General features: G+C 33.2%; 6 protein-coding genes, 1 long non-coding RNA gene and 1 pseudogene across 12 annotated transcripts; 1 reads left to right on the top strand and 7 right to left on the bottom strand.

Moving 5' to 3' along the window:
- Positions 1–34,739: 34,739 nt before the first annotated feature.
- Positions 34,740–45,733, bottom strand: LOC111018334 (WAT1-related protein At4g15540). Its single transcript, XM_022294375.2, has 7 exons — positions 45,477–45,733; positions 45,264–45,335; positions 44,362–44,475; positions 41,274–41,514; positions 40,368–40,526; positions 39,723–39,874; positions 34,740–35,055 (listed from the first exon to the last, which is right to left on the bottom strand). Exons 1-7 carry the CDS (start codon positions 45,668–45,670, stop codon positions 34,902–34,904), a joined length of 1,086 nt encoding a protein of 361 aa, XP_022150067.1. The 5' UTR covers positions 45,671–45,733; the 3' UTR covers positions 34,740–34,901.
- A 14,957-nt stretch (positions 45,734–60,690) lies between these two features.
- Positions 60,691–67,925, bottom strand: LOC111018375 (WAT1-related protein At5g40230). The gene is made up of 7 exons (XM_022294428.2): positions 67,594–67,925; positions 67,441–67,509; positions 67,219–67,332; positions 63,144–63,390; positions 62,566–62,724; positions 62,336–62,487; positions 60,691–61,053 (listed from the first exon to the last, which is right to left on the bottom strand). Exons 1-7 carry the CDS (start codon positions 67,782–67,784, stop codon positions 60,894–60,896), a joined length of 1,092 nt encoding a protein of 363 aa, XP_022150120.2. The 5' UTR covers positions 67,785–67,925; the 3' UTR covers positions 60,691–60,893.
- A 4,881-nt stretch (positions 67,926–72,806) lies between these two features.
- On the bottom strand, positions 72,807–81,715 carry LOC148209526 (WAT1-related protein At5g40230-like; annotated as a pseudogene). Its single transcript, XR_015792586.1, has 6 exons — positions 81,465–81,715; positions 80,179–80,292; positions 75,979–76,226; positions 74,903–75,061; positions 74,642–74,793; positions 72,807–73,123 (listed from the first exon to the last, which is right to left on the bottom strand). The product of XR_015792586.1 is annotated as a WAT1-related protein At5g40230-like (transcript).
- A 1,624-nt stretch (positions 81,716–83,339) lies between these two features.
- LOC148209525 (DNA repair protein UVH3-like) lies at positions 83,340–96,096 on the bottom strand. Its single transcript, XM_088126849.1, is given in 20 exon segments — positions 83,340–84,001; positions 84,003–84,124; positions 84,796–85,338; positions 85,492–85,576; positions 86,856–86,992; positions 88,086–88,365; positions 88,464–88,549; positions 89,309–89,503; positions 89,942–90,469; positions 90,547–91,552; positions 91,713–91,897; positions 92,287–92,340; positions 92,435–92,512; positions 92,979–93,093; positions 93,177–93,304; positions 93,382–93,453; positions 94,496–94,604; positions 94,690–94,871; positions 95,615–95,865; positions 95,941–96,096. Coding segments are annotated over 20 exon segments (4,740 nt in total). The 5' UTR covers positions 96,029–96,096; the 3' UTR covers positions 83,340–83,505.
- Positions 96,097–98,765: 2,669 nt separating this feature from the next.
- LOC111018344 (uncharacterized) lies at positions 98,766–102,655 on the bottom strand. 2 transcript variants are annotated; one of them, XM_022294385.2, is made up of 7 exons: positions 102,326–102,654; positions 102,179–102,259; positions 101,911–102,087; positions 100,430–100,600; positions 100,061–100,270; positions 99,888–99,976; positions 98,766–99,402 (listed from the first exon to the last, which is right to left on the bottom strand). In XM_022294385.2, the coding sequence occupies exons 1-7, from the start codon at positions 102,405–102,407 to the stop codon at positions 98,860–98,862; spliced, it is 1,353 nt and encodes a 450-aa protein (XP_022150077.1). In that variant the 5' UTR covers positions 102,408–102,654; the 3' UTR covers positions 98,766–98,859. The 2 variants fall into 2 exon arrangements, with proteins under 2 accessions (XP_022150077.1, XP_022150076.1); XM_022294384.2 differs by having other exon boundaries at positions 102,179–102,655.
- A 4,754-nt stretch (positions 102,656–107,409) lies between these two features.
- On the bottom strand, positions 107,410–113,346 carry LOC148209524 (potassium transporter 6-like). 2 transcript variants are annotated; one of them, XM_088127437.1, is made up of 8 exons: positions 112,643–113,346; positions 112,049–112,537; positions 111,893–111,946; positions 109,811–110,071; positions 109,677–109,729; positions 109,292–109,415; positions 108,952–109,206; positions 107,410–108,615 (listed from the first exon to the last, which is right to left on the bottom strand). In XM_088127437.1, the coding sequence occupies exons 2-8, from the start codon at positions 112,527–112,529 to the stop codon at positions 107,573–107,575; spliced, it is 2,271 nt and encodes a 756-aa protein (XP_087983563.1). In that variant the 5' UTR covers positions 112,530–112,537; positions 112,643–113,346; the 3' UTR covers positions 107,410–107,572. The 2 variants fall into 2 exon arrangements, with proteins under 2 accessions (XP_087983563.1, XP_087983565.1); XM_088127439.1 differs by lacking the exon at positions 112,643–113,346 and having other exon boundaries at positions 111,829–111,946; positions 112,049–112,213.
- A 10,793-nt stretch (positions 113,347–124,139) lies between these two features.
- LOC148209523 (uncharacterized) lies at positions 124,140–126,588 on the top strand. The gene is made up of 2 exons (XR_015793177.1): positions 124,140–124,289; positions 126,129–126,588. It is a non-coding gene; the product is annotated as an uncharacterized LOC148209523 (long non-coding RNA).
- Positions 126,589–133,328: 6,740 nt separating this feature from the next.
- Positions 133,329–140,667, bottom strand: LOC111018370 (V-type proton ATPase subunit d2). Of its 3 annotated transcripts, none has more exons than XM_022294417.2 (11): positions 140,357–140,667; positions 137,124–137,364; positions 136,084–136,204; positions 135,870–135,977; positions 135,631–135,733; positions 135,104–135,184; positions 134,931–135,016; positions 134,750–134,809; positions 134,616–134,664; positions 133,886–134,020; positions 133,329–133,755 (listed from the first exon to the last, which is right to left on the bottom strand). In XM_022294417.2, exons 2-11 carry the CDS (start codon positions 137,302–137,304, stop codon positions 133,624–133,626), a joined length of 1,056 nt encoding a protein of 351 aa, XP_022150109.1. In that variant the 5' UTR covers positions 137,305–137,364; positions 140,357–140,667; the 3' UTR covers positions 133,329–133,623. The 3 variants fall into 3 exon arrangements, with proteins under 3 accessions (XP_022150109.1, XP_022150108.1, XP_087984011.1); XM_022294416.2 differs by having other exon boundaries at positions 137,124–137,308; positions 140,357–140,666; XM_088127885.1 differs by lacking the exon at positions 140,357–140,667 and having other exon boundaries at positions 137,120–137,285.
- Positions 140,668–144,179: the final 3,512 nt, after the last annotated feature.

The following is a 144,179-nucleotide window of genomic DNA, read 5'->3' as shown; positions in this document are numbered from 1 at the left end:
GTATATCTTGTTATAAGATATTTTAAGATTCATATAGATGACAATGCTTCTGTGAATTTTCATATAAATGAAGTCACTAATTTAATCAATCAGTTAGCGTCTCTGAAGTTACATTTAGTGATGAGGTGAATGTTATTTTATTGTTGACTTCTTTGCTTTAAAGTTGGGAAACGATGAAGACGATTGCGTCTAATTAGTTAGGAGATAAGAGTTTAAAATTTACAGAAATTTGTGATGCTGCAATTGCTGAGGAAATTCACAAGAACGAGAGTGGAAAAGAATCCACTTCTGGTTCCGCATCTGGCTCAGCATTGGCTATTCAGAAAGGTAAAGAAAATGTTGATTATGATGAGAGACAACATAGAAATAGCAAGAGGAATGAGAATGGTGAAATCGAATGTTATTACTTCCACAAGAAATGCCACTATAAAAAACATTGTAATAAATTGAAAGAGGATCTGAAAAATTTGGATGCAAATGCAAATGTAGTTGTGCATGATGCTCTTGTTTGTGTTGAGAGTAACATAATGCTAGTGCACCAGTCATCAGAATGGGTAGTAGACAGTGCAGATTCAGTACACATCTCTTTAGATAGAAGATTGTCACATCTTTCATTGCAGGCAACTATGGCATGGTAAGGATGGGAAATGGCAGGCTCTCCAAGACTAGAGGAATTGGAGATATTAGTCTGAAGACCGATAGTGGGACTGAGTTGGTTCTGCGAGATGTCAGGTACATACTCAGTATCAGATTGAATTTAATATCTGTAAAGAAGTTGGACGATGATGGTTATGGAAGAGAGTTTGGTGGAAACATGTGGAAACTCACTAGAGGATCCGAGTTGGTGGTTGTTGGCCACATGACATCTACAGTGTAAACAGTGAGGTTGGTGTTGCTAAAGGATCAGAGAGATAGATGATGCACAGAGCTGCAGATGATTTAGAAGGAGATATGAAAGAACCAGCAGTATTGACAATCAGGATAGATCCACCAATTCAGGTTCAACAATTGGGAGGTCAGGATAAGAAAATGAAAAAGAATTCAATTGGTTGTCAAGTGATAGCCCTAGTTGTCAGACGGTTCAGCGAATTGATGAAGTCGCATAGACGAAAATATGCATCGAAGAGGAAGACCACAGTTGATGCTAAGGTCGAGGTTGGAGTCTCTAGCTTGGTTACAAACTTGAGTGGGAGTGTCAAGTCATTGAAGATAATTATTTCTTTGGGAGTCATTGGTCGCAATCGAAGAAAGAAGCATTGGGAGGTACCACTTAGTTCGAGTGGGAGTACGTGGCTATGTCTTTTACGTTTGGGAGACAAGACCACGTAGGTTGCCTAGTCTCAGTGTAAGTACAGATGAAACCTGGGTTGTTTGCCAAGATGATCAGATGTTGTTGTTGCAATGGAAGTAGAACCTTGGTAGTTTGCCAGGATTATCAACACTATTGTTGCAGTGAGAGGCGAGATCATCGTTTTGTCTCCAAGTGGGAGATTTTTAGGAAAGGTGGAGACATAAAGAAAGAAAATGATTAATTGTTGTTGGGCCAAGATCATCGTTTTGTCTCTATTAAGTTTCCTTAATTTTTACATATATATGTGAGCTTTTGCATGATGAGAGACAGAAGCAAAAATAGGGTGAGCGGTGGCCATTTTTACGGGTAGAGAGAAAAAAGAGAAAGTGAGATATTGTACTGTAGAGCGTCGTCGGCAGTCCATTCTCTCGATTCTTGTGAGGTTTTTCATTCTGTATCCCTAAGTAGCTATTATTGTAGTGCTTAGAAGGTAAGTGGCTATTGTTGTAGCATCTAGAGAGCGTTTTAGAGAAAGTGATGCCCATTGTAATCTTCCCATTATAGTAGAACCTGCACATTGTAGAAGACTGAATGTAGCTCTGAGCTTGGAGTGAACCAGTAAGCGCCAAGGTTGCTCGTGTTTACAAAGCTAGAGGTCCTTCTAGGATCCTTGCAAACATTCACAAAAACGACTAACTTACCGAATGATTCCAACCAAGAGTAAGGTTAGAAGATGAATCACTCTTAGATCGGACTTAGAATCTACGATAGACACTCCTAGATCCTAAGACGACTCACTCCAGAATTAGCTTGATCGAGACTAATCCAATGAATCGGTTTAACATCAAACCTAAAGCAAGATTTGAAAGAAGCAACACCAAAAGTGTTAAGGAACAAAAGTTCTTGAATTTCAATATGTTTTTAATCTCAAGTTATCCATAACAAGAGCATTACAAGCCTTTAAATAGGCCAAATGGTCGTTCAACATAAGAACACCAAAAGTTTTTCAAAATACTACTTAATGCAAATTGTAGAAAATAAGACATGCAAATTAAAACTTGATTGCACATCATTCTAGACACTTAAATGCGGATCAGAAAACGTAGTCATGCTTCAAATGGTCTTATCTATGTGCTGTAGGAGGCGCTTCACATTTGGATATGGTTTGACAACTTTTGACTTCACAAACTCCAAAGAGGTGCAATCTGCAAAGGCACCTGTTCACGAATCTGCACACTTTTTTTGTCCTCCGTGCCATCTCTAAAAATAGACAACTTTTCCCGTGCCATCTTTGCTCCATTCTCTTCTTGACTCATTGAAGTAACATTATGAATAAATTCGAGCTCAAAACTCTTTGTTGGTTCTTGTGCATTAACAAGCTTTTGAAGGTGCAGTGTGAAAGCCTCTTGAATCTTTCTTGCCTTTCTTGTAATAATTGCTCCTTTGATATATGTAATTGGTCACAAATGGATTCGTATCAGACGTTGTCCTAAGAGAAACACTGATTCAATAGTCAGGAGCGCAACTGTGGAGGGCATTTTAGCCAAACGCAGTTGTTGTAGGTATGTGACGTCACGCACTCTTGTAGATGTTGGTTCTTCACCTCCGAGTGGCAATGCTCGTGCTCCCAGAGCTCCCTAGCTTACACAGGGAGAAAGAGTCTGATCCTTCTTCCTCCACTCTCACATAATAACCTCCAACTCGGACACCCATGTCATTAGGTTGTGATTGTCCACTGTCAATTCGAGGTTCTTATCGCAGGACTCCTTCCACCACTGGCGGTACAATCTAGACCACTCCAACACACTCACTCAGAGCAGGCCCTTAACAATCAGCTTGCGCTTCACTTGTTGGAGTTTCCTTTCTATTTCCCACAGTACATCTCAAAACACTTCCACCCAATGCCTCTTCAGACCAACGATGAAACTGTTAGTATTGGAAGAGGAAGAGGGTCTGAGATCTTCATCCATCCATCTCCCACTCAGGGGAGAATTGGAGTCGCTAGAGGAGTGACTAGCGCTTTTGGAAGATATTCCCTGAAACAAGGATGCGATAAGATTCAGAAACGAAAAAGAGTGATGGACAAATGTGACCCCCTCCGCTTCTCGTAAATGTAGAAGCGAAAAGAGCTCAATCAGGAGGGCAAAAGCCATATAAGAAGGATGCAACCATTGGAAGTCCAACCAGCGTGCCTCGAGCCATACAAAGAAAGGAGTAACAATGCGACTTAAAAACATCTGGTGGTACGAAATGCCTGCAATGGCTAGCGCAACTTTAAATTCGTGACAGCCAAACATGTATTCGTTCGGGAAGTAAGGTGCAAACAAATGCCCTGATAGAAATGATAGAACACATGACACCTCAGTTCCTAAAATTTTGTGGTTTCCCCATTGACCTAAGGCAAGAGGCCAAGTGGAGGAAGCGGGGCCATTGTTATCCAGTAAATTTAAGCGACACATATCCAAGCTTCAATCGAGTCACGTAGACCAAGCTAAGGGAAAGTGAGCACACCGGGCCGAAACCCAAGTGCACCGATTCGAGGGGTTGAACGCATCTAGGTTGCGAGTATGAGAGACAGCCAGCGGCTAGGGCGCTGACACCCTATGCACGAATCATGATAAGTTCTAGAGGAATACCTAGGATGTCGTCGTGCCCTCTTTAAAAGTGCATGGAGGGAAGGAACATGTCGATGGTCTCCACGACCCTCGACGCGGTATTCCACCCTCTTCTCTCTCCTCTCTCATCTCTCCTCTCTCCTCTCTCTCCATACAAAAAGAAGGAGGGTACCACAATCCTTATGAGAATTCGGCACACACACTCTGAAGCAAACTCTCATCGAGATCACTGCTTCCTCACTCTACTTTTACTCCATACCCATTTGCACCAATCTTAAGTTCTAATTTAGGTATCGAAGTGCATTCGGAAGAGCTCACCAAACCAGTGCTAGATTTATGTGTGTAGGTGAACCTTGAGCTAGAAGACGAAGATGTGTGGCGCTCACGTAACACCTACGTGACACCAGTTCGATAATCGGCATCAACATTTATCAAATATATTTATGTTTTTTTAATTAGAAAAAAAAAGAACACAAATAAAGATGAAAAAAAATTTATTTATTAAAAAAAAGGTAAACGAGAGGAGTAAATCTATTAAAAATATTCTTACTAACAACCAAAAATATTATTGCTGAACTGTTTCACAAGATATATATACACACATATAATATATTATTGTTCCTAAATGTTCACAACATCATTCAACGGTGGACTCTACACAAAAGATAAAAGTTCTATAGAAATACTACATTATAAATGAATGGATAAGATTCGAAAATAATTTTTTTATATGATGATGAGAAGATAATATATATATTATATATTATATATAAGACATGGTGTGTGAACCGCAATTGGTGACATTATTTTTCAAAAAGTTTTAGATAAAACAAATGAAAAAAGAGTTATAAAAAGAAAAAGAAGATAAAATAGAGAGTGGGGGGGGGGGGGGGGGGTGAGACCTGAAAAGGACGGCGAAGATGAAAGTGAAGGCCGGAGTTAGGTTGCTGACGACGGAAGATAGCGCCGGCGAACTGATCTCCAGCCCTCGATATCCACATATTTGAGACCCAATCCTTTAATTATGAAATATTTTAGAGGAAGAACAATTGGTTTTTTCTTTTCTCTACAAAGAAAAATACTTGGATTCTAGTCGGTAACCACGAATTTGTTCTTATTAACATTAAATCTTTTACAACTAAAAATGTGAAATGTTAAAATAGATAATCTTTTTAATAATTACTTTAAAATTAATTAAAAAAGAAAAAAGATTTCAAACTATAAAGTGGTTGGTCATGAATCATTTATTATCACTTTATAATGACGTTTAGATATATTGTATTCGACTAAACAAACTTGTAGTCATAATTACTGTTTAAAGAGTATAACTAAATACACGAGTATTTTAATTAAAACAACCTTTACAAAGTGTTGAGGAATAGTATTTTTTAAACATTAGAATTTGAGGAGGCACTAAGGGCATGATAGGATATGTCCTCTATTACGCCCTAAGGTTCCATCACTATTTTTATCTAATTTATGTGCATTTAAGCTCTTTTACGAATCTTAGATTACTTTAAATAAGAGAATAGTAATAATAGAAATTAACAGTTTAGTTTACACCCGTCCCGTTTGGTAATATTTTTTGTTTTTTGTTTCTTATTTCTCGTTTTTTTTAATCGAGAAAAACATAATTGCATTAGATAACTGTTTCTAGCTTAGTTCTTGTTATTTCTTTTTTTCTTATAGCAAAAAAAAAAAAAGCCTGGATAACCATTTTTTTACATTCTATAAAATTTTAAATTAAAAAAATTAAAAGTTTTATATATGAAAATTATTTTTAAATTAAATATACAAAATTTTTATGTCATATTTATTTTTGGATATTTATTGTGCATTTTATAAGTAAGAGATAATAAAATATTTTACTTTATTTATGTTCTAAACTTGATTTTGTTGTTTATAAAATTTCTACCCAATTTTAAACGTTTTTTTTAAAATGTGGAACAGTTTACCAAACGCTTATGTTTCTAAAAAGTTAGAAACGAGAAATAAGAAATAATAATGTTTAGTAAATGGGCCATACACATATATACAAGTTTGATTTCATACCCAATAGCGACGAGAATAAGAAGGTTGAAGAAGAAAGACGAGTTATGAGAGGGAAGATGAAATGATCTGAAAATGAGAAAATTAAGAGGAGAGATTAATGATTAGATAAACGATAAAACTTAGCTCCTCATTTAGAAAAAAAGAAAAAATTGTTTTTACATGTCTCACTTAATTGTCAAATATTTAATCGTGCTAAGAACAAAATTACTTCATACCAAGGAGGAGCTAAGTTTTATTCTTAGATAAAGGAGATAAGATAAGATTAGACCTTTGGAGGACGAGGGCAAGGGCGAAAGGGAAGAGAGAAAGAGCTGCAAAGGCGTAGGTGTAGACAATGAACACGTAATTACTCATCCCTTTGGAGCTTACTGCTTTGAACATGATCGTCAGCCCAACGCCGGCAAACTCCGGCGCCATCATCGCCGTTAAGGGCGCAACTTCCTTCTCTAACCAGCTCCCTCTCATCTCTCACTCTCTACACAAATGGTGGATACCAATTGAATTTGTTTGTTATTGTTTGTCTGCTTTTTAAAACCTTTTTTTTAAAAAAAAAAATAGTTTATATTCTGAGTGGGTATAAAAGGTAAAATTTAAAAGTGGAGAAAAATAAAACCCAGAACTGAAAGTCACTGATCTATTTTTTCCATGTCAAATTTAAGAGAAGTAAATCCATAATTGAAAGTACATTTACCGGTTTGATTTTCCAAGTCTCGATAAATCACAGTTGACCTTCAATTTCCTCAAACAGGAGAAGAAGGTTCTGTTTTTCTCTCCCAAGGGATGAGAGAGAAAAAACGGAGGAGATAATTAACGTTATAAACTAGCCAAAAATCACTGGTCCGGTTACAAAATTTTGTTATTTTTAATTTGGTCATCGTCCAATTAGAAACTAATTCACTTTTTACCCATTGTGAATTTATAATTACTCATTTATATTAAGATTTACACATAATTAGATCACGTCCCGCCTTAATCAAAATAACAAAAACACATTAAATAATTGTCGATATGAACTTAGCTCAGTGGTAATTGAGATAAAAAAAAGTTTTATTTTATAATAAAATCAAATTTACTTTAAACAAATTTTATTTGCTAACAATTGATTTTTCGGCTAGGATTCTCCCCCAAACCATAACCACCAACATTATTTAAAAAAAATTAAAAAAAAAATTATTCTAAAACAACTTTTCAAAATATTTTCTTTAAATACTCTCTTTATCTTCTTTTAAAAAAAAAATACGGCAGCAGAAGACTAATTTATTTTTTTGAATCAAAAAAATAAAACAAAATTGAACAATATTTATTTTATAATAACTCTTTTTTTTCAACTTATTTTATAAAAATTCTTTTAAGTTAATTTAAACTTTATCTTAAAACTAATAATAAAGTAAATAATAATAATAATAATTATTAAGTTGGACCAAATACGATGTCTACCTATAGTTTTTGTTTTGTTTCCATTGAAGTTAATTATATATAGGCTTGTAGTTAAGACACCTATGTCCGTCTAAGTCCTTACCAAACAATTATTTACTTCAAAAAAATAATCGTTGTAAACAGATACTATATTAAAATTTGTGAAAAAAAATTAATTCAAAAGATCAGTACCAAACTTATTCATACACGTGGATTTCCGTCATTCGCTATTGCTATTTTTAGATTATTTTAAAATTAACCTTAACGGCGGTTTGTTTTTTGAGATGTAGGTCCGACAATGCCTGAAATCTTGTATGTCCGGAATTTTAGATGTTCGGAATTTCAAATAACGAAAATTTATAAGGATATATGGGAATACCGAATTTATTCATGGGAATATTGTAAATTTATGTAATGTTCTAAAAATACCCTTAGCGGTCGTCATATAATTTATATATTAAATTTAATATTATTGAATTCATATAAAAATTGTAATTTTATTAATTTAATATTATATTTTTATGTGAATTTTAATTTATGTTTGGTGACTATTGGAAGAGTAAAATAAATGAAAGATTGCACTCTAGATTTGAAACAAATTTAGATATTGTACCATTGACTAATGTTTATTTTATATCTAAATCGAGCATATAAATAAAATTGTATTTAGACATTTATCAATGAATTAGTTAATACATTTATTTTAAAAATAAGATAAAATAAATGAGAAATAAATACTATTGATGAAAAAATATTATAGAACGAAAACGATGAGGGACAAAATTGTCAAAAGAATATATCCTCAACACGAGAATCTTAGAAACCCATGTTACAGGAAGACATCTAAAATTTGCTCAGATGTCTCCCGTATAGGCATTCTAGGATGCCCGAGCATCTAAGAATGCTTGGGAATCCAACATTCCTATCAAATAAACATGGGTATCTAGATACCATCCTCAGATTTCCACGAAACAAACGACCCCTAAGTGATTTTATCCTAATAATGTGAGTATTTAGGGTTATGTGCACCATGCCCCAAAATTATAGAGCTAACAAGAAATATTGTTAGTGGGAAAAAGAGGATATACACCGTGTAAGACCAACTAACCCATTTGGGCCAAGTCACCAGCACTAGGTCGAACGCTCCTAAAGATCTCGTACAATGAATATAGCCCGACGTGTAACTGCTGACACCCTATACCCAACCGCTGCATGCCATCAAAGTCAACATAGGATGTCGCCAAACTCCTCACTTACGAATAGTGGGAGATAGAGGATGTGCAGGTAGTAGATCATGCGAGACGAAGGCAATGGACCTCAACCAAGGATCTGCATCAACTATACTAAAATTTTATCTCAGAGGTGACTACCGACCAAAGGTTTTTATTTGCAAGATTTATGCATGCTTGAAATTTGTTTATTAAGTTTTTTTTTAGTATGTTATTAGTTTTATTTAAATATACATGAATATTGATTGATTTTACATCAACTTTCTAACAAAATAATACTATCATATTTACTTTTTAGGTATATTTTAAATCTACATATCTTCGTAGTAACTATTAAATAAAAATTTTCTTAGTACCTATTACATAAACATGATTGACTAAAATAAAATAAACTACTTTTAAAAATATTTTATACTCGTAATTATAAATTTATTTTAAAATAAATTTGATTTTTTTTTCAATTAAGATTTCAATAAAAAATTAAAAAAAAAACTTTAACCAACTGCCACTTAGGCTACAATTGAAGAGATTAGAGGCTCTACCCTCCTTACAAGCCAAGATGGAAAATTAAAAAGCCAAAGCATTGACTTATCGTTACTAAGAGATTTCTTTGCAAGAAGATCAGCAAATTTCATTAGATTCTCTACCTAAATGCATGAGATAAAAAGGAAGGAGCTTTCAAACCTCTGGGTAGAATATAGTGCTCCGAAAATGATATTATTCTTTGTTTACATACTGAATAATATTTGCATATTTACGTGATCAATTACGTCATCACACACATCCATGAATAATGTCCATGAATTTCCTAAACCACGAACATTCCAACCTAATATTTTTATGACTTTCAGCAGGACTACGTTGCAACCTCTGTTGATATAAAACATTTTTAAGCTTTACCATTACTTTCATCTTCATTCCACATCAATTTTTTACAGCTCCACTTTCCAAATAAGATTCGCCCACCCGCATTAGCATAGGATTAGGATCAGAATTTGATAAGTATTGGGATGCATGCGCTTTCCTTTTCCAACGTTTCTGGAGCTGAAGCAAACACACATTGGCTAGGGAAAGGAGTGATCCATGGTATATAAGAGAGGACAATTATCTCCATTTGTATGAAGCATTTTGGGTGAAACCAAAAGTAAAGTGTCAGAGCGGACAATATCATACCATTGTGCAGATACTTGAAGCAATGTGTTGGGATAAACATTTAATTTTATGGACCAATTATCCCCTCTTGTGTGAACCTAATTGGAAATAGCAAGTAAAAATAATAATTCAAACAAGAACGGGACACAAGCAATTTTAACGTGGAAAAACCTCCTCGTGAGTAAAAAACCACGGACCGAAGTCAAAATCTCCACTATAATCAATAATTGGCTACACCAAGTTCTCCCTAGCAACAACTAGAGGCATACAATAATAATATCTCGAGACAATAAATCTCGGCAAACAAGGGAATAAATTGGAGAAGAAAATTATAAAAATCTCACTTGGAAATTGTTACCAACTACCCACTTTATCTTACTGTAGCCACCTCCAAAAGACATCTCCACCGTTCAGATTAAAGACCCTCGTGTTCTGAACATGCTTTCAAAATTTCATCTCGATCAGACCACTGATCGACCTCCGATCGTGTAAAAAACGCTATTGTACGAAGGTTTTCCTTTTCTTTTTCATTTGGGTTTTCTCTCCTCCATCTATGTGCAAACCTTTTCCCTCTCTCTCTCCTTAATATGGCTGGCGGTTGCATGTGCTTTGTAAAGAAACAAAATAATATTAATAAAAAAATTCTAAAAGGCCAAATGGGCTTCTTGTAGTTGGGCTTCATAACAAGTGAAAATACCCAACAAATCTTCTCCTTTCAAACGTGCGAAGGAATTGATTTTGATAATTTGAGTTGTCATCTAAATCCACCTTTAAGACTATATCCACTAATAGGTTAACGGGTACTAGTATCTAAAGAGAGTGGTTGAGAATCACTGATCACCATAGAAGTTAGTGTTCATATATAGCATTTTGTGTGTGGCGACAAACTTAAGGAATATTGATATGATCATAATGGACTCCAAGCCTCAAGGACCAACCTAAAACTACAAGGAGGATGAGCTAGGAGAAAGACCGTAAAAAAGAATAAAACTTCATTGGACACATTAACAAATTTTGTCAATCTTGAACCATAATGAACAACTAAAGAAGATCAAAAGGTAAAGAGGAGTTGAGGAAAAACCAAGCGAGTGGCCACATCTAATGGACATGCCCATCGCTAGGCCAAAGACATGCCCGAAGGACACATAAAGTGCATCGCGAGCGCCATCGCACGCTCACGCACGATAGCTCCCGCGTGCACGCTCAGCCCACATAAGGCACTAACCTTGTAAAGCCCCTGCCTTCTGCACCCTTACAGCACTAACCTCGCAAGCGCCCTGCCCAGCACGCCCCATCTGCCTTACTAAACTCACAATGCCAACACTCACCACCCACGCCTGCACGCCCCTCGTGCCGCTAGCGCCTGCACACCCACGCACACTTGCCTCGCTAACCTCACAAGAGGCCAGCGTTATTCCCAGTGCGCACCCACCAGCCCCTAGCGTGCCCACACCATGCCACCCGCGCGCCCCCACCTGTTGCCAGCGCCCCTAGCGCACGTTCATCAACCTTGCGTGCCACGCCCCTACCTTTGCCTAGCGCCTCGCATGACCATGAGCACACTCCGCCCGCCCCATGCGCGCACCATACCGCTAGCCCCATGAGCACCCCCACCATGTGATGCCGCCACCCACCATGGACCCCACCATGTGCTTGTTTTCCTTTTTTTTTCAAAACATTTGTGGGATTTATTTTATTTGCTTTTTAGTTTTAGTAAGTTTTTGAATTTTATGAAAGATTGCTTAATTTTTATTTTTCATAGAATTTAGGATTCTTTTTAATTTGCAATTATTCGTTGTAAAGGGAATGGGTCGTAGCATATAAATAGGCGTGTTTTCCCTAGTTTTTTACATAGATTTTAGACATTTAATTGAATTAAAGTTGAGAGTTTTCTCCCAATTGCCATCGGCAAACCCCTCCCCCCTACCCCCCAAATATCGATTTCATTTGTGCAGTTGAACTTAGGATTTCATATTTTACCTTTGGAGCATGCTTGTTTGATTGGTCATCAAACTCGTGGAGTGTTTTCGACCTCGAGAATACTGAGTATTTTGTGTGCTCAAGGTAACGACTGGAAAGGTAATCCATATAACCCTTAGCCTTTCGGGTTGAACCTCTTGTATGATTGAATTCAAATGGCTAGTGGCTCGAGTAAGTCCATACGCTTGAGTTATCACGTATCGTTTGGTATCAAAGCTAAGACTCTAGATCGGGATATATGTTATTTTCCTGCATTTAAATTTCAATCTTTTCTCTACTTTCATCTTATTCGACAATCATAAAAAGTTCATCCCTTGTTCTTGTTTTCTTCTGCGTGCCTTTGATCTATCATTCTTGCATAAGGATTACAGATTTCAAAAGTTGCTTTAAAATATATAAATCTTGCTTGTGTGTGTTCAGCATCCAAAAAGCTTTTCAACAAACAAAATTTCACATTAATCCTAGCCCCAAAGCCAAAAGTTATCAATTTTCCTTCGAACCCCAAAAATTGTGAGAAACTTGGAGAGAGCCAACTTCAAAATATCATAACTTTTTGGTCCAAAGTTGACATTGAGTGAAACTAGTGTCATTTGAAATATCTCTGAGTTGACTTTTCAGAGATACCAAGATTGTAGTCATTTGAGCCATGCAGCAAAAGTTATTGGTAATTGTTGTGCCTTAGCTTAATAGCTAGAGGGTAAGTGCAAGTGCACACTGTCACAAGTAATAATCTGGAAATATTTCAAGTTCGTCTCCATAGGGACTAGTTTTCTTTTAAAATTGATTTGTAAATTGCTTGAGTGAGCAATCAGGTTTGGGATAAAAATTGGTGAAATTGTTGGGAATACGAATTAAAAACACAAAGATTAAAAAGTCAATCCACTTACTAAGATTTAGTTCTAAAAGATGAATTACACCGATCAAATGTGCCCGTAATTAAACTCAATTTATGCAAACTGGTTCAACTCCTATTCCATACTGCTTTTGGTTTGTTTAGAAGCTTAGGCTAGTGTTTACGTATGTCTATGCAACTCTAGAATCCTAAATAAATCAAGTTTCAACTTACGTTTAGCGGGTAGAGCTTATGTCTAGGATCTTATTTTAGTCCTTATTTCTAAGTAACTTCCCGTTTTACCTTGATGAGATTTGTTTGACTCTAGCCTTTTCAGAATTAAATTCAAACTAATGTGATTTAAACAAGTGGCCAACAAGAATCAACTGGATGAATTAGATCAATCAAGATAAGCAAAAAAGAGTGTGGTACGCCGTGCTCACTGATAGATGTAATTTAAAATAGATGAACTAAATCATTCGTCGGAGGGTTGAAGAAATAATTTAGCTACTCATGGAAGTAAAATAAATAACAAAACAAGAGAAGATAACAAAGTGATGAATTTTCATTGAAATTGAAAAGAATGTGCAAAATTAGAACAAATAGAATTGAAATAAAATAAACAAAGGATAAACAAAGGACATAACTAAAATGCTAGAATAAAAACTCAAAAACAAAAGTCGATAACAATTGGAAAGGAAGAACTAAAACATAGAAAGAACATGAGATGTCTTGAAGTGTGATGCTTGAGAGCTCCTTTTATAGACCATGAAGATAACAAGATGTTGAGAAATGCATGGGAGGTTGGAACCAAATGAGGTTGTAGAGATTTTAGGAACTAATAACAAATCTTGGACCAATTACTTGGTCAAAAGTTGTTATTCCCGTTTTGACAATCTAGGCCTCGAATGTGGCTGAAGCATTGTGAAGCTGGAATTTCAAAATAACTTGGCTGGCTCATCTCTCTAGTAAGCTAAAATCTCTGGTCCTACGATGTACTCGACGCATTGTGATCATAAATCTTCACTTTTCCTTACAAAATAAGCATATTTACCCAAATTAGCCTTCATTTACCTATAACTGAATTCCAAAGTCCCTAATAACAAATTATGCACATTTTCCCTAAATCATATGCATGAACAAACATTTTTCATCCTAAATAACCATCAACTAAACATGTAAACCTACACTTTTTAGCCTTTAATCAAGTCTTATCACACCCCCAAACATAATATTTGCTTGTCCTCAAATAAAAACAACAATTATAAAATCAAGAACAAACATGCAAAATTCAAGAATAAACCAAACATCAAGCAGAACTGAGTAATTTGCTCATATGGTGTCTCAGGAGGAACGTCAAAGCTCTGATCCCTACTTCCTTTCTCAAGCAAAATCATCATAAGGTCACCTTTGTTTAAAAGATAAAAACTTTTCGAATTCTTCTATTGTCTAACTCAAAAAACTTTTTCAAATCCAGTAGAGACTATGCACACTCCCTTTAATGAAAATTTTATAGCACAAAAATGACTCAAAAAACAGAACATTCACTCAAGGGATTCTCTAGGCTGGCAACCAATCCGAGCTTGTCGATTAGTGAGTTGCACAAAGTCAAGCTAGATCGAAGTTGCTACCATAAAATTACGAATATCCCTAAGTGAGACTCTTTTCGCAAACAGAGTGGGAACTGAGTTAAGGCAAGCTTCCTTACTTTTCCTCTCATTAAGTTCACTGATTTCTTTTTTCTTTTGCCACTCTTCTTTTTTTCAAGAACACAAAATTGTTTTCTTGTTTTTCCACAGTTGTTCTTACCTCTCTTATTTTTTTGGCTCACTGCATCTTAACATTCTATTAGGCTTGCTTAAGCTACTCCACCCAAACTTGAGGGAAGCAACTCCCCCAAACTTGAAGGACACAGTGTCCTCACTGATTTTAAGTGTGAAAATTTTGAAGGTGCGTAAAATTTTTTTTACTACTAAAGGACAAGGATCCTCTTAAAAGATGTAAAAAGTTTAAAGGTTAAAAGAAGAGAAAATGATTTTATCCTAAAATAACGTAGCAAATGAATCATAGCTTGATCTAAATAATAGAAAAAACAAAGCTCATGCATATTCCTAAATATCATCATCGACATGAGAAAAGAACAAGAACCTACTTAAAGATGGTAAATTCAAGACTTTTCATGCTTAAAATTGATAATACAATTGCACATTCACTAGAAAAGTCACAAAAACAGAAGCTGGGCAGCAGTAGTCTTGATATACATGAGAATAGAGACTCCAGTCAACACAAAAACACAATTCTCAACTGTTCGCAGCATGCTTCCAGATAAACAAAATCAAAACTATCTAAAATCTATCCCTAATCATGCACAACTAATCTAGTAAGCAAAAAAAAAAAAATAGTCTAACTAAAGATAAGAGAAAGGGGATCAGAAACTCACTGATGTACTATCATCTTCCTCATTAGAATCATCATCGTGCTGAGGTGGTTGAGAAGTTGAAGCACCACCCAGGTTGATTGGGAACTCTGGGATATTTAGGTCGTATTGCGACGGGCGGCCAAAAGTATTCTTTATCGTACAATTGGGAACATCGGCAACCCACGAGGTAAGACGACGACGAAGAATCGGAGCTCCAGGAGTGAGATGGTGAGGTTCCCATGGTGGATTGAAGAGGGGGGGTCTATGTCTACGACGAAGATGAAAAGAGGAAAAAAGGGGGGGGGGGTCTGCGAAGAAGAAGAAAAGAAACGAGAAAAACAATGCAGTTTTTTACTTTCGTTTTTAATTCTTTTTTTTTTTAACAAAAGAAACCCTAATTTAAAAAGAAACATCGCTTACAAAATTGGGCCCAGTTTATTTATTTATTTATTTTTTTTGGAAAAAAAACAAGGTCCATTTCCTTAAATCACAAAACCTAATTTGCTTTTATTTTCAAAAACTGGTTTATTTTTTTACCTTGTTTTTTTTTAACAAAAGAATGTAATTAAGAAAGTCATATTTTCCTTTAACAAATCTTTAGAAATTACAACCTCAATTAATTCTTGAAAATAAAATCCAAATTTGTCATTTTTTTAACAAACTCTAAACTAAAAAATAATAAATAAAATAAAATAATGTACATCAAATGCCCCTCCAATTAAGCTGGAAAAACCAAATGAGGAGCCAATTAATTCATTTATGTCTTTAAAAAGAAAATAGAGGTTTTACCTCTATCAAATTGATTTCCAAAATACGGATTAACTCTTTGATTGTTAGCTTTTAAAAAGATTAGTCGTATTGTCTTCTAAGTCGACGGCCCCATGAGGATACATCTTGGTAATTTTAAATGGGCTGGACCATCGGGATTTTAACTTAGTGGGAAACAGTCGAGTCTAAAGTTGAATAACAAAACTTTCTCACCTACTTGAAAATGTTTGGGGCTTATTCACTAATCATGCCACTCTTTTGTTTTTTCCTTGTACATTTTGGCATTTTCGTACGAAAATTTCCTGCATTCTTCTAACTCGTTCAATTGGAGCTTCCGTTCTTCACCTGCAGCATTAAAATTAAAATTTAGTTTTTTAGTGGCCCAATATGCTTTATATTCTAATTCAACAGGAAGATGACAAGCCTTACCAAATACTAGACGAAAATGAGACATACCAAGAGGGGTCTTGAAAGCAGTCTGATATGCCCATAAGGAATCATCTAATTTAATCGCCCAATCTTTCCTATTTGTATTGACCGTTTTTTCTAGGATAAATTTAATTTCCCTATTAGAAACCTCAACCATGCCATTTGTTTGTGGGTGGTACGCAGTAGCAATCTTATGTTGGACATTATATTTTGCTCTTATGTTCGACATTATATTTTGCTAACACTTTAGCTACTGCCCTGTTTACAAAATGTGTTCCCTCGAACCAATTAGACATCTTAGAGTACCATAGCGAGTAAAAATATTTTTTTGCAAAAATTGAATAAAAATTCTAGCATCATTTACTGAAGTTGCTATGACTTCCATCCATTTAGACACATAGTCGACGACTAACAAAATATAAATTTTACCAAACGACGGTGAGAACAGTCCCATAAAGTCAATGCCCCATACGTCGAAAATTTCTACTTCTAAAATGGTGTTTAGAGGCATTTCATTTTTCTGGGAAATATTACCTACCTGTTGACACTTGTCACATACTTGGGCAAACTGGTAGGCATCTCGAAATAAGGTGGGCCAAAAGAACCCACTCTATAATACCTTAGTTGCGGTTTTTTGACCAGCAAAGTGCCCACCATTCGGTGATGTATGGCATGCTTCCAGGATTTTTGCTTGTTCCTCTTCAGCTACACACCTGCATAAGATATTATCAGGGCCTAACTTATAAAGATATGACTCATCCCACCTATAGTGCTTAGCATCATGTAAAAATTTCTTGACCTGTTGTGAGTTAAACTCATAAGGAAAGATGCCGCTTACCAAAAAGTTGGCAATATCCGCATACCATAGGATGTTATCAATACGAAGGACTTACTCATCAATAAAGTGTTCCCTGACTGCTGATGGGTCTTCTGGATTAGTGGACTCTGATCGAGACAAATGGTCTGCCACCTGGTTTTCTATACCTTTCCGATCTCGAATCTCTAAGTCGAATTCTTGAAGAAGTAAAATCCACCGAATCAACCTTGGCTTCGTGTCTTTCTTAGCAAACAAATACTTCAAGGCAGAGTGGTCAGTAAAAATAATAACTTTAGAACCTATTAGATATGCTCTAAATTTGTCAAAGGCAAAACCAACAGCTAATAGTTCTTTTTCTGTGGTAGTATAGTTAAGTTGTGTTGCAGTTAAAGTCTTATTGGCATAGTAAACTGGATGCAAAATTTTATTTTTTCTCTGCCCTAACATGGCTCCTAACGCAAAGTCACTCACGTCACACATTATCTCAAAGGGTAGATTCCAATCAGGTTCTACTATGATAGGTGCTGAACTCAATGCCTTCCTGAGAGTCTCAAATGAATTCATGCATTCTTCACAAATTCAAATGGCCTATCAATTTCCAACAAATGACATAAAGGTTTTGATATTTTAGCAAAGTCTTTGATAAAACGACGATAAAATCTAGCATGACCCAAAAAACTTCGAATAGCTTCAATTGACGAGGGTGGTGGAAGTTTTGAAATTAACTCAATTTTAGTTCGATCTACTTCCATTCTTTTATTTGAAATTTTGTGACCCAAAACAATACCTTGTTTTACCATTAATTAACATTTTTCCCAATTTAAAACAAGGTTTGTTTTTTCACATCTCTCCAAAAGTTTTTCAAGATTTTTAAGACAATTCTAAAAAGACTCCCCAAATACCGAAAAATCATCCATAAAAATTTCAATTACATTTTTAATCATGTCAGAAAAAATTGCCATCATACACCGCTGGAACGTAGCGGTGCGTTACACAAACCGAAGGGCATTCGTCAGAATGCGAATGTTCCATAAGGACACGTGAAAGTTGTTTTTCTCCTGGTCCTCTGAGTCAATTGTGATCTGGTTATACCCTGAGTATCCGTCGAGAAAACAGTAAAACTTCTTACCTGCGAGACGATCAAGCATTTGATCAATAAATGGAAGAGGAAAGTGATCCTATTTGTTACCTTATTGAGTTTGCGATAATCCATGCAAAATCTCTAGCCGGTTACGGTTCGGGATGAGATCAATTCGTTCTTTTCATTTGTGATGACCGTCATGCCACCATTTTTTGGCACGCATTGAACTGGGCTCACCCAGGTATTGCTCGCTATTGGGGTATATCACTCCCGCGTCTAGCCACTTTAAAATTTCTTTCTTCACGACTTCTTGCATTTTAGGATTCAATCTTCTTTGATGCTCAATAGAGTTGTTGGCACCTTCTTCCAAATTTATCTTATGATGCAAAATGATGAACTAATTCCCTTTATATCTACTATCGTCCATCCAATGGCTTTCTTGTAGTTTGACAATACCTGCAATAACAAGATTTCATGTTCATTAGTTAACGTTGCAGAGATGATTACAGGTAAAGTTTCACTTTCTCTTAAGTATGCATATTTTCATGTTCAATGATTGATGGTTGCATCGCCTAAAATTCATCATTGCTCAAATCTCCAAACTCGAACTTCTCCATTGGTGATAAGAAAGTGTCTGCCTCTCTTTCCTTTTGCGCTACTTCTAGTTCTTGCTCTAAACCTACAATTACCAAATCACAAAATTCTTCCATAGACACAGAGTTAGTTATCTGAATAGTCGAGCACTCTTCTATTTCATCTGGAAGCCGCATAGCATCCAGTACGTTGAATGTCACTTGCTCATCGTTCACCTTCATTGTGATCTCTCCCTTCCTTACGTTGAAAATTGTATCTCCTGTTGCGAGAAATGGCCATCCAAGTATGATAGGGATGTCCAAGTCTACTTCACAATCTAAAATAATGAAATCTGCAGGGAAGGTTAACTTATCAACCTTGATTAGCACATCCTCTATTTTTCCCTCGAGTTTTCTAATAGATCTATCTGCAAATTGGAGGGTTACAGTCGTGGGGCGAGCTTTTCCTATATTAAGTTCTTTAAAAACTGACAAAGGCATTAAATTTATACTCGCGTCAAGATCACACAATGCTCTACCTAGATTTTTGCCTCATATTGAGCATATGATAGTAAAACTTCCAGGATCTTTACACTTAATAGGTAGGGGATTCCCTAAGGCATCGCTACTACACTTAGTTAATGCAACTGTTTCATGTTCCCCTAACTTTTTTCTCCTTGAAATAATATCCTTTAAAAATTTGGCGTAATTAGGCATTTGCTCAAGGATATCAACTAGAGGGAATTTTATATGAAGTTATTTCAAGATATCAAAAAATTTACGGAAATGAGTGTCCTGATTTTTCTTTACCAAACGTTGGGGAAACGGAGGAGGAGGTCTAGAGTTACTTACCTGCTGAGCCATTGGCCTACTAACCTCAATTTCTACTGGTTGGTCAGGTTCTGTTGCAGTCTCTTTTTCCTTTGAAGGACTCGATGCTTGTTCACCTGGCATTTTTGGTTCTTCATAAGCTAACCTGCTCTGGGTTGTAATGGCTTTGCAATGCTCCTTACCTTCTCTTTTGGGCTCCTCTGTAATACTTGGTAATGTATCTGAAGATCGACTCTTGAGTTCATTGGTGAGCTGCCCCATCTGAGCTTCCAAATTTTACATAGCTGCGTGATTTTTAGATGTGTATTCTCGCATAGATGTGTCATTCCTAGTCGTGAATTCTCGCATAGCTGTGTCATTACTAGTCGTGAATTCTTTCATCATACTGGTCATACATTCCTTCATCATACTTTCCATATTACTCAAACTAAACTGCGCTGGCTGTGGTGCACTTTTCTGTTGATTGTATTGCTGTGGAGGTGGAGGTAAAACAAGGAGTCCCGGAGGGTTATAGGTCTTATATTGTTGCTTTTGAACTTGACCTGCATTGTTGGAACTCCCCTGCCCACTCCATAAAAAATTAGGATAGTGCCTCCATCTTGTGTTGTAGGTGTTCGAGTAAGGATTAAAGTTCCTTTGATTCTCTTGCCCTACATAACATAAAGAAGCTTGATTAGATGGACAATTTTCAAATTTATGAGAATCTCCACAATAATAACAAATAGACTTAGTCATATGATAAATAGGAGCAATATTGGTATTTGTTGTTGATGCTAGTGTAGGTGCAACATTGTTCCCTTGCATATTATTCATCATTTTCGTTAAGGGAATCTAATTGACTCTGCATTGATGACATCGCGTCAAGATTAAACACTATTGCTTGATCTATGGTCTTTGGTTCAGTCTTCAATCTCTCTAAGCACCATAGATCGTTATGTTCAATTAACTGATAAAAAATGGTGACGATCTCGTTGTATGTCTTAGAAGTGAACTTTCCATTCGCAGCTGTGTTTAACATCATTTTTGTTGGTATATCGCAACCTCGATAAAAATGTTCAATTTGTACATAGGTCGGGATTCCTAAGTTTGGGCAACTTTTCATTAGCTCCTTGAAACGTTTCCATGCTTCGTTGACCGTTTCATTCTCTTTTTACCTAAAGGAAATGATTTCCTCCCTCACGTCTGTATTTTTTGTGGGTGGGAAATACTTTGCAAGGAACTTGTCCACCATGGTTCCCCATGAATTAATGGAGTCTGGAGGAAAAGCATTCAACCATGCAGTTGCTTGACCTGAAAAGGAAAAGGGAAATAATTTTAGTCTTAAAGCATCGTCAGATATTCCTGGTAATCTAAAAGCATTTGCCACTTGGATAAAAGATTTAAGGTGGGAATTTGGATCCTCGTGTTTGAGTCCTGCAAATTGGCCAATAGTGTTAAGCATTTGGAGCATCATCGACTTGAGTTAAAATCTAGAATTGGATTTGTAATGTCCACGTTTAAGTTATGTAAGGTAGTGGTTGCATAGTCGCGCATTCCAATGTCTCTTCGATCGCCAATAAGATTGGATTTGGTACTTCTTCTGCTATCTTGGTGCTTACTTCGTCAAATTCTCTCTCTTCCTCTTTTTCTTTCTCTTTTTGGATTTTCTCCTATTGTTTTCTAAGTCTCTGCTCACGCCTTAACCTCTTGCAAGTTTTCTCGATCTCAGGATCGTACGGAAGTAAGTGTAGATTTGTGCTCATGTACTAATGCTCACTTTTGAGGTTCGATAGAGGGATTTTTTTTAAAAGAAACGGTGAAGTGATCGCACAAAAAAAAACAATTAACAAAGAATTAAATTAAAACAAAAACAAAGTCCCCGACAACGACGCCAAAAACTTTTTGCGCCTCAGCTTAATAGCTAGAGGGTAAGTGCAAGTGTGTACACTGTCACAAGTAATAATCTGGAAATATTACAAGTTCGTGTCCACAGGGACTAGTTTTCTTTTAAAATTGATTTGTAAATTTCTTAAGTGAACAATCGGGTTTGGGATAAAAATTGGTGAAATTTTTGGGATTACGAATTAAAAACACAAAGATTAAAAAAAAGTCAATCCCCCTACTAAGATTTAGTTCTAAAAGATGAATTACACCTATCAAATGTTCCCGTAATTAAACTCAACTAATGCAAACTGGTTCAACTCTTATTCCATACCACTTTTGGTTTGTTTAGAAGCTTAGGCTAGTGTTTACATATGTCTATGCAACACTAGAAACCTAAATAAATCAAGTTCCAACTTACGATTAATGTGTAAGAGAGCCTATGTCCTTATTTCTAAGTAACTTCTTGTTTTACCTTGATGAGATCCGCTTAACTCTAACCTTTTCAGAATTAAATTCAAACTAATGAGATTTAAACAAGTGGCCAACAAGAAATCAACTGGATGAATTAGATCAATCAAGATAAGCAAAAGAGAGCGTAATACGTCGTGTGTCACAACCATACTAGTAGAGAGTAGTTTATGACACCCACATAGTGTACAAGTGGTGGCGACATGCATATGTCGCCCGTTGGGCAATGTTGAGGGCCGAGAGAGAAGTGTCGTGATGCGACCAAGGAGGATAGTGCATCACCTATCACACCCCATGGATGTACTCAAGAATGGCTAGAGAATGCATATGCAGAATGCAAGGCGAAGGCGATGTCAGTGGTGTCAGTGACAAGCTCAACGGGTGCCAGTTGGGGCCCGGGCCATGACCTTAGAAGTCGGGGTTCCGTCGAGAGTTTGGACGAGCAGCTTTAGAGTTAGATGCATATAAGTGAGATATGCAAGCACGCTAAGTTTCGTGTCAATCGAACTTCAGACGTGCGCTCTACGTTGGCGAGTGACTTCTCGCCACTTTGCACGTACACGTCTGCTAGACCAAGAATGCCTTAGAATGTACCTTAGGGGGAGGCATGGTGTCAGCTCTCCACCACCCCTGGGCCTTGTGGCCTAAGTGAGCTACCCCATGGCACATGCGTGTGTCATGGCATGGGCGAGCGTTGTAAGACCAAGGTCTTGGGCATCTTCCTTCGAGAATGGGAATCTCAAGGACAGTGTCGGACAGCACGGGTGTGCAGGTATTGCGCCTCGTCCCATGGGATAAAGGTTGCACATAGGGGCCGTTATGCGGTACGGTATGCTCGAAAGACAAGGCACGACCGCGAGAGTCGTCGTACCTAGATTATGTCCGGATGGATGGATGCCTGAAAGGCCCCGATCATAAATACAAGTCTATGGGTCGGTTCTCGGTATGCGTGGCAAAGAGATCAGCGAAGTTCGATGACATCCCGATGCTCGAGGTGACATCCTACAGTATCGGTTGACACCCGGTAAGTGAGAAAAAGCTAGTCTTGGCCCGGTAAGCGGCAAGACTCATCCCAGTTGCAAGTTTAGTCATTCCTTGTCCGGATCTCGGCATGAATCATCCCGGCAATATCCAAGAAGGCCATTTAGCTCGTTATTGACTAGTTTCTCGGCAGGAATGGTCTTAGAGGAGTCTGTTGGACCCGATAAGCTAGTTTTGACAAAGTAAAGCAGTATGAGTCTCCCGGTTGTACCCGATTGGCATTTTAAACTTGTTCTGACCCCGTTATAGGTCAGAACTCATCCCTGTAGGGTCCTGGCTCATCGTAGGAGCAGGACGGTCGAGTGGTCGAGAACCAAGATGGTTGGAAAAGTGAATTGAAATTGAGTCGAGGAAGAAAGAACCTCGTCTAAGGTCTGACGAAGCCACAAAGGGCGCGAAAAGTAGAGTGAGGCTAGAGTTCCCCGTAAAGCTGGCCATCGTCGAGTTCAGATCATGGCGCCGCGCGGTTGAAGAATGTACGACCGTGACAGTTGGTATCAAAGCCATTCTTTGTGCACTTAGTCGGACAGTTTGTCAAGTCATGTGCAGATTGAAGACTCCACAATTGTGTCAAAAGTGTCAGTTTGGTAGGGCAGTTGCGTCAGTCAGTATCAGAGGCAATAGAGAAGGGTTGAAGCCGGACTTCTTGAGACTCAATGATGTCAAGAGTAGACACTCGATTGGGGGAAGTCGATCACGTCAGAAAGTGAGAACCAAGCTTAATTATCAAGGGCTTGGGTGTTTTGTAGAACAAGAGTAGAAACCAAAGGCGAACCAGGTAGGGTGTCTTCGAAAGAGCCATTGCCATCAGAGGGATAATGTCAATGGATGCAAGCAGACGAGGCGGGGGTCAATGTGACATGCGCCGGTCAAGTACAAGAGACGCATCAAGTAAGTCCACAGATGCTGGACAGTGGGGCTAATCAGAGAGCCAGTTCGAGGAAGGGAAGTGATCCAAGATAATGGGTTGCTTGCCCCAAGTAGTGCTCGAGACGTAAGCATGTGTGTCCCTTAAGTTGAAACACTCTAGAGTAATACGGGCTTGCAGGTGCGCTCAAGAGAATGGGTCAGGTTGCATGACGAGTTTAGAGTGGACGACTTCACAGAGAAGTTCAGAGGCTAGTGCTTGCTCAAGAATTAGTGTCAGCCTGGTGCGATTGTGTTCGCGGGAAGCTGCAGGCCAGAGAAGAGTTGTGCAGCATATTCGCCACATGAAGGTGGCACGAAGGCAACCGTGTGGGTTGTCCGTGGAAGCTGCAGGTAGAGAATAGTCGTGCAGTATTTTAGCCACATGAAGGTGGCGTGTAGGCAGCCATATGGGGTTGTCCATTTGCTGCAAGAGGCGGCACGAGAGCCGTTACCACGAAGGGTAGCGTGAGAGAAGCCGAGTTGCGGCTAGTTGTGCACGAGAGAGTGGTGTGTTTGTGTTTGCCACATGATGGTGGTGTTGTTGAAGCCTTATTGCAGTTCGTTTGCTTGCCACAGCAGGTGGCTTGAGAAAAGGCTTGTTGCAGTTGTGCGTGCCACGAAAGGTGGCCTGTTGAAGAAGTTGGCCGAAGTAGAGTGCCAACACTTGTATGGGCTGTGTGAGAAGCTGTTGTACGTTGCTTCTGATGGGTTAGTGCCACGATGAGTGAATTTCGTGGTAGGCTTGCGAGCCTCACCCCGAGGGGTGCACTATTATATGCCGCTCAGAGAGTACGTGTTTGTTGGGGCGGGAGTTCCCAAAATTGTTTGGCAGAGTTGTCCGGGGTAGAGAATTGTCCATAGTTGAGCGTGAGGAGCGCTCGGCTGTTTGCCGTGGCCAAGAGATCAGCGAAGTCCGATGAGATCCCGATGCTCGGGGTGGCATCCTACAGAACCGGTGGGCACCCGGTAAGTGAGAAAAAGCTAGTCTTGGCCGGGTAAGTGGCAATATTCATCCCGATTGCCAAGTTTAGTCATTCCTTGTCTGGATCTCGGCAGGAATCATCCCAGCAGTACCCGGTAAGGCCATTTAGCTCGTTATTGACTAGTTTCTCGGCAGTAATGGTCTTAGAGGAACCTGTTGGACCCGATAAGCTAGTTTTGACAAAGTTAAGCGGCATGACTCTCTTAGTTGTACCTGGTTAGCGTTTTAGACTCGTTCTGACCCCGTGATAGGTAAGAACTCATCCCAGTAAGATCCTGGCTCATCGTAGAAACGAGACGGCCGAGTGGCCGAGAACCAAGATGGTTGGAAAAGTGAATTGAAGCTGAGTCGAGGAAGAAAGAACCTCGTCTAAGGTCCGACGAAGCCACAAAGGGCGCGAAAAGTAGAGTGGGGCTAGAGTTCCCCGTAAGGCTGGCCATGGTCGAGTTTAGATCATGGCGTCGCGGGGCTGAAGAATGTACGACCGTGACACCGTACTCACTGATGGATGTAATTTAAAATAGATGAACTAATCCATTCGTAGGAGGGTTGAAGAAATAATTTAGCTACTCATGGAAGTAAAATAAATAACAAAACAAGAAAATATAACAAAGTGAAATAAAATTGAAATAAAATAAACAAAGGATAAACAAAGAACATAACTGAAATGCTAGAATAAAAACTCAAAAACAAAAGTTGATAACAATTGGAAAGGAAGAACTAAAACATAGAAAGAACATGAGATGCCTTGAAGTGATCCTTGAGAGCTCCTTTTATAGGCCATGGAGGTAACAAGATGTTGAGAAATGCATCGGAGGTTGGAACCAAATGAGATTGTGGAGATTTTAGGAACTAATAACAAATCTTGGACCAATTACTTGGTCAAAAGTTGTTATTTCCGTTTTGACAATCTAGGCATTGAATGTGGCTGAAGCATTTTGAAGCTAGAATTTCAAAATAACTTTGCTGGTTCATTCCTCTAGTAAGCTAGAATTTCTGGTCCTGCGATATGTCCGACACATTGTGATCATACATCTTCACTTTTCCTTACTAAATAAGCATATTTACTCAAATTAGCCTTCATTTACCTATAACTGAATTCCAAAGTCCCTAATCACAAATTATGCACATTTTCCCCAGATTATATGCATGAACATACATTTTGCATCCCAAATAACCATCAACTAAGTATGTAAACCTATACTTTTTAGCCTTTAATCAAGTCTTATCAGTAATTGAATAGAAGGTGTCCAGACATAAAACTTTCCATATTTGGAACTGGACAATTTTGGAGAATTTATTTGGACAATCAAATCCGGTCCAAATCTATTTATTTCTGGCAAGTAGTCTTATGAATTGTTTAGTTTCAAACTAAAAGTATTTGTGCATTATTTTGTCAACTTCAGACAACCCTAAAGAAGGAGGACAGTTGCCAAGCCCACTTGGCACTTCGAAGAGGTATTTGTGCAGCCCCTAAATTTTCTTTAAGAGAGCAGTCCCTCCAAACGATTTCTAAACCAAATGATAGCCCAAGTAAGTCAAGTACACTCATTAAACATCGAGTTTGCCACTGATTTGAGCCTCATCCGAGTCGTGTATATCACGACAAGTCTTTTCCAAAACTACCCCTTACTGCAAGCTTTATTGTTTTGTTGGTAAGTTGAATTTTTGTGTTGTTTGCACTACGAATTGGATTTGTATATCTTTTTTAAGGTTAATTTTTGTTTTCTTTAATTTTTATTGCATAGTCCTTTCATTGTTGTGCTTTGACTTCGATTTGTATATTGTAGTCAAGTCCTAGTTACTAAGAGCATTAGGCTCAAGGTAGTACATCATGTTTCCTTGTGCCACTTGTATCACATATCATTTGGTATCCTTGAGTCATTATTCTTCATACGCTTTGTTTATTATCATTTGGTATCTTTTCTATCTTTGTTCCCTTTGTGTCATTGGTATCATCTATATAATTGACCCTTACTAAAAGAAAATAATAAAATAGCATCTTTGTATTGTTACTTGTAGACCTTTGCTTGCTTGTTCAAGTACCGATTCGCCACAAGCAACCAAGCAACCAAGTAAGGATCTCAAGCCGAGGGTAACCACACTATGCCAACCTTACCCCACCTTTACTTGTGTAGTGATGGCATCAAGAGGTAAATCCCGAGAGTCACCGGAAGAGAGAGATCGGTCACAAGTAGGAGATGAAAGACTTAGGGAGGCCCAAATCCAAATATTTGCAAGAGTCACTCAAAGGCTTGAAGACATTACCGAATCTTTACAAATGTTGAACACTCGTGTCAAGGATTGGAGAGATCACAAAGAATGCCACAGCAAAGTAGACCTTTAAGTCCAAGAGAGGCATCCGAAGACTCCCAAGAAGAAGAGGTAAGAATCTTAGGAGACTATTATACTAATGATGAACTTATGATGTAGGTCCTCCAAGGAGAGCATATCATGGCCAAGGAAAATGAAGAATCCAACCCATCCGAGAAAGGCCAAGAAAGGAGAACTACAAGGGAGCATCAAGTTGAAGATCCCAACCTTCCATGGAAAATCCACACCCGAGGAATATGAAGCATGGGAGAAGGAAATTGAGTTAGTGCTTGCATGTCATGACTATGATGATGGCAAAAAGGTAATTCTAGCAATCACTCATTTTAAAGATGCACTAACTTGGTGGGATAAAATAATGTCTCATAGAAGGAGGAACTACGAAGGACCCGTAGATTCTTGGCTCGAATTCAAGGAGCTAATGAATAAGAGGTTTGTGCCACCACACTACCATAGAGCAAATTCAAGGAAATTAAACAAGCTCTAGCAAGGCACCAAAGTAGTTGAATACTACTACAAAGAAATGGACATGTTGATGAGCCGTTTACAACTAGAAGAAGATGAGGAGACCATCATGGCCCGATTCTTAGATGGTCTTAATCCGGACATAGCCGCCAAGATTGATTTACAACACTATGAATACATGAAGGAACTTCAACACCTTGCCGTCAAAATAGAGGAACAAAAACAAAGAAGGGCTAAAAGGTACGTCAAAACTACCCCTAGGACCACTTGTAGCAAAGTTGAGAGCAAATCGCTAGAGTCAAAACCGAAGGTTACCTGTGAGAAGGGAGAGTCATTCAAGTCCAAGTCTCAACCCGAAATTCCTAAGCTGTCATGGAATAGGCCACATAAGCTGAAATTGCCCTAACCAAAGAGCCATGATCCTTAGAGAGGGGGAGCTAGTCACGGATGATGAGGAAGAGAAGGAAGAGATTGAGGAGAAAAAAGAAGAGAGTAGTCAAGAGGATGAAGTAGAAGAGGATTCCAAATATATAGCCTTAGTGACTAGGAGGAACCTCAATGTGAAATTTAGGGAAGAACCCTTAAAGGCACAAGGAGAGAACCTATTCCATACTAGGTGCATAATGAACTGCATCACATGTAGTGTTATCATTGATAGTGGAAGTTGTACTAATGTTGCTAGTAAGGACATAGTGGAGAGATTGAAATTAGCCACCACACCACACCCACGACCCTATAGCTTACAATGGTTGAACGATAGTGGTGATGTGATAGTCCAAAAGCAAGTTCAAGTCCCACTCGTCACAGGAAGGTACAAGGATGAGGTAACTTGTGATGTTGTACCCAGCATACTAGTGACTTCTTACTAGGGAGAATGTGGCAATTTAATAAATATTCTTTTGAGCATCAAGGAAATAAAATAACACTTGTACCCCTTTCTCCAAAAGAAGTTCATGTTAATCAATTAAAATTGGAAGAAAGAAGGTTGGAGGCCGAAGAGAAGGAAGGTATACAACTTCAAAATAAAAAGAAAGGAAAGGCCACCGAAAATGATGACAAAGTCGTGACCCTAAAGCAATGAAATAGAGCGAGCTCTATAAGCTACTTAATTGCTTCTTTTATACTTACATTAAGGTAATGACCTCCTAACCCAAGAGAGAAGAAATACCTTGCCTAGTACTTGTGTTGAGCTTTTACAAGATATTGAGGAGATACTACCCGAAGCCAAGCCAAGGAAGCCACCACCCTTAGAGAGAAGAATTGAAGATGAAGAAGAAGATTAACAAGGATGTTCATTTGAGCCGCCAATACAAAGATCTCAAGCACCTCAAGAGGTCAAGCCACATGAGGAGAACAGACAAGAACACAGAGTGGAGATCTTAGAAAAAGAGGAAAATGAAGTTTTTCAACTTCATCAAGATAATAGTCCAACTATTAATATTTATCATTGGATTAACTTGGTTCGTTTGGATGTAGGGAAACCACTTGATTCGAGGACAAATCCAAATCAAGAAGGAGATGATGTGATCATAATGGAATCCAAGCCTCAAGGATCAACCTACACTCACAAGAAGGATGAGCTAGGAGAAAGACCTTCAAAACGAAGAAGTCTTCATCACATCAACAAATTTTGTCAATCTTGAACGACAATGAACAACCAACGAAGGTCAAGAGGAAAAGAGGAGTTGAGGAAAAACCCAACGAGTGGCCACATCTTAAGGACATGTTCATCGCTAGGCCAAGGATATGCCCCAAAGATACGCCAAGCGCTCCGCGAGGGCCATCGCACACCTATGCACGACAGCACTCACGTGCAAGGTTAGCCCACGCACGCCCCGTGCGTACGTGCCCCTGCCGCGAGACCACCCACGCAAGGCGCTAACCTCAAGGCCCCTACCTCACATGCGCCTGCACGCCCCTTGCAGCGCTAACCTCGAAAGCGCCCTGCCCAGCATGCCTCATCTACCTAACTAACCTCACAACGCCACCGCTTACCACCCATACCCACACACCCTTCATGCCGCCAGCGTCTGCACGCACACGCGCCCCTGCCTCTCTAACCTCACAAGAGGCCAGTGCCACTCCCTGCGCATGCCCAGCCACGCCACCCGTGTGCCCCCTCCTGCTGCCAGCGCCCCCGACGCACACCCATCAGCCTTGACATGAGTTGTTGAGTATCAAATATGGTTATAAAACCTTGTCATTAGGTTGTCTTGACATGAATTGTTTTTCCATATTACAACAACGAAAGCTTTTGTATGAATATTTTAAGCTTTAGTTGATAAAGGAAATTCAGAGTATTTTTGTGTCTGAAGAAATGCAACTCCATCATTGCGGATCCGCTCACTAAAGACTTTCACAAAAATTTTTACGAGCATAATGCTCATATAGATGTGAAAGTTATGGTATGTTATTTGAGTGGAAGTTTGTGTTTTCTTAAAGTAGACATGTGGTTTTCTTTTCTGCAGAATAAAGAAGATTGAATATTTTGTTACTCTGAAAGATTTTCTTTCTAATTGTAGTTTAACATAAAGCTAGAAAGTATAAATTTTGATCTCTTTAAAGAATAAAGTTGGACCAGTTAGAAATAGACATGTTTAGATCACATTACATATAATTCTCATGCTTGCTCTTCCACACTTGATTCATGTCATTGAGTATATTTGATGTGGTGACCATTGAAGACTCAGTTACAATTATACATGTGACAAAAGCCACTTTGGTTCCTCATTGATATACGAGATGGACTGGATTATGATTAAAGGAAAGTTTCTTTTAATAGCATTAAGTTGTGCACTTAAAAAATAAATTAATATAATTGTTAATAAAGAAAATTGGTACCCAAGTAGGAGATTGTTAGAATTAATTTAATAATTAGTTCATATGTGGGTAACAAATCAAAGAGCAATTATATTTGGGCTATTTAATGGGTATATTAAGTAGTCTTTGTTATGGGCTCGTGACTTCCCATTTAGTAGTATGGCTTGCTGAGTAGAAACTAGCACATTAGTCTTAGTGTTGGATCGGTATGGCAACACTAGAGGGGGGTGAATAGGGTTTAATTAACAAAATGTAAACTTTTTAACCAATGAGCCCAATTTATACAAAAATAATACATTTTTTGAAACATGTAATTTTCAAAAAGTAAAATAAAATACATTCTAAGAAGACAAATAAGAGAAATTTAAAGTAAGCAATAAAATTCTAAAATTAATTGCAAAAATAAACAAGAGACAGGGTTAGAGAATTTGACATCGGAAATTTTTATAGTGGTTCGACACAACCGTCTTACTACACTTCCCAAGCACCTCTTGTGCAGTAAATTGAAATTCTGTCACTTTCCACGGTAAGAGTCAAACCGGTACACCGCTCTTCTTAAGAGCAAAGACGATCCTCTCTACAATGAAAATCACATCGTTCAATGAATTAGAAATTTGAAACATCCTTACAAACTCTCAAATATATAGAGGGAATTTACAAGTTTGAGCTCACAAATATTCAATCCTCACAACAATAAATTTTCTCTCACAAATAAGATGAAGAGAAAAATTGAGGAATTGGAGAGCCACTTTGACGCCTACGAACTGTCCACATCATTTTCTCGGATATTTTTCCTTCCGACTTGTTTCGATTATAACTTCTCTGTTTGAGCTCCAATTTGGATGATCCAATAGTCGTTGGAATCATTATAACGAGCTCTACACTGTGGACATTTTAAAATACTAAAAATATCAATAAATAAAATTACGTTTGTTATCATCAAAACATTAATTAATTAATTAATTAAAATATTAAGGGCAAAAAAGCTAACAATCTCCCCATTTTTTATGATGACAAACCTCCAAAGAAAAATACACAGACATTTAATAATCATCACATTAAATCCAAAAATGACTATAAATATCATACTTAGAAATCATTCAAAGATTAATTACCATCTATATTAAAACTTGACCTGTACAGTTGCGGTAAGTAATTTCTATTATATTAATTTTATCTATATAATTGCATATTTATTTGCTTTGATTCTATTCTCCCATTTTGTTTTGATTCTCTAAACAAAATTGAGCAATTATATTTGTGGTTCTTTAGTGAGCTAGAAACCTAATCCAAATGACGAAATCGGTATTCACTTACCAACTATATTAAAACTTGACTCATACACTTGCGGTAAACAGTTTCTGCTATAAATTATATAATAGACCACATCATTGAGACGCTTTCATAGCATTGAGACGCTATGCAAGGTTGAAACAACGTCTCAACGCTATTTCCATGGGTCATAGGCTCTTGTTCTCCACTCCTCCTCAATCACTTTTACTCTAATTTTTCTTTCAATTTAATCTAATTATTTTTCATTTCCTCTCTATACTTCATTCCTACAAAATTTGTCTTATGAGCATAAATTTATCATAAAGAAACAAAAACTAACGTCAATTACAATATAAATCTCATGAAATATAGTTCACATAGTGCGCTGTCAATAATATGTCAAAATCGAGAAATTCATTCACTTGGAAAAGTAATGTAAACATTATAATAATTATTGTATAAATTTAGTCTTTGTCTTAAGTGGGGAATGTCTCGAAAACATGTTGTCTATGTCATTGGAAATGTTCAAGCACATGATCTATATATCAAAATATATTGAGATGGATTGTTAAATATCTTTTGGGTTATATATTAGGTGTCAAACTAAAACGAGGAAGAATTAGTCAACAATACATGAGATGTTGTAGCTAGTGGAAGCCATGTTTGGATAATTATCCAAATGATATCAAGATTAATAATTAATAACTAAATTTATAAAGGAAATAGTTTCTAAACTAGCTAGCGCATTCATAATTAGAAACTTAATGAGTCGATTCAAAGATCAACTATAAATATGAGAAGATCAACTCATTTAGAGTTAGGGAAGAAAGATAAAAATAAAATTAGGGAATAACAATACCACCTGGATAGTTGATTCAAAGATCAACTATCAATATCTTCTTCATCACAAAGATATGATTGTGGAAAATTCTTAGGGCATTGGTTGAACTCGGATTCCGTTTTTTGTTTTCAGATTTATTGAATGAAACAGATTTAGTGAATACGGGTTTGGTAAGATTTGAGAAATTCGTTTTTGAAAACTGTTTTCGGATTCTATGATCCAAACAGTAGAAATTCTGAAAACGACTTTTTTATGTTTTTAGTGTTTTCAGATTTAGAATTTCAAATTTTTAAGATGCAGAATTACATTAAAATGATAAAATCTTTGATAAATATATTACTTCATGTTATAAACTCATTTTATGTTTGTTAAAATTAAAACATATAATGTATTCTAAATTATACAATGTTGTAAAATAATAATTATACAAAATTTATAAAAAAAGATGTTAATAAATTAATTAATATAACTTTAGATTAAACTACATATTTAGTTTGTAACTATTTTTAGTTTACAAACATACTACTAAACACGCATTGACGAATTCTTAAAATTGAGATTCAATTACCAAATTTGCTACCAAATACATATTTGAAAATACTGAAAACAAAGAATACAACTCTGATTTTCATTGAATTCCTTATTTTCAAATTCCTTATTTTCTGATTACCAACCAAACGCACCGTTAATAATTATTGGATGGTCTCAACAATTTGGCACGAGGAAGTTCATCTCAATTAGTGCAGTGAATGACATTAAATGTTGAGAAGTTCTTAACTCATGCCGAACAAGGTAATTTCATTACCAAAATATCCATGGAAATTTTATTCTTGCAACTTTGGGCCGGGCAGCAATAGGAAAGAATGAAAAAGTAAGTTTTAAGTTTTCTTTCGCTACCTTTTCAAAAAAAAAAAACATAAAAATAATTAAATAGTTAAAATTTTTAATATAATTGACTCTTTTATCTCTCAATGTTTACCTCAGTTTTTTTTTTTTTTTGTATTTTTCCATGTTTATCTCATCAAATCGACGCCTCAATAATTCTAATCACCCACTGATCCGATTGATGTGACTAAAAAAATTTGAAAAATGTTGATTAATTGAAATTTTTCCATAAGTAAGAACAAGCAAAAATAAATAATTTAACACATATTTATGAATTACTTAAAAAAAAATCTATAAAAAATAAAACACATATTCATGGATTTTTTTCATCCTTTTTTGTTCCTAAACATAACGATGCATATTCTTATTTGCGTTATTGAAAAAGAGAATGACACAGAAGGAAAAAAAAAACGCAAGTATATCATCTTGTAAGCATTTTGAATAAATTACTTATATATAATAGGTAATCAAGTTTTCTATGAAATTGCAATCATTAACATTACATTGAATAAAAAACTAAAAGTTAAACATTAAATAATCTAACTAAAATGTAAGAAAATACAAGACATTGCTCAAGTTTTGGTGAGAAAAATACAAAAAGAGTAAGAAAAAACTCTTTATATAGTTGGAGAAGATAAATAGTTACAAAACTTTTGTAATTTCTTATTAATTATAATTAAAAATAAGTTATAATTTTTTTAATTAATTCATAGAAAGAGAGACAAAATTCTACCTATTCTACCTCTTTACCTCCCAACCTTTGATATTATTAAATAATAAAAATAGAGTAGAATTAAGAGAAGAAAAAAGAAAAAAAAAAGAGAAATTGGAGGAAGGGCCATGGGAGAAAGAGAATGACAGAATGAGAGAGAAAATGTAATATTTTTAGGACAAAATTGTCCCAAAATAACTATGAAAATGTTTAAATTAAAAAGGCAAAATGATGAAAAAAAAGTTTCTCCTATAACCCCTTTATATACGATATAGATTTTTTAAAAGTTGGAGACCAAAGCGTAAGTTTTTTTAACTTATGTACCGAATAGAATTCTAATTCGAATATCAGAAACTAAAAGTGTAATTTACCCTTAAGAAGTGACCATTTCGATCACTTTATTTTTATTTTTATCTTATTTCTTTTAATTACAATTTTTGCACGACAGATCACTTATAAAATTTCTTGAAATGTAGCCATTAAATTATATTAAATGGTTTTCATTTTATATAAAATTTATGTTAATATTTTTCAAATAGAGGTTAAAATTGTCATATTTTTAAAAATAGATCGACCACAGACATTTTCAAAGTATAGGAGCTGAAATGAATCAAAGTTGAAAATAAATAACCAATATAGATGTTTTAATTTTAAAGTACACCAAAATCAACCAAAACTAAAAGTACAATGAATAAAAATAGTATTTAAACCTTTATACTATTTACATTTACCAGTTGGATGACAAAATTCCCAAATACATTTTTTGTTTTATAACCATTGACTCAAAATCATAGTACAAAAATGAATACTGGAATTGAATCCATCAGTTTATGCATCTTCAACTTTATAACATTGCAGCAATGGAGCTTTGGATGAAGATTCCAACGTACCAACATGTTCTAATTCCTTCAATTCTTCTTCTTTTGCTTTCCCCCACAAAATACCATAGAACCCAACTGATATTATGATTGCTCCAATTATACTGCAAATATGTTAAGGAACATTGTAACCAAAAGCAACATATTAATTTAAGATTACGGGTATTAAGAGCCTGTTGGTAACGTTTTCGATCATTTGTTTTCTTGTTTCTCGTTTTCAGATTTTGAGAATCAAACATAAGTGTATGGTAAACTGTTACCATCTCTCCTTTCCCATTTTTAAGAAACGTTTCTCAAATTGTGAAAAATTTTGGATACAACAAAATCAAGTTTCTTGTTTCTGTTTCTAGTTTTTTTCAACACATAAATAACATCGTTATAATAATAAATATTTTAAAAACATATAACATAAAAAATTAAATATTTAATTTAAAAATTTTAATGTTTTAGTTTAAAATTTTAGAGAAGGAGAAACAAGAAAGGATTACCAGATGCTTCGCATTCCAAACAATTTTAACGGTGGAAATTTTGAAAACAAAAAAGAGTTATCAAAAGCAAAGATGAAACAGGAAACAAAATCAAAAAATAAGAAATATAAACGTTACCAACCGTTGAATAGTTAGTGGGCATATCACAGCAACATTCGACTAATAGTATCAGCCACACATAATTGATATTAACATTATCTAAAAGTTTAGAGATGTAATTGAAACTAAAAAACTAAAGACTGCTCCAAAATTGGCCGGGTTCTACCTAAACTTTGATTATAATTATTGTGTTTTGGTATCTAAATTTGTTGAAACAACTATTTTACTCTCTTTTTTTCCTATTTTACTCTCTGTGTGGTATTAATTCTCATTAATTATTTAACATAAATCTAAATACATTTTGAAATCCAAACATGAAACTATTAAATGTTGAATAAATTAGCACAAAAGGAAAAAGACAATCACTCGAAGAAAGAAACTTTTATTAGAAAAGTATGAATACGGACACTCTTTGATGGGAGACTCTCTCGTACTTTCTAACTTTCCTCTCTTTCTTCATTCACTTCTATTGATTCACTTGATTTATGGGGACATCCCTCCTATTCACTAGAGGAAAAAGATCCCAATAGATAGATTTTTCTAGACCCTTTTGTAACTCACATGTTCTAGATACTTCAAATTAATCTATCCTTATCTAAAGGAATTCTCTAGAATTCCTTAGAACCTAAGAAAAAACTAAGACATTTCTAGATCCTTTTTTTTAGATACTTATTTACCATCTTCTAGAGAAAACTTATTTTGTGTAGATCCTTCAAGAAGCTTATAGACATAGTTAGTGTAGTATTTTATTTTATTTTAACACTCCCCCTCAACACTAACTATTCTATCTCTTTCGATCATGTGAGTTGTTGCTGGAACTCTGCATGCTTTGATGGTCCTAGTCCTCTGGCACCAAATCTCGTGTTCGATTTCTTCTTGATAGATCCACTTCTTCCTCCATGACCTTTCTTCATTGGATGCTTTGAGATGCTTCTTCATATGTTTCCGAGTCTTCATATGTTGTTAATGCTACATTAACATACCTGAGATTTGGTTTTCTTTGTCTCGTTGACCTCAACAATTGTGGCTCTGGATCATATATTCCACTTTACCAAGGACTCTATGTCCTTAACTGTTCTTCTTCCTCTTCATTGTTTTCTTATGGAAGATCTTCTTCAACTTTTATTGAAGCTTGTCGTACTTTACTCATCTCTTGTATTGATCGTTCTTCGAAGATGTTTTCATCTCCAACGTCAGAGTGCACTAACTCCAATTTTCGCCTTGCCTTTAATTCGGACTCCTTAAATGGTAGTTGATATGTCTTCTCATGCTGGTATCTAGCACATGCCATATCTTCTCCAACATCAAGTTGAGGCGGCCCCTTAAGAATATACTTGTTCGTCATCATTTTCAATTTGTTGTAGCTGACATGACCGAGTCTCGCATGCAACGAATTTGTCGCCTCACTTTTTCGTGTCTGATTCATGTAAGCGGCCTTTACTGACATGTCATAAATGAAGTCTATTTTTCTCCATTCCATCAATGGCGTACCACTGACTTTGATCTTGATACACACCTTAACACCGACAGGACCAAACAAGACAAAGTTACCTGCTGATGTTAGTTGAGATATTGACACTAGTCTCTCCTCCATTACTGGTATTCAAAATTCGTTCTCTAACTCCACTTGATTGGAATTGGAGCAAGGCAATATTGTCCTACCAACGTCAGTTATAGACAATTTCGAGTTGCTTCTAGTTACAGCAACTCCACTCCCTTTGTACTCTATCATATTCTGCAGCTTCTTTTTATCACCTGTCATATGGTTAAAACAGCTTGAATCAACAACTCGATCTTTCTCACAGCTTACCTGTTTTGTATGGAGAGTCGAGTCTTCTTTCTCCACCGTAATGGACATCGACTATGAGTTAGATTCTGTCAATGCAAATAATGCCTCTGCATCCCACTCCTCTTCACTAATGCTCTCCATTTGGGAGGTCACTGCATTGCTTTCTGCCGGCTACTTCCGTAGACGACAATCTGGAGCATAATGGCCTATTTTTCCACAATTATAGCATTCGCCTTTTCTTCTATGCTCATATTTTTTATTATTTTTATTAGCTCCCCCTACCTGAAAGCGTTCCTGAGCTCCTTCATCTCCTTTTGATCCTACTTTAGTTTGATACTTTGGATGGCCTTTTCTTTGATCACTAAAGAGCGCTTCTTCATGATTGCTCTTTAGTGTGACCCCTGAAATTTGCTTGGCCAATGCTTCTTTATCGGCAAGCATATTTTCTAGGTCAATAAGAGAAGGTTGGACTGACCAACCTTGAACAACAATAATGAAGCTTCTATATCCCGGTTTAAGGCCATAAATAATAATTCTCCTCATTCTTGACTCCGAAATAGTAGCAGTAGGATCTAATTCAGAGATTTCATGATAAAGAGTTTTTACCTTGTTGAAGTACTGATTGATTGTCATATCCCTCTTAGCAATTGAAAGAAGCTCGTTCTCCAGAAGTTGCTACCTTGCAACATTTTTCTTTGAAAAGAGTGAAGCAAATGTGTCCCATGCCACTTTTGGGGTCTCTGCATTCCTAATGTTCTCTAACATTTTTTCATCAATAGTAGTTTTGATAGCAAACATGGTCTTACCTGCCTTGACCTTCCATTTCTTCAAGGCTGTAGCATCCTCTGGTGGCGTGACTTCACTGCCTCCAACAACTTCCCATAAGTCTTGCCCTTGGAGATACGATTCCATGCAAGTGGACCATGTTTTGTAATTTTACGTGTTGAACTTCTTGACTCCTCCAACAACTTGAAGGTCTCCTCCCATCATCTTGTAGTGATGGATGCACTCAACGGCTGTTTCCCATACAACAAGCTTCACAGTCCCAGACTGTTTACAATCTTCAGAAGCTCCACCAAAGCTACCTCTGTTAGCTTGGCTTTGATACCATTTGTTGAATAAATTAGCACAACAGGAAAGAGACAATCACTTGAAGAAATAAACTTTTATTAGTAAAGTATGAATATGGACACTCTTTGATGGAATACTCTCTTACACTTTCTAACTTTCGTCTCTTTATTCACTCACTTCTATTGATTCACTCTCTTCACTTTATTCACTTGATTTATGGGGACATCCCTCCTATTTATAAGAGGAAAATGATCCCAATAGAAAGATTTTTCTAGGCCCTTCTTGTAACTCATTCTAGATACTTCTAATTAATCTATCCTTATCCAAAGGAATTCTCTAGAATCCCTTGGAGTCTAAGGAAAAGCTAAGATATTTCAAGATCTTATTCTTTAGATATTTATTTACAATCTTCTAGAGAAAACTTATTTTGTTATAGACATAGTTAGTGTTGTATTTTATTTTAAATTAGATATAGCTTCAAATATTTGTCCATATATAGACATTCTATTAACTATTTCAAGGTAGACAGAAAAAATGTGGCCTATAGTAGTTTTCATGCAAAATAATATAATCATGTCAAATTAAAAGTCAACATGAACAAAACTTAGCGGTTAAGGCATCTTGCTATCTCTTTAGAGGTCGGAAGTTCAATCCCTCATCTCCTATCCCCACATTTATTATACTAAAAAAATTCTGTCAAATTCTAGGAATAAAATAAAATATTTGAAAGTTTAATAATCAAATAAACATGAAAATTCAAGTGCCAAAATAAAATCTAAACACTGAAACTTCTTGAAGTCTAAGGACTAACTAAAAACAATAACTTTATAATATGACCTTGATATAATCATGAAATCAAACACAAAGAACTTATTCATGATTGTGTCTATTTAGTTCCCTAAAATTCATACCGTTTAATTTACATTCCTAAAACTTTGAATTGTGATCTTATATATCTCTACCGTTAACACTAATTTACTCGTGATTTGTATGATCTATTAGACAAATATTGATTAAATTTGGCTCAACGTGTTGAACAAATAAAATTAAATTAAATTAAATTAAAAAAAAAAGAAGAAGATGTGTATATTTATAAATATGCAAAATGAGGTGGCACATAACAATAATAGACATCCTCTTAGTAGCTTATATATCAAATCTCTTCTCCCATTCATGTTAAATCAACCAATACTTATCTAGTAGCTAATTTGGGAATGTCATTATTAATGAGGTTAATGACTAAAACTACACATAATCATAATTCAAAGTTTAGAGGCATAATTAATAGAAAAATAGGAATAATATATTAAGAGAGATCTATCACCTTCCAAGATGGAGATCATCACCAAGGAGAATGGCACCCATAGCAGCAGCAATGGCAATCGACAATGGCCTGAAACTCGAGACATAAACAGGCCCCTTCAAGCCTAGTCCCCAAGTATGGATCGATGCAACAAAACACTGACCCACCAAACCCTACAAATCCATCACGGACGAGTTACGATAAATTTAATTATTTATTAATACTATAACACTCCCCTTCACTAAACCCAAAAGTTTAGGGGATAGATTATGGAGAATTATGTTAAATCACCACCTAATATAATCTAAAAACTTAGGTTATAGATTACGATAAATTTAATCATTTATCAATATTAGAGCATTCTCCCCTCACTAGACTCAAAAACTAACTTGATGAGTTATGGTCATTATGTTAGATTATCACAAAACCAAAAAACTTCTGAGCTGATAGGTTACGGTAAATTTAATCGTTTATCAATTTTATTTCATCTTTCATTGAACCCAAAAGCTTAAGTTGATAGGTTACGACGAATTATGTAAAAGCACTACAAAACATAAAAACTAAAGCCGATGAATTAAGGTAAATATGATCATTTCTCAACATTATAATACTCCCGATCACTTAACCCGAAAGCTTAACAGAATACTTTGCGTTTATGGATGTTACCGAGTTCAAAAGCAGAAGAAAATGGAGTGGAGTTGTGAGTTTCCAAGCATTGATGTCTGTTTCTGCTAACAAACACACTGGAGCAGTTAAAAGAGCCTGGATAACATAGTACACTGCCAGCACACTTAGCTCATCTGGGTATATTTTTATGATTTGGGTCTGTAATTGTAAATAACAATTAGAATATGGGGTAAGCTGCAAAATATATATATCTTCCACCAATACGCATCAACATCAACGGGAATTTATTTATTTAATGAAGGGCTTAATTGAAATTTTTAATGCATTAACGGTAAAGTGTGTTGAGAATTTTTCAAAAGATTAATGACCAAATTGAGAATTAACTAAAAGGATTAGGGATAATTTTTATACAATTAGCATCTTTTTTCAAAAAAGAAACTAGGGTAGCTTGATTATTTTCTCAAGTTTTTATTTTTAAATTTTGGAAAACATTTTTAAAATAATAAAATTTCAAAACCCAAAATTTTTGCTTTTATTTTCCTGGAATAAAACCCATTTAAAATAGAAAATAGAAGGATGGGTTTAGAACAAAAAATAAAAAAATCATAAAATAGAAAAACAAAAAGAAGAAAATAAAAACCCTTATCCCCTAAATTTTTTTTTATTTCTAAAACTAAGTATTTTTAAAATCTTTTTCATAGAAAATTAAATATAAACAAACTTAACCATTTTTCAAAATTATAAACTAGAAACGAAATCGTTACTAAAGATATATGTCAATTACCGCTGAGCTATGCTCACTTCGACGAAAACAACTCAACTTAAAAGAAAATTATGATTAAAGAAGTGTCGGGGCAATTGAGCAATTGTATACCAGATGGTAAATGCAAGAGTCGTTTTTGTAATTTAGGGATAATTTGAGAAGTTTAGTTGGGAAATAATTACCTGAAGAATGTACCAAAGGGAGTTGCAAACGTATTGAAAAACAAAGCAAAGGCCACCCAATATCCAATTGGGCTGTGATTGTGAAGAGCCCAAAGTGTGATCTTTTGGGCCTTCAGAATATGGATTTGATATAACAATTGGGCCTTTGTATAGAACCACTACTAATGCACCTGAAATGGACACTGCAGAGCCCACCATTTTGGCTATGCTGCTTGATTTTTTGAAAGCTACCTTTTCCATCCTAACCATAGAGAGTAGTTAGAAAATTATTACTCAATAAGTTAAATAAACATCATCTAACCAACTTATCTTATTTTATTATTTTAGGAAAAAAAAATAGATTTATACTCCTAAGCTAGGGTTTGAATTAATTAAAACCCTAAACTTTCGTAAGTGGATCAATTTATACCTCTTCGTTAGAGTTTCATTTAGACATCGTTAATGTCAAATTCTCACATGTGTGTAGATTTATTTAAATGCAGGATTCAAAGGAAATACTAGTCATTAATCTTGCATTTGAAGAAGTCTACATACATGTGAGAATTATACATTAATGTTTTTTAAACGGAACCTATAATAAAATGTGTAAATTGTTTTGCTTATGAAATTTTAGGGTTTTAATCGATACAATTCATAATTTAAATTTTTAATTGATTCAACCAACAAAGTTAGGGATATGAATTAATTTTTCCCTTTTTTTCTTGAAGAATATCATCAACCTTTATTATATATATTGGGTTGCGATTAGAACTTCAACCTCGAAGAAAGATTATTAGTGTCATAATTACTCGAGTGATATTTAAGTTAACACCTTCTTTTGATCTTTGAACTTTCCAAACTATGCTACATATAAATATTTTATTTTGGTTCTTGAATTTTATATAAAAGTCTAATTTAGTTTTGTCAAACTGATCACATATCTCATAGAAAAAGATACCTATTACTATTCTGAAAGTTCAATCTTCCCCTCAATATCTATATATGAGTCTAACAAGTGGCTTAGAGTTTCAATTCAATATAATTAGAAAAATTTAAAGATCAAGATTGAATTCATATAAAGGAGTTATTATCCAAACAATTATTAAAGGAGAAAACCTTGCAAGGAATCAACCAGCAGAGTAAATAAAAGGATTTTCGATTACTTGATTAAGGTAAATATTTGTGATTCAAAGGATGTGGATTTGAATTTTCACTCTCGCGGTGTGTTGTTGTACTAAAAAAATGCTTCAAGTACAAAAGTTTGGAACATTATGTTAATCAATACATGAAGCGACCATCCCAAGAAATTATTCTCGGCCTAATCATTTGTCAATCAACTCTTGGCATTTCTCTCCTTTCTTTTTTTAAATTAGAGTGAAATAGCATACATATCTAAAGAATTTTTAATTGGAGTGAGGTTAGTTAGATTTTTTTTAATTAGATATGAACAAGATAAAAATTAATATAAAGAAAAATACTAATTCATTTTAAAATATATATTTTTCAAACATGGTACTATTTTCATTATTCAATTTTTAATTATATAATAGATAGGCCATCCAATCCAATGATGAAACTAGACCTTTTAAAAAGATTATAGAAAAGTTAAACAAACAATATATTGTCTTTTTCATACTCATTGATTTACTATCTTCCATGTCCTTTGGTGCAAAACATTATAATGGAGGGTGAACTAGAAAAAAGCAATATATATATATAAACAATAATGGGGTGGAAGTTGCAAGTTAAAGCAACCTATATAAAATTTCAGCCATATTTATTATTTTAATTCATATGTCATGCATGTGTCACATGATTAATATAACATTAAATTAACCACATAAATTATTATTTATTTTTAGAAAATTACATAGATTTGAAAGTATATGTATCTTAATCACTTAATTTTTTTTAGCACAATAAGTAGAGTTGAAAATTAACACTTAACCTATATAACATATTTAAAGTTAGGTTAAAAAACACTTTTAGTCACTATACTTTCAGTGAAGTAACGCTTCAGTTCCTAAACTTTAGCTTGTAACGATTTAGTCCCTATATACTTTCAAATTTGTAACAATTTGATTCTCAAACTTTAGTATGTAACAATTTAGTCCCAATAGTTTTAAATTTGTAATGATTTAGTCTCTATCGTGAAAAATTTTGTTAAATTTCTTATACATTTAGATTGATAAACCAATGAAGGATAAAAATATGTTTATAAATTACAAAGACTAAATTGTTGAAAGATAAAAATCGATACTTAATTTTGACAAAAATTTTCATGGTAGAGACTAAATTGTTACAAATTTTAAACTACATAGATTAAATTGTTACATAGTAAATTAGTTCATGGACTAAATTGATACCAATTCAAAAGTACAAGAACTAAATTGTTACCAACTAAAGTTTATGGACTAAATCGTTACTTTTAGCAAAAATACAGGGATCCGTAAAATATTTGATAAAAAAAATTGAACTCTGATTAAAGATTTCCTAAAAAGAAAAAATTCTGATTAAAGATTAATATTCTGTGAAGAAGAATCGGAGACCAAATAAAAAACCTATCATGTAGTCTAAAAAACAAAAAATATTAAAAAGCTTTTATTCAAGATTTCAAACATTTGATATTAATCTACATTTTTAATTTCATTATTTACAATTGATCATTATTAAATTTGATCTGATTTTGGAGTGAATCGTACCAAAAGATTCACTTTTGGATTTCTTTTCTTTTTTAATTCATAGTGCGACAGAAAAGGCCAGAATTTATAAAAAAGAAAAAAAAGAAAAAAACGATAGATTTGTAAAGATATTTGATTGAAAACAAATCTCAAACACGTTTTCTTTTTTTTTTTTTTTTAATGAGACATTAAGAAATTTTTTTTATTAAGTTCATCGTAAAATTCAAATGTGAGACCTTCAAGAATATTACAATCTGATTATTAAGAAAAAGAATCGTTCTTCCAAAAAAAAAAAAAGGTACCAAATATATGTTATATGGTCTAAGTTTCAAATGTTTTAATTTTTTTGTCTCTTTTCTTTACTTCAATAATGTGAGATCGATGTCGAATTAAAGATATATAGCTTAATTAAGAAAATGAAAAATTACCTGAAAAAGATGGCGAGAACGAAAGTGAAAGCTGGAATGAGGTTGCTAATGGCAGATGAAAGATTTGGCGAGCTGTATTCCAATCCTTTATTCCCAAACAACTGGCACGAAAGCCTTCACAATGTTCATAATATGATAACATTACAAACAATTAGGCCGTTATTTTTTTAATTTAGTCTCATCAAATTAATTTAAACTTTTCGTCTATAAATGTTAAATTTGGACCATGATATTAATGGGGATGATGAATTAGAGTTGACCATAGGAAAAGAAACTTTTTTACAATGACCTAAAGTTTCTTCTAAATTTCAGATTATCATAATGCATATTTAATTATCATAAACTGAAAATTTGCATAATTGAAAAATATTAGACACGGGATTAAATTTAAAATTTTTAGTTAAATTACAAGTTTATTCTTGGAAATTTTAGATTTGGATCTAGTCTTTAAAAGGTTGTGTTATGAATCTTCAACTTTTGATCTTGTGTATAATAAGGTTCCTCCCATTTTAAAAGTTTTTAAATAGATTTTTCAACTTTTAATTGATGTGTCTAATATATTACTAACCTATCCATCAACATTTTTTAAATTAACCTATCTATTTCATAAAATTGATTAGAATTCAAAACTTTTAATTTTGTGTCTAAAAAATTTATATATTTAAAAGTCAAATAGGTTAAGGAAATTGTTGGCACAAAATTGAGAGTTAAAAAAGAGATTTATTAGTCAAATTCAACGATTTGAAAACTATTTGATACATTTTAAGATTCAGAAACCTATTTTTCATACTAAATTTGTAATTTAACCAAAATTTAAACTAATTAAGATTAAATAAAAAAACATCAAAATATTGGGGACTAAATCATGAATTTAGCTAAAGGAGGAGTGTTATTGGTTCTACCCGAGCGCAGAGAGGCAGACGATTTTGAAGAAGAAGGAAATCTTGTGGGGAGGAAGCTTCGGCGACGGCGATCTGCAGAGAGAGAGATCAGGAACGTAGAATTCGGTTCTAACAATGGGATCCGATCAAGATTCGATGAACCGAAAAAACCATGATAAGGGTATGGAATCTATAAATCTTGAGAGAGATCAGATCAGGATATTGTAAGTAAACCTGCGGCGGAAGATGAGGGCGACAGGGAGGAGGGCGGCGGCGGCGACGACGGCAACGTAGAGGGTGAAGACGTAGTAGGTGATGCCGGCGGCGGTGGCAGCTTTGAAGCCGGTGTTTGATCCCACGGTGGCGCACTCCGCCGCCACCATGCCGGCGAATGGCACCACATCTTTGTAAATCCACCTCTCAACCATTTTTCTTTCTCTCTCCAAGTTTTCATCTTCTTTTTTCGTCTCTTATGGGGTATGGTGCTGTGGGTCAACTTTGGTCGGAATTTAAGGAAGAAAAAAAAATATATATATATATATATATATATATATATTAAATTAAAATATTAAAATGCTACACTCTCGAAAAAAAGAATTTTTGACCATTACGTCCCTTTGTCAATTTTTAAATTTACTAACCATGCCTTTTTTTTTTTAACAACTTTTATTAATAATTTTTAATAACTTTTATTAATAATTATGTGGATATACGAAGAGTTTGAATATGAAAAGTTTAGCTTATTTATATCTAATAATTTATGATAAATGATGGAAAGTTGGAATTTCAAAAGTTTCAACTTATCTATCCCTTTTATATATATATATAGTGTATGTATTACTTTTACCGCAACAATTTAGTTCTCCTTTTAGTCTACTTCTTTTACAAATTTAGTAGCGTCACATTGCACACTCTTCTAGAAGGTCGATGTGCAAATTTACTAAAAGAGATGGAAATAGAGTGGCAAATGATTTAGCTCGCTTAACATTGAAGAACGAAGATCATTGCATTTTGCTCGAAGATTGGCGAGAGGATATTTCTTCCCTTGTGCCAGAGGAGTTTGTTCTTCTTTATTTTTTTTATGCTTAAAAGTAGTGTCATATTGTACAATGATCCTATCACGTTGAGTATTTCGATACATAAAAGTGATAAAAGTAGTGTTGTCCTATAGTTAGACATAATTAAATCCTACAAAGTGGTATGATATCAAATATCAACAACTGTGGACAATATTAAATATTATTTTGAAATGAAACGTGTCCAAATCTTTATAAATTGTTTCATAATTAATATTCTTATTATTTTTATTTTAAAAGTGTGTGCATGGTTATAATTTTGAAGTTTCATTTTTACTAGATTTTTTTTTTATAATTCATCGGTGTAATATGATTCTTAATCAATTTTCTCTCATACTAACATCTGATATTATCTTAATTTTTTTGAGTTCTTTAGTTGAATATGACATATTTTAATAAGTATTAAATAAAAAATTAGCAAAAAAAATAATCTCTAATTTTTATAGAAATATTTTCTTCAAAAAAACAAAATTCTTTTAAGCTAATTAATCTCGGAAAAATATTTTTTTACTATTATATTCCTTTATCAAATTTCAAATTTACTGACATTTTATTTTTTTTGTATTTAATAAATTTTATTAATAATAATGTTGAAGTTAAAAATATGAAGAGCGAATATGAAAGGTTTGGCAGTGTTTGAATATGAAAGGTTTGGCTTATTTATATCTAATAATTTATAATTTTGTATTTAATTGGAATAAATAATGGAAGGTTGGAATCTCAAAAGTTCCAACTTATTTAATGTATTATAATTAATAATTAAATATACAAATGAATATAATATAAATTCGAATAACTTTTAAATGAGAAATATTAGAGTATTTATTTTCTAAAAGAATTTAATAAATTTATAATGCAATTAGACTACAAATTCAATAAAATTTTTATTAAGTAAATATAATTGTTTTTTAAAATTTAACTTTGACTAAATTAAAATTTAAATATATCATTTTATTAATGTATAAGAAAGGTTTATTAATTTATGGAATTTAAAAAGGTTGAATGAAAAATTTATTTTAAATATATCTTGAGGGCAGGGGGCCACGAGGTCCAACCTCCGAGGAGGTGGTGGCCTTCTTCTTTTTCTTTCTCCTCTTCAGAGGAGAGCCTTCTCTCACCTCACGAAGAGGTGACACGTCCAAGGCTTCGGACTCGCTCCTCGAGCGCTTCTCCCTGGAGCGCTCCCCAGTAGAATCCAACTCAATCACTGGAGTTGGAGCTGCAGAAGATGGACCAGCCTGGTCCTGAGCTGCATTCTGATCCACAACAGGTGTAGATGGATCAGAGCTCTGAACTGTCTCAAGGGCGTGAGCACGGCCCTTAGACTTGCGTTTCACGCTGCTCGTGAATCCACACACCATGGCTGCAATACGGATAAGATGAAATGTTAGAAGTAAAAACTTGAAATTAAGATTGAGGTTGAGATCGAACACGGCTTACCAAGCTCGGAGTTTGGCCTCGAAGCTTCAATCGGACGAACTAAAGGATTGTAGTCCAATAGCCCAGATTCTAGTAGCAGTTTGTCGGTGACCAAGGTCCCGATCTTCCGGCCCCTTGGGAAGTTGTCCTTGTAGAATTTGAGGGTGTCAAAAGTGGCTTGATCGAGCTCGGGAATCGGCTTGATCGATACTGCACAAAGTAAACAAAAAGTTCGAGTTAGATGCGAATATCAAGAAGCTGAAAGAAAAAAGAAAACAAGAAAGACTTCATACCTAGGTTCCCAAACCTAGCAGGCACGTCAAAGAAGGGACGACCTAACTCATCCTTTGCCAGCCACTCTCCCGAGGCAAAGAACCACTTTCCTACCCATCCCTTGATGGAGGTCGGCCCCTTGACTATGCCACCTGCGCCTTTCCTCGCACACATATAGTACCGACCTGGTTTTTTGGCTATCCTCTTAGCCTCAAAACACCCAAGGGGCTGATCAACACTTAGCAGCTCGGCCTCGTCCTCATCCCGAGCTCGCAACCAAAAAAGAATGGCTAAAGCAAAAATGACACCCCACCCATTGGGGGCCACTTGAGCAGGAGCCAGTCCAGTTCGGTTTAAGAACTCCTGAGGAAAGGGATGAAGAGGAAGTCTGAGGCCGTACTCAAACATTTTCAAATAAAGAGTGACCCATCCCTCTGGAGGATTGTCAGCTTTTTCCCCTTCCTCCGGAATCCTAAGGAGGATGTCATTCGGAATGTTAAACCCCCTACGAAGGGGTCCAAGATAATTCTCGGGCATCCTAGAAGGGTACTCCAGACCCTGGCCCGAGGTGGAGGTATCGATATCCTCTCCGTCATCTGAGAACCTAAAGTTCTCTATTTCTTCAAGCTCGGACTCTAACCTACGAGCTAAGACCTCCCCAAAGTCACTTGGTTTGGGGGGCGAACTACTTATCGTTCGACCTACACTACCCAGGCTATCACTACTGGAGGGGGAAGATAAGAAAACTACCATGTTTGAAAGAAGAGCAAGAGCAAGGAGAAATGACTGACCTAGAGAAAGGGTTCGAGCTGGTTTCAGATCGAACTCCAGAAATCCAGGAAACGTAAGGTTTGACTTGAAGTTTCGGGACTATTTATAGCTGATCGGAAAAACCTCCGCGCCGTACACGTGTAATCAACGAGCAGCTGTGATCTTCTCGGGATATGCAACGACGAAACGCTTGAGTGCTCCGACAACCTGGCAGGTCGAAACGTATTCCGCAACGGTCATATCCCCTCTACAAATGAAAAGTCGCCACGTGTCCAAAACAGATTCGAATAAACTTCTCTGCCAGGTCGAGATCGAACCTGACAGAGAGGGGGCCAATGTTTGGGGGTAAACATACCCAAGACACGTGGAGGACCCCTATTAGTGTTTGAAGAAATTAGACAAAAAAGGATTACTTAGGTCCACCTCAGCCCTACCGAGGAGACCAGGTTTGCCCGCTATAAAAGACTAAGTGTGGGCACCAAAGTTCGATCTGACCGGGGACCGACCTGCTCGGAACCCGACAGGACCGATATGATAAAAGACATGTAACCGCCGGTCGTGTGTGCTGTCGGATCCGTCACCTATAAATAGAGGAGTTCATTTCACGCTCATGTATCGAATCTCACCTCGAACTAAATAAGGAGTCCGATATATAGTGACTTGAGCGTCGGAGTGCTTTCCCTCTTGTGCAGGTCCACTCTAGTGTTCAGGTCGGAACTGGAGACCGGGTTCGAGCTCGATTCGTGAAGAACCGTTGTGCAAATTCCTGCATAAACACATAGCACATGGTAATATACTATTATTTAACAAATGTGAGAATAGAAGATTGAATTTTGACTTTAGCTAAGGAGCATAATTGTTGAGCTATGCTCAAGATTGAATTTAGTGATGCTGTTATTATTTTACAAATATGGTATAAAAACTGGCAAACATTTATTACACCAAAAAAAAACAAAATGGATATTGATAAACAGTAAGGCCCCGTTTAACGGTAATGGAATGAATCAATGTTATTCTTTTGATGTTGTTTACCAAAACTGTCTAGAATTGAAATAATTAGAATCATATATATAATAATTACTAGTATACTTTTTTCTCCTTTTTAGCTAATTACAAATACATTAGTGTGTTAACCTTTTTAATTACAATAATAATAAGTTTTAATTTAATTTATTACTTATAGTAAATATTTTTTATTATAAGAATTTATTTAATATTAATAAATAATGGAAGTAAATATATATATATATATATTAATAAATAATGAATAATTAAAATAAAATTACATCAAATAAATAATGAATAATTAAAATAAAATTACACAACTAATAAAAGTTGAAGTATAAATGAAGAAGAAATTATAAAAGTATAAAAAAAATTAATTTAAAATTGTATGGATCTAAGTAATAGATGAGAAAAAAAGGTAAAAGTTGTAAAGTAATTATAATAAATAGGTAGGTCCTACTGAATAAAGAATGAGAATAAGATTAGGATTGATGGAGTTGTAGGGGTACTATCTGAATGAGATTATAAAGTGTGACGTGGGTCCCACCATTTGATTTCATTACTACAATTTGGTAAACACAGGAAATGAAAGTTTTTATTATAATTCTTTGATTACTATTGCGAGTAAGTAAACGGGACCTAGGTATACTCATTTCATTTCAGTTTGTTAGTTTTTTTTTCTTATTTTTTTTAATAACAGTGGTTAATGATTACATTTATATTTTAATACAATATAGTTCAATTGGTAAATACATTGTGCATGTTTGAATTTCTATCACTTCCTTTTCTATAAGTTGGACAGGGTTGGTTCTTATAATTTTAAAGTTTTTAATTTGGGGTCCGTTTGATAACCTTTTTTGTTTTTGGTTTTTCTTGTTTTTAGTTTTGGGTTTTTGGTTTTGTGTTCTAACAAAACAAAAACAATATATATTTGATAACCATTTTTTGTTTTTTGTTTTAAAAACAAAAAACCAAAAACAAAAAACCAAAACATGTTTGGTAACCATTTTTAGTTTTTTGTTTTTAAAAAGTTAGAAAATTGAAAATAGAGAATTTTATGTAGAGTAGAGATGACAATGGTGTGGGTGCGAGTGAGGATGCTCTCCCCATTCTCTTGGTCGTGAAAATTTTCAGTCTCCGTCTCCACCTCGTTCTTGGGTCCAAGAGATGTTCTCGAGAAAAATTATTGGTTTTATTATCGTTTTTAATTATTTTTAGAATTTAAGTATAAAAAAAATGTAATAAATATATATTAATTATTTAAAAAATAGAATCGGGGACGGGGACGGGGTCGGGATATGCATTTCCTATTTTTTGGGACCCGACCCTGCGGAAATTTTTGTCATCCCCTAATGTAAAGACATGAAAATACAAGTTTAGATAAATGTAAATAAACTTTTGGAAGATAAATTTGAGAGAGATAAATAAAAATATTTAGAAAAAAAATAGTGAAAGAAAAGTTAAAGGCAAAAGGAGAAAAATTTTAGAGAAAAAAAGTAAAATCGGGAGGAAAAGATATGTTAAAGAAAAAAAAAGAAATTATAAAGAAAGAGAAAAATTATAGTGGAAAAAATTTAGACATAAAACAAGATTCAAAATATAATTTTTAGAGAAAATAAATAAATACAAAGATAAATAAAAGTTACAATGATAAATAAAAGTTACAGTGAAAGAAAATTGAAGGAGAAAATAAAATATAATTTTCAGAAGAAAAAATAGATTATGAATTCAAATAAAAGTTATAAAAGATGAAATTTTAGAGAGAAAAAATTTAGGAAAAATATTAAATTTTTAGAGAGAGAAATGAAACTAGTATGTTAAAAAAAACAAAAATACAGAAAAATTTGAAGAGAGACAAATAATAATAAATATTCAAAATATGAAAATTTGGAGAGAGAAAAATAAATTTTGTAGAGAGAAATTTAGAAATAAAAAAATTTTAGAATGAAAAATAAATTTTTTAGAGATAAATATGATAAAGAAAAAAAATAGAGTAAAATCAAATTTGAAAAAAAAAACTTAGTTTTTGAAAACTTACTTTTTTTTTTTTTTTTGAAATTTACGTAGAATTTCAAAATGGATTTTGAAAACAAAGAACAGAAAATTGAATTCATTATTAAACAAACTGGTCTAAAAAACTAAAAACTAAAAATCAAAAATAAAAAACGAAATAGTTATTAAATCTGATTTAGGATTTGAACTTTAACTTCAATTTGGTTTCTAAAGTTGGTTTCTATGATTTGGTTTAACAAAACCTTACAAATAATTCTGAGTGTCTTTCGCCCACTCCAAAAAAATCATCTATTTTCTTCTATTTTTTTAGGAAACGTGGCAGAGTTAATTAAATATATTAGAAAACAATAATCTCATTGGTCATGTAAAAATGTGCATGTGCTAGGAACGATCTGTCGAGTTTGACCAAATTAAAATTTTTGAAACTGTACAAACCAAAATCTTTTAAAATCATAACAACTAAATCGAGTACCAAATTTAATTTATCCAAAAAAAAAAAATTAGAGAAATTGAGTTACAAAATCACTATATCAATGTTAGGGATTGTTGCAACGCAATCATATATGCATCATCTTCTTGTTTTACTCGTCAACCACTTCTTTATAAACTAACCAAGATTTTAAATATCGATGTCGATGGAAATCGATGTCCATAGATATTTCGATAACAGTTAGAGAAATTAAAAAATAGTAAAAATTATTTAAATTAACCAATAAACATTTTTCTACTTCTAAATAAGTTAAAAATAATCAATATTATGTATGTATTAGTGACATTATGTTAATCATTTTCATATTTTGTCGATTTTTTTTAATATGATGGAAATGTCGATTTATCTCTCATATGTTGATGTCGAATCCATAGGATGCATGAAATTGTTGATAGATATGTTGACATATTAATAGAGACATTTAATACCATGATTATTATTGACATGCAGCAAAATGCGTAAATCATCCTAAAAATTATTACAATCAAACATTTTGGACTATACGATTGTTATAATTAAACCTAAATTATTTCATTCTAAAACTCAACATATATGATTTTTTTTTTTTCACACCAACCTAAACATCTCAAAAATTAAGGTATTTAGTAATCTTACTTAAGGATATCATATATGATTTGCGAGGAATAGTAATGTGTGTTTACTAGTTCACTTAATTAAACCCTAATCTGCAACTTAATATGACATTTATGACTTTGTTTCAGTCTCTACCTAATTAATGATTCATTAACGAGTTAATAACAATGACTGGATTTTTGTTGGAAAAAAAATCATTTTTTTACCATGCACAAGTAATTGACTTTCACTCTCAATTTTCAATTTCATCCAATTAAAATCCTAAACCTAAACAAGTGGTGTAATTTTTACCTTTTATTATATTCAATTTCCACTATATTGATCCTCTGCTAAATTTAACAAAAGTCAAGATAGAAATCTCCCAAACTCACTCATTAAATCTGGCACAAAAGTAAGTCTGTTAATTGCCAAAATTGACAATTGAACAAATCTTCTTGATAGTGCACCATGTGAGCCATATTTCATAAGGTTTTTATTGGAATTAATCGTAAATTTTTATATGTTCATGGTAAATTTACGTACCTTAAGTCATATGATGCAGGAATGAGTAGTTGAGAGAGAACGGGACCGGGACGTATTTCGATCAAAGTAAGAGAAAGATCATAGCTGAGGAAGAAAAGAGAATAATTGATCAGCGTCAGTTGGAGCCAAGATCTCGAGGGAACAACGTTAGATGACACCAGAATGTTTCAACGTCATTAAGATGCAGCCAAAAAACCATATCACTCAAGAGGGCAGCGTTGAGACCTTGCCATAGAGAGTCGTAACGCTATGAACACAGAGGAAATTCGGAGCGTCTCAATGCTACCCTGAGCGTCTCAACGCTCCGACTAGATTTCCTCGTTTATTTTGGGTACAGCATTTAAACTCTATCCCTAGTGTCTCACGATACTATAAATATGTCATCATTTAGCCACCACCAGATGCATTTTTGGAGAATTTTCAATTGTAGATTTCGGGATTTGCGAGGATCTGTTCGAGAACTGGAGCTTGGAGGGCGAGAAGATTGTTTTGGAGGCTCTCGTGGAGATTTAGACGGGGAAGATCAATCGACACAACAAATTTAATTTCTCTCATTTTCCTTAGCTTTTCTAGTTTGATGATGAACTTCTCATTGGAATTTTGATGTGTATTCATGAACATGAGTAGCTAAATTTATTGTACTGGAGATTGATGTAACCGATGGATTTATAAGTTAGATTAATTAATTATAGCCTTGATTGATTTGTTCTTAATCCATTTGTGCATTTTAGAATTGTTTTAGAGGTTGTTAAAAGAATTAAGCATTGATATTGGTTTCTTAATAAGTGGGAAAATAAATTGTGATTGGGAGAGACAATTATGATGTATCATTTCTTGACTTATAGATTAATTGTATATTCAATCTTGACATGTTTGATTTATGTGCTTGTAAATTTAGTTGGTGAAGTCAACTCCCTAAGACCATTTTCTCCATAAAAGTTTTCCATAGATTATAGTAATCACTTTGTTCTTTAGTCTTTAGTCTTTGTGTTTAATTGAGCTTAGTACTCGCGGTACTTGACTAAAAAATCAATTCAGTGGACGATATTGGTATTTACTTACAACTTTTATTAAAACTCGACCGTGTAAGCAATTTGTGTTACACTTCCAAAGTTCACATAACTTTTAACAAAAATCACATTGCATTTTTTTTTCTTTGACATCCCATCCATTTCATAATTTTGAATAGATATGTTTTATAATTCATTGAGAATAGTATGTTTTTTTAATGATTCTTTCAACATTTTATATGACGAAGTGAAATGCAGTGCTGGAAACTTTACACCAACTTTATACCATTAGACTTATGGGAGAGACACAAAAGTTACCTCAAATTTTATAGCTAGCCGTTAATACCAGGGACAAGGAGATTTTTGAAGTTGCATCCGACAGTTATTGGAGAACAATCACATTCTGGTGGCCTCATTCAATAAATTTTTTCTCTCATATAGTAAGGTTTGAAACTCGTCGAGGACTTCTAACTAATAGCCCATCAACCTCCATATCCACCGCCAATTTCGTATAGTTGTATGTGCTATACCTCGTTGCTTGAATGTTTGCAAAGGAAGAACGAGTATCTATCGAATGCGTATGATGTTTTAGTTCATTATATTTTGATGTTTTTTTATAATTTAGTATCTATGTTTTTTTTAAAAAAAATGTTTAAATCTAGTTTCTTATGTTTTAACATTTTTCAAATTTAGTCTCCACGTTGATAAATATTTAAATCGGCTGACAGTAAACTTATATAGCATAATACTTAGTAAACTTGATAAAATTTAGAGTAGAAAAGGAGTCATCGAAGAGAGGAATATCCAAAATTTCAAAGAAATAGGTAAAAAATTGAGTTTTCTTTCTTTTTCTCCTCCAAATTTCCACCACCAATTCATTATGTATTATGTGATGTAAGTTTATCAATTTTAATGTTTACCAACAGTAGATACTAAATAGAAAAATGTTAAAATACAAGGAGCTAAATAGAAATATTTTACAAACCAGGAACTCTATTTAAAATAATAAATTATTAAAAGTTGTTTCATAACTTTTTTTTTTTTTTCTGAAAACATGCCTATTAACATTGTTTGTGTTTTGTAGTATATTTCCAAAAATGTTTTAAAATTTTTTGTGAATTTTGTATAATAAAAAAAATATGGTTTTTCAATATATTAAGGTTTTAAAAGTATTTTTAAAGGACAATTGTAAAAGTGCTTTAAAACAGATGAAAAATTAAATCAATAAAACATAGGGGTAAGTAGTTATTAGAAGCTCAAGTTTTAAAAATAGAAAACAAACTAAAATTATTATGTAATTAGATATCTTCTCTATAATTTAATTTATTTAGGGTATGTTTAATTTTTAAACTTAAAATTTTGATTTTATCAATTTAAACTCTGAACTTGGTAAGTATTTCAATTAGTGAACTAATCCTACAAATTTCAACTAACAAAACACTCAAAATTATGTCAAATAAATGTACAAACCCAATAATTGAAAAATGAGATTATTCAGGAACACGCATGGAAGACTAAGATTACAAATTTAATTTCTGGCAGTAGATCATAATAAAAAAATTGTTTATGATTGTTCCAGAAGAAATGAAACAAAAGATACAACTAGAAGAATCAAAATACCCAAATCCAATTAATTAAGAGGAGCATAACTCAGCGATAATTGACATATATCTCAAACAAAAGGTTGTGAGTTCGATCCCCGACCTCATATGTTGTACTAAAAAGAAAATATATCAAATACAATTAGAATAATCAAGCCTGCCGAGGCACTGTGACGATATCGACACTTATAATTCAAAGTTTTAGGTCAGCTTTTGGAGAGGAGAAGATCGGAGGAGGCTGCGGCTAAATGCTTTTCATAAGGGAGAGAATCTGTTTTTCTTCTTTCCTCTCATTTTCTTTATACCTCTGATTAATTCTTTGTAGATTCTAACTTAATTTTAATTTTGTGTTAGATTCCGTTTGTAGGACATATAGCCAAAACTATAAACTCTTGGGTTTATGTATTTTATTAATTAATGAAGTTATTTTCGTTGTTGAGTTAACGTTATGAGCTTAATGTTTATAATTTGTTGATCATCAATTACATGATTTTAAATTTAACTTGAGATCGGGAGATTAAAGTGACCTTGAATGTTTAATAATAGGTAACATTGGTAAGACATTAATACTAATTCGCATTCATGAATCTCGCGCTTAACATTTTTTTATAGGTTTGAAATTTCACAGAAATGTAGGAATTTTTTGTCAAACAATTTTCTAACCCTTGAAAAAGATTAGTAATAAATTAAAATGAATTCGTTATCAACATAGAAACCAAGTTAATTAGACTAAAGAAACTTCAAAAGGAAAGGTAGAACTACAAGAAGCAAGAGTGAACTATCGAGACGAGTAGTATCTCAAGGAATAGCTTTCTCTAAAGAAGAAAGACCACCTATTTATTCAAGAGGTAGTGGAGGCCAACTAGCAATTCCAGAAAATGGATTTGCTTATTGATCCAAGTAAGCATTAAAATCTTCTATGGTTACTTGCTAAAAATCTTACTAAAATGAAAACGAAAAGAGAGAGATTAGTAAGGTAAAGTCATCGGAGCGCCAGGCTTTCCTTCATGTTTTAAATTAATTCTTTTTTGTTTATTCACATCTTCCTCTATCAACATCAAACAGATTAAGATTAAATTTAATTGGAACAATTCTCGTAGAAATGATACTTTACTCATCACTTTATTACTTGCTTCTATTCAAACACTTGCAAAATCAACCAAAGAACCACTTATTCAATGTTCAAATAGATGAAATTGAGAGTGAGGGTTTAAATTAACTCGCCCATTCAAGTCCTAAGGGTATAAATTGAAATTTTCTCATTTAAATATTATCATAGAAAAAGGTCAAAATACAACTTTACCTCAACCTTTTAAAAGGGTGTCTAATCTATACTATATATAAAATGGGCTATTTTGTCCATTTAATTTAAGTATTTTCATTTTTATGTTAGGGGTAGTTTTGTCATTCAAAACATAATTTTCTCTCTCTCATCCCCTCCTCTCTCTCACGTCACTCATTCCTCTTTGTTTTTTAGATAATGTGTTTGGTGGCTATTTTAGAAACTTATTTACATAATTTTACACTTTTAGATTTCTGTAGGATTTTATTTTAATTCTGATTTTACCATTGCTTTTACATTTATTATAGTTATTTGTTTTTTTAAATATAAAATATTTAATTCCATAAATTATTATCATAATCCTTTAATTATTGTGGACCCCATACTAATTTTCAACACAAATCTCTTAATTCACTCCTTCAAAGCCTTAATTTACTCCTTCAAAAAGATTGCTTTTCCCTTAATTCACTCCATTGGTGCTCAATCTTCGAGGACAATTCAAAATCACATAAACATCTTTTCAAGTCTCAATAAACATATATTCACATATTCAAAAAATATATTCAAAATGACAGTATATATCCACTTATATATCCGCATATATACATTCAAAATCACTATAGTATATATCCGCATATCCTCATATATACAAGTTGAGTTATAAGATATATCATAATTAAACTCACTATAATATATATCCTCATATATACAATAGTTCACACAAAATCAGAAATCGAAAACAACCGTTGGAATGCAAACCTTTCGATCGGGATAAACGGAGACGAATTGCTCTTGCGACAGAGAAAAACGGAGGCGGCCGAAGATGAAGGCAGACAGACGTCGGCTGGAGACGAAGGCAGGCATAAACGACCAGAGAAGAAGGAAGGATGAAAATCCCATTTCGAATGGGATAAACGGAGACAGGCGACGGAGAAAAACGGAGCCGACCGGAGAGGAAGACAAATAGAGACGGACGATCGGAGAAGAAGAACGGACGGTCGGAGGAAGAAAAACGGATGAAAAATGGACGGCTGGAGGAAAAAGAAAGGGGTTTGAAAAATGGATGGTTTTGAAGATTTTTGGGGTTTTGAGATTTTTTTTATTTTGGAAATTATAATTAAGCACATTTTAAAAATTTAAATTGTAACATCCCAATTTACAATTCTAGATTTTAAATGTTATTTAATATTGAGGTGGATGCTTAAAAGGATATAGTGTGATGAGTACCATCCTAATTAGTGTTATTTCATGACAAAAGTATATATTTTTTTTTATTTTCATTTTCTTTCAAAATAATTTATCTTCATCTTTACAAATTCCAATTTTATACTTTATCAAATATTTTTTTATTTTCATTATTATTTTTACGACAATTTAGTCATTGAAATCTCTCTCTCTCCTCCCTTCCAACCAATTACTCTCTCCCTCCCTCTCTATAATAAGTTCTCTCCCTCTCTCTATAATCCGTTCTCTCTCCCCTCCAAATTTAAGAATTGATTTAGTTTTAAATATGTAAGCATTAATTCATTAATTTAAAGTGAAACATTCGTTGGAGGAAATAAAAGTCTATTTGACTCTTCATTGTTCATTATTTAATGGGAAGAAGAGAAAACGCCACGTACCCTCTCTCAATCCTTGCATCTTCTAAATATGTATACGCCATCTTTTTCTCATGCCAACAAAAAAAAATCAAAAAGTGGTGGATGAAACAAAGTAACCAATTTTCCAAGTGGTGTGAATGTATGGAGATTATTCTTTTGTTTTAGCAACGACAACGACAATGCACATATGGGTGATCGAGATGGGAATTGATTGTGAAGAGAAACCAAATTAAAGCTGAATTGTATCGAGACAGAATTAATGGAAAATTGAAGGCATCAATTCGCTTTCCCCAAATTTATCATTGTTCATATTGGAAGAAAATGTAGAATACAGTACGGTGTTTGATGGAATCGAGATAAAACAAAATTCGATCATTCTCATGGCTAGATAATGGAGATGCTTATGAGTTTGACTTTTATTTGATTTTTTTTTTTAAACTGATACTTTTTATTGATGTATGTGAAATGCTTATAATTATTTTTACAAAATTATGGCAAAAAATATTAATTTTTATCTCTCTCAATTTGATCAGGTTGAACATTTTAGAGTTTGTCTTCCTCTCTTGCCTTTCTTTTCATTATAGAATGGACAAACTTAGCGTCACACAAATTAAAAATGTTAAAGTATAATACAATAATCCATAATCAATAAAATTAACAGTAAATTAAGAATGTTCCTTCATTAAAGAAGAGAAAATCCTAAAAAGAAAAACTCCCCAAGTTTAGATTTTCTTTTTTCAAAAGAAGATTATTGAAAGAATAATATTTTTTTTGGCTTAAATTAGTAAATTAATACAAATATAGAAAAATCCAACACCTACAAAATCTAGGAATTGCACTAAAAATCTTCATAAAATCTAATTTTTTAAAAAGAAAAATCAGGTGTGAAACTTTGCGTCTATTTTACTCCTCAACTCCCTCTTCATCCATCAAAACTTGCACATTGATGTTTTCTCAAAAAAATAAAAATAAATAAATAAATAAAATTGATGCTTTTTCATCTTTCATCTTACTCTTCAATTTTGTGCTTGCTTTCCATACTGATCTTTAATTTTCTTCTTTATTGCCACAATATTATACCTAGAGTTCATACTATTATATATATATAGAAGTATAGGTTATTATTTAATTCCCTTTAGAGTTAAAAGAAATAAACCACTTTCTTTCTTTTAAATGATAATATTGTAAACTTTAAAAAAAAAAAAACACTATTTATTTTACTTTAACTTAGAACTACACAACCCCATATGCATAGTGTGTGTTGCTTACTAGTACTTCAAAAAACTTCTTGATGAGTCTTTTTTTAGTACAACATGTAAGATTGGAGATCGAACTCATAATCTTTTTGATTGAAGATATATGTCAATTACCACTGATCTATGCTCGCTTTGGCCTCTTGATATGTACTTGAAACTTACAAAAATATCTATTTAGATACTCTACTTTAAAAAGATCATAAATTTCAATTTTTTGTTTAACAAGTTCTTATAGTTAACCATCAACCCATCATATAACTTTTAAATAATACAATCAAAGAGCATTAAATTAGTGTGGTTGACCATGGAAACCTATTAAACATAAAATTAATAATTCACAAACCTATTAAATATTTTCTAAAATAAAGTATATAGATTAAATATCTTGGGATCAAACTTGATAAATATAGTTTTCAGAAGTCTTCCATATTATTCTTTCTTACATAAGTCATAAGCTGGGGGAAATCACATGATTTCACTACACTATTTAATTTGAAATTTAAACTAAAAATATAAAAGATAGAAAGAACAAAAGAACACAAAACACTATCAATTCAAACAAAATTAATTCATCTTACTATACATGTAGAATCTTTGATTAAATTTTCTCCAATTGAATGGGTGACTCAATCAAAAATTGATCTTCTAACTCCATCCACCATGAACACTTATATAGACAAACATATACTTACATTCTTATTGGACAGATAAATCATGTCTAATATATTCACAAAATACTTAGTCACTTTGAACTTTAGAGCTTTGCAACAATGGAGTCTTATCTTTGGATGAAGACTCCAAGCTTGAAAACCCACACTGTTCCATCAAGTCTCCTTCTTTTACTTTTCCCCACATTATAGAGTAAAACCCACTTGCTATTATTATTGCTCCAATAATACTGCCACAAGCAAAAATGGAATGGAAATTGAATCCCTTCACTTTATTTAACTAGAGAAATTTTCAATGTTCTACCCATAACTTGCGAAAAAGTGCAGTGAAGAAAGTTTGATAATCACAAAATAAGGGACAATATCTCTATGCATACCAGAGTTTTACTTTTATCTTTTTGGAGCAATCTATTGGAAATGTGAATATAGTTTCCACATCGATTAGGAAAAGGGATATCCATACTATATAAGGGACATCTTCATTAATACCATATTTTTTGGATTACTAAAAGAATGTTAAAAGACAATGATACCTCCAAATACCCTAAGTATCTCTACAATGATATGAATATTGTCCACTTTGGATATAATCGTTTTGCTTTTGGTTTCATCCAGAAGACCTCATACCAATTGAGATGATTGTTCGTTCATATATCATGGATCAATCTCTTCCCTAACCAATGTGGAACTTTGTTTGCACGTCTTACCACCCATTAAAAAAAAAGATACAAGCTTGGGCCTAAAGTAGACAATATTATATCATTGTAAAACAATAGAGGGTTCGTTATATCCTAACAAGTGGTATCATATAGCTATGATCTATGGTTGAACTCTATCAAAATTGCCAAGATGCTCTGATAAGGGTAGTTGCAAAGCTCTTGATGTGGACAAATGAATGACTATTTGGGGATACTCACGTTTTCATTCCAAAGGAAGATTGGTGGGGAAATGAAGATAGGCTCACATCGGCTAAAAGAGGAAAAGATCTATGAAGTCTTTTAGATGAAACCAAACGAAAAACCATATTGATTTAAGCTCTAAGTGGACAATATCATAACTATTGTGGAAGTATGAAGGGGTTCGTGACACTAAAATTTACATACCTGATTACCAACCTAAATATTTATTAAAATAGTTAAAGTGATGACTAACTAATGATAAGTTATTGAATATAACTGCCATAATGCAGCTACCCTAATAATCATTGGATGAAAGTTTGAAAATCTATATAAACGGCTAATAATCGCTTGAAATACATCTCGTAATTTCTCCCCCTTATATATGCAATAGGGTAAAACTACCAGTTACATTGTGCTAGCTCCTCTAATCATTTCTCCTTAACTGACGTTCCATTTTTCCCGTTTGGTAATTACCTTTCCCATCTCTACCATATTCAACTAACATTCACTGTGTTATATTTGTCATGAGTCACAAAATAACAGAGCAGAAACCAGAGAGACGGAGAGATGATAATGCATAAACCACAAAAAGAAGAGAGAGAGAGTGAGGCACCTTCCAAGATGGAGATCATCCCCAAGGAAAATGACACCAGTAGCAGCTGCAATGGCAATTGAGAGTGGCCTAAAACTTGATACATAAACAGGCCCTTTAACATTTACGCCCCAAGTGTGGATCGCAGAGACAAAGGATTGGCCCACACATCCCTATCAAATACAGCAACAACTCCACATTTAAAACAAACCACAATAAAATTATTCAAGTTCTCTCCCCTTCTTACTTACTGAGTTCAAAACAGCAACCAATTCCAGGCCACTTTTTAGCTTCCAAGCATTCAAGTTTCCTTCTGCCAATAGGCATATTGGTGCAGCAATTATGGCCTCGAAAACATAGTACAAGCACACCACAACTAGTTCATCTGGATACATCTTCACCATTTGGGTCTGTAAATAACACTCGTTTAAGCATAATTACCCATTACAAAACATTTGAGTCAACTTGACTTTCTCATTTCAAAAGCTAACTGGAGAGGTGAAGTTGGTTTTCCTCACACTTGTAAACCAACTCCAGCGCCTCTTAAAACTAATATGCGATAATCCAACAATTTTTCTGAAGCACATCGTGCGGGAAACTAACAAATTGCATTGCATATACAGAATTTGTAAGCAGGATATGAGATGTAGCATATACAATATATGAACATGATAATACTGACAAAATATTTGATATTTTTACACGCTATGAAATTAATAGTCTCTGCACTAACCTCTCTATTAAGCTCAGCAACTTAACAAGCCATTCATGATTCAATGATACATGTTCTTTATTGCACAAGAATAAAGGGAGGTTGGAGAAAAATTACCAGAATAATGTACCAGAAAGAGTTGAGAAGGTACTGAGCGAAAAAGCAGAGGCCACCCATGATCCAGTTTGGTTCAGAAGAGGCCAAAGGATGAGGAGGAAGATTCAATCTTGTTGGCCCAGAAAAGGGGTTTGATAGAATGACTGGACCTTTATAAAGAACCACTACTAGTGCACCTGATATGGATACTACCGAGCCGATGATTTTGGCTATGCTGCTTGAGCTTTTTATTGCTAGTTTCTCCATCCTAACCAAAAAAGAATGACACCATATTTAGTACATATTTCTTACATTTGATTATAGCAATTACCTTCTCTTAGTGTAAATGTTACCTTCCTTTACAAATTATAATCTTAATTCTCCTTTAGCTAATTGGAAAGTTTTTGCAGCCAACCTATATTGACATGTACTCCTTCCCTCGAGGTTGGAGGTTTGATCCCTCATATCCCCAAATTGTTGTATAAAAAAAAACAGAAAAATTGGAACGTTTTTCTGCAACCTTCTTTAACTTGAGGTTTGTCTCTCCCTTGCCCTTTTTGTAATAATTCATACTTGAATTACTATGGTTTTCTTTAAAAGGAAATTTAAAAAAATTTCAAATGGCAACTTGGTTGACAAGAACTCGAAGTCTCTTGGTCATACTGGCTTAGAAGTCTCAAGTTCGAACCTCCTAGTGAGCTTAACCAAAAACCTTTGATGTCTGGGCCTTGGGACGGGTGCAGGTGTCCCTGGGTATAGGGGAGCAAAGATCCAACTTCCCGTAATAAAAAAATAATAATAATAAGTATAAGTATAATAAGTATAAAATTGGATAAAAAAAAAATGAACTTTTTACTGTTTATTTTTTAAAAAACATTAATTCATATCTAAATCAAACCATTAAATAAAATGAGGAAAGGGATATCATGTGAAATTGTGATTTTCCATTTGTCAAGGACCTTGTGAAGCACTGTCTTAGTAAGGCTTTAAAACAATCACTAATTATAAAATTTCAATTTATTTACAGTCAAACATGAGAATTGGATGTTTAAATTTATAAAAAAAAAAAAAAAAAAGAATTGGATATTAAAGTTCAATTCATTTAATCCTAGCATATATTTAATAGGGGGATAATAAATTGATATAGTAGAATAAATCATGATTATCAACTATTGATATTTGGCCTTTTTTCTAGAGTGATCTTGGATGGTTAAAGGTATTTTCTTTTAATTTACAAAATTCCGCCGCAAATAAAAATCACTTCTAGAAAAATCAAATTGACTTTAAAATACTTAAAGAAAAAAAAAACATCCGAAAAGTTGATCCTAACAATATGATTTTAAATTAATTGATAGAGGCCAAAGTGAGTATACTCAACGGTAATTGGCATATACCTCAAATCCCCTCTCCAACATGTGTACTAAAAAAATATATAATAATAATAATTGATAAAGAACTATTATACAATAATTTGACATTTAAAAAATGATTTTTAGATAGGAAAAATATACTTTTGGTCCTTTTAAACAGGTAGACTATTTAGTCCCTCAAGTTTTAAAATAGACATACTTGGTCCTTGATGTTTGAGAAATATAGTTCTAAATGGTCTTTTAACTGTTAGTTGACTGGTTGTAATTTTCTCTCCTCCTCTCCCTTTTCTATCTCTTTCATCTTCGGCCCCCTGCCACCATCGACCAATTATTTATCGTCAACGCACTTTCTCCATCGTTGTACCATCACCGTCGTTGCGACATCACCATACTTTGTCCTTTGCAGTTGAGAGGATGAGGCTCTCTCTCTCATTCATTCTTGGAACAAAGGTGAGAGGGAGACCTCCCTTCCCCTTTGCAATCGGGGGAAGGTCTCCTTTTCTCCTTCTCACCTCTTGTCGATGCGAACAACACATAATGTGCAGTAGACGAAGAAAGCGTTGCGACGACGATGGCAGGTGGTGGGTCGACGGTGACTACAATAACATTGACTGAAAATAGGAGAGAAAGAGAGGAGGAAGAGAGATAAAATTACAAATGGTCAACTAACGGTCAAAGGACCATTTAGAACCATTTTTTAACTTTAGGGACCAAAGGTGTGCATTTTGAAACTTCAAGGGTTAAATAGACACCGACTCCAAACCTCAAGACAAAAATGTATTTTTCTTTTTTTTAAGATTTATTGCAACCAAACAAACTTTATGACCAAACATTCAAGTGTTTTAGTTAAAACAATTTTATTACAAAGTATTTTCAAAAAACCATATCTAAACTAGAAGGTATGTCAAAGTGTATTATGACCTTAAAATTCTGAGAAAAATTAATTTTTTTCCTCCCTACAATTTTTGTCCTTCTCCACCTCTATTTTTCTCTAAAACTTTTTTCCAGCTCTTCTCTCTTAAATTCAAAAACAATTTTAGTTATATCGCAACTTTTAAAGTATCAAGAACTTACCCTAGCAGTTGCATCTCCATATCCCATATTTGTTAAAAAAAAAACTTCTAAAAAGTGTGTAAAACTGATTTATTATTTAACATTTTTTTACAAAAATAATTATAAATATGTTTAAAAAATATTTATTGCTTTCTTTTAACAGTAGAGTATTTATTGCTATTTTATGAATTTGTAGAGCACTGCTTAGAAAGAGTATGATTTCAGCCAAGGTTCATTTCATCCATACATTTAGAACCGTGCATTTTTTATCCATGAGTTTTTAGAAATAGGTTCAAATAGTCTCTCTAAACAACATCGAAATGTTTTTCCATCGGATTGTATTACACCGACATCTTTTCTTCGGGTAAAACCATGATAGGATTTCAAATCATGGTGTTCACCTTCTAATTGCATTATGCAATGACCATCCAATAATGCAATAGCATAATAAATACCGCAATCTTGATTTTGATTGGAACCACGATGTCTAATGCAACGATGTTCATTCTCATATCGTGAACTGTTATGAAATGAATGAAACATTATAGTGGTAATGGTTGCACAATAACCTATCAATCCACAGATGCTAAAATAACCTCTTTCCACAACTTGTTGAACTATTTCAATTGATCATGCTCAAAATGTGTCCAACATTATTTTCATTATGCTAATCAAGGTTAAGAACTATTTTAAAAAATAAACGATCAATTGATTTCTACCTTAAAGCCTAGTAGCTGAATAATTTAGACCTATTCGTTCAAGTTCAGAAGCAAAAATGCACGATTTTACAACGTAGAGAAAACAAAGAGTCCATAGCTGAAAATTCAAGAACCAAAATGATACTTTTCTCTTTTTTATCTTCTAAAAAACACGTTAAACTATTTCAAAATATTTTTCAGTCATATCAAACTTAGCCCACTCATTTGTATTGACAATTTGGTAAATGGACCAAAATGACCTAAAGAGTTTTTGCGTTTTGGAAATTGACCAAAAACTAAAAAGTTATTTTTCTGACCAAAAAAAATTATGAATTCAAATTAGGGATAGCACAATCCCGCATCAGGATTAATCCTGAACCGGGAAACCTTTCTATAATATCCCGGTATAATCCCGATGTGGGATTTTGCTATCCCGGGCTAGGATTCCTGCTATTTCGATTTTTTTATATAATTATCTTGGACATTTATGCCCTCCTTTTTAATTAAATACCGAATATTAGGTTCATGAAATCTTGACATTTTATTAATTGAATTCCAAAGCATTTATAGGAGCCCAGAATTATGCAAATTGGATTTTCCATATTCATGTGAACAAGTTGAGATTTTATTTCTAATTCGTAATTGATTCTTAAAAAGTTAAATTTAGATTTTTTTAATATTAGATTTAAATTAAAAAAAATTTGTGAGATTTAAGGGGTAGATTTGGAAAATTTTAGTCCTTCAAAAAGCGAATTCGAAATGGTTAATTTTACATGGCAAAAAGAAAATGGTTAAAAAATTAAAATGGGAAGGTCAGTACAGTTTTTAGGGGAGGAATAAAAAATCTGGAAAAATGAGGTGAGAAACCCAATTTCCCGAAAGACGAGAACAATGAATATGAAGCCATAGAAATTGAATTGAAGAACAAGAAAGAGAAAAATTGTGCAGAAGAAAAGAAAGGGGGAAGAAAATTACCCAAACAGAACAGCCAAGATGAAGGTGAGAGCCGGAATGAGGTTGCTAATGGCGGAAGCAAGCGTCGGCGAACTGTACTCCAGACCTTTATACGAAAACAACTGGCATCCAACCCTTCACAACAAATTTAGAATCGCACAAAAACTCAATTCAATCGCAATCCGATTGTTTCACAAAGCAATTTCAAAAAATCAATCGAATTCGAAACTGAATCCGCCATACCCCATCGCGGACAGGAGAATCAGTCGGGCGAAGAACGGAAACTTATTGTTGGAAGGAAAAACTCCAGATCTGAAAAGTTGAATCGGAAGAAATCAAAATCTAGGGTTTAGGGACGAATGTGGAGATGGAGAAAGAGGAATAGGAATAGCAGACCTGCGGAAGATGAAGGTGAAGGGAAGGAGAATGAGAGCGGCGGCGAGGCAAGTGTAGAAGGTGAAGACGTAGAAGCTGATTTGTTGAGTGGTTATGGCTTTGTAGACGGTGTTGGAGCCGACGGTGGCGCACTCGGCGGCGATCATTCCGGCCAACGGAGCGAACTCCTTGTACACAAAGCTCCGATCCATCTCCCTCTCTCTCTAGAGTTGTAGAGCGAGAAAATGGAGTTCGCTCTGATTCTTCTTCTCTTCTCTCTGTTTGAACTGAAGGAGAGGAGAGAAGGTGCAAAATCATTGAGGTTTGGTTTGGGATATGATTTTATCGGAGACTCTTACAACTTTTTCTTTATTCATTGGTCATGGCTATTTGTTTGTTTCCTTCCTTGAGACTATAGAAAAACACGTGCCTTACTCGCGCCATTAGCCCTCCCTATCATTAAATATTTTACAATTAAGTAAAAATATAGAGTTTTTAAAATAATAATGACTTGTCCTGATTTCTCCTCATTCTAAATATTTTCCAAGATTATAATATATTTTTTACCATATTTAAATGTTTATTTATAAGCATCTATTTTCATTGACCAACAATTAAAAAAATTTATGAGTAGGAAAAAAAATACAATTATTTTTTTTTTTTTATGTTTTTCAAAGTTTTACTAAATGGTAGGCCATAGAAAGATTTATCTGGTTGTGTGAGAGAATTATTTTCCCTTCTCGGTAAGGGTAGCAGGGGGTAGTGGAGTGGTGAGTGGCAAATACTGATGGAAGACATTATCTTGAAATAGAAAGAGATATCTCCGACATCGGATGAAGTAGATGTGGCTTTTCTCGACAATAACACTGCTACAGAGAAGATGAACGACCTTCGGAACTGCATCCTGGCGAAGGTTAAAACAAGTAAGCTCATTAACATTGAGGCTTTTCGTTCAGTTATGAAAGATGTGTGGAACATGCATAAGAATACCGTTACAGACTATATCGGTGATAATTTGTTCATGCGATTTATGAACCCAATAGAGCTGAGAAAGAACTGTTAATGGTGGCCCGTGGTCTTAGAAAAACCAATGAATACGTTACAGCCAGGGAGATGGAGTTTAGTCATGCAGCTTTCTGGCTGCCATTGGGGTGTATGAATAAGAATACACTTATTGCTATTGTGAACAAGGTGGGAGAAGTACTGGAGGTGGAGCACAGTCAAAGCGGTGAATATTGGGGAAAGTTTGCTAGAGTTAGAGTTAAGCTTCACATTTCTAAACCTCTACGTTGGGGTGTTTTAATGAAGATGAATGGCAGTGAGGATGAGTTGTGGATTCCACTACGGTATGAAAAATTGCTCGTCTTTTGTTACTTCTGTGGTTTGATTGGTCATTCTCATAAGGGATGTGTTGATGAACAACGACTTCTACTGTGATTTTGAAATAATACAATAGACAATATAATAATCTCTTATAGAGGTATCGATAAAAGTCACCTAACTTCTAAGAGAAACATGAATGTTCACTAAATACACACGAGAAGAAAAAATAGAATGTTCACCAAATACACACGAGAAGAAAAATATGCACCTACATGTTATGGCCGCCCCTCAAATGTGCAACAACACAAATTGATTATAACCTAAAGAAAACGAATGTTTTAGCGTCACACATGAAATTTGACCGCGCACCTCATTTTTTTTTTCTGTTTAATTTCCTTAGCATCTTGACGTTTTCCATTCAGCCAACTTGGCTGTTGCAGTGTCCCTCTTGACTCAGTTCTGACTGCACCAACTGATCAACGTCCTCTTGGCACCAACCAAGGCTCGACTCCCACTGCACCAGTTTCTAACATCGATCTTCTTGGCACCAACCAAGACCCCATCTGTGATTGCTCTGGGACTAAGAAATCTTAGTGGTCTTGTCTCCTAGACGTAAAAGACATAGCCACGTGCTCCCACTCTAACTAAGTGGTTCCCGACGTTTCCTTCCTCACTCGCACCCAACGACTCCTAAAGAAAGATTTTCCTTCTGATGACTTGGCACTCCCACCCAAGTCCGTTGCCACCCTAGAGACCTTACCCTCGACTTCAGCACCAATTATAGTCTTTCTCCTCAATGCACTCTTTCACCTACGCGACTTCATCAGCTCACTAATCTGTCTGACAACTGGGGCTTTATCCTAACAGTCTACTGAACACTTGTTGCGTATCCACAACTTACGTGAAAACCAGTGCAAGTGTACACCAAAATAATCAGTTGTAGTATAAAACAATGTCGTTTCCGTAGGAACTAAAGCTATACTTGAATTACTAAAATAAAATACCAAAACAAAATTTAAAACAAATTGATGAAAGTGGCTTGAATATTGTAAAATCAAATGGTAAAAACAGTAAATCATCAAGAACATAAATATTATGCAATTTTGTGCTGAAGCATCCAAAACATAAAACAAATAGAAATGCATTATGTGATGCGATATAAGGTAAAATCAAGGGGGGATCACTCGAATTCTTTCACTCACGACTAACTAATGCTTTAGCAACCTATAATGCTAAATGCCTAAACATACATAGCTCTCTCTTGAGATACCCAAACATACTTGAACTCAACTCCCGATGTAGCTTAAACACGAAATACAACTAGTTTATAGGTACGAAAGGGTGAGCCTCATCCCTGAGGCAGTAAGTTACTATGCAATCACATATGCTAGAGAATCCGACAGGTTCCCACAGGCTCCAACACAGCGACTCTTCCTCTCAGGCTCCAATAACAATTCAACAATCTTTACAACTGTCAGCTTAATCATCCTAAATTCTGCAATTCCTATCCAAAATATCAGAAAATAAGTTCAACTTCATTCAAATCAAGGATATTGAGAATTCTAACATCTTAGGCCCCTAATTCACTGAATTCTTTTCTTTTCTTGCTATTTTTATCCAGGACTCTTACATTTGCACACCAATATTACCCAAATTATGCCACAAAACACTCGATTATGGAGAGGTATCGCATTCCCAAACTTAAAACATTGCTTGTCTCGAAACAAGATTAACTCTAGCATCCTTGAAATATGCAAAGCACCTGCATCTAATGAACATACATCTTGCTTCAAGCACTGCTTTTTATCTATTCTCCTAACGAAGACAAAGGTTAAAGATGTCCCATGTGGCATTAGCAAAGATGGAAACTATTCTATAAAGAGTGATTATTAGGTTTGTCTCTCAAAATGATTGGCCAGATCAGTCTTGTAGTGAGGAGATGGAGAAGTGGTGGTCTTCTTACTAGCGCCCTCAAATCCCTCCTAAAATTAAGATCTTTGGTTGGAAAGTTTTAAGGATTATATTCCTTCTGGAGTAAATTTGGGAAGAAAAGGAATTGGAGAGGCTGAAAGATGCGAACAGTGTGGACATTTTGGAGAAGATTCTCTACATGCATTGTGATTGTGTAATCATAGTAACAACCTACGGAAAAAAACACCGCTTTTTATCACACTCAACGGCCAAAAACGATTGCTACCCTTAGTGATTTGATATAGTGGTTTAAGAATAGCTGGAGGAACGAAATTTCAATTGCTTTCTAATTATGTTATATGGGTTATCTAGAACCAACGTAATAAGGTGGTATTTACAGGGAGCGCGCATTAAGGAGCAACATTGTGTGGACGAGCTTTATGGGAGTGGGTTCAAACTTATGACCAACAATATACTTTAGCTAATGAAAAATCTAGAGGAGAAAATCAAAGGTTATATCTAAAAGAGATGTGGTGCAGAATAACGAAGGTCGATGGACCAATTACCATGGATTTCTATTTACAACTCTGGGTAGCTCAGACCAGAGTCCATTTTGATAAGAGTGACAAAATATGGATACTCTCAAAGTAGGCGGAACATTTTCAACAAAACTCCTACTTGGAGAGTGGAGGCAACTGTTATGGGATAGATAAAGTCGAACCTGACAAGCTACGGAGTAAATTCAGAACAAGTCCAAGTTTGAATAAAGGAAGAAAAAGCCCAAGTCCAGAACCCCAACGGAAGCGCAGGGCTCAACCCACCAAGGTCCAACACTTGAGCAACCGAGACCACGGCTGACCAGGTGTCAGTGCCAATATCTTGTCAGTGTTGACCCTGACCAGGTCTCAAATGGCAGCCATCCGACATCCTGCAAAAATGGGCCCTGAACCCATCATTATATGATAGAGTTCTGCAACGGGTCGATGACCTTCTTCATTCAACATCCCACCCAAGATGAGCCTAGGAAGCTAGGTTTGCTGTGAGTACAAGGATTCAACCCCTATAAATAGAGGGAAAGGCCTCGAGGTACACAAAAAGAACCTTACTCTTAACTACACATCTTTTAACCTCCGATTCTAACTTAAGTATCGGATTGTGTGTGGCTAGCACCACATCGTTTTTCAGTTTTCTTTGTTTTGCAGATCATGCCGAGTCCCTGTATTGTGTTATTTGGTCAATAGATTGAACCAAATGTACGCATAAACACGTAGTCTTGCAAAATCAACCAACAACCACTTATTCAATGTTCAAATAGATGAAATTGAAAGTGAAGGATTTAATTAACTCACCCATTCAAGTTCAAGTTCAAGGGTATGAATTAAAGTTTTCTCATTTAAATATTATCATAGATAAAAGTTAAAATACAAGCATGTTCCCAAACCTTTAGAATTATGTCTAATGCTTCAAAATGTTCTTAATAGGTCCTTAAAACTAAAAAAATATCTATTTAGTTACTATATTTTTAAAATATTATAATACACCCATAAACTTTTAATTCTAGGTTTAATAAATTGTTATGGTTAACATCAGTGTTTAACGTTTATGCAACCGTCAAACCATCACATAATTCTTAAATAATACAATCAATGTGTCACATAAACATTAAATTATTGTGGTTGACTTCGAAGACTTATTAGACATAAATTTAAAAGGTCAATAACCTATTAAACATTTTCTAAAGTATACCCGGACTAGATAACCTATTTTTTTAAAATAACTCTAAATATTTTGGGTATCAAACTTGTAATTTAACCCAGAAAAATATAATTTTCAAAAGTGTTTTATAGTATTCTATATGTTCTTAATTAAGTCATCAGCTGGGGAAATCACATGATTTTACTGCACTATCTAATTTGTAATTTAAACACAAAATATAGAAGATAGAAACAAAAAAAGAATACAAAACATTATCTATTCAAACAAATCAATCCATCTTACTATACATGTAGAATCTTTGATTAAATTTTCTCCAATTGAATGGGTGACTCAATCAAAAATTGATCTTCAACTCCATCCACCATGAACACTTATATAGACAAACATATACTTACATTCTTATTGGACAGATAAATCATGTCTAATATATTCACAAAATACTTAGTCACTTTGGACTTTAGAGCTTTGCAACAATGGAGTCTTATCTTTGGATGAAGACTCCAAGCTTGAAAACCCACACTGTTCCATCAAGTCTCCTTCTTTTACTTTTCCCCACATTATAGAGTAAAACCCACTTGCTATTATTATTGCTCCAATAATACTGCCACAAACAAGAATGGAATGGAAATTCAATCCCTTCACTTTTATTTTACTAGAGAAACTCAATGTTGGAAGCATAACTTCCAAAAGTGGAGCGAAGAAAGTTTGAGTTGATAGTCTTCTTTTTTTTTAACTATTTCAAGGTATGGATGAAATGGCCATTTCCATATGTTACAATAACAAATATTTTTCTTCTTTTTTTTTCACTCTCTTAGGAAAAACGAACCTTTCATTGAGAAAAATAAGGAAAGAAAATAAGAGAACAAAGAACAAGTCAAGGGCTATGAAAAATACCAGCCTATGAACCAGGAAACCTCCCAACAAACTCTACAACAGAAAGCTCCAAATAAAACTAAGAGCTAACGGAAAATTTATAAAAGTGGAAACTGAAACTGGCATTAAACCTAGCCACGGATCACACCTCCCAAGATATCTTTTCATCTCTAAAAATTCTATTATTCCTCCCTAAGCACAAGCCCCACGATAACAAAACTAATTAAATAACTAGCATAGATCTTTCTCTTTATCCTTAAGTTGAGGAATCTTTTCCATCAAAAAAGTCTTGATGTATATTCTATTTATCATTGATTTACTTGACAATGATATTCAAGTTATTGTTCTCTTTTTGGAGCAATCTATTAAAAATGTGAATACGTGAATATAGTTCCACATCTATTAGGATAGTGCATGGATATTCATATTGTATTAGTAAGGACAACATCTACATTAATACGAGGCTTTTTGGATGAAACCAAAACAACTATATAAACTTGGGCCTAAAATAAACAATTATCATATTAATATAAGGTTTGTTATCCTAACAAGTGGTACATAGCTATGATCTATGGGTTCAGCTCTATCAAAACTATCAGCCTGCAAAAAGCTATTGATATAGTCAAATGAATGACTATTTGAAGGAATACTTAGTTTTTGTTCCAATGGAAGATTCGGTGGGGATACAACCATAGGCCCACATCGTCTAAAAGAAGGAAAGATCCATGAAATATTTTAGCTGAAAGCAAAAGAAAAATCATTATGGTTTAAGTTCAAAATGGACAATACATACCATTGTATAATTATGAAGGCGTTCATGACCCTAAAACAAGTGCTAATTTACATATTTCAAAATCAACCTAAATATTTATTGAAATAGTAAAAGAAATATTTATTGAAATAGTAAAAGTAATGGCTAACTAACGACAAATTATTGAATACGACCTCCACAGTGTAGCTATCCTAATAAGATGTAGGTTCGAAAATCTATAAACTTCCGATAATCGTTTGAAATATGTCTTGTAATTTCTCCCTCATATATCTAATAGGATAAAACTACCAGCTGCACTATTCTAGCCTACTCTAATCATTTCTCCCTACTGACGTTCCATTTTACCCATATTTGTAATTACTTTTTCCATCTCTACCATATTTAACTAACATTCACTATATGTTATATTTGCCATGAGCCACAAAATAATAGTGGAGAAACCAGAGAGAACCACAAAAAGAGAGAGAGAGGCACCTTCCAAGATAGAGATCATCCCCAAGGAAAATGACACCAGTAGCAGCTGCAATGGCAATTGAGAGTGGCCTAAAACTTGATACATAAACAGGCCCTTTGACATGTACACCCCATGTATGAATTGCAGAGACTAAGAGTTGGCCCACACATCCCTATCAAGTACAAAAACAAAAACTCCACATTTAAAGCAAACCACAATAATCTCTTCTTTTGAGCTCACCAGAAAATCTTCCAAGTCCTTTTCCCTTCTTGATTACTTACCATGTTCAAAACAGCAACAAATTCCAGACCGCTTTTTAGCTTCCAAGCATTCAAGTTTCCCTCTGCCAATAGGCATATTGGTGCAGCAATTATGGCCTCGAAAACATAGAACAACCACACCACAACTAGTTCATCTGGATACATCTTCACCGCTTGGGTCTGTAAATAACACTCGTTTAAGTATAATTATCCATTATAAAACATTAGACTCAAATTTACTTTCTCATTTCAAAAGTTAACTCAAGAGGTAAAATTGGTTTTTCCTCACACTTGTAAACCAACTTCAACGCCTTTTACAACTAATAGTGATAATCCAACAGATTTTCTGAAGGTCATCGACCGTGCGGGAAACTGTGAGGCCCCGGTTGTTAATACTTACTCTAGGAGGAGTAAAAATGGAATTTCTCACTCATAGCTAGTTACGCTGCAGCCTGCAGGAGAGTTTTCCAGCACTCTTGAGTCAACTGGTGTTTCTTTGTTGTATTGCCTATGGACTTGCTCTTTCAATACCACAACGAGAGGTTTACAGAAACTAAAGGTTCGTTTAGTAACGTTCTTGTTTTTTGTTTTTTGTTTTTGTTTCTTTATTTTTAATAAAAAACAATGAACTACATGACCTCAAGATCCATGAATTCAAATATGATAAAAGAATCTTTCTATTTGTGTTTTGCAACAAATTAGAAATGGAAACAAGAAAGAATAAACTTCTTTTGGTTGTTTCCAAAATTTCTATATAATTTTAAGAATGTTCCTAAAAAATGAGAAACATGAAACATAATTAGTTGCAAAATGCTTAAATTTTTTATGAAAATTAGAAACAAGAAAGGGAAACATTACCAAACAGACCGTAAAATGTTGCATTGCATATACATAATTTGTAAGCAGTATATGAGAGATGCTGCATATACAAAATATACATGAGAATACTTGCAAAATCTTTGATATTTTTAGCTCTTGGAATTAATAGTCTCTGCGCTAACCTCTCTATTAAGCTCAGCAAATTAACAAGCCATTCATTATTCAATGATACATGTTCTTTATTACACAAGAATAAAGGGAGGTTAGAGGAAAATTACCAGAATAATGTACCATAAAGAGTTGAGAAGGTACTGAGCAAAAAAGCAGAGGCCACCCCATGATCCAGTTTGGTTCAGAAGAGGCCAAAGGATGAGGAGGAAGATTCAATTTTGTTGGCCCAGAAAAGGGGTTTGATAGAACGACTGGACCTTTATAAAGAACCACTACTAGTGCACCTGATATGGATACTACCGAGCCAATGATTTTGGCTATGCTGCTTGAGCTTTTTATTGCTAGTTTCTCCATCCTTACCAAAAAGGAATGACACCATATTTAGTATATATTTCTTACATTTGATTATAATTATAATTCTTTCTTAGCGTAAATCTTACATTCCTACCCAAATTATAATCTTGTCTTAGAAGAAACAATTTCATTGATGTATGAAATTACAAAATAGGCCAATAGGATTGAAAAGAGCTATAGTTGTGGGGAAGGGGAGCATTTACCACACGAAATGACCAAAAAAAATAATAGATTCAAAAAATCGGTCAAAAGGTAGCTCTTTTCCGTTTGAAGATTTGCTAATTCCTATCTTTCCATGTTATTCACAAAACAGCTCTAATAACGGTAACGGGGAGTCCGAGTTTTGCTCCCTATATCCAGGGCACCTGTGCCTGCTCCAAGATCCAAATCTAAGAGTCATTAAGGATTTTGAATATTAAGCTCACTGGAAGGTTTGAACTTGAAATCTCTAAATTAGTATGACCAAAAGATCAAAAGTCCTTGCCAACAAGGCTGCCAGCGCTCACAAATTATAATCTTAATTCTCTTTTAGCTAATTGGAAAGTTTTTTTTTAACCTTCCTTAAACTTGGGTTTTTTCTCCATTGGCCTTTTGTAATATTCCATACGTAAAATGTATTGTTTCCTATAAATAATTTTTAAAAAAAAGGTCTACAATTTGATAACGTTGAACTTTTTACAGTTTATTTGTAAAAAAATAAAAAATAATAATAATAATGCTGAAAAAATATAAATCAAACAATCATATAAAATGTAAGAAGGTATTTTAGGGAAGGAGACGAGGTAAAGGCAGAAAATGTATATTACTATCAAAATGTGATTGAAAAAACTCATTTGCAGACAAAGATGGTTTATTTTCACCCCTTAAAAGGAGACCTGGATAAAAAAAATTATTGAAATGATATGATTCTTTTTACCAATCCAAAAATAAAATAAAATAAAATAAAAATCTAATACATTTAAGAGCGTGTTTAGTCTAGCTAGTATTTTGGACGGTTAAAACAAGATTTGAAATGTCAATGTCAATGAAAATGTCGACATTCCAATCTTACAGAAATGTTGACATTATTGTAATTGTGAAAATTTATGGAAATTGTATGAATTAGTAAATAAAACCTTAGTTGTAGCTTAATTAAATTATAATTGATTACTTTTAACCATCAAATGTAAAAGTATGACTAACTTGCCGATAAAAATTTCCATGTCAATAGAAATGTGTCGAAACAAGATGATGAAGATTGATAGAAATTTTATGAATTAGTAAATTGAATTGTAATAATGCTTAATTATGTTTTATTGATAATATATATATAATTAATTAATTAAATTGAGTTATTAAAAATTGGAGGATATGTTTGGAAATTTTGTAATTAAATTTAAAAATAAAATTAGGTAAAATTAGGTTAAAATAAAAAATTCAAAAGTAATTTAACATGAATAAAAAAATACACAGGTCTATTGTTACAAAAATAATCTCAATAAGACAGTGGCATTGTTGCAAATATCAAAAAAGTGGTATCTAAAAGGTTAATTTAAACAAAATACGGAGGCACAAATTTGAAAGTCTTTTAGAACCATAATTATTTTTCATAAAGGTATATTTAAAAGAAAAAATATAAAAATTAAAATAAATGAATAAAAAAAAAAAAAAAAGAAGTGCAGCACTCTCCATCCCATATCGAAAACTTCTTGGGAGGGGAGGGGAGCGCCTCTATAAAAAGCCCCTCCCGCTTCCTTTCCCTCATCAATTTCTTTGGTAAAATTAATGGGCTGGGCTTCATTTTTATGGGCCCGACTTTACGTTAAATTCCTTTTTTGTAAATGTAGTTGTTTTTTTCAATTTATAATTACGAATTAAAAAAATTCAAAAAAAAACAAATCAACTTTAAAATATTAAAATAAAATAAAAACACCCGAGAGTTGATCGCTAAAAAAATAATTTTAAAGTAATTAATTTTGTTTCCTTCTTTTTTTTCCAACATTAACTTTTTTTTCTCTCTTAATTATCACTGTTGTCCCCGATTTTCTTAACCTTTTTTTCTCTCAAGTGTAATGTTCTCTTAGTGATATGATGATTCTAAAATTACTTTTTAAAATAAATATTAATAATTCGTTCATCTTAGTAATATGATGATTCTTAAATTACTTTTTAACAAATATTAATAATTCAAAAGCAACTTTAGTTATTTTATAATAAGAGTGAACTTTATATGGTCTTTTAAGCACTTCTTTTTAAGTTAAAATACTTTTTTTCTTCTTTGATCAATTCGTTATTGATTGTTTGGTCCCTACTTTATAGTAAAAAGTTACACGATTTTTAAAATGTAGGACAAAAAATATGCTTTTCCCTTAATATTTTTACATCATATATCAAACTCAACCCAATCATTTGCCCTATCAAATCTAATAAACTTTGAAATTTACTTTTAAAGCAATTTAAGATTTCGATACAAAAAAAGCGGACATGTCTTATTCCTGTATCTTTTACCCACCTATTAAAACATGAAAATTGTTTCATATTTTTCAATATATTTTGGAAATTTTTTTTATTGAACTTTTTATCTAGTTGAAAGAATATTGGTTAAGTAATGACTTACAATTATTTTCTGGTATCATTATTAATTTAAATTATTAATAAGTTTTTAAAAATTTCTTCATCATCATTCTTTTCAAAAAAAAAATTAATAATAATAATAATAATATCACCATTAATGTTAAGAACAAAATTCAATAATATCACTGAATACTTGTAGAATTTTCGCTATTTGATTTAAAATTAAGTTTAAATATGTTTTAATTCTAAATATTTGGATGTTTAGTTTTTATTTTAGTCCCTTATATTTTAATATTTTCAATTATACCTTTCTTTTCTTTTTTTTCCATTTTGAGTTCAACCATTGTGGGTGGAGGACTCAATCATCCACTTTTAGAATAATAATAGATGTTTTATCCGCTCAAATCGGTTTCATTAATAGATGTTAAGTGTTTCGGGTGGTAACCTTACATGACATGTTACTTTGTGAATTGACATAAATTTAAAGGAGAAATTAGGTCATCTGAGAGAAAAAAAAAATTAATTTCTCCAAATTTCTAAGTTGGCAAAATTTTCGATTACTTTACTTAATTATCATGCCACGTAAACTTACCCTAAGTCACATTTAACATCTATTAACAGAGTATAATAGAAAAACATTAAAATGTAATGGATTAAATCAAGACTTTTTAAAGAATAAGGATTAGATTGAAAAGACAGTCAAATTGAGAGATTAAAACATATATTTGAAAAATTGAATAACAAAAAATTCTTTTAAATTTATTATATCATTCTTAATGAAATTGAAACTCTTAAAATAAAATATAAATAAAAAATAAAATTTATTTTGAAAATCTTTTTCAAACGAATAAAATAAGAAAAAGAGTTAAAAATAACTTTTAATCCCGATACTTTAATTACTTTCAAAAATGTACTAAAGATTTAGTTCCTAAATCTAAATTTGTACTGATTTAGTTTCTATGCTTTTTGAATTTGTAACAATTTAGTTCTAAAATTTAATATGCAACATTGTTTCTTATTTATATATCTCTATAAAATGATGAGATACCAAATGTGTTTTTTAAGGCCCATTTGATAACGGGTGTAAAAATTATCAAAGTGAGCATAGTTCAATAGTAATTGGACTATATCTTCAATCATAGGTTCTGAGTTCGATCTCTACTCTTACATGTTGTATTAAAAAAAACCAAATATTTGTTTTGAAGGGCCGTTTCATAATATTTCCATTTTTGTTTCTATTTCAAAATAGAATTGCGTAGGCAAGGATCGTTGAAATATTTTTATTTATGTTTTAAAACAAATAGAAAACCGAACAAAGAAAACAAAACAAGTTTTCAAAATTTCACTGAATTTCGAAAGAGAGAGAGAGAGAGATATAAGAAAGGGGAAGAAAATTATACCGAAACAGAACAGCTAAGATGAAGGTGAGAGCGGGAATGAGGTTGCTAATGGCGGAAGCAAGCGTCGGCGAACTGTACTCGAGACCTTTATACGACAACAACTGACCTCCCACCCTTCACAAGCACAACAGATTCAGAAATCGCACAGAAAAAAAACAAAGTTCGAATCGAATCGGAATCGAAATCGAAATTGAAATCGGAAGTTTGCAATAAAATTAATTCTCCGGCCTACCCGATCGAGGAGAGGATTCATTTGGGAATGAGATAATTGTCAACTTGGTTTCCAAACACATTTTTAAATTCTAATTAACTCGTAGTTTACTTCTTACCTACTTCTCTTTTCAAATTTGAATTTACACATTTTTCAAACACATTTTCAAATCAATCATCAATCAAACTTTCCAATCAAATTTACACAATTTTCAAACACCTCAACCTCGTGATTGTGTCATTCATCAAAATTATCTACCAATGAGATCTATATGTGCTTCATATTCTACTCATTTTAGCAACTACCTTCAAAACTTTCAATCTAAGAAGGCTGGGGAAAACTATTGTAATTTATATCGAAGTTATCAAGATAGTGCACTAGATCGTCTGAGATCATCTTTTTGGTATTAATTAAGTTACCTATTCTAATTCATGTTTCGCCACTATTTGTATATAATAATATTTTATTTTTAAAAAGTTCTAAGATTATTTCAATCTTTATTTATGTCAATATTTCACATATACTGTTCAATCGTGTAAGTAAAGATTAGATTGGATTAGAAATTATCAATAAAGCAAATTTCAAATCTGATTAGTTATACTTCATACAGTATTAAAATTCGAATGTTTCATTGAATAGACTAAGATTACAATCATCGAGGTTGTGAGAAATTATAGACTGCAGTGTATAGTAAGAACATGATGAAAATAAAATAACCTTAAAGAAGAAAAAGAAAAAAAAAAGACATGTCGACATTTGAGTCGACATGTCGATATTTTGTCGACATTTCGACATGTCGACGACATAAGGGGAAAATCGATTTTTCCCCCTATTTCGATGTCGACATGCTCGACACGTCGACATGTCACGGACATGTCGACATGTCTCTCGACATTTTGAACTATGATTATAATATTAGTTCAAATACTATTCTAGTTCGCTCTTACTTTTAACTTGCATTGATTTGGATCACTTTTCAATCTTGTATCGTAACGTTCTCGATTCATGTTTCTGTATCTTATTTTCAATAAGGAGAAATATAATTTTTTTTTACTAAAATGAAATATTTACTAGCGATCTCTCTGAAACCATTGCCCAACGCGCAATTTCATGAGTCAAATCGTTCCCAACTCTCGCAATATGGTGAATCGAAATTACACCGGCGTCTGAAGCACGAGTTTTCGCCTCGTTGATCAACCATCGAATCTCAGTGAGGTCTTCAGCATCTCCATTCAGCAAACGAACCACCTCGAGGGAGTCTGATTCAGCTATACTCGGGTAAAAACCTCCTTCCTTCAAACCTTTAAAACCTTCACAAATAGCCATTGTTTCCAAACTCTAACGCAGCCTGGAATGATGGTCTCGGAACAGGAGGAATCGGTTGGGTGATTCGAGATTGGGATGGTCAAATTGGGCATGCAGGTTTGTCTCTTTATAGCTGACAAACGAGAGGTCAAATTTTTGGAATCTGACCCTTCCTTGATTAAAAACAACAAAAAAAAAAAATAGAAAAAGAAACATATAAGTGACAATGGAAACAACAAAGGTTCAACAAGTCACTCAAGAAGGCATCTTTTATGTTAAAGTTTTAGTTATAATATTCATAAAAATACAATGATTATATTATTGAAAAAGAGAAAAGGTAATAAAACGTTGTACAAATTAGAAAAACAAAGCAGAAATTAGTTTCAAATGTTTGAATCATTACATAGTTTACTCAATTATATTTACATAAATAACATAAAATAAATGTATATTTTCAAATATAGCATAAAATTTTATATTTTAAAAAATAACACATTCTAAATCAAACTTAAACTTAAATGTAATAAAAAATATAAGAAAAGTCAAATTTATGCTACATATTAAAAAAAATGAAAAATTATTATATTTTTAAAAATATATATTAAATGAATTTATAATATATAACGTGATTTCTAATCATACCACCAGCCCCACAACTTTTGGGCATAATAAGTCATGTGGTTCTATAACAATATTGAGTGGCTCTTCAAAGAACTAAAATGCCTAAAACGACAAATAATAATAATAATAATATATTATCTTTTAAAGATTATTTAACAAAAAAAATATTTCATTAGAAAAGTATCCTTTTCACCCAATTTAATGGGTAAGGTATAATATAATCTTGAACTTAATAAATGATATAAAATTCAATTAATAAAGCAATAAAAAAATGTTATCCTCAGTAAATTTAGTAGTAAAGACATGTAATTACCTTCTTTGAAATTGAAGGTTCAAATTCTCATCTCTTAGTATTGAAAAAAAAAAGATGTGGTGAAAAATTAAAATACTAGAATTCAGCCACAAAATTCAACATATAAAAAATTCTCAAATTTAGTAACAAAAACGCTTAAATTCAACTAATTATTGATGTTATATAAAGTAGAACATAAATTCAAAATTTTAGTTATTTAATATTATATCATAAAACTAAAGCAAGCTCGAACAGCCATTAACCATTTCAACATTCTTAATTCATTTAAAATTTCTAATTGAATAGTGAGAAAAATGCTGTAAAAAGTCGGAGTATTGATTAAACAAATTAAGTTAGTAAAATGGATAGAATACAACACCAAAATTAGAAGAGATATCCCTATTTCCAAGTTAATTAGGGTTTAAAATTTGTTGAAAAAACTACATAATTATGTCCCTAAAATTTGACCTATCACTAAAGTCTAAATTTTAAAATTCAACCATTTTGCCCTCTAAATTTCAAAAAAATCACCAAAAGTAATCCTGATTGCTTTCCGTTAGCTACAACAACGGAAAACTAACCGTTTGAACGCATAAATTAAAATTTCCAACTACTGCAGACTTGTTTCAAGCTTTCAACTAAGTAGCAGACCTTTGGTGCAGTCTTCTTTTCGTTCAATAAAAATTTTTAATTGACTTTGATTCAAGATCCTCCTTTCAAAGAGGTTCCAACTAAGAAAAATAGAGCAGACCAATATTTAATGAAACACAAATTCAAGGAGAACTTTACTTTAAGATAGCTCGGACAAGAAATTCCTCTCTCGGAAGTTTGGGACATGTCCAAAAGAAGAGAATGGATAAAAGGAGGTCAATGGAGAATCTGAATTCTTACCTTTGTCTCAGTACTTCCTCCTCTTCCTTCTCAGATTGGGCATGGCACTTAGAGCTCCTCCAAATGCACTTACAGAATGATCCTTCTCTTCTTCTTGCACACCCTCACCTCCCTGGGAAGAGTTTGGATTACATACACGATTTGGGTTGCCCGTATCGAGCAGAGAGTCTACACGTGCATCAGTACCCTCCTTGTTCTGGACTGAACTTGTACATTTTTCGGGATGGAAGGTTGATTGATCAGGATCATGTTCAGAGCGATCTTGGAGATCTTCTGAGACAGTTGCTCGGCCGGGGTACGCGTCCGGGTCAATGCATTCATTGTCGTCGTCTAAGCAAAATCCACCCCCCATTCTGAGGTAGTCTTCACTGTTGTTAGCCTCCAAGGAAGGATCTATATCCTGGCTCATTTCATCTTCTACTGGACAGAAACCACCTCCAGTTTCAAAATAATCCTCTTGTGGAGGTCTCTTAGGAGTTCCGAGATCACGTTCTGTTTTTTTCGGATTGGTCATGGATCACATCATGCTCTTTGGCTTCATCATTGGAGAATCTATCACCATTATAGTCTGATGGTTGATCTGCATCACCCATCGTATAACTTACAGATTTTCGGATCCGAGATGACTGTATCGGTAAACATTCTAGTTAGGGAAAATTAAGTCATCTAAAAAAAGAGATCGCTACCCAAACATCACATTTATTAATCTCAGATGTCTCAAACAAGAAAGAAACGAACAATTACCTCAAATTTATAAGCAATATACATTTCATCTAATTAAAGACCCAAAGCATAAATACAAATACAAGACATGGATACGATATGACACGAAAACGATGACACCTGATTTTCTAAAAATATATATGACACGAATATAGCAATGGCACTATTATTAAAATACATACCATTTTTGTACGTACAAAAAATTTAAAATCAATAAGTTTAAGCATTTTTATGCTGAAAAATGAGTTTGATGTGTTTTGCTTTAACTACTATTTATGTCTTTGTCTATAATACGTTCAAGTGTTCTATATACGTGCCTAAAAGTGTCAATCCATATTTAATTTGTAAAACTAGTTTATGACTCACGTCTATTGAGCTAACAAGTGTCTAATATGTGTACAATAAGTGTCTGTGGTTTTTAGTTAAAGACTATATGCATTTTAGTTAAAGACTATATGAAAACTCAGAAGTGATGCCCATTGACCAAGTAACTGGATAGAGGTTAAAGACATAAGAACTGTAAATATTAACATAAGAATAAAAAGGAATCAGCCACTTTCAAAGTCAAACTTACTCTTCTCCTTTCTTGAGGCTCCTCCAAGTTCACAAAATCACATTTCTGGTCATCAAATTCATTTTCATCATCACTGGAGCTGGTTTCAACCAATTCAGTAGTAGGACTTCCCTTCATCTTTCCTTTCGGTTGCAATCGTCCTCTCCCTCTCCCTTTCCTTTCACCTCTACCTCTCCCATTCTTATGTGATCCCTCATTTCTATTCCGATTTCCTTTCTCCTTCATTGTTAGTTTTTGACCCTTTGCAGGTTGAGATTGCTCTCCATGTAGCTGCCTTTTCCTTGATGGTTTTCCGAGCCTCTTTTCTACGTCATCTACATTCGAACAAGAACCTTGTATTTCTGATGAACATTTCTCAGATTTCTCCTGAGGTTCAACAGAAAGTTCTCTCTGTTTATTTGCAGAAACAGCCCGCACAGCGTCATCCATCAATACAGCAGACTTGCTCCCAGTAATACCTCTAACAGCTTTCTTTATTCTCTTACTGCGGATTTTAGCAAATCGTTCGTCGAAAGTGTAAAATGTCTCTAATCGAAGTTGAGTCTACAAGAAAACAATAAATAAAAAGATGAGAGCAAAGACAACTTTTTCTCATCATTTTGTGGACTATGGGGAAAAAACATAGGGGCAAAAGCACACAAAATAAAACATCCTTTCATCTTTACAAACATGAGAGACAGAAAGTAAGTAATTAACCTCATGTTTGCTGTACTCTTTCAAGACTGGCAAAAGCAATTCATCGGCCTTTGAGTTATCCCACCCAAACTTTTCCCAGCATAATCTGCAGCATACATAGCGGGTTTACTTTGGAACTTTTCATTCAGAAAACGAAATAGAACGGATGTACAAGGGTAAACAAAGAACCAGCCCAATGGCAGGGGATCCACCTAAAGGAAGGGACTCCAATCCAAAAGGATTACACTAACTGATAATTAAAAAAACTTAGAAACCAACCCCATTAATATAATAAGCTCCAATTTTCCATCGATCCCTTCACCCTAAAGATTCTACTATTTCTCAAAATCCATATCCCTACCAAAGGTTTACTTGTAAATATATATGACATGTCCAGGGGATATTCCATTGTCTTAAATATAAAATGTAGGCTCAATCCATGAATGTAATAAATTGCAGAAAACATTATATATAATATATCATAAAGCTCAACTTCGAGACGTCAATGGACCCAGAAACATTAATGGGATTTTTTGTGATGCTTTCAAGAGATAAATATTTTTTTTTTCGAGGCAACTGCCTCACCAGTCACCCTACAACCATTTAATGCCGGGAAACACATAGAAATTACTATTTCTAAAGTAGGTGGCCATCATGGGATTCGAATCCATTTCCTCCTAATTAACCCTAGTCCCTTTGGACCAATGAGCCACCCATGATGGTTGCTTCCAAGAGATAAACATTACAAATAGAAAAGGCTCTAGGTTAGAACTAAAGATAGCAGGAGACATATCCATGCTCGGCTCTACTGAAAAATACTAAAGATGACGAAAAAGAACCTCCATGTTCTCAAATAAGCAATCAACTGCGTGATGTACAGTCATCCATTCAATAGAGAAAAGAAGACCAAAAGAAACAACCGTATTTTCAAGGCCAAAGAGAAATCATTTAGTAGTTTCTTTGGACAATTTCTCCTTTTCAGCTCTCTCATGGTGTAGAAATTCACCTTACTTCCATAGCTACAGTTCATCTTCTGTTTAGGCCAATCGGAAATGCTTTTTGTACCTTCCCAGGCTTGAAATTGATTTCTCCCCATATTTGTGTAATTTTATCATATCAATTAAATGATGGAATGGTTCTCGTTTAACAATATGTATAATAATAATAATAATAAAAATAAAAAAACAGTGTGGGTGCGGCGTGCGGGTATTCTACATAGTTTCCAATTCATCTAGGGAAAAGTAATGATGACATGACTATGAATGAATCTTTAATACGGAGATGCCTCTCTATATGAAGATTGCTGCTAAAATTGAAAATAAACAAACCATCGTAATTATGTCAAAAATATAAGATTTACCCACATTAGAAGCATATGGTCTCACCTGCGGAGGACAAAATTGTCTGGCTTTCCCCAGGAGAAAGATTCTGCTGACTTGTCCACTTGTGGGCAGGTGTAAGCAGAAATGACCGTTTCACTAGGAAATTCAGAAGGGATGTGCCAGTTCTTGCTAACATTTCTCTAAATACAGAATCAGATAATGGCAACTAGGTGAGAAAAACTTGCGTATAAAATAACCTCCATTATCCCCTAATAAAGAAAATAGGCTAAATCTGGTTAATGTTTAGGCGTTTCTTTGATTTAAGTCTCTATAGTTTAAAAAGTTTCAATTTAGCCTCTCATATTATAATATTTTTCAATTGTACTGTTATCGCTAATAAATGTTAAAATTGAATGATGATAAACTTTCATGAAATGATACTTAGTAAGTCGGCTGAAATTTAGAAGAGAAATTAGACCTAAAGAAAGAAAAGCCAATTCTTTTTTGGGCAAATTCTTGGAAATTTGGTGGCGGAATTAGCAAAATTCCTCACTTAAAAAGTGGCTTAATTCCTTCTCAAAATCTCTACTGACAATAAGGGTGAATTTTATATATCTTTTAAGTTGAGTACTTTTTTAAGTAATATCTATCAAGTGCTTAACCTACATAAACTACATGAGTGACTTTAGTTTTATATATATAAGAAATAAACTACAACAGGGTAAAGACACCCCAATCCAAGAGAGATACAAAAGCCTCAGCAATTAGTCAATAAAGACGGAGAACTATAGTAATAAAGAGGAGAGGATTTACATCAAGTGATACCATAAATAAAAATAAATAAAAACCTACTTCAAAGAACCTTTTTGATAATCATCACACAAGTATTTCTTCAAAAAGGAATTTTAAAGCAATACAATTTTTCAAAAATATTTTTTATTTATTACCAAACATTTTAGATTTTTTTAAAATCACTTTCAATTATAAAGTCAATGTACTAAACACCCTCTAAATTAGTAATTCTTCCAAAAGTGCTCAAGAAAAAAAAAGTTTATTTAAAATACACATTTTTTAAAGTCATCCCAAACATATCATGTCAGGTAAGATTATCGTAAGCCCATTTTAACATCCAAAATACATAATTGAAAAGGTTAACTATGAGAAACTAAATTAAAACTTTTTAAACAATTAGGAATAAATTGAAAACACACCCCAAATTTAGGTACCAAAACACATATTTAGCTAAGAAAATATTAAAAACAGAATGTATAGAGTAGGAGAGAAATATCTCACATGCTTCTTCATGAAACTCTGTTTAACATCTATGTTTTCCTTCAGATCTTCAGAAATGTCCTCTCCAGATGCAGAACCGTCCCCAACACTGCTATTTGAGCAGGTTGTGTCCTTCTCACTCGCTTTTGACCCTCTTTTTCGAGAACTCAACCCTGTTTGTGCACTAAGCGTGCCTAAGATGCTTGGATCTGGCGATTCAATCCATTCTTTGAATTTTTGGAGTCCATCTTCCTCTGGAAATGCGTTCATAACCTCAATGGCATTTACTATGCCAATCCCACTATATCATGCAATTGAAATTTGTCTTGATGGAGAATTTGTTTCCAAGCAAATGATAAGTTCTTATCAATAAGGCAGGAACATTCATGTTTAAGTTACCTAATGCCTTCTGTATAATCACTTCCAAGTAGTAGTGCCATGCGAATTATCTTGTCTCGGTTCAGACCAAGCTCATTTTCAACATCCTGAAAGTAGACGCACAATAGGCAGATTGTTAAGCAACAAACTACATGGAAATCTTTGATACTTTTCAATAACAATTCTACTTAATGAATGGGAAAAAGCAAAGGGGAGAAAAAAAAAATATCCATTGTCAGTTCCAAAGATAAATTATTTAAAAAAAAAAATGAACACAGGTTTCATTGAATACTGAAAAGTTACAAAGTAATATCAAGAAAATAAATTCTCCTAAATCACAAGCTAAACCATATAATATAACAAAGGAAGTCCCCCCAATTCCAATCTTCGTCAATTGATGAAGAACCACAATTTTAACCCATCAAAACCTCACCAATAAGCACCCCAAATTTGAATTGATAACAAAATATTATAATTATAAATAAAAAAAAGCATTAGAAAGGGAACCCCATGAAGAGCAATCTGAATATAGGAATAAACTGATTAAAGCCATAGAGAAAATCTTTAGTGGAGGAATAAACTGATTGTATCACTCCCAGATTATAAACCTAATGATGCAGAGAACTTTCATAATCATTGATCAGTGGATAAGATAAGCATAGAAACACATTCCATCATGACCATGCTTTGTGACCCAAAACAAGTTGATCTATGTCTATGCCACCCATTAAATAGTCAAGCATCAAAATAATGGTTAAAAATAAAATAGCACCACCAAAAGTTTTAATCAAATGTGGGTTAGCATGGTAAAATTGATAACAACAATAGAGAGAGCGAGTATGCATGCAGCTCTACCAGATTCAGACCTTCATAAAATATGTCTCAACATATTTGCGGTCATCAAATATATTCTTGTAAACACTTCTTGCCCCAAACAAGAAAACGTCAGAGTCATCAGTCACCACTCCATCAACGAGATTTGCAAGTTCCATATAAGCACATTGAGCTTCCGCTTCCATAGGAGCAATAATATATGGTAAGCCAAACATTTGCAATAATTCCTGTAGAGAATCAGATGAATCAAAATATTCAATTTTCTCCATTCTCAAAAAGAGAGAACTCAAATAGCACATAAAACAGACTTTATTTGTAATAATTAAAGAATGTTGTGTTCGGTAGTGTTAAGAGAAAGTTAAGGCACGCCAAACTGAATAAATTGGGCATGGCAGTGAAAATCTCTTGGACTACCAAGAGTTAATGGGTTAAATCCCTATGAGTCCCTCTAATCACAAAAGCATTCTCACCACTAAAAATTGACCAAATCATGCAAATTACTCAACCCTTCTCATACCCTCTCAAAAAATAAATTGTTGGTACTTCTGGGAATAGATTTCTTTTAAGTGTATTATAAAATGAAAGATATAATAAAATAAACAGTTTAAAACTTACAAAAATTGACTTCTTTCCTCACTAATATGATGAGAAAAAACCACACAGACCTGACATTCTGCAAACATTTCACTGCCGACAGATTCAGCATTACGCTCAAGCCTTTTCTGCTCATCTCCAAGATTCAAACGTTCCTGCTCCAGAATTGAAATTCTATTTGTTAATTCATCCTCTGTAAACTCAATCTCTGCATTGCTTATTACTTCAACTGCAGGTTTTTGCGCATCATTCTCCTCCAGCAAAATATCACTACTAAGCTCGTCAACAGGAAAATTCTGATGATTTTCGCTGGCAACAACTTTGGGGGAGGAATCAACTTCAGGAGTGTAACTGTCTTCCATCCCAACCATATGGCAAGGAGGTTCAGTTAATTTATTATTTATCCTATCCCCAACCAGAACTGCACCAGATGCATCCCTTGATAAGGGCTTAAGAGTATCATCGTTTTCATTTGAATCTTTATGAGAAACATCCTTATAAGAAGCATCCAGCTTTTCTGTAACTGTGTGGGTTGTGGTATCTAATAACACAATACATTCTGAACATTGCTTTTCTTGAGATGAACTCTCAGTTGTCTCCTGGATATACAGTTCAGAGTAAGGACCCTGCACTTCACATAAAAGAATTTTAGATTACAAACTAGAGATTAGATTACCTTCCTCCCAGTAGAATCATTGGCTTTTGAACAACTCATTCCATCAGCACCATCCACATTTTTTAGTCCAATCACATTCTCATTTTGGACACTCGTACATTGTTCAAGCATTTTCCCAGCACTTTCTGGTTTTTGATGTTCAGATAGTACAGAGCCAGGTTTTCTATCTCCTACATCTTTCAGACTTCTTCTTATTGCCTCCTGCAAATCTGCCTCTTCCTCCAAAGAACCTTTGGAAACCGACTTTCCTGATTCAGCAGCTCCAAAAGGAACTGGGTTGACATGATCACAAACTCCTTCCTCCCATTCAACTTCACTCTCATCACTAACTCTTCCTTCCACAAACGGGTGATCATCCACTTCAACATTTTTTGGACTATAAGTTTTCCCTTCGACTGCTTCCTCCCAACCAGAATCTGTAGTACCATCAAAAGAGAGTTTTTGGGATGACTTGTCAAAAGAAGCCACTTGTATAGGATTTTCAGCGGCTAAATGAGTAAATAGATCATCATCACCATCAAAAGACTTATCACCCTCATCTTCAAGCAATATTTCTATAGCAGTGTCTTCATCTAGCATCGACCCTCGGCTTCTCAAACTCAACTGAACAGATTCACTAACACCTTCATATGGAGTATCTAAATCTTGGCTTTGAGAAGAATGACTTTTTGGATTACAAATTTCACTATTTTGCACAGGTTCATGATTCACAACCTCATTTGCACTGGCATTCTTCTCTATCTCTTTCATCAAATCCAAGTTCCTTTCTAAATCACGTGTCATGCGCATCCCCATCGCCCTCACCCTGCTAACTCGAACACGTCCTCTCTCATCCAAAAACGTCTCAATATTTTCCTCAAAAACCCCCGTCTTATCAGGGGTTGATCGAGCCAAAGCATTGGATGTACTAGGAACTTCTGTATTATTCAGGGAACTTAAAGGTTGCTGCCCTCTTGGTGCCTGTAGGTCTTCGTCTCCGCTCTTCTCAATTCTAGATGCAAGTACCCTGAGAAAATCAAACACCTCATGAATCTACTATATTCTACAAGCCCAAAACAAGCAAGTATTCAATGGAAAAAGAACAACTTAAATCACACCCCAATGCACGTCCAGACGACTTTATCATGTAGATTGATCTCATAAAATACAGAATTTGAGCAACTCACTGTTTATCACCCGTAAAGGATGATGAAAATATAAATTCCCTGTTTGCTTCAGAGGCAATTCTCGATGTCTGTACACCACCAACGCCTCTCCCAGAAGCAGCCTTCTGCACTTGATCAATATCCCGGCGAAAAGCAACAGTTTTAAGATATGCCTGTATCTGTAGCTCGGAAAACTTTGCAGGGTCCTACAATAAATGAAATCAACTAGTAAGATGACATTAGCAGTAATTAGAGGGGTAATAGAAGTATACCCAAAACCAAAACAAAAAAAAATATATATATATATATACACAAATTGCAACAGTGACTTTTCAAAGATATTGAATAAACTAGCATCAAACTACAATAGATCTCATCAACAATTAAGGGAGTCGAAAAGGATATTAAATCTACCTAAAAATAACAATTACTACGGTAAAAGCGATATCTCATCTTCCCCCTTGTACTTCTCTTTTTTGTAATGAGAAGTTTCTTTATATGTGTATATATATATAGATAGATAGATAGAATCAAGTCTTGCAGTTAATGTTCTAAAATATATGACAGATGCATATTGGACCATTTCAGAACCAACCTTCTTGACCCTTTGATATTTCTGTCTGTTCTCTGCCATTAATCTCTCTCTCATCTGCACCAAGAATATATTTGCATTAACATGTGCCAGCATATAGTTAGATGACTACGACAATCATAATGATACTTGATACATATCCGGAACTTACCTGAACAAGAAGATCAAGTTGAACTGATGGTGGCAAAGCAGCCAACACAGAAGGGTCGACTACCCCGTCCATTTCAGGCTGTCCAAAGTAAACACAAACAATATGACAGTCACGATAGATAACTTATAAGTTGAGGACCCCCAGCATTTCAGTAAGCCTAAGATTCACAATCTCAAAATGATATACTATCTAATTCGTAATTGTCTGCACAAAGAAATGGAGGAAAGATTAAAGTATTGTAGTTCTAAGAATAATTGTAAAAAGTTTGTAGTTTTGAAACTATTTAAAATGAAAATGATAATTTTGAAACTATTTATAAAACTATGGCAGTCTCTGTTCACGTGTGAAATTGAAAGGATGATCTCAGGTATATTCGGAACTTTTTCTTGTCTTGAAGTCAGCGTATCCAAGTTTATTTCCTGAAGCTTTTAAGTTGGTAAACATGAGAAGAGAATTTAAGAAAGCCACCATGGTATGATGGTGAAGAATATTTTGTTTGACATAAAATCATATGAACTACAGAAATCTGTCAGCTATAGCATACCAAAATCATCTCTTCATCTTCATCATCTGTATCTTCATCCAGATTTGCAGCAGCAGATACGGATGCATTTTCATTCAAACTTCCTGCTTCCTCTGCTGCAATGGAGGCCGCCAACCTAGAATGATCACAACAGAAAAACATGCAACTAACACAACCCAATGACAATAGAGTTGTAACCCAAGTGTACGTGCACCCTACATCTCATCTAAATTTTGCTGATGGGCACCTCTTGAGGCCACTTCCATCCTTTCTGTATCACTCCCCACTGCATGAATTTCATCTGACAAAATCTTCTTGCCCTTTGAGTCATTCTTGTATTTCTGTTTCTGGATCCAACATCCTGTTCATCAGGTCTCTTATTTTTCTCCCTCCAATTTATTGAGAAGAAATATTAGACCCTAACCTGAAGTAGTTCATATTGTATTGATGAAGGCAGAGTAGAAAATACATCTGGATCAACTTCATTCATCAATGGCTGAAAATGTTGGAAAAAAAAAGGACAAATTAAAGTCTTTTTTTTTTTAGATAAGAAACATATCTGTATTGATAAAAAAAAGAGAAACAAACTAGAGGCTGGGGTAGAGGGAACCCCACCAAACAAACTAAACAACCGCTTCCCAATTGTTCATAAACATGGAAAGGTTGTAGTTACAAAAGAATTTACTATAAGTGATGCAGGGACATGCTTTGAGATCAAGAAATTCCTCTAACATCAAGAAGACAGAGCAGATAAATCAATGTAGTAGAGATACTCTTGAAGTGTAGAAAAAAATATTCCCCAAACAAGAGCAGGGACACGCTTTGAGTTTTATAACCTCTCCCGGTTTTAAAAAGGGAGTTATGTAGTTTTTTTTTTTTTATGAGAAACCAAGCTTTTCATTGGGACAAATGAAAACAAAAGCACATGAACAAGGGCATACCAAAAAAAACAGCCCGCAAGGAAGAACCCCACTAAAGAAAGGGTCACTTGAGTTATAAAGTACAGACACTTGAGTTTGGTAAATGTCAACATCTGAAATACATCACCAACAATACATCACTTCTTCATATATATATATATATACTCTCTTTTTTTCCTGTTGTTGCAACTGAGGAAACTGAAAACGTATCCGGGCAACACACAACAGAAGCATTACAGAAAGATGAAATTTGAATAAATAAAAGTAGATTTGTTAGTTCAATTTATACTAAGTTATTTTCTTCAACTTCTCGCAGGTGTCCCTGTATTTTACATAAAAATGCTAGCTCCTTTGATTAAAAGAATACATATTCTTCAATAAAAATAAATAAATAAGGAAAACTGAAATTCCAGAGAAAAGCATCGGCATAAAGAGAATAAATGAACCAACATAATGCAATGCCCCAAACAACAATGCAAAGCTTTACAAATAAAATTTTGAACACGAAACCATTACATTGATAAATACCCAAATGAATTTGAAGTATTGTTTTGATAAGATCAGCACGTGAGCTAGACATAATAATCATCATGTTACATCCACATGCCGGAAACTTACCAGTATTGACTCTTCACCACTGTTGTCTTTAGCAAGAGCAGCACCAGAAAAAGAGGAAGAGCTGCTTGTGAAAAATCCATTCTCTTCAGCCATGATCGATGCTGCCAACCTAATTGATCAACCAAAAAACCTATCAAACCACATTCTTCTGAGTATTTTCATATTTTAGTAATATACACAGAGACATATCTCACATTCCATCTAGTTTTTCATGATCGCCACTACTTGTGGTTGTGATGCTTTTGTTCCTTCCAGAAGTACCATCTGCAGTTCTTTTATGGTTTGGCAAGTTCTTCTTTTTTGGTACATCCTGCCTCCTCTGCTGTTTCTGGTTCTGAAGATCCTCAGCTAGTTCTTTCAACCTCATTGCCTTTAGCTATTGAACAAAAGGTAGAAATTAAAAAGTTCAAAAATTTAACTCTCAACTGCAAGTTGCAACTTAATTTAAAAAATAAAAAATAAAAAGGACCTAGCGGAAATACCACTATTTAGTTGGGAGAAAAACAACGGTTATGAAATATTAGATAAACTATGACTTATATCTTCATCTTCGTTGAGATGAAGATTTCACCTTTCAACTGAACACACCTATCTGGGAACATGGTAGTGATTTGCTTCCTATGTATTACTGAATGGTAAAACTGCATACATCCAAAACACTACTAAAATTTAGCACCACTACCGTCCAGTACAATATTCATTAATATAACAAGTAATGTAAAGTGAAATTCCATTTTATTTTGGTGTAAAAGACAAGTTCTTCCCATAAAATCAGAATATCAACGATGGAAATCAGCTTGAGATATTTCTGTTTAATCACACTTGGCCCCTCGAAAAACACACTTCTGAATTCTGCTAAATAAAATTTCAAAACACGAGCACGATAATTTCTGTAGACGAATGGACAAGTTCCAGCATACAACTCCAAAATTTAAGACTCACCAAGGTCAAGAACATGAATAAATGATTAAATATACCACAACATATCAACTTAAGCTTTAGGACTTGCGGTGATTTAACATCCTATTACTGTATATATAATTGAGCGTGGAAATCAACAAAAAAAAAAAAAGCGGAACTACAAGCTATAAGTTGAAAAAGACCGGAAACCAAACTCACATGATTGAGAAGCAATTTCTCGGCAGTCTTACGAACTTTAGCCTGGGCGTTCTCACGCTGCCTACGGCGCGCAATCAAAGTACGGCGCTTGAGAGCGGGGGTTGCACCATCAAAGACGAAAACAGGCTTAGTCCGCAAGAATAGAAGTTTACAAATTCGGCGAAAGAAACCGAGCAAATGGGCGTTTCGGACCATTTCCCCTCTCTCGTCGCGCATTGCCTTTATGAATTGCACCATCCAGATGCTCGCATCTTCAAAGGAAAGAAACAAACAAAACATTTTGAAAATTGCAGAGGTGTGATTGGAAAGGAGAGATTTGAATATACCGATGGCGAGCTTCTTGCCGGCTAGGGTTTCGACGGAGACACGGCGGCCGACGGGGGCCAGTAGCTCCCAAAGACCCTGCACTCCCATTTTTCATCCGCTTGACCTTCACGATTCTGCTTCAGTTCCTCGTTGCCGCCAACCGCTGGAGAGAACTCCAGCTTATTTATACGCGATACTAATTTCGCCCATCAGACATTTGAAATTTTTGGGATACAAAAACGACGTCGTCTCTCTCCCCCTAACGACGTCGTCTCTCGCAAGATTTTGGTTCAAATAATCAAGTAATATCACCCCTGCTTAACTGGCAAACTCTTTCTCAAATAGTAAAATTCATAGTATATAAGATGTAAAGTTAATAAAAAAAAATTACCTTAGATCATGAGTTTCCAAAATTTCGACTCATTTAGATGATGTAAAATTGAAATTAAAATTATGCAAAATAAGAACGATGGAATATGAAAATAATGATTTTAAATAAGAAAAAAAATCAATACAATAATTTACTTTTAAAAAATACCTAATGGTAATGTATAAATTAAAAATAAAAATGAGTCTTGAAATTGAAGGTAACAATTAGACCATAAAAGTCTTACCAACCTATATATTCTCTTCTTTTTCATTTTTTTAAATCTACATATTTGATTGTAAAAAAAAAAAAAAAAAAAAATGGATATATTTGTATAGAAAATTTACAAATTCTTTTTTTAAAAATAGGCCTAATCTACCATCTATTTTCTTTTTTAGAAGTAAAATTAACGTAGGCACTGACTGACATGAGGGGGGCTGGTGTCGGTAATTGTCACTATGCCAAAGGCAGATTTTTAAATTGAAGTGTTGGCTTCTCTGGTACAAATCTTCTATAATCAATTGACTCAATTGTTTTTTTTTTTTTTTTTCAACTCCCATTTTGCTCCTTTAACTTTACCAAAATAGTAATTTTGATCCCCAAAACTTTCATAAGGTTTGTTTTAGTCGTTCAACTTCAAAAAAATAATTATTAGATTGTTTCTCTACCTAAAATAATAAAATTTTGTTAGTAAATCTGTGTGGTTTGAAATTTGTATAGATATCCGAAACTATGTTATTAATTTGTTAAAATCAAAATAGACATAAAGACTGAAATGATTATTTTTTTTATCAATAAAAAAAAACAATTACTTCTTTTATGTTTTGTTTCACGTTAAGAATTTAAAAGAAATGATTTCAAATTCAGGGTTCTAAATTATAGAAGGAAACGAAAATAAAATATTTATTTTACCATTACGCCCTTATAATTATAAAACAAAATCCCAACAACCTTCCTCTATATCAAAACACTAGTATGAATTTTCGTCATCCGGACTCATCTCATTGCCTCCATCTTTTTTATTCCTCCTCTTCCTTCATCTCCCTTTTATTTCTTCATCTCCTCTTTTCTATCTTCTCTTTATACCTTATTCTCCATTTTATTTCTTCTCTTTTTATCTCATCTTCTTCTCCATTTCTCCTTCTACATCTTTCTCTCTTTTCTCTCTTCTTTTTTACATCCTTTTCCATTTTTTTCTCTTTTTATCTCATCTCATCTTGATTTGCTTTCTCTCATTTTATCTATCTCATTTTGGTTTAGTTTGATTTCTTCAATTAAACTTATTGCAAGGATAAAATTGTAATATAGTCAACTTTCAATTAAAATCCTAACAAATCCGACCTATTTTGGATGATTTTTTTTTTTGGAACAAAACGGGATTTCAAATTAGATTGGATTTCAAATTCTATTTTTTTTAATCCAACCAACATGAGAAATGATTTTAAAATCATTCTGACTTGAAAATCCTCCTAAATCCGAGCTTGCAAATAACGGGTTAAATATTAGGGACTAAACATATATATATTTTGAAAGTTTAGGATCAAAATTGAATAAACGTATTCTTTTGTAGGGCCAAATAAAAAGTTGAACATTTTAGAGTCATATTTATAACTTTAAATAGTTCTTAATAGGTGGTTGAAATTTTAAAGTTGTTTATATATGATTTATATATTAGACTAAATATATATTCGAGTTACTGTGTTATACCTTTCTCATTCGTGAACGTCTAAAAGTACATTTTAAAAATTTTTACATAGAACTTTAATAGGTCATTATTTTCACCAATTAAAAGTACATTTTAGAAATTTCCATAATAAAAATAGTTTTAAGAGTTATAAAAACATATTAAAAACAGACTTAAAGCGCTTTTAAATAAAACATTTAATTAATTTTGTTTCAAAATGATTACAAAATAAATATTTCACATAAAAACAATTTTTTCGAAAAACATCTTAAAACTCACATTTATTTTAAGATTTTTTAAAAAGTAAAGACGGAACAAACAACATTCTAAAAGTGCCAAAACGAGCTTGGCTCAATGATAATTACCTCCAACCAAGAGGTTGTGAATTCGATCCTCCGCCCATATGTGTTGTACTAAAAAAATCATTCCAAAAGTTAAACAACATCGGAAGTAAAGTTTACAAACATCAATTTTTTTAATTTTTTTTAACAATATAAATAATTTTGTCTCATAACTTTTTTTTAATTTAATTTACTTTTTTTCTTGCTTTAGACGATGTTTCTATGTTAAAGTTCAGATATTAGAATTCAAATGCCAAAAGAATCGAGATTTAAAAAATATATATTTCTTTATAGATAGAGTTAGGGATCGAAACTATAGTTGAACCAAGATATTAAATGATATCTGTTGTCATACTTAAAAAAAATATATGCGTTTTTTTTAGTATAACAATATGTATGTCTTTTGGTTAGAATATATTCCTTAATAACTTGGGTTGACAATATCCATATTAATTAAATGTAAAATTCAATATAATTTTTATTATATCATTTTGAATAAACGAATTTATGATATCATACAAGTGAGGTTAAGAAATCAATCAATTTGCTAATCTCTCATTCTCCTCTCACCACCAACAGAACACTTCTCTTCCTTTTGTTCATAGAGTTGCACTTCTTCTTGTACTTCACCGAACACAATCTCATTTCTCTCACAGCTTCTTTTGCACCACATCTTTGGACTGGATGGATATGCCTGCTCTTCCCATTGATCGCCACCATCGTCGGCCCAAATGTGCCTGTAACGGTGGACGTTCTCGAGTCCCGTTGCCGTGTAAGAGTAAGGTCTGCTGGCCATTGTATGCAGCGGTTTGCGGTCGTGTGGAACTGCAAATCTTTCCTGCACGCCGAGCCGTGACTGCTCGATGTGGGGGTGGGATGGCTTTCTTCTAGCTCCAAGAAGCAATGCCACAAATATTTCTGCTGCTGATGAGCCAGTGTTGAGGAAAAGCTTGCAGAGGGAACAAATTATATTCTCTCCTGGTTGATTATCTTCTTCCTCTTCACTAGGAATGAAGGGATGCCTGACCGATTTCTTGAGTCTCTGATATGGAGGAATCGATGTAAAGTTCCTCGAGTTAGCTCTTGAATCCTGCAAAATATAGGAAGGCATTTCGAGAAAAGAGAAACAGAAGTTCAGGAAAGGTAGAAAACTGTGACTGCAAGTTTTGTTCTATGTCAAAGAATAGCCTGGCCACTCCCTCCTAGGGACAAAGCAGAAACATTGGTAGACATATTGAAACTCATCAGAAACAAATCTTTTTGTCTTAGACTCATTGAAACTCAAATTGAACCAAATTGTAAACTTTTGGTTCATACCTCGCGTCAAACTCATTAGGACGGTCAAAAATGTCAAATCTCAAATTCATAGAAATATGAGTAAAAATATTGAAAAAAAATATCAATGTTGATAGATAATATTTTACTGTATTGCAAACATTTGTCAGTAAGGCTATGAAATATCAGTTAAAATATTGGAAAATGTCAATGTTAGATGGATATTGCACTCTATTGCTACATTATCTATAACACTGTAATAAACTACAGTTTGTTTTGTAAGATTTGAGATGACATTACATTTTTTGAAGAAAACATTGCCGACACTCTACATTGCAGACATGCCAAAGTGTAACCCGAAAGCACGGCTGCAGTTAGCATAGCCATCCCTACAACAACAGAACATAGTTTAGATTGCTGAATATGAGAGAAAAAATGGCATCCAATGATGATTTTCTTTGGCTACAATGTACCTAAGAGGAAGCTACCATCATATTCGTCGGTACAATCATCAGTGCGAAGTTGAATCTCCCGAATTGCCTGGTTTCCTCTGTCAATTACCAGAAGCGAGCAGCTTCTTCCTACATAAACTACATCAAAATCATTGGAGAACTTTGCGTCTTCACTAGGACCATCAACATGGCCACTTTTCCTCCATTTGCCACCAGCAATCGTAGTAACTCCTGCAAAAGAACTATAAACGACTTATATACAATTAACAGATCCCAAAACTAAGATGACTGAATGGAAATTCTTCGGTAAACTAAATGAACAAGGAGTGGATAAGAGGCAAGATTCATAATCGAGGCACGCAACGCTCTCGAACTGATTTAGGAAAGTACCGGCATCACTGATTTTCCTTATAGCCCTGTTCTTTGTATCTGCAATGTAAATATTTCCTCTTTGATCCACTGTTAGCCCTCTTGGATGACTCATTCTTGCATCACTTAGCTTACCATCCACGTGTCCAGAGTATCCTTCAGATGATCCTGCGAACAGCTTGGACCTGCAAACTGCATATAGTTCCTGTTTTCAGCAAAAGAAAAAACTAGAGCGACCAACAGTTCATCAAATTAATAAGAGAAATTATACACTGGCTGAGTTATCGAACAATCTTCCCCAGCGAACCTGAGTGAGATGGCATATATTTGTTCATTTAATATTTAGATACTTAGAATATCGAATTTAAATCTAGAACTATAGCTGAATGGCTTATCACTAGGTAAGAGAAAGAGTAGAAGCATTTGCAGGATATTACAAATCATTGATTGGTCATAGGTGAATTTGAAAAATATGCTATTTATATTTTTATCAATATTAGAAAAAAAAGCAGGTACATTCCATTACCATAGACTGGTAGCTAAATTTCTAAATGACTCGTCAATTAGTCAACCACCTACCTAAAATATTAAGGACCCTCTGATAACGTTTATGTCTCTAGTTACTTATTTCCCATTTCCAAAATAATATCCTTGAAAAGTATATTGAAACACAACAACCATATAGCCAAATATACATGCCTTTCTTCTTCGTGAAGCTCAAACCCATTGGATTCGTAAAAAGTAAACCTTAATTAATTAATTTCGGTACGTCAAAGACTGGAATCATGGTTGCTAAAGCTGAAAGGCTAAGGGCTAATGAAGCTTAATATTGGTATAACATCAAACTAATAGATCACTAATTATGATGCAAAACTCAAAAAAGGGTAGTTTCACATCAAAAGGTGAGTGAGTCTTCTGCTAAACAAAAGCTTATGAATAAAGGAAAGTATTCTCATCTACAATTGGAATCAACTAATACCTTAAGAAAGCAAAGAATATGTTGAAAAAATAATTAAAAAAAATAATAAGAAGATGTCCAGAGTTTGAAGTAAAGGACTAGCAGCTACCACAAAGCTAGACAAAGAACAAACCGAGCTGACTGACAACCATAGCTATAAGAATACTAAATTTCCAATTGTAATTTCTGTATTTGCCACTTTTTTATATTTTGGTCATGGTACCAATTTCAATTTAGTTCAATACATGAAATGATTGCATATATTCAATGTTATGTCATGTCAATGTTTTGTTACTATTTAGGATTGTTTTAAACGTATAAGAACTAAAACGAGAAAAAGAATGACGAGAATGCTAAATGACAAAAGTGCCAAAGATAGAGCTAACCCGTGTCTAACTTAACAGCAAAGACATTGGTAACAACCATCCTTGCTGGTCAAAAATTCGAATTCTCGCTCCAATATTCATTATAAAAGTACCAGAGCTAGATATATAATCTAAGCTACACAATTGAACTGACAAATTAGTACAGCAAGAGGACTTACATTGAGAAAATGGCATAGTTATCTTGTGAACATTACTATTTTCTGCATCCAAAATCAGAAGATCCCCACTCGGAGACACCCCCACAGAGTAAGGCTCAATTCCCAGCTTACTACCATCAAACACAGTCTCAACAACATACCCCGTCTCAAACTTAATCATCGAACGGGTAGAAACGGCTGAAAAACCAATCAAATAAATAATGCCCAAAAATCCATTAAACACACAAAAAAAAACGCTCAAAATTAGGGCTGAGGAAACGAATCGAACCAATTTTAGAGACCGAATTGATCGCCCATATCCAATTTACAAGGGCAGAAACCGCCTTGGACAAAACCCCTGCTATAATTTCTGCAACGAAACGAAAACGCCTGAACAGAGATGAAGAATGAGGAGAGAAGATTACAGGCGCCGTACCTGTGGGCAAGCCAGAAACTGAAGAAAACCACCCAAAAAGGACCGCCAAAATGGCCGCCAAAAGGACCAAACGCCTCGCCATTTTCGATGTTTGGTTAAACAGAGAGGTAACACGTCGTCGGAACGGCGGGTAACATGGCGACGTGACAAGAGTATTCTTGTTGGGAGGGAGACTGTAGAATGGATCGGCGATGATTTTGATAAAAGTGGAAGTTGTTGAGATGAAGGGAAATGGCGGCGAAATGCGCCGAGGAAGAAGAAGAAGAAGAAGAGAGAAACAGGGGCGAGAGCTCTGTAAAAGAAAGAACTATCAAGACCCGCGAAAGGTGATGGTGAGTGGCTTTTATATGTTAATTTAAAACAGTACAAAATTAAATCTTTTTTTTGTTTTTTTTTTAAATTTTATTGCTTAAAAAAACTTTTGGTCATGAGTTTGTATATTCAAATTGGTAAGTACCTATGGGTAAGAGTTTACTTCCTGCGTCAATCTCAACTTATTAAAACATATACTTTCGATTAAAAAATCACAAATTTGACTCATCACCTTACATATTTTATTAAAAAAATAATTTAATCTCTATTATAACTTTTTTGTTAAGTTTTTTATATAGGTAAATCGATAAACTAACGAAAAACCAAATGTGTTTATAAATTATAAAAACTAAATCGATATACGATAAAAATCAACAATTAATTTTAATGAGATTTTTTACAACATAGGAATAGGTTATTATAAATTTTAAACTATATAAATTGAATTGTTACATTGTAAAGTCTGTGGATTGTTACCAATTTGAAAGTATAATGTTTAGGGAGTAATCATTACTTTAGCAAAAGTACGGTAATTAAATATGTTTTGCTATTTTTTTTCTTTATAAAAGAAAGTGTTGTCTAAGTTTTATTTCGTTTCGGTCCTAGTTTTGAATTTTCTATTTTAATCTATAAACTTTGAAAATTATTTTATTTGAGTTGTTAGGAATACGTTATCAAATACAGTTTCAATAAATTCTTAAATTCAGATTCAATTTCTGTGATCCCCTACCAAACATATACTTGAAAACAGTGAATACATAATATACAATTTTTGTTTTCATTGAATCTATAATTTTCAAATTCATGTTTTTAGATAACGAACCAAACACACCCTTAAACTACTTATTGATGTTTCAAATGTGTGTGTTAACATTTTGAGGTAGGCATGTATCAGAACCTCTAGTCTTCTAGTTTAGACAGAGGTTGGATGAGACGTTAGATGACATAACAAAATAATAGAGGGTAAAACATAGTTGCCACATTTTCAACTTTGTTACACAGAAAAATAATTTCCAAATATGACAATTATTTCTCTTGTATATCATTGGTGTATTATTTTTGTATCATCGATAAATCATTAGAATACTTTTTTTTAGTTCAACAACATTCAGGATGGAGATTTGAACCTCTTCTAAATAGTTGATGGAGTCTTCTTCAAAGAATGACCTTTTGGTCAATGATATATATCTTAATCAATTGAGTTTTGTTCAGGTTGGTAAATTAACTACCACTAATATATCATTTATGAGATAAAGTATATCATTGATAAACTTAATATAAAATATATCATTAATATACTATTTCTGTATCATTCTAAAGACATATCACTATTATATTATTTTTGTATCATTGATAAAGTATACAACGGATATATCTATATAAAATACATTACTAATACACATATATCGATCACATACAAATTCTTATATTTGTGCTGTTTTTGTAAAATTTTTTATCATGCGACTAAGTAATCTACTATTATTTAGACCAGACCTAGTGTTATCATGCAAGTCCCAAATAACATTATGAACCAAAATATTTAATTATTAAAAATTTATAAACTAAAAACAGACATTTCAAACGTTCGATAACAACAAGAGTTAAAAACCTATGAAATTTCATGGGCTAAAATGAGATTAAAACACATTTTTAGTGATTATGTATGTTGCTTGTTTTGTATTTTTTTTTCCGGGAAGTAAATAGGTTTTTTAATCATGGCTAAGTTTTAAGAAGATTTTAGCTAAATTTTAAAACTAATATATGTATATGTATGTACACATACACCGAGAAGTTAATTATTGAAAAACAAAAACAAAAACCAATAAAATACAAATATATATATATTTTTTAAATATTAAATCATAAATATTTGGTCACCATTCAAACATTTGATCTTATACATCTCAAACAAAAAAATTACTTAATAAAAATGATAACAGGAAATTAGAGCTTCAGTATCAACATTAATATATGGGACTAGGTACAAAATTACTCATCTTTGTGCCATTCTACTGTATCTTCTTCTTTTAGCTCCTTTCTTTGTAACAATGGTAAATGTAGTAATCACAATTTTATATAGTGGTACGTGGAATGAAAAAAATGGATACAACAATTTCAACATCTCTCAAATGTTAATCTGGAAGGATGGTACGTTGTTGTAACTTATCGAAGACATTAGGAAGAATATTCATTTAACAGAAGGTGAAAAAGTTTTATGCATATCATTGGTCAAGAATGATAGTCACAAGTCTCTTATTATAAGACTAGCTAAAGATAAAGATGTCTCATGGTTTTTAACTATGTTGTCGAATGAGTTGGAGACAAAGTACTGCATTGTCGTTGATACTGTGGATACCCATATTGACTCCATATATGGAAGTGGGAAACTATTTCCGACGAATGTAAATATCGAAATTTACCCTAGCCATGAGAGTTCTACACAAGTGCACTCCACACTAGATAGTATTGTTGTAAACACTCCCATTGACCCCATGAATGGAGGTGAGACATCAGTACAGACATCCCACCATAAATGCAAGGAACTCATATTAATGGATCCGAGTCAAATTCATGGTTTCCCGTCCAACTTTGTACTGAAAAAAGATTGTGCTTTTCTAAACAAGGAAGAATTGAAGAAGACAGTTTACTTTGTAGCCTTAAAATGTAGTTTTCAGTTCAAAACAGTAAAATCCAACAAAAAACAGTTGGTTTTAAAGTGCAATTAGTACCTCCGTTCTTCTCATTACTTAGATGGCAAAATATGGGTTATTAGGAAATATGTGGAGGAACATAGTTGTTCTATTGATGTTGTAAAGAATGATGGTTAGTTAGTGTGTGAAAACAATCATGGACATGAAAAATAACTGCTCGAGATATTATTAATTACACTTGAAAGAACCATGGTGCTAATATTACAAAGCTTGGAGAGGTAAAGAGAAGGCATTGGAATCAATTATGGGGTCAGCCGAAGAGTCGTACGCGCTCATTCCGTTGTGTGCATCAAGGTTGATCGAGAAAAATTCAGGTAACGTATATATATGTATTGATACTGTAGATCTGTTGTATATATGTATATATATCAAACGTTATCATCACAGTATATTTTTTACTGATTCTTCAATTTGGTGTGTATGTGTAGATTTACTAGTAATTATCATGCAGAAATGTATACAGCTCATGAGATCGACGTTATAAGCATATTCAAATATTTCTTTATGAGTTTGTCTCCTTCTATAGTAGGATAGAAACACTGCTTGAAGGATGCTGATTGGAGCAGCGGCGTCGAAGGATGTGGGCGGCTCTACCCTCTACAAATTGAGGAAGGTAATGTATTTTTTTAGTGTTGATTTTTTTAAAAACAATAAAAATATTCCTCCCTAATAATATTTACTCTCTGATTTTGTAAATCTTATATCAAAGATGAGTAAATTTTAAAATCTACCCCAACACAATATTATCAATTTTAATAATATTTACTCTCTTGTTTTTTTTAGTTCTCTTCGAATTAATGTTGATTTTTAAAAAACCTTTATTTTTTTTTAAACCATATTCCTCCCTAATAATATTTAATACCCTTCTTTTTTAAATCTTATATTAAAGATGAGTAAATTTTAAGATCTACCCAACACAATCTTATCAATTATTTTTAAATTTACTTTATTAGTAATTTTAAATTAGATTTAAGATAATTATTTTAATCTGATTTATTTTTTTTATTAGATAGGGTTGATTCCCTAATATTTTGTTTTTGTTATTCGTAAAAATCTTAAATCCCTACAACTATGCATATATACCTAATTTTGTTACAAAGGTATATTTGTCTGAACATTTTTTCAGAAAACCATTTAGCCATTATTGCAATACGTTTGACCATTTTTTAAAACGGGTTATTAAATTTGGCAATTCCTGCAATTGCCCCCATTATCTATCGCTAGTCATTCAAAATCTTTATTTAATCTATTTTTAAATTAATGGTTAAAAATACATTTGATTTTTATACTTTGAAATAACAATTTAGTTCCTAAATTTCGGTATGTAACATTTGAGCCATGTACTTTCATTAGTTTGTACCATTTTAATCCTTATAGTTTAAATTAGTAAAGATTTATTAAAAATATTGTTAGGACATTATCAATTACTCAAAGAGTTATAGACTAAATGTATTTATAAACAATAAAGACTAAATCATTATCTACTAAAAATTAATATTTCACTTAGATAAGATTTTTCATGGTAAAGATTAAATTGTTACAAAATATAAACTGTAGAGACTAAACCGTTACATATCAAAGTTTAATATTAAATTGTTGTAAACTTAAAAAGTATATGAATTAAACTAATGGACTAAATTATAACTTTAATGAAAAAAGTAAGGACCAAAAGTATTTTGTTAACCTGAATTAAATATACCACTTTCTTTAAATATTAAAATTTAACTATTCAATAAAATACGTCAAAGCGAGTATATAGTTCAGCGGTAGTTGACATACATCTCAAACCATATGTCCAACTAAAAAATTGTGACTTTTAATCCCTACCATTATACCAAAAAAAAAAAAATTACAAATAAACATTTGAAAATTTTTAAATAAACTAAAAATAATTAGCATCACTATTATCTTCATATTAGTGATATTTTGTTTATTTTCTTTACTTTGTATTTTTTTTGCACTTATATAAAAATGTCAATTTATCCTTCGTATCAATGTCAAACCCAAAGATATATTAAGAAATGTTGACGAAAATTTAATATTCTAATCAAGAAGGAGAAATAAAAAAAGGCCTTTTAATTCCTTTCATTGGGTGGATGTGTAGAGTTTGGGAGGAAGCAAGTTGTAAAATTACAGAAAGATCAAAGCTTGGGCAAAAATGCTTTTATTATATACAATGAGAGACTAGAGAATGCACAAAGTGGAAGTTAACCAAAAAAGAAAATCAAACTTGGTAGATCATCCCCACTTCTAAAGTAGAAGCATGAGGCACACTCCAAGCATAACTTGGCCCTCTTGAGTTCCTCCTCAAAAAATCATACCCATAATTTATCACCACTTTCTTCACCCAACCTGATCCCCTCTTTGCCTTCACATATGAATGCCCCATTATGAAAGCCATTCCTGCCTCTCTTGCCTCCATTAGCTCTTGAAGCTCCCTCCTTGCCTCTACTTCCATTCGCGGGCTCTCTGGTACGACGAACCTCACTCTTTTCCTCACCTTTTGCGGAGATTTTATCTCCCTGAGCTCTGATGTCTCCGCGGTTTCTCCTTCATCCTCGCACATTCTCACTCCATCTACTTGTGTTGAAGATGTCCCCACCACTGTCATTTTCTCGCTCTCTTCTAGATCTTCTAGTTTGACGTTGGTTTCTTGCTTCTCGGATCGGATGAACTCTGCGATACTGCACATCAGGTCCTTCTCGAACTCCATGTCGTCCTTGTGGATGTCGCGGTAGCCGTACCGTGCTATGCAACGGTAGAGACGATACTCTTTTGGCCCGACTCTTCCTACTAGGAATCTCTCTCCAGGTCTGACGTGTGGGACTGGGACGGATTTGACACAGAGGAAGACTAGGACCTGGTGGAAGGCGGGGAGGTTTGTTACAAAGTGGGAGAAGATGGCGGGGATTCCTGTCACAAGCTCGGTGTATATGAGGCCGATTCCACGTACTCGAACAATGCCTAAGCTGGGACCTAGGCCAAGGAGCCAGTTGATCGAAACTTTGTTTTGAACGTCGAATTCGTATTTCTTGCGTGTTCCGTAATGCCATACGTACATGACTATTAGGAAGATGAGCGAAAGTGCGATGGGAACCCAAGCCCCTTCTCGAAACTTGATGAGGGATGCTGAGAAGTAGAGTGATTCAATGGAGCCGAAAACAAGTATGAAGGCAATGGCAAAGAGAAAACTTTTGTGCCAGCACAAGATGATGACTACAGACATTAGGCATGTGGTCACCAACATAACAGTTATAACTGCTAAGCCTGCAATAAATTCGACACAACGATCAGTCTTACCAAGTAAAATAACCGAAACACCATAACCGCAAATCTAAGCAAGGTCGGGGGATGGTAGACTTTATATATATCACAATCAACTTGGTCGAAAGTAGGAGTTTGGAGGAGAAAGTAGGAGTTTGGAGGAGTATATGTGGTTTAGAGTAGTAAATTTTCTATTCCCTGTAGACTCAATGAGATAAAAATAACTTCAAAGAAAGACAGTTTTCCCCAAGTCAACTAGATTAGCAGTTACAACAAAAACAAAAATCTAAACCTGAATGACTAGAAAAATGAAGAAAGTCATTCAAGTGGAAATTATACCTGATGCATTGCCCATTCGTTTCGTGTCTCGAAAGCCACCAGTAATAGCCAAGCATAAGAGCATCAACGTCCAATTGATCTCCGGTATATAAATCTGACCGTGGATCTTTGAGGAGGTATGTACAATTTTGACCCTCGGAAAGCAACCTAAGGCAGAGCACTGTTTTATTATCGAGAAAGTTCCGGTAATGACAGCTTGACTTCCTACCACCGCGGCTAAAATGGCGATCACAAGAACGGGCCATCTTATTTTCTCTGAAACATAAAGATAACGGTTGAATTCCTTTGACAGTTAAATATATAACTTGTCTCCAATGCACCAACAAATTTGTACACCTACCAGGGACAGACACATAAAATCCGATTCGATAGTCGGTTTCCACGCTGTGATGTTGAGAAAGATAAGCAGCTTGTCCCATGTATGCCAGGACCAAAGATGGATAAACCACAAAAGAGAAAGCAATCTGCAGTAGAACAAATTTCTGTAAGAAGATGAATTTTCAACTCCTTTGTATCTCTTGCGCTTCAAACAGAATATGAAATCTACAAATACATATGGCTAATAGTTGACACTTATCTCATGAGATTAGTCGAGGTGTGCACAAGCTAGTGCTAGCCTCGACCCTCGTAAATATTGGAGGGAGCGGGAGAGGGGAGGTCAATAGCTTGAATGAATTTTATAGACGACAAAGATGCAAAGTTTCAGCTGATTGAAAAAGAAATACCTTGATAGATAGCTGCGAGAAGTGCCCGAGATCAGCAAACATTGCTTCCGAACCTGAATATCAGACAGGCAACTTCAGATAACTTAAAAGGACAAGAATAAAAAGGGGAGAAGATGAAAAAGAAGATGGATTACCTGTCATACATAGCAGGATCCCGCCGAGGGCCATCCAACCTCCCCTTTGGGTCTTCTTCAAAAATTTGTACATGTAATATGGGGAGAGTGCTTGGTAAACTTGGGGATTCCAGTAGAATATATTGTACAGGCCTATGGCACTAATACACAGGAGCCAGGTAATTACAACTGGTGCAAACAAAAATCCAACTCGATGGGTTCCGTAATGTTGAATCGCAAACAGGAATACCAATATGACACACGCAACTGGGACTTCAATATCTACATAAAACAAGAAAAAAGAAGGTTATCAAACAGCGCCTAAACACCAACTATTATAACTTTCATAGTTTACTGGCATGATGAGTGAATACTGATAGGTCCCTCATTAACCAGAGGAGACCGCAAAATATAGCAAACAGTGTCTAACATGATGCACTTATATACTCGAACCAAAGGACTGATTTCTACTGTATTCATTTGTTCGTTTCGTCTAGTACTATGGAGAAACAAGAAGATGCTATTCATATGATGGCCAAAAGCAAAAGCATGTTGTTCAAACAACTCTATTCTGCCTAATAAGATAAACAAGCATAGATTTAGCAAGAGAAAAGGGCAATGCAGAATAATAACAGTCATTTAGTATTATAACAACTCTGATACGGTTTCGACACTGTCGATGCAGAATCTGAGTATGGCAGAAAAGCTTTCAAAATGCAAACAAAGTTGTTTTAACAAACATCCCGAGGACACAGTAAGTAATGAAACCGAATAGCTTGTCAAGGCCAAATTAGTAATTATTTTCTAATGTCACTGTTAGCAGACAACAGCAACTCACGATCAGAAAAGAAAAGTTTACTAGTACAAGTTAAAAGGACCCATCAACAATAATGGATGCTCGATAAAAACCCGCTACCAGAACGATGTTACTTCCTGATCAACATTACTACGATAGTAAAAGAGCTAGTCGAAGTCGGGTGATATGGAAATTTCAATGGTGACTTAGAAGGCAAATAGTTTGACCAAGAGATGAATGATTGCACTGACTTGTTCAAGAGTTTTAGTCCAAAATCAAGCCTATAGCTGATTGCACTGTATTTTATTTTATTCTCATGGTCTTAATCCTAAAGCAGCAAGCCAAATAACATCAAAAAAGTTCAAACACTTTCAGTAAAAGTATTAATTTAACCCCTTTTTTATCTCTTTGCTTTTCTTCTTTACTTCACATGATAGTGATTTGACTATGATTGAAACTGAGGTGTTTGTATATCAATCATATAAGTAGAGACCCACAATAATTCATGTAATGTAATAATTGAACTATGAATCCCATGCTCATCCACTATTTCAAGTGTTTGCATTATAATAATAAACAATTATAACAAAAAGCTCCTCAGATTTGTATAGCTAAAGAAGGAAACATTTTAAATTTTCTAAAGCCTCTATACAAGCAGTCAGCAGACAAAGGAGAATAAAAAAATAAAAAAATGAAAAAAGTAAAAAGAAGCACAACCTCAAAATATTGACTACCAGAAATTGTGCCCAGACTTCTCTTCACGTTGCTAATAAAACTAATGGTTTTAAATCCCATTTTGGTCTCTGAACCTTCAAAATATCTCTTTTGGCCCTTGAACTTTTGGGTTTGTTTCATTTTGGTCTTTAAACTTTCAAAAGCTCTACTTTTGTACCTAACTTTTTTCTCAATGAAAAAAGTAACTGACTTGGTATTTTACCTTTGTTTTGATTTTAACAAATTAATAATACAGCTTCAAGTATGTATACTACCGTTGTTTAACTTGAGAATGTTTCCAAATCGTATAGGCTAAAAATGAGTATCGGTAAGCAAATTTTAGGTGGCAAAATAATATGATAAGAACCAAATGTTACCTTTTTGGAAATTAAAATGATTAATTTTTACCGTTTAAGGACCAAAAATAGGATTTAGACCAAAACTAATTAAGAGAACCATTGAAAAAGAAGAAGAAGAAGAACCATTCATCTTCTTTCTACAAAAGATTGTTCAGAAAACCAAAAGAAACCTTCTGGGTTGATCAATTTTTTCCATGAAGATTCATCAAGCAAATTGGTAGCAGAGAAGCTTACAACGATGGTGCTCTTTAGCCATGGAAAGCTCCAGCCCAGAAACCGCAGAGAAAACTGCCATGGAAAGCCCCCCAAAACAATCAAGTTCCATCAATTCAAACTCCAAAACCACAAAAAAATCTGTAAAAACAGAACAAAATTAAGAATCCCCAATACCAGAAATTGCAGGTGTAAGAACTCCATCTCCAATCACCATACATGCCCCAATCAGAGCTAGAACCAGCAAAACCCTCTGTAACACTCTGTGCTTCTCTAATGTCGATTTCAATCTCGATCCACAAGTGTTCTTGGTGGTTAAATCGACCCCATCTTTTGTATATTCAGAGAGTTCCTCATCTGCGAGCTGGCAATTGGGCAGGGAGCTAACTCGGGCATGGCGGCAGAGCAATGAGTATAAGGCGAAAGTTCCCCCTTCGCCATTATCATCAGCTCGAAGCACAATAAAAACATACTTAATCAGAGGAATGAGAGTGAGGGTCCAGAAGACAAAAGAAAGAACCCCATAAATCTCCTCGTTGGTTTCAGAGTGTTGAATATCCTCAGCGAAAGTGCTTTTGTAGACATACAAAGGGAAGTGCTCAAATCGCCATAAACTACCCCCAAGCTCTGGTAAGCCAAAGTTAAAACCGCTCTCCATGAATCTTTCTGCAAACAGAAGTGATTAAAATTCGAAATCAACAGAAGAAGAAGAAGAAGAAGAAGAAGAAGAAGAAGAGGAAGATGGAGATATTAGAGTGCCACGCGTTGTACCTTGAGTGGGTGGCGCCCAATAGCACTCTCCAGATCCATCAATGGCTAAATCAGAGTTTCAAAGGACTCGAAACCCATTAAAATTAAAGCGGAATGAAGACGACCCAGATGGCTAAACGCCCTCCCGAGTTCGCCAAATTCAAAATAAAACCAAACAGGTAACGTATCTTTAATGGCGGACCCAACAATGAAGAAGGCTCGGACAAATCAAGAACCAAAAACAGGAAGATGGTTGATGAAGAACACAAGAAAGAAGAAGAGTAGAAGCTTGAATTGGAAAAAGAAAAAAAAGAAAAACAGAAAAACAGAGCTACTAAGTAATGGGGGCGATATTTTGAGAGGATTTTTAGGGTGTGAAATGAAAACTGTGGAGGAACAATAACAATTATCTTCTTCTCCACTTGGAAGATTAAAGAGGGAATTTGAGTGGTGAGCTCAGGAAGCACGATTGGAGAAAAGTTATGAACCCACCAAAGAAAACCGACCCCTCCAAAAGCAAATTGCCTCACTCAACACTCACTGTAGAGTTTGAAGGCCGCATTTAAGGAAAAAAAGGTGCAAAAAAAATGAAAAATAAAACACCAAACACAAAACAAACGTTTGAATCTTGGTGGGTGCTTCTTCTTAATGGATCAAATCAAAATCAAAAGCAAAAGCTTCCTTTTTTTTCTTTTCCCCCTTTTTTCTGTTGGATTTGATGTATTTTGTGATTAGACACTTTGCTGTATTTGTTTTTCTTTTATATATAATCTTTAGATTAGGCACTGTTCATCTGATTTCGACCTAATTTTTTTAGCTACTGTACTTTGAGATGGGATTGTTTCATAAGAAAATTTGATGCTTTTCTGCAAAATATCATATATACAGATGAACGAAATTAGATTGAAATGATTTCTGGGAATTTTTTTAAATAAAAAAGTCTTAAAATAATTAATAATTAAAGAAAAATGGTCTTTGATTGATTTGAGTTTAAAAAAGTCTAAACAAGCATTGATTAAAAGGAAATTAAAACTATGATTTGAAAAGAGAAGGCAAAAGAGAGTTTGTTTCCACCTCATTTTTAACTTAACGCTTTCTTGTAAACTTTCAATTTTAAGAAAAATTTCTAAAATAGTGTAAAAATCTTGAAAACAACCAAATCAAAATTTTTTCTTCTTCTTTTGTTTCTAATTTCTTTCGAAATATAATTTTTGACTTATAAAATTACAGTAAATATATAAAAAAAGTTAAATATAGAAATTTTTTAAAAAATATTTAATTTTAAAAATTAGTTTTCATATAAAACTTTTATTTTATTTTTAAATTTAAAATTGTAACAAGAAACATGTTTTCTAATTTTTTAATAAAAAATAAAAATAATTATCAAACACCATATGTTTTATTTGATTTTAAACTGGCATGATTAAAACGAAAAATAAAATCATGATTTGAAAAGAGAATCACAAAAAGAGAGTTTGTTTCTCACCTAAATTTTAACGAGAGCTGTTTCTATTTCCCTCTAAAATTGTATAAAAAATTTGGAAACAACAAAATTAAGTTTTTATTTTCTCAAAATTTTCTTTAAAAATTAGAGATAAAAGCATTATTTTATCATTTTTAACTTATAAAAACCATAATATAATATAAAAATTTTAAAAATTATTTTTCATGTAATTTTGTTTTTAAAATTTAAAATGGAGAAACAAGAAACGATTAAAAAAAACTGCTAAACGCAATTTTATTTATTTATTTATTTTTATTGAAAAAGGTGAAACCAAAAACAAATGAATAGAAAAACTAAAAACAAGATTCAGACAAATTTGAAACAAAAGAATAACGAAAATATATATATAAGAAAATTTGAAATGGAATTATTTTATAAGAAAATTTGTGCCCCAACAGAATAACGAAATTAAATTTAAAGATTACTTTTAAATGAAAGTCTAAACCTAATTCTTAATCAAAGATCAATGGTATTTGAGTCTCAAGAAGTCCAAAAAAGCATGATGAAAAAGAAACTAAAATTATGATTTAAAAATAAAAGGCAAAAGAGAGTTTGTTTACAATTATGTGACTGTAGTATAATTGAAATGATATGTTAAAGAAAATAAGAATTACAAAATCATTACAAAAAATGGCAAAAAAAAAAAGGAAAAAATAATAATAGTTATCATAATTGTACTAATTATTGTCAATAAATATCTAGACTAACCATAATGATATAAATTACTACCTAAATTAATTATGAATCATGTAAGTCAACTGTTATATCATAAAGTAAAAGTATAACTATATTTTTTTACAAGAAAATAACATATCTCTAATTAAAAAATGGTAAATTCGAATATTCATTTCAGTATAAGTATCACCATTATAATATTGAGGTAAATATATTTTAGAAAAAGTCAACTATAGTTAATAGTAATTCTTAAAAGAAAATACTATATTGAAACTATTTATGTTAGTATGCGAAAATTATTTTAATTTATAAAAGTAGATGTATAGTCTAGAAATAAATTTTCAAAGATTGGTTTTACGGCATGTTTATGAAGCTTTCGTTTTTAAAAATATTTATAAATATGTCTGTTTCTTAAAATAGTTACAAATATATCATTTATAAAAAAGCTTATAAATTATTAGTTAAATTAAATAGTGATAACTAATATGTTTTTTTTTTTGAAATACTAATATGTTTCTATTTTATATTATAGTCATTCACTTATGTAAATTGATTATTAACTTAAAAATGGATCAACTTAATCTAACAATAGCTACTAATATTTTTGCGTCAACTTGAATATATCTCAACTTGTTAAGACATGTATCTTCAACTAAAAAGTTGAAAGTTTGAATCCCGACCGTACATGTTGAACTCAAAGAAAAGATCGTTGGTTTATTTAGTAACATTTATATTTCTTATTTTTGTTTAAGAATTACATGATCTTCTGTCTCTATGGATTAAAAAATGATAAAACACTATTTTTATTTATGCTCACTAAATTAGAAACAAAAATAAAAAACAAGAAACTTTTTTTGTTGTCGTATATTTATTTTTACGAGTTCTTTAATTTTTTTTTCTTTTTCAAATATAACAATACGTAGATAGGTGTCTTGTCTTCTGAATTACACCAGTCGAGTTTATAAGTGGCGCGACCGGATAATTGAAAAGCAATGAGACAAAAAGGGGGACCAATTCAACTCGCACGAGTTGGACTCAGTCAGAAGACACGTTGAGGAACAAATCAGAAGGCTAAAACTTGAGAAGTTGGTGTTGTTGGCCTTTATTGTTTTGTTCTTTTTTATAAAAATTTCCCTTTGAATGATAAAAATTGAGAAAGAAAGTGTTTGGGGATGAGAATACCCTGGACACGTGGAGGACCCCTATTGGTACTCCAAGATGACTCATGAGTCATGTCCAGTTCGGACCGCCGAGATCACCACCACAAACGTTGACAGATGCTAAGTATGAGGGCCGAGGTGAACCTGGCCGAGGTCCGACCTACCGGGAAGCTCGGTAGGGGCCGATGTGAGCTACTGTCAGCGGCGTGATTATCGGGTGTAACCGTCGGTCCCGAGATTACCAGGTGTAACCGTCGCGAGATTAGCGGGACTACCACCCATAAGTAGAGGACCTCACTCCACGATTAGGTACGATGATTTTTGACCTCGAACTAAACTGGGAATCCGACCTATACTGACTTGATCGTCGGAGTGCTCACCTTTTTGTGCAGGTCTGCCCAAGTATTCAGATCGGTCCGGAGGCCGAGTTCGAGCTACAATCTGAAATACACTGTTGTGCATATCCTTTCATAAACAGAAAGCGATCCATCACCTACCAATGCATGACACCTAGAATATATAATTCAATATTTGATGAAAAATAGTTAGGTATTTATCGGTTAAATTACGATTATTTTTTTTTATAAATAAGAGAAAAAATTTCAATTTTTTTTTATATTTTAAAAATATCTAAAAGAACTGTCAAGTTTTTATTTTTATCAATTGATCGGTCCTCACCTTAATGTGATTAATATTTGCCACCCTTAAAACACATAATAAATTATTTCAACTCCCATTAATTATTGTTGCTTTGGCTTCTTGTTATGTTGGATGGACTTCACGTTACCAAAAAAAAAAAGTATGTATTATTAATTGTTTAAAAATTATTTTATGCAATCTCTATTCTATATACATCCACGTGGTACCAATCGACGATTTAATTACATAAATATATCTGAACTATCGATTACGACTCATGCAACAAGATCCCAAGCATATCTTCTAATTCAATAAGGCAAACGTTTTACTAGGAATAGAGTCAGAAATTTTCACAGAGAGACAAATTTTACATTCTAACTTATTTATATATATACTATAATAATAATAATAATAATAATAATAATATTTCAAATTGCAAAATTTAAAAGGGGCAAAGTAGAGAATTTTTTTTTTTTAAAATTACTCTGCCCTGGACAGAGTAAGATAGGATGAGCCATCAAACGGCCTATAAGATAGGTGATAGAGTTTGTCCTAAATGTGAATGCTACCCTACCATGCCCAAGTAGCAATGTCAACAACCCTCTTTGGAACAATCAATAAATGATAGGTCAATAGCCCTAAAATGGATTGTCCACTCTTTAGATATTTTTCACCTTCAACCAATCGATGAATGATATGATTTCTTAAATGCCAAGTCACCGTCCCCTAATAGGTTAGACATGGCGGCAATTGCAGAGTAATCATTATTCTTCGTTTGACTAAAACATTTTAAGTTACGTATTGTCAACGCGAATGTAGTTTAATTGGTTAAGACACTTACCTACAGTCAAAAGATCATGAGTTTGAATGTCCACCCCATGTTGGATTAAAAGAAACAAAAAAAACCACGCACCACATAGATGCTTCCACGTATCTCTTGTCCTTCTCATTTGATCTCCTTTAGTATTCTCTTTTGTGGATGTCTTATCCAATCTCGATATAACATGTTAATTAAGTCCCTCTTGAACCAAAAATCAACTTCAATCACTTCTATAATTTAAATCGCAACAATTTAACTATATATCAATATTAAAAATATATTTTAGGTGAATTTTCCAAAATAAGTTTTTTATTAATAATTTTAACAAAAAAAAATTACATTGGTTGTTTAAATAAATAAGATATCGTACTTGGTCATGAGTGACCATTTAGAACTATATTTTAAATATTAATTTTTTTTTCAATTAAAAAATGGAGATTCGAACCTTAAATTTTTTTTATCAATGATACATGCCTTAACTAGCCAAGCTTTGGTTTGGCTACTAAAAACTTATCTACTAGAGTGAACATTGATTAGTTTTTGCCACAATAATTCTCATAATTGACTAGGATTGGGATCAAAATGATGATTAAAAATAAAAAGCTTGACATCGACCATACCCTAATCCTTGTAATTTTTATGTATATATCAATATTAATAAAATTACTAAGTACTTTTGCCAACATGAGCTTAGTTGAACGATAATTGGTACTTGTGTCTGAAGAACAGTCTACGAGTTTGAATTCCTCTCCATTCTATTTGTTGTACTTAAAAAAAGAAAAAGAAAAAAAGTACAGGTACCTTTGTAAAAAATTTCATGATTTACACTAAGGAATAAAACAAAATTAATTCTCTTTTTTTAGATTAAAAATATATAACTTTTGTATATTTGTTAACAAACAATCAAAATGTTTTTTTAATCAGATACACCCAATTTTAATTGCTAAATTCTGCACTTTTTTTTTAATTTTTTATTTTAGTCCATATAATTTTCTCAAATTTTGGATTAAAAATCTATTTTCATCCCTATCATTAAATTTTAGATTTATCTCATTAACAAAATTATATGTGGCAAAATATAATTTCCTTACCCAAGTGGGTGAGAAATATAACACACATTGATTGGTAAGTAATTTTGTTTGACTATTCCCCTTGTGAACTCTACATCCAATTTTATTCATCAATGCCCTTATATTGTTACGAACAATAAATTTCTTGTCAATTGTCACTTTCTTGACAATACAATATGATTTTATTTGATTTTGGAGATTATTGTTACAATGAAGTAACCAATAATTCATCAAAATCTTAGTAGAAATATAATAATAAAAGAAACTAAAACCGACTCAAAATAAATTGGAAAAATATTAAGAAAGTATGTCGAGACGATATATAAATATGAAAAAAATATATACTTTGTATTTGAAAATCGTTTAATATCAAAACAAATTTTCTTCCCCTTAAATTTGAAATGAAAATGGTCCCTAGCTAGAATGAAAAAATGATGTCGCAACGTATCATACATTATTTCTAGGATGACATCGACCTAGTCAACTATTTTGTAGAGACATTAAGAGATTGAGAAAAAGAAGAAAGACGTTTAATGTTACACCACTAATATAAATCGATAAGAACGAGGGGTGTCACCCATTACAAGATTTGAAAGCCAAAATGGTAATTTTGAAGTCAAAGATTTGACAATCTCATATTCGCTCTCTACTTTCTCTTCATCTCTTCTCTCGTGTTGTTACGATCACTTTAATAAACACAAATTCTCTCAAAATCTAGAATTTGATAGCAACAAAAGCCTTCCTAAGGATCATTTGAAACCATTTCCTAAGCCTTAGGGGTTAAAGCGTAGGTTTTAAAACTTTTCAAAACTTCAGCCACCAAAAGCATATTTTTCTTAAAAAAAAAACAGCATTTTTAGTTATTTTATTAGAGACGAGAAGGAGCAACTTCCTTTTCAAGGACGAGTAGTTAAAATTTTGTCTAATTTAGATATTACGAGTACTTTCCATTTGATTGAAATTTTAAGAGAATTGTTTCGTAAATAATAATAATAATAATAATAATAATTAGTCAAATTTATATTTTTAATTTAATTTAAATACTACGCTACAAGAAATAAGATTTTTCTTGACGCTTCAAACCATCGGAAGAAACCCTTAAAACGTCGAGAGTAAACTTTTTACGAAGAAAAAAATGCGCCGGGATCGGAAAAAGTGCGTCAGGGAAGGTCACTCCCGATGGTTTTTCCACAAGGGTCGGGAAAAGTGACTTTTCCCGACCTCTTGTATACTGTCGGGAAAACATTCCCAACGCACTTTTTCCGATCTTTTTTCCATATTTTTTGTCACTATACTTTAAGCTTTAACTTATTTCAGTCCATATTCATTCAAAAGGTTTATATGTAGTCCCTGTACTCTTAAGAAGTAACCGTTTTATGTTATTGTTTGCTAAATTAAAAAAAAAATTGTATACAAAATGAAAATCTTTTAATAAAAATTTAAAACTACGTTTAAAGATTATTGAGTGAAATGTCATGTCAAAATTTTGATAAAAATAAATGAAATATAAATGACAAATGAAGGGACAAAAAAGTATACAGAAACCGAAAATAACACTATGAAAGTATATAGACTAAATCAGATGAAAATAATATTTAAATCTTGAATTTAATTAATGGTGCAATTAAAGAAGTCATAATCTACCGACTGCAGGCGTGTACGTATTAAATTAGGGCATTTTGTCAGTATTTTTGATTTGATGGCTAAACTAATGAACACCATAGAATATTCTTTATTCAAAAGTTGGGCACTTTCTTTTAAGTTTCTGGAACTTGTGGCCAAACCTTTTTTTGGCCAACTGCCCGAAGATATCAGAAGTTGAATGCTCATTCCAACGTAATCGAAAATCGGAATCAGAATCTAATTTCTTTCAAATATTTTCTGAGTCTGTTTTTCTAATGCACTTCTACCAGAAGCACGGAAATTACCTAATTTGAGTCAATGGCTTGAAGTGGGTCCTACTAATATTTTTAACGAACATTATTAAGAAGGAAATTAAAATTTTCATTCATATTCCTTTATTCTAATTCGTTTGTAGTGAACCGACTTAAGTGGACAAGACACATATTAACATTTAAAAAATTGTTGATTTCATTTCCATCCTACCATTATTAAACTCAAACGGAAAAAAAGAAGGTTCCCAAACTTTGATTGTTGTATATATTTCATCTTTGAATTAAAAAAAAAATGTAAAATACTAGTGAGCAGCGTCGATAGTTTCTACAAAACTAAAATCAAATAAATTTACAAAATATTTGCTTGCCCTAGTATTTCGCAAGTTTCAATTTATCAATTTTGTCCCTAGTATTTTGGAAGTTTCAATTTTATTCTTAATTTTACACAATTTTTTTTTCTTTATTCCTCTGTTTTGTTAGATATTTTAACGTAGATTATTAGTGAAGAGGTTTTTTTTCTGAAATAAATTTTAAAATAAGCGTATAACATTCTGAGACATATTGATTAATGAATCATATGAATTTACGTGAAAAATATATCAATTAAGTCAAATTGACACTTATTTCCAACCAAGAAGTTGTGAATTCGAATTTCCATCTCTACATGTGGTACTGAAGAAAAAAAAAAGGGTCAAAATTTTAATTTAATTAAATTATATTTTGATTTTCACTCCTTGTCCGGCCATCCATTTATTCATGTTAAATAATCTTTTGTTAGTCTAATTAGCAAACTATTGTGAACATTTAATCTTGTTGTGTTAACGGTAACTAAAGAAAAAACTATGATATTAACTCTTAAAATTTATTAGAATAAAAATCAAAAGCTCAAGGGTGTTATATATAATTGAAAACTTTTATAATTTTAAGATGGAGTAAATACAACCATCAAAGTTAAAAGGTACTAAATTCATAATTTACCACGCTAAGTACATCATTAACACATCATTTTCCAATTTCGTTCTCAATCTTTTGAAAATTTCAATATTTCTCCAATCAAATTTCTACTCAATCACGTCGTCGTTGAAATTGAATAACTAAATGTTGATGTAACGTTTTTAGGTGTACTCTACTCGTACAATGATATACCTATATTATTATAGATCGACTCTTTTCTTTCAATTGAATAAAATAGTGATATGTGTGATCATTTATTATGAGTAGGGTTGGATGAATATTTCAAGTGGGTGGAGTTTAAATGTTGATGTATATGTATATGATATACATCTAATATACTACTGATATGAATGTCTGATATACTACGGATATATGAGTATCCGATATACTACTGATATAAGTGAAAAATTTGTTATATTTGAAAATTTAATAAACATATTACATATTTTGAAATACATAAAAGAATTTTTCTACCTAGTGTAATTTTCCTTAAACCTGTTAATTATTAGTGTGTTATTCCATTTCCTTTTGCATTAGGGTTTTGATTGAAAAACTCTCTAACATGAATATACTTAAAAGATAGATATATTTAATAAGAAAAAGTGAATAATAAAATTGACTTTTGTAACAAATTTCAATTTGATTTTCAAATCACAGTTATAGAGTTTTATTAATATATAAATTATGATATATAATACTTCAATAACTATATCATCTACCCAAAATAGCATTATTTAAACTGCACGATAATTATAAACAATAACAGTTCAATATGAGTAGCTCAATTAATTAAGGTATATAACTAGCCTTAGTTTAGTTCAACTTTGATCAAAAGATCGTTAATTCGAATCTCTACCTCCACAAGTTATTGTATTAAAAAAATTGATTATGGTATACATTATCGACTACAATATTCTAGGTTCGAATCTCCACCCTACGTACTGTTGAACTAAAGAAAAAAGTTCAAGATCACGATAAACGAGTCGATGATTGCCATCTATCCATGGGTTATAAGAACCTTTCCTTATGGCTTCAGAAATAATAATTGAGAACAAGAATTAGATGCTTAAGCAAATGGATGAAGCTAGGATGAGTCATTTTGAATTATCATCTAAATCTCTTTCACTCTTTTCCACTTTATTCAAATTTATGTATGGCTATGAAAAAAGAGGTAATTTATTATTATTTCTTTCGTACTTTGTTTTTAAAAAATAAGTTTCTTCATCGATAATTTCTTTGCTTAGTAGTTCAATTTTTAAAATATTTATGAATTCTTCGCTAAATTAAAAAAATACTATTTTATATCTTGTTTAATAACAAATTTTACTTTTAGGTTCGTGGTATTTAAAAGTTAAATTTGTATACTTATTTTGTTCTTCTACAATATTTCTTAGGTTTGTTAAAACAATTTTGAAGTCTAAACAAAAAAAAAAATGCAAACTCTCGCTTTTGAAAGAAGGCTCTTTCTTATTCCTTTTTTTTTCCTCCTAATTTTCAAAATTTGACCATGGTTTTAAAAGCATTTTCTAAAGTATATTATAGGTTAAAAGAAATACTCTTGTCCCTATACTTTCACGGAACTAATGATTTAGGATCTGTTTAATAACGTTCCTGTTTCTTTATTTCTAATGAAGAAAAATGTATTGCATGGTTCCAACCTCCAACAATTCAAGTATGATAAAATATTCTTTTTGGAACAAATTGGAAATAGGAACAAGAAAAGAGAAACTTGTTTTGTTTTGACTGTTTCCAAAATTTCTGTATAATTGTGAGAATGTTCCTAAAAAAGGAGAAACAAGAAATAAAGTTAATTGTAAAATACATAAATTTCTTAAAAAAAACGAACGGGAACGTTATCAAACGAGCATTGACCGTTTATTCGTTATATTTTCAAATTGGTAACAATTTAGTTATACAAATTAGTTATAAGGCCTTTTTAGAAGTTTCTTTTCAGTTGCCCTATTTATAGTACATAAATCAAATGGCCAAATTAAGAAATTAGGTAAATTGGATACCATTTCAATTCATCAAATTTCATTCAATTTGAACAAAATAGGAAAATTTGTGAATATTTTTCAATTTGACATCAAGAGCTTCTTGTCAAAGTCCTATGGTCCATGAAATAACTTCAATTCAAGAAGTACATAGCAGAACCATAAAGCTCATTTGAAATAGTCAAATAGTTCATATCATTATCTAAAACGAGAGTTCTGCATATAGAAATGTATTAGTTAATTGGACCACTTGATTCCGCATCAGGTGACCCAAATACATACACAAGAAAAAACCTGCACACATGACAATAATGTTATCCTCACTACGCGTAACATGGTAGATTCGATTCTACAAAACAATATGGATTAAGTTTGGATTTGATTTTCGAATCGGTTAAATATCCATTCTTAACTCATCTAGAGCGATTCTAATTAAAGAAATGAGTTAGGCCACAAAGCATACCTTACATTGTTTAATCAAAATATATCTAAGCTCCAAAAGTGACAAAAGATAAGTTCAAAATGGAAATGGGAAAAAAGAAAAAGGGCAAAAAAGAGAAAAAAGAAAAAGAAAAAGTTGTAAGTGACATTTGTGCACAAAAAAGAAGGATAGAGATAAGAAAGAGTGAGAATCTAATAAGGCATATTCAAATCAACAAAAACTAGAAGATGCCAAAGGAGAAAGTGAAATAACCATTTTGTCTTTGTTATGAAAATAAAATAAAATAAACAAAACAAACTTTTTTTTCAAAGTGGGTGACCACTTCCATTACTTAGCCACTGTCCATTTTGCTGCAAAATGTGCTTTTTTAATTTGATATATATTGCTATCTCTTTCCTTGGCCTAGAGTCTTTGGAATCTCAATGGGGAAGAATATTCAAGTTTTCAAGTTGCATTGTACTAAATCCATAAATACGGAGCGGAGGATCGAGCTATCAATCTTAGAGTCTGTTTTGGTAACGTTCATATTTCTTATTTTTCGTTTTCAATTTTTGAGAAATATAAGTGTTCAATAACTGTTTCAATTTCTCGTTTATCATTGTTAAGAAATGTTTTCAAAATTACGTAGAGATTTTAAAAACAACACAATCAAGTTTCTTGTGTTTTCTTCCCAAGTTTTTTCTAAAACATAGGTAAAATCATTATTTTAATGCATATTATATATTAAAAAATATATAACATAAAAATGAAATATTTAAATAAAAAATTAGTTTTTATATAAAAATTTACCTTTTTAATTTAAAATTTCAGAGGAGGAGTACAAGAAATTGTTACCAAACGTATTTATGTTTTCTTATTTATTAAAAAAACAAGAAACAATTACCGAACATAATTATATTTTTTTTATTTACAAAAGAAACATAGAAGAAAAAAAGTAATAGAGAGTTATCAGACATGTCCTAAATTGTGGTTTTCAAAAGAGGGGTTTTGGTTCATCACATGAATTCTATGATCACAAATATATTCTCGGATTATTAAGGAAAAAAATAAAGAAAAAAGAAAGCTTTTATTGCATTATTATGTTCATTGAATTAGAATGTTGTCGGAAAGATGAAAAAATCTTTCAGCATCTTACTGTGCCAATTTATTGCCATTTGAAAAATGTGGATTCAAAGCATTTCCACCGATGTGTAAATATTCGTTTTTACTTTCCAGGAGTGAGGAGTACCAAAATAGTTTTGATGGACCGGCGTAAATACCTGTCAACATGTCGATATTTTCATCGACATTTTTATCTATCGATGGATTCGACATTAACACAAACAAGAGCATGCACCCCTAAATTTAAAATAGATAAAATATAGTACGTTGTGATCACTAAGCTACATTTGGTGTAGTAGTTTCTCCCTCCATTTACTTTAACTTTCCCCGGTCCTGTGATCGACTCTTAGTTAGTTTGTTTAATATATTTTTATTGTTGTCCTATTTTAGTTTTTTTTTAAATATTTTTTAAAAACATATTTTTTTATTTAAAATAAATCAATTTTTTAGGCATTAAAATAAATCATTTTAACTTTTATTATGTCTAATTAAGTTTTTTTAACAATATATGTGTAATTTTATTTATATTATGAAATATAATTTTTTTAATAAATTTTAATTCATAATCTTAAACATTGATAAATCCCTCTATTAAAAAGAAACTCACTAATTTATAAAAATCAAGTTTCTCGAATCAAGTTTGATTAATATACAAAATCTACCATTAAATAACTCTGCGAAAACTTATAAATTTGAATTTTAAAAAACAACTATAATATCATTTTTGTCTAAATCCTATCAATTTTTTTCATTAAAAATATATTTTTTCTAACACATTTGACGCATGAGAATATTATTTCCAACAAATTTTCAAATGAAAATCTATTAAAGGATAAAATTTGCGACACTGATGAAAATCACCACACTTATCCAAGTGTAAGGTAGTGCAAATTGATACACATTACTAAGTTAAAGTTACGTTTATATGCATTCGTGTCCCCCTGACATGAAATTCTGGTTTTTTAGAACAATACGTGAATGTGGGGATTTGAACTCACAACCTTTTAGTTGGAAATAGATGTCTTAACTAGTTGGGTTATGCTCAGGTTTGTAATAATTTTTTATTTTTTATTTTTATTAAAGATGTGAGTAAATAGTCTTACATCGGTTGTAAGACATAAAAATTCATGGTATATGAGTAAACGATAACATTAAATCTCTGAGACCTCTCTAGTAAATATTCAAAGCAAATTCATGTGAGGTTTAGGTTTAAAATGGATAATATCATCTCATTTCTCTTGTTGTTACTGTAGGAGTTGCTTTCCTTTTGTCTACTAAGATGTGACAATTCATCGGGTTGTCTCTTTCCTATCCATGGATTCAAGAACATTTTGAACGGTTGACCTCTTCAAGAATATCTACGTTTATTTTTAAATCTCCAAAGCATCACTTACTACGTCTTTCCTCATCTTTGAGTTTCTAATGTATCATCCACCGTAAATCTTTCTTCGTTTGAACTTCTCTCTTAACGTTATACCATCTTAATCAGGTACTACTAATTGGAAGGACCTTGTCAATGTCCATGAATAACATTGTGAAGAAAATAGAGATATGTTATCTTTCACATTTCTTATTTTTTAGTTCAATTCTACCTTTGGAGAAGTAAGTATAACACTTTTACTAGTTGAGCTACGTTCGGTTAGGAGGGTCGAATGTTGTTTGTATCGTTAAAAGGTTATTTAAGGAAAAAGAAACATGTGCATGTGTGTGGTATTCAATGTTAATCATGAAACACAAGAATCAAGCCACACTAGCCACTAGCTGGGTTCCATATGGCACATAATTAGCCAAATCCCAAACCCATTTGACATTAATTATATAATAACAAAGAGAGAAGAATCTCAAAATATGCAAAAGAAAAGTCTTGGAAAGTTCTCATTATAATTTATTTATAAGTCTTAATTACCTAAAAATCTGCCATAATCAAAGCATCATCAGCTTTGAAATCTTATCTGCAAAACATGTGCTAACCTTCTTAATTATTTATATAAATTTCTTTGATCCCTTACCCATTTTTCAGTCTGCCCCATCATGATTCTGCATCCCTAAATTTAATACTTGTTCTTTTTCCAATCTAGAACAAATATATGTGGAATTTTGGATCTGAAATTATTAAATTTACTAATATTTTGTGTTTTAAAATTAAATTTATAAATATTACTTTTGTTAACCTATACTCAAGTGATCTTTTAGTAGAAGATAAGTATCTTAAGCACTTGAACTATGTTCAGGTTTATTTAGACGAGTTTACTATATTCTCGAATATCTAGGTTTTTTTTTATTCTTTTTGTTAAAAAATATTATATAATTTTGTTTTAATTTTTTTGAAAAATATATATACGTGTATGTATATAAACTCATTTTCTTTTTACTGAAAAAATTCCCTTCTTTTATTCAAGTAAAACAATTTGGACTATCATTCTAAAAATGGAAAGAAAGAAAAAAGCAACTCCACTCAATATTTCAAGTTTCAAACTACTCATTCTTTCATTTTTGTATTTTATGTAATCGTGAAATCGTATCTTTACCCAGTAATGGGTGTGGGTAGAAATTAGTTACCAATTAATATTAATTAATATTACTTCATTTGAATGTGTGTATGTATGGATATGTGAAACTTACTTTGTAAATTAAATATGAAATCATAAATTATTAAATATAAGTTACATAAACTTGTTTATATATTTAAATCTTAAATCATTAAAACCGTCAACATGGGCATGTCTCACGATGGAGACGTTTTGCTCATTTTCTAGAAGTCGAAAATTCAATATTTCATCCTTACATTTGTTGTACTAACAAAAATCATATTAAACTAATGGTAAAAAATCTCCAAATTGAATCCAAAGTTTGGCAATGAAGATAAAAAAAAAATACATCTTTAAAAAATAATTTGAAAAAGATAATTTCACCCTAATCTTCTACACACCTTATCATAGTATCAAAAGGAGCCAATATAAATATAATAATTGAGCATGAGGAAATTAAGAAATTCAAATAATATAAGCTATCTTGTTTTCTTCTCATTACATATTGTTAATAATGATCAATATATTGGAGACTTGATCACATTACCTAGCAAAACTATTACCAAAGTCCCCTATATATGTGTGAGAGAATACAAAATATTGATTTAAATACTCTTTTAATCTTGTAATTTAGATTATTTTGATCTCTGTGCTTTTAAAACATTTATTTTGGTATTTATATTTTCTAAAAGTATCATTTAATTTATTTAGATCAATTTGTGTAAAATTTTGTAAATAGTGATCCCAAATGGTAGCTTTTTAAAAAATAAATGACCGAAACGGACATTTTGAAAGTACATGGACTAAATGAACAAAAATTGAGAGTACAGAGATCAAAATAAACCAAAGTTAAAATATGGGACCCAAATAATATTTAAATTTACATTATATTTTGTTGTTTATTTCTGTTTTAGTGCTTTTATTTACTACCCATTTCTTTGTTTAAATTTTTACTTCCACAAAACCCTTTTGAATTCTTTATCAAATTTCAACAACCAAGAACAACCTTTTGAAAAGAAAAAAAAAATTGGAAAAGAAACACCATTTCATAGAAAGCATGCGTATGAAGAGACTGTAAGAAAGCTCTTCAGTTTAAATAAAGAGCAGAGATATCATAATAACAAAAGAAGCGATATTTTGAAAACTGAGAAGAAGTTGCAGTTTTGATGTTTATCCTAGAGATGAATTATAGACGTGTGAGTGTTCATGAAGCATCTATTGTTCCTCTCCAACCTAACAAACTAGAGAATAACACTAAGGGTCGTTTGTTTCATGTGAATCTCAGATTCCCATGGGATGGTCATCCAAATGCCCGTGTTTGTTTAATAGGAATGTTGGATTTTCGGACATTCTTAGATGCCCGAACATCCTAGAATGTCCATATAGGAGGCATCTGAGCAATTTTAGATGTCCTTCTGTAACATGGGTTTCTAAGATTCTCGTGTTGAGTTCATCTTATTTTGACAATTTTGTCCCTCGTCGTTTTTGTTCTATAATATTTTTTCATCAATAATATTTATTTCTAATTTATTTTATCTTATTTTAAAAATAAATGTATGCACTAATTCATTGATAAATATCTAAATATAATTTTATTTATATGCTACATCTAGATATAAAATAAATATCAGTCAATGCTATAATATCTTAATTTGTTTTTAATTCAAATCTAAGGTGCAATATTTTGTTTATTTTTACTCTTCCAATAGTTACCAAACATAAACTAAAATTGATATAAAAATATAATATTAAATTAATAAAAGTACAATTTTATATGTATTCAAATAATATTAAATTTAACATATAAATTATATGACGACCACTAAGGACGTTTCTGTAACATTACATAAATTTACAATATTCCCTTCAATAAATCGTGCAAAATAAATGTGTTTATAAAAAATATTTCTAGATACCTTTATATCTTACCAAACAAACGTGGTTATTTAAAATTTCGGACATATGAGATTCCAGACATCTGAAGATGCCGAACATCTACCTTTTCAAAATGTAAACTTAGAAAACTAAAGAAACGATTAATAAACTAAAAAAAATTCCAATAATGGAATTCTCATAAAACAAGTTGAAATTTAGATCCAGTGAGAATCCAATGAATTAGATGAATATGGAGATGCCCATTTTCTTTTTCTAGTGATCTGACTTTGACCTTTTTGAAATAATTGCTTAGTTTAAAATGGAGAAATTAATTAATTATTAGCTTGATATTGCCTCCATGCATGTATATCTATATATATATATATATATATATGAAATTTCTTCTCTCTTGAGGGCCATTTTGGTCTTCTCTTACCCTTATTCAAGCAAAACCCATAAATATGAGAACCTACCTTTGACTTCTTGTTTATACTGAAAAATTTCCCATGATTTTTTCTTTCTTTTTCTTCCTTCAATCATTGAGATTTTGGCCCTTTGAATGCATATTTTCAACTCTTGAAAAATGCACTCTATAATCTTATTTTTTTCAACACAATACAGCTTTCCATATTTCAAACTACTACATTTACCACAGGTAAAAAATTACCCTGGTTTGAATATTATTCAAATTTTGACACATATAAAAGAATGTGATGAAAGTCGTATGTGTTAACGAGGTTAACCATGGATCAAATAGACTTATTTTAAATTCAAACTGAAGCATGGTCAAAACTTAAGTGAAAAGGTACATGAAAATACTTTGATTCCATCTAAAACATTTCATACACTACAAGAAATAACACCTTCGTTTTGCGATATTTTACAAAAAATGTTGCTAAAACTGAGCTAGTCATAGTTATTTAATTTGTTAGAATAGAACATTGGTACTAGCATACGAATAAAACTAATCTATCATCCCCACTTAATTTTTCTTTCTAATAAAAAATTATACTAATTTTTTAATTGATGTGTGATTTTAGTATAAAGTGTTACAAATTTCTGCATTGATAATAATTTTACTTAATTATTATTAATTAATGCCAATTAAATTGTTAAAATATAATTCATTATTACTAAATATTATCAGTAACGTTTCATATCAATAATCCTTCTTATAATAAAAACTATACATCCTTTTTTTTATGTAATTTATTTTAATTAATCAGGTAAAATATAATATGTTTCTAATTAAATATCATAATAGTCCCAATTTGATAATATTTTATATCAATACTTGTAATTTTAATAAAAACTTGTATTAATCATGTAATTTTATCTTGATTAGTTATTATTTATTAATATCTAATAAATTGATAAAATAAAAAATGTTAAAGTTAAATTATAAGTTTAATCTCTAGACTCTTAGAATTAGTATCAAATAGATCCTTTAACTTTAAAAAATGTCTAATATATCCTAAGTTTGATATAGGTATCTAATTTATTAAGCAATTTTTAAAAATACATGAACTCTTTAAACATAAAATTAAAATGTTAAGATTCTATTAGATACAAAATTCGCTCTCGTGTCTAAAAGATTCATGATTTTAAAAAAATCGTCGAATAAATTAGAGACCTGTTATATACAAAATTAAAAGTTAAGGAACTAGACACTTTTAAATTTAGGGACTAAGTAAACAAAAAGTTAAAAGTTTAGAAACCTACTCGCCACCTTAATTTTTTTTTTTTTTTTGATAAATCACCTTAAGTTAGTAATATAGTGAATTAAAATATTTATTGTAATTTTAATTAAAAATTATATAATAAGTAATAAATATGAAAGGGTATTATAGTAATTAAAATATGTCTAATTCCTATTGCATATAGTTTGATTCTCAAATAGTTCTAGTAAACAATATCAAATAGGTTCTTTAATTTCGAGTAAAATCATGAAAGAAATAACATTCTTCAATTCTAATTTCATTACAGTTGATTTTCATTCAAATTCATGATCGTATAATAGAATGGATATCCACTATCTAGATTCCTACATTTGTTTTGTAGGAATCAATGATACCTAGGTATTTGAGATGCCGAAAGATACCTGAGATTTTTTGACGTCCTTTTGAACATTCATGAGTTTCTGATATTGTCATATTGAGGCATCTTCTCATGACATTTTCATGGACCTTTTATTCAGAGATAGGTTCCTTAATTAGTTGTGCTATGCTCAGATTGGCAATACAAACTTAAGTTAAATCATACATTATCTCCCTTTATTTTCAATAGAAATATAGAGCACCATTATAGTTTATTTAATTTTTACAATAGTCCTCAAATATTTTTAAAGCAAACACACTTTTGATTCGTGAGGTTTGAAGTAAATGTTATTTGGTCCTTAAGTTTTAAAAAGGATGCTAGTAATCCCTAAAGTTTGATAAATGATTCTAAATTGTTCTTTTAACTCCTTTGACTGGTAATTGATACTTGATGTTTGGAGGTTAAGTTGGTGATTGTACTTATTGACTGGACCTAATAAATATATATTTTTTTTGTGATTAGATTATGACATGACATTTTCCCTCCATATTCTTCCCTCTATCTCCTTATTCTTTCCTTCTTCCCCTCAAACTTCGTCTTCCGTTTCAACTCCAATCGGATCTCTAATTTAGTCTGCTCCACTCTATCGAAGAACAACTGAATCAATGCTAATTTTAAGTTTCGGAAAAATCACTCTCAAGAAGAATCATTTTCAGAGTCAACTATAGAAAAGACTAGAGAAATATCTGTGAATTACCATGGAACGTGCATGTTGAAAGTAAAGTACTATAAAATTTATTCTTTAAAAGGGTTCCATCAACGTAAAAAGGTTCCATCAATGAAGATAGCTAGCAAACAATGTTTTCACCTATTAATAGACGTATATTTGAACCTCCCTTCAGAATCATTAATCTCAAATGCGGAGTATAGGTTCCTCAAAGAGGTATTGTGATTGTTAAATATTAAATATGTAACTACATGTACATATATATGTACATGGTATGTGTAAGCATTCATAGTATACAAGTTAACAATTATAAGCATGTAGCTTGATTCTTCAAAATTAAGCAACTAGGAAATGATAGAATACGAGCGTATGATTCTTCAGGAGACCCCATGATAGCTTTGAGTGCATCCTCCCGTCCTCTCCTAGCTTTACTATAACTAATATTAATGTCATGCTTTCTATGCATATAATTGACAATATATCGTGGTCGATATTGTATCTTAGTATTATTCTTTAGAAAGGATTTAACACACTCACTAACCATAAATGTTGTAGATGAACGGATATACCATTTGCAATTTGTATCAATACAATCATTTTCGGGACAGAGACTTAAATCTTCTAGCTACATACCCTGTATTTATGGTATTGTCCACTTCAATATCATTAGCATCTACGATACACAACAATCATTGCATATATCACTATCAGTGATATGGGTCAAGGTAAATAAAAAACGTTTAGAGGCGTGACAATAATGGATTATAAACATAGGTTTGATGGGACTTTGAGACTCATAACTAGGCTAAATTTTTGTTGAAATTAGCAAGTCTACATATATATATTCAAGAGTTAAAGAGTTAATTCCGTAGCTTGATTTAAATCACTTTAAATTAATTTTTAAGGCATTAATTGGATGATAAGTTTGAAAAACCAATTATATTTAAATCTCTCTTTTGTTTTTTCAAAATCATTAATTCTACCATCACTCCCAAACACATTCTAACAAATCCAAAAACAAGTCAATGCTAAACTCAATCTTAAGAAAGTTTAAATCTTCTTCATTTGGTCCTTAAATCCCACCCCATGAACTTGGTAAGTATTTGGCACTATATCAAGTAGAACAAGTGTCATATTTTAGAATGATTTTAAATATTTTTAGTGATTAATTAAAGAAACAAAGATTATTAAAAAAAATAAAAAGGAAACAATGTAAAGTCATCCTGCAAAGGGAATACAGTACCTTTCCATCTGCGTTACCCTTCTTGGCCTCTGAATCACAGACATAAAAAAGCTTATTTATACAAAAACTTATTACATAAACTCAATTTCGTCTTCTTCACACCCACAGTATCAGTATCTGATGATTCTTTTGAGTACAATAATTTCTCAATTTTTAACTTTAAACCAGTAATACATCGGAAAAAGCACTTATTTAGACATGAATTCTTGCAAGGAATGAATGTATGAACCCCCCATCTCTGCAGCACAGCATAAGATAAGATGGAGCCAAGATTTTACAGTAAAGTATGCAAAAAACTGGAAACAAATGTGATTTAATTAGACGGTTTTCTTATCGGACTAAAATATGAAGACAACGCTGTCGTGAACCCTCGACTTCTGGTTCTGGGCGACGCATTCCGAGATCCACATTAGGTTCCTAATCTCCTGTTCCCTCAACCTCATGTATGCAAAGAAAATACCATAATGGAACTGCAAGGAAAGAAAGAACCGAACGATATGTTACTTGATTCAATAGTGTAGAATTTGTGTAAGGAGACATAACCGCTCGACGTCCAAGAAGAATCGGAAACAGGATATTGAATGGCGAATTGGAACAAACCTGTTGCTCAAACGCTAGGCATAGCCTTTTCACCTCCTCTTCATAGAATGCCTTGTCAAGCATCTGGCTTTCCCCATATGATAACTTCGAAAAAATTGACTGGTAGGGAGGGTATTTTTCCATGGCACCACGAACCTAAAATACAAAGTGAAAGAAGCTTCAATTTAAGATACACTACACATGGGAAAATATCTATCAGGTAAAACAAGGTCAAGTCACCAAGGTGTACATTGCCCACGAACTCATCCAAATTGTCAAACTACATTATCACATAATTTCTTACTGATGAACATCTTTTTTTGTCGCAATTTCTAAATAACAAATCATTTAAATTAGAAGTTTAGTCCTTAAACTTCGGTTGTGTCTATTAAATCTCTAGACTTTAAAAACTTTTAACTACATCTCTAAAATTTTCATTTCAATTCAAAGAAGTCTCAACCATGAATACTATTACATGCCCTGTTGAGTAATGATTTCACATGGCATGACATAACGGAGTAAGTCAGATAAAAATAAGAACAGGTGGGTCAAAATTTAGGAACTAAATAAACAGATCCCTATGATTTAGCCAATAATCATTTACATATTTACATTCGTGTTATTCATCAGAAGTCAATTTTCGAAGATCAATCTTCAAATCAGTAGCCCAGTGTCCAAAACTCTGACATAATGTTATTAGTTGTAACTCGAATTCATGAGTACCAAATGTTATAACTCAAATTCGAAGTACCTGATCAATGTCCTCACAGATAGCGAGTTCCTCATGGCCATAGGGGTAACTGTAAATATGGGATCTCATTAGATGATGGTCCACTCGGCATGTGTGAAGTTTAAAAGAAAATTTGAGATTAAAGAATTGCTTACAGTAAACCAAAATTGGAATATAACTTCCTTCGGTCATCTCGGGTAAGTTCAGTGCCAATACTACAATATATGAAAAGCATTTAATTAAAGAAAATTCTGAAGCATAATGACCACCACAAGAGCTAATAAATAAGATAAATCCAGTGAGCCATGAAATATGTATCGACCAGCATCAAGATACCTATTTATGGTAATATTGACAGCCCTTCTATCAGCCTCAAAAGCAAGGAGGTCAGACATGATCTCAGCTGTCGCACCACCCAGTTTCTACCTCAAAAATCAAATACAAATAGATAAGAATTTGAGATATTTATACTGAAAAATAAGCTTCGTAACTTATAAGTCTTCATTCACCTGACAAAACCTGTAGAAATCCTCTAGGTATGCCTTGTAGAGAGTGTTCCTCATTATTTCAATGTTCATGTCATCCAAATCCTAACAAAAATAATAGAAACCAGAAACCTGTAGCTTTAGCCTGAATTTAACTGCACTGTACTTCTAAATAAACTAAATCATTCCAGGACAATACAGTTTGTACAATTGTTAAGTTGTGCATCAACACCATAAATGCAACAAGGTTTCAATCATCATTCAATATGAGAAGTCATTATGCTAAGGAATCCAGTTTAACTCAATGCTATTATCGATACTCCAATTCTCTAATTGCATGCTCTGGCACCAAGGGCTTTATAAAACTAAAAGCTCAGAAAATCTTCTATTTTAAAAAAAATAAAATGAAACTGAAAATGATACTATCAATTATGCATTAAATGTTGTAAAAATAATAAAGTCATCATATCCTGCAACATATGCTCTGCTGCTTCAAAGTGAAATGCGAAAGAAAGCCAATAATGAAAAATGAACGGAGTTATGGATTAAACCTCAGATGTGATACACTCCGAGAAGTATGGAGCCAAAGGAGTGTCAACAAGCACCAATCTATAAAGTTCGCGCATATTTTGGGCAACTGCCAAGGTAGCAATGCTAGCAAAAAATAAAAAGAAAAAATGAGAAAACATCTAACAACACTATCAAGTTTTGGGTAAGATATCGAGTTTTTCTTTTTTGGCAAATACCATATGATGGTATCGTAACACAAAACTCTATCAGCTGACAATACCTGTCAAACATGCCCAAAGGGTGGCACTTCTCCAACAGTTCCTGAACATCTCTCTCGTGCAAGGTTCCAGTAACGATAAGTACAACATTGTCTATCATGTGACCATATCTGAGTAAAGATTCCATCAAGTTGAAAGTTTATAATGATGAGAAGGTAACAAAATGATGAACGCTCAAAAGATGCAAATAACTATCAGAAAAGACACTCAACATACGTGATATACTCTAAGAAGGTAGACAAGGGCTCTGTGGCTTGGCATAACATGTGTTTATACTCGTCGACCAGTTTAAGGGTGCATTTCTCCACAATTGTCGTTGTATGCAATGGAGATGGTTCTACAAAATACTTTGAAATTAGCATGCATAGAACAAGATCTGCCGACTTCAAGTAAGAAATGTAACTTGTTCATGTAGGTAAAGGATGATAAGTTAGACTAACATATGCTCTGATCACATAATATATTCATGAAGTAAGGTAGATTACTCTTGAACTTATTTGATATGGAATATTCAATTTCTCACATTATTAACTATAGTTGTGATCTCTGCATGGTGTCCTATTCTAACAGTCACACAATCCTTCTAATCACGAATATTAATCTCCTTATCCTCAGTGAGCTCTGAGGTACCACTTCCCATGGTAAAATATCATACAACAGCAAAGCCACCTATTCCGGTACTGCTTTTCTATATGCCTATCCCCATCCTTGAAATGCAGGGATGGATTCTAGCGAAGGTCAATTCTCTGCATTTACCACTTTCAAAATATCCCTCCAACTCCACAACTCATATGTCTATCGAAGAGGCTCCATTGTTAACTATTGTTACAAGTCAACTATATCATCTTACAATCAACTAGCATACCCACCAGCTACATTGTAAAAATAGAATTTAATTTAAATGTTAAAGCATAAACAGTTACTTAATGTTGTACATTATAGTATATAGACATGTAATTCTTATATTGCGAATCTGAAGTCAGATGCTTAGCTTAAAGCTTCGAGTAGCATAACATAGTTGAGTCAATTAAATTAAATTATTAGTTGAGTCAAAATACCAATAAATTCAAACTCTGTGAAAAACTATTGCAAGATCCAAATTTTAATCGGTAGCTGGCATCCTCAACAAGGCAACTCCTATACCAATTATCTCCTCGTACATGTAATCCAATGATATAAGGACACTAAAATTTCCCCAACATCCATATTCAATATCATAAATCATCTGGAAAAACAAAAAACCAAGACTCACCCACCGTTTTGGAGATAAGGGCCATACTCGGTGGCAGATAGGTGCATCTTGATATCGTCTAGGGTTTCACACTGACACAAATTGTTGTAGTCAGCGGCGGTGAGCAAGCCAGCCCTATGCCCCCGCACGATGGCCTCCAAATAGCCTCCATGAATGTTAAATGTAAGCGCTTCGAAACCATACATGTCTCTGCAATTGAAACCAAACGGGATCGGAAGAGGAAACGGAAGGTAACAGGAGAAGATCTAAGGGGAGAGCAATGGCAAGAATTAATATCCAACATAAACTTCAACCTCATAAACTTCAGAATTAATATCCAAAAACTAGTAAATTTTAAAATCCATCACCAAACTAAGTTCTATGGAAAATCCCATACTCAAAGCATCAAATAAGAACCAAATAACTCACATCACTAATTTTGTCACTCTATTGCAATATTAATTAATATTCACACATGAACAAATAAAGAACTTCAAGTTAATCTCAATCCTATGAACTCAATTCGATAGTTGCATTTAATTAATATTCACACGTGAAGAAAGAAAGTTTAAGGCTGCCGAAGAACTTCAAGCTAATAAGCTTAAAACCGTTATCTTCTCAAATAGTTCAATCTCAATCCTATTTTAAAACCGTTCTCAATCCTTTCTAAAAATTACCCATGAATTCTTAGCTAAATTTTTAATATTAACAAAACAAGATTTTGTAAACTAATTTCTTGGTTATCAATACCACCATTTCAAAAAAAAATTCCAACTTGTGAAATGTACTTCCTGCTCTAGACATCTAGTCTGATTTATAGAGGGAGTCCCTTCGGCTGGAAGGGTTTGACTAGGTCTGGTCAGATATTGGGTGGTTCGACTCGGTCAACTTGACCCGGGCGGCTCAACTCACGTTGCTTCTTTGACCTAACTGAGTGAACTTAGCAGTGATTTCGAGGTGCACCCAGTGCTCGCCTCAGGCAAGAGGCAAGGCGAGGCAATTTCGCCCAGGTGCACCTTGCAAGGTGCCCAAGCGAGCGCCTTCAACCGGGTGCTCGCCTTTGCGTGTCTCTCACCTGAGACAAGGCGATCGCCTCATTGAAGGCGGGTGCACAAAAAGCCCACCTCAAATGAAAAACCCAAAAAATTATTGACTTGATCAACTTGACCCGGGCAGTTCGACTAACGTTGCTTCATTGACCTAACTTGAATGAACTTAACAGTGATTTCGAGGCGCACTCGGGCGCTCGCCTCCGGCAAGAGGCGAGGCGATTTCGCCCAGGTGCTCCTTGCAAGGTGCCCAGGCGAGCGCCTTGGCACGCCTCTTGCCTGAGGCAAGGCGATCGCCTCGTTTAAGGCGGGTGCACAAAAAGCTCACCTCAAATGAAAAATCCTAAAAATTATCCCACCCTTGCAATTATTTTTTGACAATTTCTTCTTCTTTGTCTTTTGTTCGCCTTCTTTGTCTTTGCCAGCAACTGTTTGCCTCCGTCGATCGTCGAAATTAAAAAGAAAAACATTAGGATGGAAGAAGAATGAAGAGTCGAAGAAAAATAAAAAGTAGAAGAGTGAAAGGAAGAAGAGTCGAAATTAGGAAGAAGAAGATTAAGATGCAAAGAGAAGAAAAATAAGAAAAGAGTGAGAAAAGCAAAAGGCAGAATTACATTTTCAAGAAGTATTAAAGGAGGGTCATGCATGGTATTATTTTCAAGAACATTTAGTGCATGCATGGTGACAAATAAACATATGGCAGCTTAAATGGGTTATTGCCATTTCATTTTACCATATAAAAGCTTTTAAGATTTTTATTTTTATTTTTCTTAATTTAAGTGAACTTTTAATTAAATATTAAATTATTTTTTTAATGATTTAATGTTTTAAAAGATGTAAGTTAATATTTTTACTTCTTTTCTTTATTTTATCTCTTTCTTCCTTCTCAAGGGCTCTTTTCTTTATTTTATTTGATATATTTATTGTTGAATCTTATTTAATTTTTTATAACTTTGGCATTTCATATATATATGTAAAAGATGCGCCTTTCTTCACTCAGGCGTCGCCTTTTTATCACCTCTCTCCTTAAGGAGATCAAAGGCTTCTCGCCTTGAGGTGCATCTTGCACCTCGAAAACACGGGAACTTAGTAAGTTTTACCAATTACAGATGGCATTATTCAAGTTGAGCAAGTTGTGAGCATTACAAGGGTTGAGAGGAAATAGAGACGAAATATCATTGAGTGATTTCTTTAAATGTGAGGTATATTCATAGTACTACAAAAAAAAAAGTCTATTTTCAAAGACATCAGGAAAATATCACTGAAAGCTCCACCGCATCGTTGAAAGTATTTGAAAGCTCCACCGCATCATTGAAAGTATTAGCGACAAAATGCCGTTGGTCGCTGCAGACGTCGCTAACAACGTGTCTGTCGTACTATTCAGACCCTACCAAAACACATAATCAAACCTACTTCAAACCAATCCCCCCCTAAACCAAAATTGATTCACTTTCTTAGGGTATGTTTAACCAAAATTGATTCACTTTTTTAGGGTATGTTTAGGGTATGTTTAGGAGTGATGGTAGAACGAGTGATTTTGCAAAAAGAAAATATATATATAAAATAGATTTTAGTATAATTGATTTTCCAAAATCATTATGATCAATGAAAAATGAAGTGATTTTGGCAATAACAAAAGTGATTTTGGCCATTCCCAAACAAACCCTGGTTAGAAGAATTTTTTCAGAACTCATTCACTTTCTTAATCCTGACACCTTGTAAGCATCTTAAGATTGCACATTGCTTCCAAATCTAATTCCAAATGCGTGAGATTTCACAGGCTTAGTCTTTCAAGGACTTCTCTATCGTTTTACCATCTAGTAATTGAGCACTCACGGATCAAACAGAAAATGATGGATGAAGGCAAAACATATTGAATAACATTGTCAAAATTAGTATCTTCCAATCAAATGCAAACTCGAGAATTCTATTCTTACATCCTCCATCAACAAGTGTATTAATTAAGCTAATTTTCACCTACAAAAACCAACCGAAGGAAAAAAAAATATCATCTATGAACTCAAAATATTGGTCATTTGGACACACAATGAACAAAAGAAACCCCAATGGGCAGAAATTTTCTTAATATAAGGAGCACAAGAAATTCCCTCTTCTTGCCTCGGAAACGAAATCAAATGAGATTCAATCTGCAAATGCTATCAATAAAAAACGAAATTTCAGAAGATGAAGAACATGGAATATCACTTACAGGGAGTATGAGAGCGAAAGATTGAGCGACGACCACACTCACGGAACAGCGGTGACAAGGGGCGAAGGCGAAGGATGGAAATGGACGAACGGTGTGGCGGTGAACGATTGAGCGAAGCGAAGAACAACGGTGGATCTGCACAAAGGAAGGATTCGCTCTGAAGAAGAACGGCGCCACAAACTTTAGAAAAACGGCGAGCAGTGAAATAAGATTAAAAGAGAGGGAGATCGGAGAGGTGAGAGATCGGAGAGATGAGAGATCGGAAGAGAGCAGATTTGGTGGAGGCAGCGGCGCAAGGGGGAAAAAAATAAGGAACCCTAATTTTCTTTTCTAAATTCGAGAACTGAACCGACCCGGTTGGTTCAAAAAAAAATTAACCCAATCCGAACCGAAATTTTTCTTTTTTTTTTTTTGCCTCTATTAAAAAGATCATGAATTTATAAAAACAAAACTTCTATTTAAGATAATATCTTTTTGAGTGATAATTATTGCTTAATGGAAATTGCGTCTCATATGGTTTAAATCTAAGATCTCAAGGATATTTCTTGAAGATCCATAGTAATATCTTAGTAGAGGGAGAATGAAGTTAGGGTTTAGTTTGATGGTGGTTTTTACTTTGCTTTGAAAGTACATTTTGGGATGCCATGTTTCTATCCTTTGTGAAAAAAGGGAAGTTGTTGGTGTTTTTGGTGAATGTGTTGTTTGTAGTTTGAAGTGCGTGGGTTGCAAAGGAATAAACTCTCTGACGTTCAAGTTAGAAATGATGCGAGCTATGATAAGTCACTTTCAGAGCAGAATTACGTACTGAGTCATGAGGTAGAGTGCCCCTTTTATAGGCTGGAGGACAAGACTATTACAATCGCTTTTCCAGCAGTTGTAGCTGCCGAAATCCTTAAGTCGGCGGGGTGAGACTATGGTACTCAGCTTGGTTTTGAGTCAAGTTGGTCTGCACAGTTAGCTTCGTTTACCACTTCCAATGGTCTCAAGCTGAGTTGCTAAGTCCAAGTGTCATGGCATAAATTTACCTCCAAGGTTGTTCTAACGATTTATTTTTTGAAAATATAAAAGCTTTAAAACATATTATGTCGAGATAATGAATAGTAGGTAGACTAAAAACATATTTGAATGAGCAATACTGATGCGATTATAACGAATTATAACTTAAAATCTTCCTATTGTCCAACAAAAAACAATATATAACTCAAATTCTGAAAATAGAATTGTATGACATGTCATGAACACATGTACAATCATACAAATAGTGGGATCGAGAAGGGACTCCACGTATTAACTTGATCCACGTGCCAGCTACACTTTTTTCTAGTACAAAAGTGGGGAAGGGATTTCGAACTGCATTTTTTTTTTGTCACACTCATTTATCTTAAATGCATTAGATAACATATCGTAATCAAACTTCTCATGTTATTGTTTAGGTGTTTGATTCAACTCATAAAGAGACTTTACAAATTTACCAACTTTATTTTCATGTCCTACTACAACACACCCTTCAGGTTGTTACATATAGGTTTCTTCATCTAAATCTCTATTTAAAAATCTAATTTTTACATCCATTCGGTTTATTTCTAATTTTCAAAAAGCTGATATAGTGATTAACATCCTATGTAATCCTCATTAATCCAAAATAGGCAAAGAAATTTGGAAATCTTAAGCTCGTAAATTACACCTTATTTGTTCTTAAACGTGTCTTTTAATTAATCAATTCAAAAGTTGTTGAGAATGCACTCACTCTTCTTCACCTATTACATAACTCTACTATACAAACACAAAAATATATACACTATCCATTCAATAATATTGGAATCAACACTATATAAAAATTTGGATATTTGACATGATTATTAATGGATAAATTACTATTAATACCTTCACTTCAAAGTAATGACTTAATCAATAGTTGATAAAATCTCTCAACTATACTATTAATACTTTAATTTTAAAGTAAATATTAAACATTATTGTCAAAGAAACAAATGAGGCAGTTCAATTTTCTTAAATGAAGTGCTTAGAAAAAATATTAGGCTCATGCAAATATATTAAATTAAATTATTTTTATTTTTATTAGTTTTCTTTTTTGTGCTGTGCTATACTTTGAAATCAGACAGAAAATAGACCAACTTTAAAACATATTGAAATAATGAATAGTATTAGACTAAAACACATTTAAATGAACAATAATATTGATGTAATTAAATAATAGTTTAGACTTGAAACATAACATATGGTATGGGTGCTATTGTATTTTTAAGACAATGTAACATATTAAAAAATCTTCTTATTTTCCAATAAAAAAACAAATATCCAAGTCAAAACGAGCATAGCTCAGCGGTAATTAACATATATCTCCAAACAAGAGGGTGTGATTTCGATCCCCACCCTCAGATGTTATCTTAAAAACAAATATCCAAACTCAATGATGAAAAGGCATAATCAATGTCCATAGTCGATAAATAGTCAATTATACTCTATTTGACCTAAATTATAGGAATGTTAAAAAAAACCGACAATCCAACCCAAACCGTAAGAGTTTCATCACTCTCATCCCTCAATCTCAATCTCACCTCTCTCACGATGTTGTCGTTTGTCGCCGCCATCTGTCACTCATCATCGTCTATATATGAGTAGCTATTGTGATTATGAGTTGGATGTTTCCTCATTTTCAAGCACACGAAATTATACTCTTTGTTGATGCAGAAATTTGGTCTCTTGGAATTCCGCCAAATTCGCACCAATCTTCAAGAATAAAAGAGATCGACGAACCTTGCAAAACAGAATAGCACTAAAGACCGGTGTGGCTCTTGCCACACAGGCTCTGATGCTTAAGTTAGAATCGGAGTAGTTGAGTATAAAGTATACGGTGTTGTTAGCATACTTTTAAGGTTTGACTTATCCTTGTATTTATAGAAGTCGAATTCTAATCTCTTCCGGATGAAACAACCTTGCTTTTTTAGGATAATACGGTGTTGCAATGGCATTTTAATAACTATGTTTTAGCGTGATTTTGATAAAACAACCTTACTTTTTTGTTAAAGAAAACTTTTTCTTTTTTGGTTGTAGCACACTTCAATCTAGATTAATTAATCCATTGCACAATAAGTACCATATTTGAATGGATTAATGTTTAAATGCCATTTTTCGATATGAGAAATGTCAAAACATGCCCAATAAATATGCAAAAATTAATTTTATAGGTATCAAATGACTGTTTATATAATTTTCTTAAAAGTGTGTGTCAAATGTATGTTTGGTTGGGCCAAAACTTGTTTAGCAGGTTTAATTTATTGGGCTGGCCCACTAACTTTAAAAGTTGTTAAGTGGGCTCAAGTTGGGCTTAGAATTTGCTACCCTTACCCCTAAGCCCTTTCAATTTCTGAAGAGGGTTTTCTACCCGAATTTCCATTAAGGTTTGTTTTCCTAAAAGAAATATATATATATAAATATATACATATACTTACTTCCAAATAAAAAACTCAGCCCAAACCAACGTACCAAAAAGAAAAACAAAAATAATCTTTAAATGCCTATATAGATTATAGACTATGTTTATGCAAGGATATGCACAACAGTGTATTTCAGATTGCAGCTCGAACTCGGCCTCCGGACCGATCTAAACACTTGGGCGGACCTGCACAAAAAGGTGAGCACTCCGACGATCAAGTCAGTATAGGTCGGATTCCCAGTTTAGTTCGAGGCCAGAAATCATCGTACCTGATCGTGGAGTGAAGTCCTCTACTTATGGGTGGTAGTCCCGCTAATCTCGCAACGGATACACCCGGTAATCTCGGGATCGTCGGTTACACCCGGT

The sequence above is a fragment of the Momordica charantia genome (genome assembly GCF_013281855.1).
Source record: "Momordica charantia cultivar OHB3-1 chromosome 8 unlocalized genomic scaffold, Mcharantia_2.0 BLBB01000008.1, whole genome shotgun sequence".
In the NCBI taxonomy this organism is placed as follows: Eukaryota; Viridiplantae; Streptophyta; class Magnoliopsida; order Cucurbitales; family Cucurbitaceae; genus Momordica; species Momordica charantia.
Note: the sequence above shows the minus strand (reverse complement) of the source record. Positions and strands in the feature narration are given on the sequence as shown.

What these genes read in the sequence shown, in the direction of transcription:
- LOC111018344 (XM_022294384.2), bottom strand. Translation starts at nt 102,407, where the DNA reads ATGGCGAGGCGTTTGGTCCTTTTGGCGGCCATTTTGGCGGTCCTTTTT. An exon ending in CAATTCGGTCTCTAAAATTG is followed by an intron (nt 102,088 to 102,178) that starts GTTCGATTCGTT and finishes TTGGTTTTTCAG; the next exon opens with CCGTTTCTACCCGTTCGATG. An exon ending in AACTATGCCATTTTCTCAAT is followed by an intron (nt 100,601 to 101,910) that starts GTAAGTCCTCTT and finishes AACTATATGCAG; the next exon opens with TTTGCAGGTCCAAGCTGTTC.
- LOC111018375 (XM_022294428.2), bottom strand. Translation starts at nt 67,784, where the DNA reads ATGGATCGGAGCTTTGTGTACAAGGAGTTCGCTCCGTTGGCCGGAATG. An exon ending in CTTTCTGGTACATTATTCTG is followed by an intron (nt 62,725 to 63,143) that starts GTAATTTTTCTC and finishes TGTTATTTACAG; the next exon opens with ACCCAAATGGTGAAGATGTA. An exon ending in GATGATCTCCATCTTGGAAG is followed by an intron (nt 61,054 to 62,335) that starts GTGCCTCACTCT and finishes TGCTTGTGGCAG; the next exon opens with TATTATTGGAGCAATAATAA.
- LOC148209524 (XM_088127437.1), bottom strand. Translation starts at nt 112,529, where the DNA reads ATGGAGAGCGGTTTTAACTTTGGCTTACCAGAGCTTGGGGGTAGTTTA. An exon ending in TCTCGCAGCTATCTATCAAG is followed by an intron (nt 109,416 to 109,676) that starts GTATTTCTTTTT and finishes GTTCTACTGCAG; the next exon opens with ATTGCTTTCTCTTTTGTGGT. An exon ending in ACGAATGGGCAATGCATCAG is followed by an intron (nt 108,616 to 108,951) that starts GTATAATTTCCA and finishes AATTTATTGCAG; the next exon opens with GCTTAGCAGTTATAACTGTT.
- LOC111018334 (XM_022294375.2), bottom strand. Translation starts at nt 45,670, where the DNA reads ATGGTTGAGAGGTGGATTTACAAAGATGTGGTGCCATTCGCCGGCATG. An exon ending in GCCCTCATCTTCCGCCGCAG is followed by an intron (nt 45,336 to 45,476) that starts GTTTACTTACAA and finishes CTCTCTCTGCAG; the next exon opens with ATCGCCGTCGCCGAAGCTTC. An exon ending in CCCTTTGGTACATTCTTCAG is followed by an intron (nt 40,527 to 41,273) that starts GTAATTATTTCC and finishes TTACAATTACAG; the next exon opens with ACCCAAATCATAAAAATATA.
- LOC111018370 (XM_022294417.2), bottom strand. Translation starts at nt 137,304, where the DNA reads ATGTATGGTTTCGAAGCGCTTACATTTAACATTCATGGAGGCTATTTG. An exon ending in TATTCCAATTTTGGTTTACT is followed by an intron (nt 134,665 to 134,749) that starts GTAAGCAATTCT and finishes CCATATTTACAG; the next exon opens with TTACCCCTATGGCCATGAGG. An exon ending in TCTGTGAGGACATTGATCAG is followed by an intron (nt 134,021 to 134,615) that starts GTACTTCGAATT and finishes TTTGTATTTTAG; the next exon opens with GTTCGTGGTGCCATGGAAAA.